The sequence below is a fragment of the Lotus japonicus genome, chromosome 1 (assembly GCF_012489685.1).
Source record: "Lotus japonicus ecotype B-129 chromosome 1, LjGifu_v1.2".
In the NCBI taxonomy this organism is placed as follows: Eukaryota; Viridiplantae; Streptophyta; class Magnoliopsida; order Fabales; family Fabaceae; genus Lotus; species Lotus japonicus.
This window is the reverse complement of record NC_080041.1, coordinates 102,832,542-102,974,329: the sequence shown is the minus strand read 5'-3', so window position 1 is coordinate 102,974,329 and position 141,788 is coordinate 102,832,542. Positions and strand designations below refer to the sequence as shown.

At 37.5% G+C, this 141,788-nt stretch overlaps 13 protein-coding genes and 3 long non-coding RNA genes across 17 annotated transcripts; 7 read left to right on the top strand and 9 right to left on the bottom strand.

Annotated features, from left to right (window-relative positions):
* Window positions 1–4,303: 4,303 nt before the first annotated feature.
* On the bottom strand, window positions 4,304–6,191 carry LOC130732356 (uncharacterized). Its single transcript, XR_009017013.1, has 3 exons — window positions 6,003–6,191; window positions 5,545–5,814; window positions 4,304–4,934 (listed from the first exon to the last, which is right to left on the bottom strand). It is a non-coding gene; the product is annotated as an uncharacterized LOC130732356 (long non-coding RNA).
* A 476-nt stretch (window positions 6,192–6,667) lies between these two features.
* On the bottom strand, window positions 6,668–8,390 carry LOC130728590 (expansin-A23-like). Its single transcript, XM_057580096.1, has 2 exons — window positions 8,252–8,390; window positions 6,668–7,431 (listed from the first exon to the last, which is right to left on the bottom strand). The coding sequence occupies exons 1-2, from the start codon at window positions 8,388–8,390 to the stop codon at window positions 6,812–6,814; spliced, it is 759 nt and encodes a 252-aa protein (XP_057436079.1). The 3' UTR covers window positions 6,668–6,811.
* A 5,138-nt stretch (window positions 8,391–13,528) lies between these two features.
* On the top strand, window positions 13,529–14,577 carry LOC130728589 (uncharacterized). Its single transcript, XR_009015708.1, has 3 exons — window positions 13,529–13,990; window positions 14,113–14,208; window positions 14,311–14,577. It is a non-coding gene; the product is annotated as an uncharacterized LOC130728589 (long non-coding RNA).
* An 11,789-nt stretch (window positions 14,578–26,366) lies between these two features.
* Window positions 26,367–27,481, bottom strand: LOC130732355 (expansin-A23-like). Its single transcript, XM_057584420.1, has 2 exons — window positions 27,326–27,481; window positions 26,367–26,977 (listed from the first exon to the last, which is right to left on the bottom strand). The coding sequence occupies exons 1-2, from the start codon at window positions 27,471–27,473 to the stop codon at window positions 26,376–26,378; spliced, it is 750 nt and encodes a 249-aa protein (XP_057440403.1). The 5' UTR covers window positions 27,474–27,481; the 3' UTR covers window positions 26,367–26,375.
* A 25,074-nt stretch (window positions 27,482–52,555) lies between these two features.
* On the bottom strand, window positions 52,556–55,000 carry LOC130715868 (glutathione S-transferase T3-like). Its single transcript, XM_057566020.1, has 2 exons — window positions 54,892–55,000; window positions 52,556–54,444 (listed from the first exon to the last, which is right to left on the bottom strand). The coding sequence occupies exons 1-2, from the start codon at window positions 54,998–55,000 to the stop codon at window positions 53,291–53,293; spliced, it is 1,263 nt and encodes a 420-aa protein (XP_057422003.1). The 3' UTR covers window positions 52,556–53,290.
* Window positions 55,001–81,079: 26,079 nt separating this feature from the next.
* Window positions 81,080–81,970, bottom strand: LOC130715853 (expansin-A4-like). Its single transcript, XM_057565999.1, has 3 exons — window positions 81,813–81,970; window positions 81,623–81,635; window positions 81,080–81,427 (listed from the first exon to the last, which is right to left on the bottom strand). Exons 1-3 carry the CDS (start codon window positions 81,968–81,970, stop codon window positions 81,080–81,082), a joined length of 519 nt encoding a protein of 172 aa, XP_057421982.1.
* Window positions 81,971–84,586: 2,616 nt separating this feature from the next.
* LOC130728588 (expansin-A23-like) lies at window positions 84,587–85,636 on the bottom strand. Its single transcript, XM_057580095.1, has 2 exons — window positions 85,461–85,636; window positions 84,587–85,251 (listed from the first exon to the last, which is right to left on the bottom strand). The coding sequence occupies exons 1-2, from the start codon at window positions 85,606–85,608 to the stop codon at window positions 84,635–84,637; spliced, it is 765 nt and encodes a 254-aa protein (XP_057436078.1). The 5' UTR covers window positions 85,609–85,636; the 3' UTR covers window positions 84,587–84,634.
* A 3,968-nt stretch (window positions 85,637–89,604) lies between these two features.
* Window positions 89,605–93,174, bottom strand: LOC130728587 (biotin carboxyl carrier protein of acetyl-CoA carboxylase, chloroplastic-like). The gene is made up of 7 exons (XM_057580094.1): window positions 92,711–93,174; window positions 91,631–91,684; window positions 91,344–91,507; window positions 90,919–91,234; window positions 90,689–90,760; window positions 89,992–90,057; window positions 89,605–89,888 (listed from the first exon to the last, which is right to left on the bottom strand). The coding sequence occupies exons 1-7, from the start codon at window positions 92,882–92,884 to the stop codon at window positions 89,865–89,867; spliced, it is 870 nt and encodes a 289-aa protein (XP_057436077.1). The 5' UTR covers window positions 92,885–93,174; the 3' UTR covers window positions 89,605–89,864.
* Window positions 93,175–94,622: 1,448 nt separating this feature from the next.
* Window positions 94,623–96,939, top strand: LOC130728586 (40S ribosomal protein S19-1-like). The gene is made up of 4 exons (XM_057580093.1): window positions 94,623–94,782; window positions 95,769–95,859; window positions 95,976–96,159; window positions 96,649–96,939. Exons 1-4 carry the CDS (start codon window positions 94,699–94,701, stop codon window positions 96,722–96,724), a joined length of 435 nt encoding a protein of 144 aa, XP_057436076.1. The 5' UTR covers window positions 94,623–94,698; the 3' UTR covers window positions 96,725–96,939.
* A 1,286-nt stretch (window positions 96,940–98,225) lies between these two features.
* LOC130728585 (microtubule-destabilizing protein 60-like) lies at window positions 98,226–101,047 on the bottom strand. Of its 2 annotated transcripts, none has more exons than XM_057580091.1 (8): window positions 100,004–101,047; window positions 99,834–99,885; window positions 99,649–99,741; window positions 99,423–99,542; window positions 99,161–99,259; window positions 98,931–98,990; window positions 98,743–98,837; window positions 98,226–98,532 (listed from the first exon to the last, which is right to left on the bottom strand). In XM_057580091.1, exons 1-8 carry the CDS (start codon window positions 100,930–100,932, stop codon window positions 98,427–98,429), a joined length of 1,554 nt encoding a protein of 517 aa, XP_057436074.1. In that variant the 5' UTR covers window positions 100,933–101,047; the 3' UTR covers window positions 98,226–98,426. The 2 variants fall into 2 exon arrangements, with proteins under 2 accessions (XP_057436074.1, XP_057436075.1); XM_057580092.1 differs by having other exon boundaries at window positions 99,834–99,879; window positions 100,004–101,044.
* A 5,499-nt stretch (window positions 101,048–106,546) lies between these two features.
* Window positions 106,547–109,372, top strand: LOC130728584 (UDP-glucose 6-dehydrogenase 1). Its single transcript, XM_057580090.1, has 2 exons — window positions 106,547–106,702; window positions 107,652–109,372. Exon 2 carries the CDS (start codon window positions 107,672–107,674, stop codon window positions 109,112–109,114), a length of 1,443 nt encoding a protein of 480 aa, XP_057436073.1. The 5' UTR covers window positions 106,547–106,702; window positions 107,652–107,671; the 3' UTR covers window positions 109,115–109,372.
* Window positions 109,373–112,740: 3,368 nt separating this feature from the next.
* LOC130728583 (uncharacterized) lies at window positions 112,741–115,814 on the top strand. The gene is made up of 2 exons (XM_057580089.1): window positions 112,741–113,461; window positions 115,118–115,814. The coding sequence occupies exons 1-2, from the start codon at window positions 113,027–113,029 to the stop codon at window positions 115,673–115,675; spliced, it is 993 nt and encodes a 330-aa protein (XP_057436072.1). The 5' UTR covers window positions 112,741–113,026; the 3' UTR covers window positions 115,676–115,814.
* A 1,870-nt stretch (window positions 115,815–117,684) lies between these two features.
* On the top strand, window positions 117,685–121,200 carry LOC130728581 (uncharacterized). The gene is made up of 3 exons (XM_057580088.1): window positions 117,685–118,128; window positions 119,613–119,783; window positions 120,502–121,200. The coding sequence occupies exons 1-3, from the start codon at window positions 117,760–117,762 to the stop codon at window positions 121,066–121,068; spliced, it is 1,107 nt and encodes a 368-aa protein (XP_057436071.1). The 5' UTR covers window positions 117,685–117,759; the 3' UTR covers window positions 121,069–121,200.
* Window positions 121,201–121,993: 793 nt separating this feature from the next.
* Window positions 121,994–123,852, top strand: LOC130728580 (BAG family molecular chaperone regulator 8, chloroplastic). The gene is made up of 2 exons (XM_057580087.1): window positions 121,994–122,661; window positions 122,749–123,852. Exons 1-2 carry the CDS (start codon window positions 122,083–122,085, stop codon window positions 123,541–123,543), a joined length of 1,374 nt encoding a protein of 457 aa, XP_057436070.1. The 5' UTR covers window positions 121,994–122,082; the 3' UTR covers window positions 123,544–123,852.
* A 1,948-nt stretch (window positions 123,853–125,800) lies between these two features.
* LOC130728582 (uncharacterized) lies at window positions 125,801–126,479 on the bottom strand. The gene is made up of 2 exons (XR_009015706.1): window positions 126,406–126,479; window positions 125,801–126,168 (listed from the first exon to the last, which is right to left on the bottom strand). It is a non-coding gene; the product is annotated as an uncharacterized LOC130728582 (long non-coding RNA).
* A 5,580-nt stretch (window positions 126,480–132,059) lies between these two features.
* On the top strand, window positions 132,060–139,624 carry LOC130728579 (probable galacturonosyltransferase 14). Its single transcript, XM_057580086.1, has 6 exons — window positions 132,060–132,764; window positions 133,452–133,507; window positions 133,600–133,755; window positions 135,712–136,302; window positions 137,798–138,100; window positions 138,672–139,624. Exons 1-6 carry the CDS (start codon window positions 132,548–132,550, stop codon window positions 138,954–138,956), a joined length of 1,608 nt encoding a protein of 535 aa, XP_057436069.1. The 5' UTR covers window positions 132,060–132,547; the 3' UTR covers window positions 138,957–139,624.
* Window positions 139,625–141,788: the final 2,164 nt, after the last annotated feature.

The window sequence follows — 141,788 nt, the reverse complement described above, 5'->3', positions numbered from 1 at the left end:
TTTTAAATGACCTGGCTTTTATATTTTTGTGATAATGTTTTCCAAATATTTTTGTTTTTTAAAAATAGAAGTTTTATTATTTGCTAAATGATCCCTTACTTTATTAGTTACCTTAGTCAAAGTGAGATTTATCCTAGTAATTCCTAGTAATTGTTCAAGTGATGTTCCCCTGAGTTCTTCTTCTTCTTGAGAGAGAGCCGTGGAGAGGTCCGCCACTGCCAGCCCATCCACCGTGAATATCATTGTCGTTTCCTGCGTCGTGAAGAAGGAGATCCGTTGTTTGCCTACCAACGACCTTTAGATCTAACCACCTCGCTCTCGTTCTCGCATCTCATATTCTCTCTCTTCCGCAGTCTCATAGTGGATCTTGCGGTGATAGTGTAGTTGGAAAAATAGAGCTCTTCGACGAGGAAAGAAGAGAGAGACTGGCGAGGCTTGTCGAAGGTTGTAAGAGAAGATCTCGGAGGCGAAGTGGTCGATGTTGGTGATTTAGACGACGGTGAGCTCGCGGATTGGAAAGATAAAGTGGTTTTTGGCCTCTGTTCGCTTAGGATTAGGATTTGTCTTGCATGGGGTTGGTGGTTCAAGGATGGTGGATGACGCGACGCCGCTGAGCACGCCATTGCCAAACCATTTCTCTTGACCCGTGGGGCTTGTTTGGATTCGAATCACCTTCCAATTTCGAACAAGCCTTGTTCTGTGTCAAAGTTTTCACCGGTCATTGGGTGGGTTTTTGTGGCCATATTGGTTCTGTTCATTTTGCTTTCACAGGTTTGACAGTCTTAAAATGCATTCTTTTTCCTCTTTTTTCTGGTTTGTGGGTTTCTGTTGAATTATTGTTTTGCTGCGTGTGATGAATGTGTGTTGGGTTTATGATGTCTTTGGTTAGTTGCGTTTTTCAGCTCAACTCTAGTTGACAATTAAGTTCCATTTAGCTAAAACTTACATCTTTTCGTTCAAATCTTGTTCTTATGCTTGGGATTGGAAGCATATGTTGGTACAAATATCATAGTTGATAATTTAGCTCCATTTCTGTGAAGTAGCATGTATGTGGGAGTAACCCATCACTCATTGCTCTATTTAATCTGTGCATAACTTGTTTAAATATTTCCATTGGATGGATGTACCCTCAGTATAGAATAAAATGAAGCTTTGTGGATTTTTCTCATGAATGTTTTGAACTAAATAGTTTATTTAGCTCTCTGAATCCTCTTTGGGCCCATAATGTGTTAGTGGCTTAATTCATAATGTTGGTTTTTATCTTCTCTGCAAATGAACTTTTTCTAGTCAAGATTTCTCAAAGTCTTGTTACTTCTATCTTCTTTTGGCTGCTTTGGCTGAAAATGAAGCTTGGACTTGCACAAGTTTTTACTGTCACTAATATGTTGCATGAGGCTTCTTTTTTAAGGTTTTGTTTCAAATGGCATCACTTGTATTAAATTTGCATGCACATCATATAGATGGACTATAGTAGAAGAAGGCTACTAGTTTTTCCTTTTCACAATATTGCTTTGGCCTTTATTTTGCGGGTGCTTCTCTGTTCCTTTTTCTTGAGGCTAGAGCATTAAGACTTGATTGTTTTGAAGGAAGTGTGATCAGGGATTTTCTTCACTTCAGGTTCTACAAGTGCGTGATTATAGCAAATCCAAGGTGGGGGGTTCAAGTGCATGACTGCAGGGTCATATCAGTAGATCTCCTTGGTTCAGTTCTCTTTGTAATTTTTTACTATTCTCTACATAGGAGCAGCCAAGTCTGTTAGGTTTTTTCCCTTCTTGTTTATTTTGTTTTGAGACTATTTTTTCTTCTTTTCTTTGTTCTCTCTTTTGTATTGGGTTGAAGTGGTCTTTTTACTTCTTATTCAATGCATTCTTTGGCCTTCCAAAAAAAAATATGGGTGGACTAAATTTGGAGAGCATGTGCTATATTGTGAACCCATGGTTTGCAATTTTGATTTTCCTTGATACACATATTTAGTTTCAGATAAAATTGTCATGTTTAGTAACAAATTTTGAAACAAGTCTGTGTATGAGGAACATGATTTTGCTTATACATGTCAGATGTGGTCTCATTCTTGATGCACACAAGCTGTTTGATGATATTCCTGAGAGATGTGGTTTCCTGGATGACTGTGATGGGTGGACTTGTGGGACTGGGAATTACTTTGGAGCTTTTGGGATGTTTTAGTATGTGTGGGAAGAGTTTAATGATGGTAGACAAATTCAGGTGGGAGGAAAATTCATTCGTGTGCTTTGAAGAAAGGAGTGGGTGGAGATAGTTTTGTTGCTTGTGCACTGATTTAACAATTGTGGCGGTTAGTGTGGTTCAAAATTGTAAAACTATCTTTGCGCAATTAGTGGCGGTTACAGGCCGCTAGAAACCGAACCATAACCGCCAATGGAATCATATTTTTGCCAAAATAATTTCAAATAAAAACTTTTTCCTTTAAAGCAAATAAATAATTTAGTTAATTTTCTATATTATATTATACGCATTACTAACATATTATATACAGAATATAATATTTATACATTTGTGTATTAAAAATTATAATGTTTAATTTTTATTTAGATTTTATGATGAAATAATTTAAGTTTAAACATAAGTAAGACAAATATTTTGCAATTACTAGTATGGTGTTAATCTAGTGGTAAGCAAGCTAGATCCTTGAAACTATGAGATCATAAAATCAAACTCTGTGAAAATTATTTGTCGAGAGAGATCGACATTTTATCCCTTAACCTGTGAATTACCAAAAATAATAATTTACAAATATTACTGAAAAAAAGAAGTTGAGGTTATAAATAATTTAAAAATGGTCAAAATATTTCATTTATATATTCCTTCGGTCAGAGACTCGTATAAGACCATCCTTCATTGTCATAATTGATAAGGGTAAATGTCAGTCCTGGTCATGTCTAAGGCTCTTATTAGATCACCCCTTTCTTATCATGTCCAATAAAGGTAAAAGTTATTCTTAGTGATGGGGAAGTCGAAGAAAGACCCTATTGGGCATCATAATGACGAGTGACCCAACATTAGTCTCTGATGGGAAAGTCGAAGATATACATTATTAGACCTTATCGGGCCTCGTAAAGAAGAGTGGGGGCCCAACATGAGTCCTGGTGATAGGGAAGTCAAAGAAAGACCTTATTAGACCTCATAAGGAAGAGTGGTCTACCATGAGTCACGGTGATGGGAAAGTCGAATAAAAACCTTATTGGGCTTCATAAAAAAGAGTGGTGGCCCAACATGAGTCCTGGTGATGGGAAAGCCAAAGAAAGACCTTATTGAGCCTAATAAGGGAGAGTTGTGGCCCAACATGAGTCCCGATGAAGGGAAAGTCGAAGAAAGACCTTATTGGACCTTATAAGGAAGAGTGGTGGCCCAACATGAGTCCCGGTGATGGGAAAGTCAAAGATAGGCCTTATTGGACCTTATTGGGCCTCATAAGGAAGAGTGGTGGCCCAACATGAGTCCCAGTGACAGGAAAGCCGAAGAAAGACCTTATTGAACCTTATTGGGCCTCATAAGGAAGAGTGGTGGCCCAACATGAGTCCCGGTGATGGGAAAGTCGAAGAAAGACCTTATTGGACCTTATAAGGAAGAGTGGTAGCCCAACATGAGTCCCGGTGATGGGAAAGTCGAAGATAGACCTTATTGGACTTTATTGGACCTCATATGGAAGAGTGGTGGCCCAACATATCCCGGTGATATGAAAGTCAAAGGAAGACCATATTGGGGTTCATAACTCATAAGGAAGAATGGCCCGACATGAGTCACGGTGTTGGGAAAGTTGAAGAAAGACCTTATTGGGCCTCATAAGGAAGAGTGGTGGTCCAACATGAGTCCTAGTTAGTCATGAACTCAATTAATTATATTTTTTGACAATTAATTACTAAAATTGTTGCTAGCTTAGTGGTTGCTATAAATGTATGCGTTTTAGGGATCCCTGGTTCGATTCTTTCCTAGCTAACTTTTTTAATATTAAGTGTCATCACCAAACTCCACACGTTTCTATTAAAATCATATTTTTAATTTTTTGCGCCTGTAACGCATGTATGTGGGGGTTTGAAACCGCCACTAATGCACAACATGATTTTCTACGCAAAACAGATGCAAAGAACTCAGCAACATAACCAATTGAAATTGATCAATAAAAAATAAAGACTATCCAGTCTGAACATGTTTCTATTTAAATCGTGTTTTCAATTTTTTGCGGCTGTAATGAATGAATGTGGGGGTTTGAAACCGCCAGTAATGCACAAAATGATTTTCTACACAAAACAGATGCAAAGAACTCAGCAACATAACCAATTGAAATTGATCAATAAAAAATAAAGACTATCCAGTCTTAACATATCCAAACTAACACTGCAATGGAAGTATTAAATTGCAAGAACATAAAAATATATTGCAAACCTGTACTAGGGAATCTAAACACATTTCCCTCGTATTGGATCCAGTTCTGAATAGCTTTCTCAACTGTAAGACACTTGTAGGGTGTGTTTGAATACAGAACATAATCACAGCTCTTAGGCCATGGAAATGGAGTCACATACCCTTTGGGTGCTGGGATCAAACAATGTAACTTCTCTTCCTCACGAGGACAGTGCCTCTCTCGTTAAACCATGTTTCCTCTAGGAAAGTTCATGGCACGCCGTTGATCTTGGCAGGGAGTGTAATCAGTATAACGAGCAGTGCAAGGTTCAAATACCTTAGGTTTTGAATCAACCTCATCAAAACTTAAATTTGAACCTATATTATAGTCTGCACCTTTCTTGGTAATCTCCAAGGCTATACTATCTCCCTTTCCAAAACCACTTCTCTGCCATGCACCCAATATATAGAAGAAACAACATAAACCAACTACTATAAAGATCTGCACAGAGCTTCTAGTCTTACTATCAGCTGAACTTGGCTTTGCCATCAAAAACCTGAAAAGGGTCAATCTGATTCAGAATTTGCCAACCACTCAAGATTCATAACAAAAAATTTGAAGTCAAAACACGAAAACTACTTTCAGTGAATAAATTAACAACTTGCAAGATCCAATAAACAAATTAAACTCCAAGCAAATTTGATTAAGTAGACAATATAAGTTTATTTAAAATAAATTGGGGAAGTTTGTAACATTGGTGTTATACTTTGCCAATCATAATACAATTAGCCTCCATGGTGGAATCTGGATATTGACACAGGCATAATGAAGGCATATAGTCAAGTGGATCAACAAACCAATATCTTAAGCAGCTCAACTATGTACTTATCTAATGGGATAAAAATTTCACATTGTTCATACATGATAATATTTCTACCACAACATGTTCAACATGGTTTTTTTTATAACATCGGGTTATTCCAATTTATAACTTTGTATCTCCTTCTGATTAAAGTCATCATTAGAAGCAATAGAAAGGAAAGAACATAAAGCCATAACCTCTTAAACAGGTATATACGGCATACTAGCTAAGAAAATTAACATAATCCTTATAATTTGCAATCATATAGAATAGAAACTAGTAGACTAAATAGGCAAAAACTTACCACCACTCAATTTCTGGAATTGGATCCTTGAGTTTTTCTTTATTGTTTCAACATCTTTTGACAATTTTCCCTCCTCCACAAACAGGAAATTATTCCTTTTTGGGCCGCACGAGCTTTCTTCTGTTTGCTAATGTTGACCTTCAATGTGCTAAGGTTGCTTGGTTTAGTTACATTAACGACATTTCCATGTTCATCTATTTCTCGTCCCTGAGCATCAAGACGAACAGGGGCCTTTGTGGGTTTCTGTGGGATTGTTACATCCGGTACCATCTGATCATGAAACATCTTTATAAGAGGAGCAAATATAGATCCAGAAACACGCGATTGATCAGTGAAAACGAACCTAATTCTGAATCCAAATTCGAAAACGAACGACAGCAGCGAAGCACCAATTTGAGTACACTAAAAAAATCCCTAAACCCAAACCTAATAATTCAACATATACAGAACAAACGCACCTTGCTCCTTGATCGATGAATGAGAACCAAAATGGAAGATGGAAAAGATTGAATGAAAATGGTCCCTCCTCTGCGAAATATGAAAAATGGAAGACGACGAACAGTGTATTTCAATATGGAATCGAATCAGATGAAGAATCGAATATGGAGTGTAGATGGTGAAGAAGCTCCTATTAGTTAGGGTTCAGGATGAAGATGAAGAGGAAGCAGTAAGATGAACTCAGAATATGAATAAACCCTTTGATTTTAAAAATTCTCACTCGTGGTTAAAAGATAAGATGAACTTTCAAACAATTGCTGAAAGACCCCTCTCCAATTAAAATATAATTCATTTTTGATTTTCAAAAAAACAATTGAAATTTGAAAGGAAAAATAAAATGTGGAAAAAATAATACACATCTCAGTTTATTATTTGTTATAAGGCTTGGAGGCACCACATCCTTAAAAATAGGGAGAAACCACATAATTTGCCTACTTGAATTCTCTATTTTATAATTAAAGAATTAATTAAGGTATTAAATATAATAATTTTCACCGTGCAGCGTACGGGGTAAAAATACTAGTTAAACTTCATGTCGTGACACATAAGCAGGGCCCCTTTGGAAAAAAAAAATACTCAAACAACAAACATATGGATTAGCACGTGTTAATTAATTCAGGGGAAATCATGCTAAAATTATTGTCACGTGTTAATTCTGCAATTACACTGAGAACTGAGAAGTCATTCTAGCAATAGAGGAAATCACAAGCCTCTAAAACTAAACAAATGACTAGAATTGAAACGGTACCATCAGAGACTGCAACAACATCTAAAAATTCTTCTTGCCCTCGTATGATTGTCTAAATTGCCATTGGGGAGGAGCAACATTAATAAAGTACAACTTTCTACCATCACTTGTAATAACCTTAAATGACAACGATTGTCCGACCAAATTAACTCCGGTATTCCAATTCTGCCCCCAAATGCGTTTCATTGAAAGCCATCCAGTGTTGGAACCTTTGATGCTCACGCTAGCAACATCACCGGCATTCCCAACATTATACACCAAAACAAGCAACCAATAAGGGTTTCCTTTGAGCTCAAACTTGACACCGCCGGTTTTCATGCATGGAACGCGGCGATATTGAACCGGGATGATCCCAGCTCTGTAAATGGCGATTGTGGTGAACATTTTCATTGATAAGTCAAAGTGTTTTTGTGGCGGGTTGCACCAAACGCCTTCGGTTTTGGTGTAATTGGGAGGGCAAAAATTTGTGGCCGTGATTTTGATTGGGCGCACGTTCGGTATGCACCATTGGGGGTCATTGACGCACTTGATCTCATAACATGAACCACATGCAAGCCCATTGTTGAATAGTGCGGTGCTTAGTGCCGCTGTCTCAAGACCATAACCTTGTTTGAAGAGATCACCATAACCACAAGCACCCTCTGTTTAACACAAACAATGAGATTAAAATAACTTATATATAGAGTATGTGATTGTTTCTCTTTTTGCGTCAATACAATACAATTTCACAAATCCTTATGTCAAATGGATAAATGAGATTTCGTTTAAAAATAAGTATTTACGAGTTGAATAAAAAATTAATTTTTTTTAAGAAATTTTTGGAAGGCAGAATTTACTATATTTTTTAAAAAATATATAAATATTTATTTCATTTTAAAAATTTACTAGAAATAATTGATTATTCATAAAACTACTAGAAATAGCTTTAAAAAGTAATTTTTTTATCAAAAGTATATACAAATTCTAATTATTGTTTTGAAAACAACTTATTATTTCACAAAATAAACATAGGCAAACGGACCTGAATCATATGATTGAGTTCAATATGGATTTATGATAAACTCAACAGAAGTTAAAACATAAACATAAATGTGTGTGCGAATGTGTGAGATTAATTTTTCAAATTTAGCTTTAATTTTTATGTATGTATACAAACTGTTCAAAAAAAGCACAAGTGGTTATTATGTTTTTAGACTAACTTATTATTTAAAAAAAATAAACAAAGACAAACAGACTCTTAGTAGAAATGAGTTCAAATGTGGATTGATGGTGAACAGAAACCAAATACGCCCAGTGCACCAGTTCTAAAACTCTAGTATATAAAGAACTAACAGACCAGGAACAATTGCAATCGACCCTTCTCAACAAACAGCACAAAGGCCTCTGTTTCTTTTCAACTCATCCTTGATGAAAATGATCATGATTTTCTTTAGAAAGAGAAAGGGGAAGTTTTATACTTACGCATGGTTTCTCCACCAGCCATATCACCATAGAAGGTTGCATGAGCATCATGCCAATTTCTGTCGATGGGAGCTGACATGGCTTTAACAAAGAGAACTATGAAAGTGAGAAAAGGAACCAAAATGAGAGAGTTAGCCATGACTATGGCAAAGACTAAATAAGACAGAAAATGATCTAAGAAATCCGGTTGATGATTAGTGATATTTATATAAAGGAGGGGCTGAGAGAGGGGTACTACTGGTTTGGACATATATTAATTTTGCTATAATTTGCTATAAATATATGATATAATATGATCCGTTGACCGTTTTGAATCATCAAAATGACTACATCAAGATGCAACCTTTTAGGCATACGTTAATTACTTTGTTTCATTATATAAAATTAATTTGCTATAATTTTGCATTTTTTGTATTGTTTCCTTATTTATAATCAAACATATATGATTATGGTGTGCAGTACCTTTAAAAACAAAGTAATTAACGGTGTGAAAAAAGGGGTAAATTATAAAATCAGATTCAGGGAGATCAAAAGTAATTAAAGTGGGTGTTTTTTGGTACATAAGAAAGAAAAACAAATGTAATTGGACATCTTTTCAAATTAAAAAAAAATTTAATTGGACATATGCATGCATGTTTGGGCTTGGGCACATGAAAGCTGAAATTGTGCTATCCAAATCGCCTAATCTTCTTCAAACAATTCAATTTCAGAAATATAAATCTAGAGTGACTCTACATTGGCATAGGTTGCTGAAAAATAAAAGTGCAACGCCTTGAAAATTATTTAATGTACTGAATGCGATTGATTATATACCTTAAAGAAGAGAGTAATTGTATTGATAAATAGATGAATGAATTTGCAGATTCTTTGGCAAAACAACTTTGTAATAGACCTCGATCCTAAGAATCAGAGCAATAGTACCACTAATTGAAACTATTCTGGCATTTAATTAGAATTCCACCTATTAAGCCAGGTTTACTTCAATCATTATTACCTCAAGTTGATGTTAATCAAGAAAATATGTGCTGTGGAAAATAACATTCTATGTTTATGAGTGTGGGTACGTTTATGATTTAGATTAGTGCAATTGATTCATTAGTGGAAGTTTCGATCATAGTTGTGATTCTATAACATTCTATGTTTATACTTTTTTCTTAACTGAAAGTTTCAAAGCTATGATGCTATTTCATTTTTCATCTCTGGAAAAATGACCTCGGAAGGCTTTTTGAGTTCAATCCTTTGTAATAGTGTCTCTCATTTATGATCTAATTTTGATAGTTTCCATGCTTGTGACTTCTCTTATCTTATTATAAATTGCCCTGCATCTATAACGAAAGTGAGTAGGAACCTGGTTTTCCGTTTGAGGGAAAACATGATTGAACTTGATTGGAGAAAATGAAGTATGCATGTTAAACTTGAAGCTCTGCTAATATTGATACTAACTTTTCTACACCACGGCCAAAGCTGTTTTGTACAAAAAAAATCTAACCTATTAACTCACAAAGGTATAATGATCAAACGGGATAAAACAGAAGATAATTTTTAGAGGACGACTTCATCAGTGTACTCTTATACGATCTATTAAGCAAGGATTGCACAGGTTTTTATTCGCGCCATGTTGGTTTGCCCTTTTTCAGTTTTCCCATAGAATGCTTAAATTTGTGTATACAGTTACCTTAATTTGATTGATAAAAGAAGTCACAATTGAATGTTTATTGAATTTAGAGTTTTTTTGTGGTTCATTCTTTACTTTGTTTAGGCCATCTGCTTCTATCCCACAACCATTTTAGGAGTATGTAAATCTGGATTCATGCAAGATAGGTGATAGAGGGCTTTCTCATTTGACAAGTAACTTGCAACTAGATTTCGTATTTTCCCTTTGCTTGGAGATGAGGCTATTTACCTTGATGCCATTTTCAGCTGAGAAGTGTTAATTTTGTGATTCAAATCCTCTAATTTTGTGGGACAATAGAAGTTGGGATGGAACTTAGCAGAAACCAATTGAAAAACATGGTTTTAACTTGGATTTGTAAGTTTTTTATTGGAACTTAAATAGGATTTATAGAAAAATTTCTTGCTGCCAACCAACCTCTTCTTTTCTTTTCTTTTTACATGTTTTCTCTAGCAGCATTTTTGGCTAAGCACATGGTAATTACTTTAAAGATTCCCAGAAATGGAGGAATTCTCATGGCCTTTAATCAATTCCATTCTCATTCTATTCTTGTTTTTTCTTTGGTTTGTTCTGTTCATTCTTCAGAACAGCAGATCAACAAGACTGTTGTTAAGACAATTAAGGTTGGTGAAAAACTCTTTACCCTCTTTTGTCTCTACCTTGTTAATACTCCTTCAGTTTTATACAATAATTGATGTGCTTGTATTTGTGTTCCTTTTTTGTAGAGTCCTGATGGTGATATAACAGATTGTGTTTCTCACCTCATCTGAAGCTTATTGGTTAATTTATGAACATAAACTTTAGGTACCCTCTCCCCCCTATACCTTCTTTCCATGTAATTTACTAATTTTTCGAAGTGTTTTATTTCGGTGATAATTTTGCTTTACTATTATGTGTGCTAGAAGAGCTACAATATTTTTTGTGAAATCAGTTAATTAATTAGTTATATATATAACTTTCTAGTTCCACTGCCTACAGATCGAGTTTTCTTTTTTGGAAAAGAGAAATATTATTGAAATAAAAAACCATAAGAACAACCTTCTCATAAGAACAACTTTCTCATGAGATAGATAGGTAATCGTTTAGTGCCCTCAAGGGACTAGCTAAGACAAGAAACAACTAACACAACATGCAAACAGCAAAAAAGAAGAAAAGAAACACAGACAACACAAGCTAAGGGAAAGGAAAGCACAGCCTAGCAGAGCAAAACAGAAACAGAACACCCAGAGCAACAGCCCAACAGCAGCACAAGCTAGCCAAAAACACCAAGCCAGCGACCCTCTCCTCGCAGGCACTTGAAACACGCACAGGCCCTCATCAGCAGCAGAATTCACGAACCATGAGACCCCTGCTACGGTGCCAATAGCCAGAAGGAAGGAGCTCCACATCACCCCATTGGAGACCACGACATCAGCTATGAAAACCAGCAAAAATACCATCCAGCACAATAGCACCAGTACCCAAAAGACCTCATGACCCCATATGGTATAACATGCATCCGCTCCTGGGGTTAATATGCAACTCATTTGAACCCCCACTTTTTTTTAATAAGCAGCTTTACTTCTAGTTACTATTATTGACATTAGGTTTTCAAAGCTGTCCTACAAGTTTACTATTTATCAATAATTGTTATTTTTCTCTTTTTTTTTTCTTGCAAAGTTATTCTAGTGTCTAAGAGAGTAAGAGACTATGAAGTTATTCAATGAGTGTTGGTCATAGTGGTAAAAAGTGGTTGTTTAAACCCTTAGGATATAAACAGCATTTTTTGGAGAGACTTTAACCTTCACCACACCCGAGTTAGAATTGCAAAAGCAAATTTTTTTAAGAATTTGAAAACTTGTAAAGAATAATTCTAATATTTATTTAAACTTTTGTTATTTATGTTATGATTTTAGTGTTATAAATTTATATTTATATATTGTCCCTACAACGTAAAATTCCATGATCCGTCACTGATAACCCCACAATCCACCTCGATACACAAAAGATCAATCAGATTTAAGTCCACAATCAATTTTCACGGCCTATTAACTTTGTAATTAACCCACCCAACAACTAGGGGCGAGTCACTCTTGATCATTATGTGGTGAAGCTGAAAGTGTTGATAGAAAATAAGTGCGTGGAGGATCGCTTTAACTTCTGCTTCGTAGGCCCCATGATCCCCAATCGCCTTTGAAAACCCCCCCACAGCTTGCTTACCGAAGGTTCTGATAACTCCACCAATTCTACTTCTCCCCGGATTTCCAAGAGATGATCAATCTACGTTAAATTTTAGAGCATCTGAGGGAGGAGGGCTCCAACAATTTGCCCTATGCCTAATAGTTGGAGCATGAAGATGATCAACAAAGTTCCAGAGAAAATTATTACCAGTGTAGGGACATTCCTTCCGCCAAGCCTTTGTCCACCATGCAATTATGGTTATGTGTAAGTTCCAAATTATGTCAAGAGAAAAAGCTTTGCTTTGAAACACCAGTTCATTACGAGCATGCCAAATCGACCAACAAAGTGCAAAAGGAATCATGTCCAATATAACTGGATTGGATTTAACCCTCAAGAATGGTCATTCTAAGATCAAGTTATATTGTGGTCTGTGGACAACGCCAACATACGCCTTCTTTACACATAATAGAACACTCAAGAATCCAAGTCTTTGCACCACTCGAAGAAAGCCCTCCTAAACTCAATTGACCAAGTCCACACCAGACCTTGATAGTTTCCCACTTCACTTCTCACTCCTCTCTTGTTGACAACAAAAGCATTCATTCTTGGAAAGGACATGTCTAGTGGACCGAGTCAACCCACGAGTCTAGCCAAAAGAGAACAGAGATACCGGGCCTAATAACACATCTCAACTAATCACGAAATTCCTTAGCTAGCACCATATCTTCAAAAAGTGTCTTCATGATGTCCTGAACCACAAATGAGCAAGAAAAGAATGTGTCCACTAATAGATGAAGGATTAAAGGATTACTATCTCATCTATATTTTCCACACACTACTTTTCTCCATAGGGACCTCCTCCCCACACGAAGCGCCAGACCCATTTCAAAAGATGAGCCTTATTTCGCCACCCTAAAAACCTGAGGTCAAGACCACCCAAGTGCGTATCTCTACAGATTTGCTCCCGAGAAAACCATGCAATCTTCCGCTACCCCTCAACACTTCCCCAAAGAAAGGATTTCGTGATTTTTTCAAATTTCAATAAAAGAAATAACACAAACTTCAAAATCTTTTCTTCAGGTTGGAAGCCATATGAAAAACATAAGAGAAAGAAGAAAAATGGGTGGGCCCTGCCAATTATCTTTTCTTCAACAATATGAGTAGAAAACGTGAAGACAACATTTCTTTAATTTATAAAACTATGTTTTTTCCTTTTCTCTTACTTTTTTTTTTCATTTTCTCTCCAATCAAACAACATAAAAATCATCTTATTTTCTACTCTCTTTTTTCTCTATACCAAACACACCTTATAGAAGCCAAACCCAATTTGTTATTTAATATTATCTTCAGTTAGTATCTATCTATATCTACTATTACTTAAGGCAAACCCCCATGTTACTATTCCTAAGAAAGCTCAAATCCTAGCCTTTGATTCCAATTTCAATCTGACGGTTGATATGAGTCATCATCTATCCCACATCATAGAATTAGGTTTTCTTTCTTCTGGCTTGAACTTGTCACAGCCGATGGTACACATGAGTGAGGAGGAGATGAAATTGTGAATTCCTTTTAGATCATCGTCACCCTACATAGAGGTAGGTTCGATTTTGATGGAGATTAGACAATGGAAGATGAAGAAAGCAAGGAGAAGGAGAAGAGTTGATGATGGAAAGTATGAAATTTCCGTCATCAACGATAGTGTTTGGTCACAATCAGAGAAGATGGTGGAACAAAAAGGACCAATTTTCCCTTGTGAGTGGTTAGGTGAGGCAGCTTAGATGACAGGATAGATCATCCCGATTTTGGAAGAAGGTTGCTTGAGAAGGACTGTTGTCAGATGTGGAGCAGTAGTCGCAGAGAAGATGATGCACTATTTGGTCATTGATTTCATCCTTGTATGACATTAGGTTAGTAGGAGCTTGCAAGTTTTCAATTTTCCTCTCATCTCTCTATAAATACTGCTAATGTTTGGGTTTTTTTCATCATGTCTTTTGTTGCTGGTGCTCTGAATCCTGTCTGCACTATATAGGAGATCAAGGTTCGGGTTCTGCGTTTGTGGGAGATGTTTCCAGTTGGTGATATAGCGAAACCATATGCCATGAATCTGGTGTTAATAGATTCATAGGTGATTTATGTTCTCTTCTTTTTGGTCTGGTTATTTTTCATCAATTTATACTCTTTGCTATTTGCTATTATTTATTTATGGAAAAACTGTTTTGTCTAATAGGGTCTGAAAATTGAAGCTTCCATCAACAAGAACTTCATTTCCAAATTCACAAGTCAATTGGCTGAGGGGAATGTTTACAAGATCACATATTTTTCTGTTGGTGAGAATGGTGGTGCATTTCAGGCCACTGAGCATGAGTTCAAGATATTTTTTAATGGAAGGACACGTGTAGTTACTGACTCTTCTGAGATCATCCCATATGTTGGATTAACATTGAAGAACTCATTTGACATTGCAGCTACCATGGGGAAAGTGATTATCTTATAGGTAACCAGTTTTTTAATTTATCCTTGGGTTTTGGTTTGTTATTCTAATAAAGGATTAGTAGATTATCTTATAGTTAGTCATTTTAGGACTTGCCTTATTTTAATTGCCTGATCTTTTAACAAATAATTGAATGAATATTTATTTATGTTCATTATCAGACATTATTAATTGGGTTGGTAAAAGCAATGTTAGCTGAGAAGAAATATATCAAGTCTGGGCATGTTACAAGGAAGATTGAGTGCAACTCAACTGATGAAAAATTTCGAAACTGGGTCTACTGAGATTTCCATTGCTGAAAGTGGTATATTAGATGAAATTCAGCGTCTAAAGCACTTAAAATCTCTGATGATCTGTCCATTGTTGAAGAACCAATGTTAGCCGAGATTCATCGTCTCAAAGCAATTAAAATCTGTGATGAGGTGCCTGTTATGCCTGTGTGTGAAGAGAAGACTCTTGATTTGCCAACTGATTAGGTTCAATTTCATGGTAAACATGAAGATTTCATTGAAGTTGTTGTGTTGGATGTTCATGCTCTAAGTGCAAATGGTTGTTGTTAGTTCTCAATGAAGACATCCTTATATTATATTTTGTTTAGTATTTACTATTTTCTGTGTACGTTACCTTTTGTATAACAAAGGTGCCAGTATGTTAGGTGCACTATTTAGAATATGTGTGTTATTGGAATTCCACTTTTGTTATGCCAAGTAATGTGCTACAAGTCATTCATATCAGGCAGGTTGTAATATTTTGGAACCAAGTGTGTTAAGTTGAACTGTTTGTTGCTTCCACGCTATTATTATAAGTGGTTGTTTATGTGAAGTTATTATGTTATTGTTAAAGATGTTATAAGTATTTGTTTTGTAGTATTCATACTCGTGGTCCTGTTCCTTAATTTTCCTATTACACCTTTCTTTCACTTATGTCATTCAACATAAAGCTTATAATATTTATAGATTTAAGAAGAAGTTAGTTCAATACTTTATTTTTTCACAATAATGTTAGGAGTTTCATATTATTTATCTCACTTTCATGGAAAAGTGAGATTGCCATTACTCACCTAAGCATTGCTTTTGCAAGAAAACTGATGAGTGAAATATTTATCAGAAAGATGCCCAAGTATTTTAATTTCTTAGCCAGATTCTTAAAACAAACTCATATCTGATATGACAATATAAAACCCCCAAGTTAATTAGGAATATTTGTAATTTCATTTTGTTGCTTTTTCTATCTGGTGTGATTATCTGCAGATAGGCCAAGGGTGAATCCAAATAATTGGTTCTGTATCTATGCGTTGTCTTTATGTTATGTGTGCCTCTGAGGCTGTGTTTTTTGTTTGATTTTGATGAACATTAGTTGGATTGAGGGGGCAATGTGTTCTCCTCAGGTTTTATATGTTTGGTGCTAGAAGATAGTTGGGTATATATGAGCTATGTGGTCTGATCCTACTGTCTTCTTGGTTACATTTGTTTTTTGTGTGTGTGCTTTTTTAGGTTTGTTTTGGGTGTGATATGAAGGTTGTTATAAAAGGTTCTACTAAATCAAGGCTTAGGAGTTTAGCACCTGGTGGTGAAATTTGGACAAAGGTTTTGTGTGTTTTTGTTGTGGGAAATATATTATAGTGTGAGAGTAGTCTTCTATCTCTTGCCAGGTCCTTGCAGTGCAGTATCCTTGAGTGGCTTTTCTTGTGTGTTACTATGTTTTCTTATGGTATTTGTCTCTTTTTTATTGCCTTGGCTACAAGTTTATTGTAGGTGGCATTTCTTCCTATCCATGAGGGGGTTGTCCTTATGTTTTCTTTGTCCATTAGATAATATTTTCTATTAGCACAAGATAGTTAACCTTCTCTTCCCCCAAACTGCAACACTCATCTCTTCTCCAAACTGCTCCTAAACCTAACGCACACTACAGTCAAAGATAAAGAAAAATTGATGAACACCGGCGACATCAAAACGGATGAAACAATATTCTCCTTCTTCAACGCAACCGGTGAGGTCATCAATAAGACGAAACAGACAGAAGAAACAGAAGAAAATTCTGTTTCGCTATATCCCATCGTTCTGCACCGCCAAGAGTGAGATCAGCGATAAGGAAAAAAAACGTGGCCAACTAACGTGGATAAGAATGCACCACAAATCGAGTGGGGTCAGCCAAATGCAATAGCCATCAAATGAATGGCTCAGATTAAAGGGGAAAATAGACTCATCTTTAATTAAACGGTCCAGATGCAAATTTCTCTTAGGAATAGTGATTCCAAGGGTCTGTTTTAATAAGTAGTAGATGTTTATAATCAGTTCAATGTCACTTGTGTTTCAGTTAAGCCATGTTCGGGTTGTGATTACTAAATATTACAATTATTGGTATGTAAGTTAATCGAATGAAATTAAATAAATAAATTGAATAAATATGATAAACTGTAGAGCTGCTCGTCTGTGCATCGCACGGAGACGGGCTACAATCCTAGTATATATATAAAGGAGACTTGAGGTTTTGCACTCCTTTACATTAAGTGCATTATTAAATAGGAAAACATTTATTTTGTATTAATACATTTAATAATAAAATTAAAAACTAAATAAAATTTCTTTAGTCATAATCTATTCAACTACCTATAAATTGTAAAAGTCACTTTTTTTTTGATGCTACAGAACAAAGAAACAAAGAAAACAACACAACAGAAAGCGAAAAACCCCTACGGCCTAATCACCACATGGCCCATGGCATCTAGCAGCAGCAGCTCATCCATCCTAGGGAGGGGGTCCTGGAGAATAGTGAGGTTTGAATCCTGGCGCGCACCCGCTTTCGCCACAAAATCAGCACACGAATTGCCCTCTCGCAAAACATGCTCAACCCGCGAGACCCAATCACGCCTCAACAACTCAACAATGTTGCCAATCAGAACTGCAAAAACATGGTGATGAGAAGGAGGAGAGCGCACCAAAGAAACAGCTAACAAGGAGTCAGAAAAACACATGACTCGGCGATGCCCCAAGGACCAAGCAAGCGTGAGCCCATGAAACATGGCCAGTAACTCCATATGCAGGACTGATTCTTGACCTCGAAAACCCAGGAAGCCTGAGAGCCAAGTTCCACTAGGATCACGCAGGCAACCCCCAAAGCCAGAGCGCACCGGATCACCAAGGGAACTACCATCACAATTAATAGCAATCTCCGAAGGCCCCGGCGGTGTCCAAGACACCAATCTAGGATGGGAAACACGCGGCGTGGACGACCAAGCTTGCAGCATCAACGCCTTATGATCAAGAATGGCACGCACAAGCTGAGCATCAGGAACAATAGACTGATCAAACAAAGCTTTATTCCTCGCTGTCCAGAGCGCCCAAATGGTAGCCATGGCCGTGACCGGCTCTTCACGGAGCACAAGCTTAAACCAATCCCAAGTCTCCACCACGCTGAAAGAAGCATGCCGAGGAGAGAGCCCAATCCTAAACCAGATTCTACAAACCAACAGTCCCGGAGGCAATGCAGCACCGTCTCCGGATACAGGTTACAGCGCGAACACACCGGCGAAGCCGCCATTTGCCGATGGAAACGGAGGTGATTCACAGGCAACGCATTATGACAACCCAACCAGATAAGGAAGAGAATCTTAAAAGGCCCCTTAAGCCGCCAAATCCAACCCCAATCCGCCTTGGGAGGAAGGTGCAACGCGTCATGTCTCGCCTGGAGCAGCCAATGGTAACCAGAAGTAGCGGAATAAATCCCAGACGAATCTGAGTTCCAAACCATACAGTCAGGCACCCGCTCATTAAGCAAACAATCACGCCCATGAATCAAACCCACAATAACTCCAGGAAGCCCGGTATACAACCGGGAAAAATTCCAAGTGCCCTCATGAACCACATCCCTCACAGTAATCTGCAAGTCATGGATATCCACCACAGGGACCAGATCACAAAGTTTAAAATTTCCAAGCCACTCAAAATACCACAAGGAAGAGCTGCCACTGCCCAGCTTAAAGGAAAAACCATCCATGAGCAGTCTCTAGCTTTCAAGATAGCCTGCCAAACCGTGGAGCCAAGCTTCCCTGGGGTAGTGAGAAAGTTCCCTTGCACACCATACTTTTCTCTCACCAAAGACACCCACGGCTTCCCCTCACCATTAATAATTTGCCAAACATTTTTACCAAGAAGGGCAATGTTGTGATCCCTCGCTTTACGTAAACCGAGCCCACCTTCTTTCCTAGGCTGCGCCACAGTGTTCCAATTAACCAAATGAATGCCATGGTTCCCTGTACCCTTCCAAACAAACCTTCTGATAGTCGCATCAATGTCATTGCAGACACCAGAAGGAATCCAAGCATGCTGCATACAGTAAGTGGAAATCGAAGATAACACAGACTGAGCAAGAGTAACTCGCCCTGCTCTATTGAGAAGATTGTGCTTCCAGGAAGCAACCCGAGAGCTAACTCTCTCCACCAAAAAATGAAAATCTATGTTAGTGGCTCTTTTATTAAAAATAGGGAACCCCAAATATTTACCAATATTTGGCGAAAAATGAATCCCAGTGATGTCAAACAACCGGTTCTTCATTATTGGAGACAAATTCTTCTGACCCATGGCTTTAGACTTGGCCTCATTCGCCCGAAGACCAGAAGCCTCACAGAAGGAAGCTAGGATATTCTTAGCCAAAGTGACTTGCTCCACATTAGCACGAGTAAACAAAAGGAGGTCATCCGCAAAGAGGAGGTGAGAGAGCTTTAGAGTCGAGCCTCACACCGTGACGGGTTTCCACCTCCCATCTTGAACCGCCGAAGAGATAAGAGAACTCAATATCTCCATACACAGCACAAAGAGATAAGGGGAGAGGGGGTCTCCCTGACGAAGCCCACGCTTGGGGTTAAAGCTAGGAAGCTTCTCGCCATTCCAAAGCACAGAAAGAGAAACCGATGTCATACAAAACAAGATGAGGCGAATGCACTTCTCCGGGAACCCAAACTCACGCAAAGTATTCTCCAAGAACCTCCAATCAAGCCTATCATAGGCCTTCTCAAGGTCTAGCTTAAAAATCACATCCCCCTCCTTCCGAGTAGTCTTCATCATAGAGTGAACCACCTCTTGGAGAACAATGGCATTATCAGTGGTACTCCTGCCAGGGATAAAGCTGCTTTGAAAGGGGCTAATAAGCTCATTCAGGAACGGTCGAATCCTGTTCACCATGATTTTTGAGATAAGCTTATGAAGGACATTGCATAAACTGATTGGACGCAACTCCTTAAAGGATTTGGGATTATCCACCTTTGGAATCAAGACGATAAGAGTCTCAGCAATACTAGGATCAAAATGGCCAAGCTCAAAAGCATCATGGATGAAGGAGAACACTGCGTCACCCACGATGTCCCAATACTTCTTATAAAAACAAGCTTGAAAACCATCAGGACCCGGAGCTTTAAAAGAACCCATCTGCTGAATAGCCTCAAACACCTCCCCCCTCGAGACCGGCTGCACAAGATCACGAATACCACCCGAGGGGAAGGAGGGCAAAAAGGGGGTAGAGATGCAAGAAGGATTAACCTGATCACACGTAGCAAAAAGGTTAGTATAAAAAGAAGAGGCCTCGGCCTTCAAACGCACCTCATCTGTACACCAACTGCCATCATCCAAGGTGAGCCCCTGAATATGATTACGCCGTCTCCGGATGACCGTCTGAGCATGGAAGAAGGCAGTGTTTCTATCCCCAAATTTGACCCATTTCTCCCGGGATTTTTGATACCACGACATTTCTTCCTGAGCCAAAATAGCTTCTTGCTCAGCTCTCAAATCACGGAGCTTTCGAAGAAGATAAGCGGAATCAACCTGCTCGAGCCTTGCCTGAACGTCCGCTATCTTGGCAGCAACCAGTCTCTTTCGCTTAAAAATGTTCCCAAAAACATCTCGGTTAAAGACTTTTGATTCATTCTGCAAATGCTTCAAGGACGCAACCAGCCACGGGGTTCCTTTCTCCCACGCATCCTTCACCACTTGCTGATACTGAGGATGCTCCATCCAAGCCGCCTCAAAGCGAAACGGCTTGTTGATAGGGGCCTCCCTCCTAGGACAACAGCGAAGAAGCAAAGGACTATGATAAGAATGATGGCGAGCTAACACCTCAACAGAACCATGAGGGAACCCAAGCCTCCAATCCAAATTAGCGAGAGCTCTATCAAGTCTACACTGAATGGGTGGGCTACCTTGAGCATGACGGTACCAGGTGAAGGAGAGACCAAACGACCCAAGATCCAAAAGGCCACAGCTCTCGAGATTATCCACAAAGGTGCGAGCTCTCGCTGGCGAGAAGTTACCACCGCGAGCCTCCGGGAACTAGCTACATCATTAAAATCTCCAATCAAAGCCCAGGGACCTTGTGCGAGATCAGCCACTCCACGAAGATGTTCCCACAAACCTTGACGAAGAGAAGGTATGCTAGCATAAACTCCAGTGCCAACCCATGAAGCTAAAGCAGAACTAAACCGGAGGCTAACCGCTTGGGGGTGAGAAGCAATAGTTGTGACCTGCACATGAAGCGAAGTAATCCCTAGATCCCAAACACCACCAGAGTGCCCATGAGCCTCTTCAATGGCAAGCGGCTTATAGCCCAACCGGAGCCAAAACGTTGCCAAACGAGCAAACTGGACATGGGGTTCAAAGATGAAGCAGATATCAGGCTTCAATCTACGCACAATCTCTTTCAAATTCCTCTTGCAAGAGACATTAGCTGCCCCTCGAACATTCCATGAAAGAATAGAAACATTCGTTGTATCTAACATAAAATACAATACACAACAGGGGGAAACTACTAATCATCAGAATGATTAGTTAGATATCAATTGCTGCCCATAAGGCTCAAAAAGACCTTCTACATTTGAACCCAGCTTCTTGACTTGAGAGGCTCCTGCCATTGTTTTAACCAACATCATCTCCGGCTGCAGGGAAGCTTGAACTGAGCGAGCAGTGAAGACCCCTTCAACTAGGCCAGTATTCTTGTGCATGAAATTACTGGGGCCCTCCATAATTTTCAACTGGGGAATACCCACACCACGCACAGGGGCAGGGCGCGTAGGCTCGTCCCCCTTCCTCCTTTTCTTCCCACTTTGGGAATTAATTGATGCGGGACCCGCACTCAGGCCCCCCCCTCAGCGCCGTTATTCCCCTTCACAGAAAAAGAAGCATCAGTGCGCGCACTCCGAGGCATCTTGGGACCTTGGAGCTTTGATTTTAAATTGATATTGTCAACCCCATGGAATTTGGGAACGTAATTATCTCCTGCCTTAATTGGCTGATTCTTCTTTTTTTGTTTCCTAGTAACTGTCATCCATTCACCAGCCACCTCCAAGATAGTGGGGTCCACCTCAATGATTGTGGGAACCGTTTTCTCCTTATTCTCCGCACTTGCATTAACCTCTTGCCCTGACTGCTCCTGGCTTCCCGCACCTGCCAGACCTGGAGAGGGAATAAGCTCAACACCTAGGGTTTATGGCGGCGGCACATTAGGGTCTGGTGGCGTCTCAACGACCACCAAAGTATCAGTTGGCGGTTGCTCGGACTCAGACGCCGGCGGCTGCACTGACTCAGATGCTGGCGGCGGCACTGGCTTAGGTGCTGGCGGCTGGACCGGCGGTTCCATTGGCTGGGTGCATTCTCATCCCCGGTGACCATAACAACCACATTTAGGGCAAATGATATGGAGTCCCTCGTAAACAACCTTGTACCAGAATCCTTCAAACCAAAATTTCCCCACCACCGGCTTAGTAAGGTCAAGCTCAACACATATCCTAGCAAACTTACCCCGCTCCGCCGTCAGCGTGCTAATGTCCACTCGAACCGGAGTTCCCAGCAGCTTGGCCATCGACAGGAGGAAGCTTTCATCATAATAAGTAACATTCAACCCCGGAACCCGAACCCAAGCCAACGTTCTAGTAATCTTAGCAGAAGGGCTAATGAAATCCTTGCTCCAAGGAGCAACTGCCAAATAATGATCAAAGATCATCCAAGGCCCCCCATCCATAACCTTCTTCCGGTCTTCCTCATGATCAAACTTAACCATGAAGAAGCCATTGTCAATATCCAGAAGATCGAATACCCCAGAGAGATTCCAGATGCTACTTAGTCTAGCTTTCATGGTACGAAAGCCTAGCTTCTTCCCCAACAAACCCACCACTAGAGCATTTTTCCATGGTGATATATTTCCCAGTGATGTCAAACAACCGACTCTTCATTACTGGAGACAAATTCTTCTGACCCATGGCTTTAGACTTGGCCTCATTCACCCGAAGACCAGAAGCCTCACAGAAGGAAGCTAGGATATTCTTAGCCAAAGTGACTTGCTCCACATTAGCACGAGTAAACAAAAGGAGGTCATCCGCAAAGAGGAGGTGAGAGAGCTTTAGAGTCGAGCCTCGCACCGTGACGGGTTTCACTATATAGTAATTCACTAATTGTATTTGTATTTATATGTCAATCAAATATTTTTGGGGTTGTTGTGAAATGTATGTACTATTTTGATATCTAAATAAGATAAGTGATGATTGATCTAGTGCTTTTGTATCCTCTCAAGTAGTACTTGTTGTATTAAATATATTAAATTAAAATATTAAAAATGAATAAAATTGCTTAAGTCATAAGCTATTCAACTACCTACTAAAATGTAAAACTCACTTGAAAGTTTGTTACAAATATATCAAGAAATAAAAAAAATTCTTTTGAATTATATACATTAAAGTAAAAACATATCAACAAAATTTCCAACGCAATAAGTTAATCAACTACCAACTAATTTATGTGTTTGTCGTATAAGATTGAACAAAACATAACATTTTAGTTCTTTAAAAAAGTGTGAAACGTGAAAGAATGAAACAATGCATTCTAATAAAAAAATTACATTGATGTTTATCACCAAAAAATTTACATTAATAAAAGTACCCATAATTTAAATGTGTACAATTTTAGTTATATAATGATAAAAAAATATTATAAATAATTTATATAAATAAATATCTTAATAAAACATTGATTTAAAAAAATGTGTGCATGTTTGATTCCCCTTAAGCAATGTCTCAGGTGCGAGGTTAATGGATGAAAAAACCTCGCTAGGAGAGTTAACTCCACTATGATGTGAAAATTCTCGACTCGAGAAGGATTGCCTATAAAGGTGGATACCTCTGAAGGAGGAACATGTAAGCACACAGAAAAAATGAGTTATAAAATATTTGTTTGTGTTAGCAAGTTTAAAATGAGTTAATATAATGATTTAAAAAATATTTGTTTACTTAAAATAAAATTAAAAAATATATTAGTCATAATATTTTTTATATAATTATTTAAAAAATTCATTAAATACATGAAAGAGTAAAAGTATCCTACATTTGTATTAAAATACATGAAACAATATCAAAGATTTTAATTACTTTTTGATAACCTGGTTTTAATTTTCTAGGTTTTGAAGAAGAGTGATGAAGATGTGGAAAGAAGAGATGAAGATGATATTATTCTGATTTTTCTATTTTTTATTAATTTTTTTTCAAGAAACCATTAAGTTTTTAGACGAAATTGGACGGAAGACCAAAGTTGTTAATAGAGAACAACGTTGTGGGTACTAAAATGAAATTAAATTTTGTTAGGGATCAAAATTGTGGGAAATGTAAAAGTGGGGACCAAATGTTCAATTAAGCCTCATAAAATTAAAAACCGAAAAAAAATTATATTCTCAAAATTTATTCAACTACCTACATTAATTAATAATATTTATAAACTTAGAAATGAACTTAAATTTTGCATTAGTGAAAAATATCAAAAATTAAAATTGATTTAGAATAAAATAAGATAATAAATAAATAATTTAGATAAAATAGTATGAATTTAAAAATGACACTATGAGGCGTTTACTGTTAACTATAATGTATGTATGTATTTTTTTTGAAAGGATCTCTACATAATTTTTTGATCTTATTATATATTAGTAAAAACAATTTTGAGGAAGCTTAATAGAGAAAACAATTATGACCAAAGTTGAATAAATTTAAGTTAATAAGTTTAAGTTATATCTTATTATAGTTGTAAATCTTAAAATTACGTTATTATTCTCGGTTTTGACAAGTGGTTGTCCCTCCCAAAATATGACTTTCACGGTTAAATGTATAAAAATATGTTCATACAAGTTATTTGATGGTATTAAAAACTTATTGCTTAATTTATTTTTCTACAAATTGACAAAACTATTTTTCATATTATTTATACAAAGAGAACTCTAATACTCTTTACCGTTATGTCTTTTTTTGAAATTATTGAAATGTGTAAACACAACTATTATTATTTATTTTATAATAAAAATATTTTTATATTTATATATTAATTTAAACTATAATCATTTTATATACTCCCTCTGTTCCTATTTATAAGAATCAAATAGAAAATGCATTTAGTCATTTTTATAAGAACCAACTTGGAATATGTGGAGATTTAATTATTTTCGGACAAGAATACCCTTATTTAATTGAATTTCTCTCTCTTTCCACTTGCTATAGGATTAATGATGCATAGAAATTAAGAATAATGGGTGGAGGATAACTTTGGAAAGTTGATTTAAATTGAGAACAAATTTAATGCAATTAACTAAATTAGCTAAATTTCTTAAAAGGTGTGAAGTGGTTGCTTGGTTCTTATATTAAGGAACGGAGGGAGTATAATGTTAAAAATGTTGTAAATAAACCCGTACAACGCATTATATCTATTGTTAAAAATATTGAAAGTAAACCCGTGCAACGTACGGGTATTATATCGAGTGTAGGAGTATTGTAGGAGACCAAGAAAGAAGGATATAACATTGCTGATCATATGCAAAAAAAAAAAAAATCCGAAAACGGATTTGACATGGAATAATTAGGCTTGAAAAAAATTCGCATCAAATTGGATCCCTATAATTTTTTTTAATTAAATTAAGTCATTTTGCTTAATTTTGACCGGTCAACGGTCCAGTGGCAAGCCTAGTCAGCTGAGGATGACCACGTAGACTTTTTCACATCAATTTTACTCCCTAGAAAAATATATTAATCAATTTTAGTCATTGTTCTTCCACCTTGAAAAATACTTTGTTATTGCCTCTGATTTTCTAAGTTTTGGAAGAATAAGGTGAATATGATGAACATATAGTTTTTTTAGGGTTTTGAATTTATGAGTTTAAGGATTTGAGTTATGGAGGAAGGGGAAGAAGGTGGAAGAGGAAGAAGATGAAGGTGGAAGAACATGGACTAAAATTGATTAAAATATTTTTCAAGGGACTAAAATTGATATGAAAAAAGTCTACGTGGCCATCATCAGCTGAGTAGACTTGTCACTGGACCATTGACTGGTCAAAATTGAGGCAAAAGACTTAATTAGATTAAAACAAATTTGGATACCAAATTTGATGTGAAAATTTTATTACGGTCAGGTTTGATTCCCTTTACAATTTCAAGAACCGAAAGAATATTTAAGCCGAATAATTAAGCATCACTCATATAGGGAAATCATACGAGTGATCCTCCTACATATTATATGGAGAAATATCTGAATATTTTTTACACTTGGCTTCCAAAATACCAAAGTCGTCACATATTAGTTAGGCTTTTACAGAAGCCAATATTGCGGCAATAGAGAAACCACAGCCTCTTGGTGGCATGCTAGCTAACCTGAATGTGTCTAATCAGAAACTCAATAATTCGAATGCAAACAGAAGAAAAAAAATGTAAAACTGAAATGGCACAAAACTCCAAATAATTTATTATGTTTAACAAAATTGATTCTAGAATAATTCTTGTTACACATGATCTAAAAATTTGTTGGGGACTTATAGCTCTGTCCAAATTGCCACTGGGGAGGGGCAACATTAATAAAGTCCAAGGTTTTGCGATCACTAGTAGTCACTCTAAAAGACAAGGCTTGTCCTCCCAAATTAGTTCCTACATTCCAATTTTGTCCCCAATTGCGTGACATGGGAATCCAACCGGTTTTGGAACCTTTGACACTCATGGCATAAACATCGCCAGCATTTGCAACATTGTACACCAAGACAATCAAAAAATTAGGGCTTCCTTTGATTAGAAAATTGACACCTTGAGCTCTGACACACGGAACTCGGCGAAATTGAATAGGGACGACCCCCGCGCTAATTGGGGCAATTGTGGTGAACATTTTCATTGACAAGTCGAAGTGTTTTAGTGGTGGATCACACCAGTTGCCACCGGGACAAAGATCTACGGCGGTTACTTTGATCCAGGGTGCGGTTTTATAGCACAAAGGGGAGTTGACACACTTGACCTCAAAACATGCACCACATGAGAGTCCATTGTTGTATAGAGCTACGCTTAGTGCTGTAGTCCAAAGCCCATAATATCCAGGGTTGTTGATTTGACCATAACCACAAGCACCATCTGCATGCAATGCATACCATTTATTATCATAAAATTAAATCAATGAGATGAAAATGACTTCTTCAATTTTTAATAGATATTAATCATGCTTTTATATAAGTTTGGCTTAACAAAAAAAAAACATGTGTGTGTGAATGATTTATTATAAAAAATAATAATTTTTCAGAAAAATAATGAAATATATATTGAAATGACTTCGCTTATTATTTAAAGGAATTAATCCACCTTTGATAGTGTATGTGTGTGTAGTGATTAATTATCATAAAAATAACTTGCACTTGATGAGAATGATATGATTCAATTCTGATTTCTTTTTATGTGAAAATGGGGGCGTTTTATAGTACTTACCCAAGATTCCATGACCTGCCATGTCACCGTAGAAGGTTGCATGACCATCTAACCAACTACCAGTGTAAATATCTGTGCCAAGTGACATGGATTGTACAAAGAGAACCATGAAAATGGCTAAAGGAGCCAAACAGTTAGACCTAGCCATGACTAAGGTGAAAGAGATCAACAAGGGTGAAGTTGGCTTCAAAGATACTAGGTGATATTTAAAGGCGCTATTGCTATAGGGAGGGGGTTACTACTGCTTTGAATATGAACTTTCTAGAGTGATGAGAAACTTTAAAAGATAAATTAAAGAATTAGTATAGTCATTTATTGAGAAGTTAATGGTTGAATTTGGGATTATGCATGTATTTGCAGGTATATTTATAAGGTTTTGTCTATCATGCAACTAAAAAAAAAAAACTGGTTCAAATTTAAAATATAAGTACACTCAGGGCCCGTTTGGTGGACATGATAAACAAACAGAATAGGATAGCTGTAATTATATTCTGCTGTAATATGTTGTTTGTTGTATCAGCAGGATAGGATAACAATATCATGTCTTTTATCCTTTCATGTCTATCATGTGTAAAAATTATCCTGAGAAGGGAGTTAGATATAGAAATTATCCTGACATGATAGAATATCATTTTTTTATTTTATTACCATAACCCAAAATTAATTTCAGTACTTATATTTTATATAATTTATAATAGTATTAATTAATAAATACAATTTTTTTATCTACTTATCAATTTTTAATTTATAATTATATCAATTACTAGTTGTTATTGTTAAGTTAAAATTATTTAGTTACTAATAAACTTAATAAAAAATGAAATGATTTATAAATGGAGAAAATATTCGGTTTACTCAAAAAAAATTATTTTTTCATTATTTTTTTTTTGAAAATGAAAGATGATTTATTAATAAGAAAGCCTGAGCCAAAGAAGCAAAACAGGCAAAGTACATGTTACATGAGACTGAGTAGCAAGAGCCCACCACCAACCCGCAAAATGGCAATAGCGTAATCCCAAAATAATAAAAATACACAAAATAATTCTTCACTAACAATATAATAGGCTACTCACATATATATAAATATTAATTTTTTAATAGTAATATAGAATAATTTATATTATCATGTTATATAAATTAATTTTTTCAAACCTATATTATCCTTTTCACATTAAATATGAGGGTAAACATGGAAAAAAATAATTAATATTTTAATATAGATATTGGAGAGGATAATTGTTTTTTAAAAAAATGTGACTTATAATATGGGGTGGAGGAAATGCAAACCATGAAATTTTGCACATGAGTAGTATTTACTTGTCTGGTATTTAAGACTATTTAATTGTGCTTATAATTTTGTGGTACAATTTAAATGTTCTTATGTGATGCTATTTAAGAGTGCATTAATTTCTTTTTCTTGACCTAACTGGCATCATCTTATTAAAAAAAATAAGCATGAGTAATGTTATATCTTCTACTTTATTCTCTTATGAATTCTTTTACATACTTCCTTTGTTATTATTTTAAAAATTAAATTGAAGGTGGACCTTAGTTCAATTGTAAGAATCAACTTAATATTTGTGGCGAATTAATTATTTTTTTTCCAATAATACCTTTTATAATTGAACATTCTTTCTCTTTGCACTCTTTGAGGTATTAATGATACGTATAAATTAAGAAAAATCATTTAAGAGTAATTTTGAAAAGTTGATATAAATTGAAAAATAACTTTAATGAAATTAATTGAATTAACTAGATTTCTTAAGAGGTATTAAGTAGTTACTCCATTTGATTCCGAACAAAGGAAGGAAGTACTAAATGGAGCAATAATTATTTAATTGTTTTTACACTGGAAAAGCATTAATATTCATTTAATACTTGCTCTATTTAGTATGTAGCCGAATTTGCTAAGGGGTTTTTCCTAGTAAGGTTTTAATGAGGCATTTTCCTAAAGTCTTGCTCTCAAGAGGTTTCCGGTGTAAGCATAAGATGCAATTTCTGGTCTTTAGCTTTCCTCACTACTTGTTGAGGATGGATGATATTGATAGTCCTCACCTCATGGTATGTAGCATACCTAGTGGCAGTAGAAGGTTGGATAAGATCATATCTGAGTTAAAAGAAAAAGATTAATCATATCTGGCTGGTCAATTGCGGCATTGTCTGCAAGCTCAGCTATAGAGTGAGCGCAGTGAAGGTATGAAAAACGGTAGAAAGGGGGGGTTTGAATAACGTTTTCAGTATAAAACTTCCACCTTAAAGATTTTGACAAATCTTTCGAGAACTTAAGTGCAAAAGATAAGAGATAGAAAAGCACACAAGGATTTTATCCTGGTTCACTTGATAAATCACTCAAGCTACTCCAGTCCACCCGTTAAGGTGATTTCTTCCTTCTTAGAATGAAGGCAATCCACTAATCAGGTAAGAGTTACAACTGCACTTGAAACCTACAAGTGACTAACAATTACACTGACTTAGCTCACACTAAGATTCACTCTCTTAGTCTTCTCTAGGATCTGATCAACCTTGATCTCCTAAAGGAACTAAACAAACTGTTTATCAAAGAATCGTTTACAAGAGATTTGCTTCTAAAAAGCTAATAGTAAACTCAATGAATTTTAGATGAAAGAAAACTTAGAAGATTTTCGAATATGTCTTGCGTATGTAAATGCTTCTTGCTTCTAGCCGTTTCTTTCAGTCTTCAGCCTCTTTATATACTCCAAGGATTAGGGTTGAGCGATGCATGGGAAATGCTACCGTTGGAGGGCAGTTCTGGAAAATCCAGCTTCTGCTGTGGCTGAGAACGTTAGGTAGGTCGTCAGGAAGGTACAGTTGCTTTTGTACTTGGATAGCGACGCGACCTTTAAACCTAGGAGACTTCTGATCAGAGGAAAGCTTCATGTTGGAACTTGTGAAGCCGGTTGATCAGAGTCAGAGGGAAAGCACAGATCCTCTGACCATTGTATCTTCTGATTCTGAACTCAGAGGGAAGAACATGACCTTCAGAGTTTCTTGCTTCTGGACTTCAGAGTTTCCACTATTCAGCTTCTGGATCTTCAGAGTCTTCTACACCATCAGAACATCTGAACCTTCAGTGTTTCTTGGTTATCAGAACTTCTGGATCTTCAGAGCTACTAGCGACTGAGTCAACATCAGAGTTTGTATAGCTTCAGAACTTCTGAAGCTTTTCCACTGTTCATACTGAACATGGTGAATGCGAAAGCGTTGCTTGGGTCACTCTTTATACACAGTGCTTCTGATTTGTGTGAGATTGAGTTGAGGTCAGAACCTGCAAATAGCACACTCAGAAAAACACGTTAGAGTACCACAATTGTTCATATCAAAAGGTTAACTTGTAATCATCAAAACATAGAGTTGTACTACTAGATCAAAACTTGATCTTACAATCTCCCCCTTTTTGATGATGACAAAACTAAAATTTTTGATGAACAATTCTTAAACATTAAACTGAATTCACTCAGAGTTTAGAGATATAGAATAAGACTTATCCTGATGTGAATAGTTTATCTTGCTCATTCTGAATTCAAGTCACTGCTTGATTCTGAGCTTAGCTCCCCCTGAATCTAATACTTGATGAAAACGTTAGTAAAGTCTAGATTCTGAGCTAAATAATATAAGAGTTCAGAGTGAAAAACTTATGACATAGATGAAAATCGAGTAATCAGAGCGCATAAGTAATCAGAGTCTTGGGTATCAGAGTCAACTTATAATCACTTCAGAAGAAGTGAAATGTATTCCTTGTATTTGCCCAGTGACACATCTATGGTCATGAAGGTGGAACTCTTAACATCTCCAAAAGAAAAATAAATCACACTAACACATCTTACACATCAAAAACTGGGTTTACTCCCTCTTTTTGTCATAAGCAAAAAGCTTGGGGTGTGAAAAACTTAGCTTGAAGTACAAGGTACTCCCCCTTAAAGAAGGTCTAAGTTTAAAGAAAATGAAAACGATGCAAGAATCAGAGTTAGGCGAAATAAATAGAGGAGTTAATGCAAGAGAAGAACGTTTACCACCGGTCAAGTGAGTAAAGAGAAGGGTCAGTTACCAAGAACTTAACCTCGAGAAACTGTAGGAGCATTAACTTTCAGAGATAAAGTGAAGCCTATATAAAGTGTTGGAGAGAGAGGTAAGCTTCACACCTCGAACAATTTTCAGTAAAAAAATGGCATCATACATCGTAGCACTAGAAGAGCTGAGGAAGAAGGCCTTTGAAGAGGACTTGTTCCTGAACATCAGGCATCCAGAGGGTGCAACTACCATCGCGGAGCTGACACGGACACTGCTGGAAGAGGACCTGCGTCCAGAGTTGGAGAGATACCTGAAGGAATTTCTTGCCTTCGTGGAGGAGGTGCAAGAACTCAGCCGGCTTGAACTCAAGCTGCTGGAAGAAAAAGAAAGTTTGGAAGAGGAGCTCAATACTGCAGAAGAGATTCTGGAGAGGGATGAGCTAAAGGACAGGCTCAGCAACATCCAGCATGTACTGGAGCGTCTGGAGAAAGATAGGTCAGAGCAGCGCCAGGAGTGCAGAAGAATGAGGAGGGATCCTCCATTCTAGATTATATGATGTAAAGAAATATGATGTAAACATAGAATTATGATGAATAAAAAAGATTTTTTTTTTTTTTTTTTGCAAACATATGTGACACAAATATATATATAGATATGCATATAGAATCACAAACGAATAAAATAGAATAAGTAAATAAAAAGAAACAGAGTTTAAATAAAACAACGTTAGATAACAAGAAATAAAAAGAAGAGATCCTAAAACTAAGGTTTGTCAGATCGTCGCAGAAGTTCCATCATCATTTGCTTCATCTCAATCAGCATGGATTCATGAATGTCAAGACGTTGTTCCATGATGTCGAGTCTGGATGAGCTTGTCTGAGTAGAACTGGAAGGAACATTCTGAGCAGCTTGAGGATCTGGAATGGAAGCAGAAGCAGCAGGAGTAAACACAACTGGTGCAAGTGCTTGGCATCTAAGAGCTTCAGCCTCAGCTTCAAGTCGCTCTGCCTCAAGTCTGGCTTGTTCAGCTTGAGCTGCTGCTAGACGTGCAGCTTCTTCTGCTTGAGCCTTCTTTCTCTTGGCTTCTTCAATGGCTTCAAGAAGCTTATTTCTCTGTTCTTGTTCATGAAGAGCCACCCTTCGAGCAAACCTTTGCTTTGCAGCCTCAATGCTCTGACTTCCCTCTGCATGCAGGAGCTGCATCATAATTGGAACTTGAGCCACTAGCCAAGTGCCCAGATTGTTCCACTCATCAGCCACACATTCAGCATTCTCACTGAGGTCAGTCTGACCGTGCACATTGCGGAGCCTCAAAGAGGCTTCATGATAGAAAATATTGATGCACTCAGAGAGAGATGTGGGTTGGAGGTGAGTATAGGGAATTATGGAGAGGTTGGGTTCAGGAGAGGCTGGGTGATTGCTGCTATGAGCTTCAGAGGCACCTTGTGGAGAACCAATGTTAATCAGTTGAGCATTGGGTTCAGAGGTTCCAAGGTGAGGGTCTGAAGTTTCAACCAGAGGATGGGGTGATCTAACCGAGGATTGGTTAGACACTGAATGTTCGGGTTCAGGTTCTGGTTGAATAGGCTCTTGTTGGTCAGGGACAGGGTGAGCTTGTTGAGCCAAAGGGTCTGCCTCTTGTAAAGGATTAGCCAAGATAGGTTCATCTGGGTCAACTAGACGTTCAGGTCTAGGGCCAGGATATCTCCTAGGGCTTGGACAAGTAAGGTAATATTCCTCTAAGGTAGACACCTTTTCTTTTCTAACCTCCATGAATTTTCTAATTGATTCAGAGTTATTGGAGGGAGAAGAATCAGCAACATTGGTTGGGAAGGATACAAGTGTAAAGGCTGTTGAAGAGTCTGTATCCGTGGTTCTGGCAGCAGGACGTTCTGATGTTCTGGGAACAGAGTGATCAGACGTTCTGGGTTGTGGTTCTGTTTGGTTTGGCTCTGGTTGCTCATGGATGATTGGCTCAGAAGATAATGGGTCGTACGGAATGGTGAGGAGAGAGGTTGGTTCTTCTGACCTAGAGGGTTGATTCTGAAGCAAATTCCAGAGAGGTGCTTCAGTAGGGGAAGGTTGAAAGAAGGAAGATCTTGGGGAATGTGGTGGAGTGGTGGTTTGTGCGGCTGGTTGGGATTCAGGAATAGGAGTGAGGGGATTTGAGGAGTGTTGGAGCAAGACAGAAATAGGGAGTGCATCAAATAAATTCAAATCATCATCAGAAGCAAGTGCAGGCTTACTTGAATGTGCTGATGATCGAGTCACTCTGGCAGGAGGTTCAGTCCTTCTGACCACTTCAGCAGCTGGTTCCACCCGAGTAGGCTTTACCACGATTCTGACCTTCTTCTTCTTCTTTGGAGGACCATCCTCATTGTCACTATCATCACCATCATCAGGATTTCTCTTTGTCTTCTTGACCAGAGGGACATCGGAGTCCTCAGAAGATTCGTCCAGTAGCATCTTCCTCTGAGCTTTCTTCTTGGGAGGAGAAGGAAACTCTGGAGCTGGCGGTAGTCTGCTGACGAAATCATCAAGGTCAATTTCGAATCCTTGAGCCCTGAGGTCTTCAACATAGCATCTGATGGCGTCAGGATTGTCTGCCTGAGTCCACAGAGGGTAGTCATTCAGAGGCATCCTTCTACCTCTGATCTCAGAAGATGTGTCTTCATGAGCAGGAGCAATCTTCTTCTGGACCAAACCCATCTTCTTCAGAGAGTTTGCAGTGAAGACATCACTGACAATTGTGCTCAGATCCTCTACACATCCAGCATTAACCAGATCTTGCACCAGGTTGCTTTCAATGAGAAAGTCTGAGAGCAGCCTCCCAAAAGGGATATATTTGATTGCAGACTTGATGGAGGCGGTGGTGCGAGACTTCCGGATGCATTCCTTCAAGTAGGAGAACAGGAAGTAGGGAAGGCAGATCTTCTTCTGATCTTGGATGAAGAACAACATCACCTTCTGGTTGAAGTTGATGTAGTCTGGAGAACTGCCCTTCGGTCTCTGGTTTATGCAGTGGAGCAGGATCTTGTGCCAGATCCTGAGTTTGGGGTGAAGATCCATCACCTTGTAACTCGTCTTGCCCGGTTTGAAGGTGGTGTACAGGGCCTGGTTGATTTTGTCCTTGGTGCTGGGTTTCAGCTTCGATTCCGTCAGTTGGAAACGATACCCATAAGCAGTATCTGCACCCAGCAAGTTCACGAAGGACTTCTCCGTGATGATGATCTTTCTGCCAAGAATATGAGATACCACCTGAGTATCATCGCAGTCGGCGTGCTTCCAGAATTCCTTGACCAATTTATCATATACCGGTCCTTGAAGTCTGTTGAAGTAATTTCCCCAACCTTGAGCTTGGACTTCAGGACGAAGATCATACCCATTTGTAGCCAAGTTGTCGAGGTTGAATCTCCATTCTGCCAGGACTTGGAGTTCCTCAGGAGGATATACATAGTGAACGGCACAGCCCCGTTCTGCAATTGGAACACTCTGTTCTTGAACTTGAACTTGATCTTGAGTTGGATTCTCAGGGCCCCTTTGACCCGTTGCCATACCAACTACCATGTGAGGGAACTGAGGTGCATCTGCAGTAGATCTTCTGGTTTGTCTCACCATTTTTGAAGAGGTTGAAGGTTTGAGGTAGAAGATCAAGGTTGGAAGATGAAGAAGGATCGAGAGAGAAATCGAGAAGAGCGGTTTTGAAAAGCAGAGAGAGCGAGAGCAAAAACCGGAAGTGAAAGAGAACGTGTGTGTATAGTGGGTTTTATCAAATAACCGTTGTTGATTCAAAAAGCACTTTAAGATCAACGGTTGAAAATTAAAGATAGATAGTGAAATTCTAGATCCCTTAGAACAAATGTCCTGCACGATGCTAGGACAATCGATTAGAACATCATACAACTGAAAGACCTGAACACGAAACAACAAACAACTAAAAGGAAACAAGACACAGGAAGTTGTTAACCCAGTTCGGTGAAACTACACCTACGTCTGGTTAGCTTTCGCCCAATGAAAAGGAATTCCACTATCTCAAGAACTAGGTATTACAGACCCACATGAACACATCAAGTTCATTGTTCTTAACCTATTCTACCCAGTGGTATTCTACTTAGAACCACAGCCTAAGTATGAGAGCCCCTCTCACTTTTCCTCAATCACTGCCACAGTGATTGGTGAACAACAATAACACAGAGTTTGTTTGACACTCAAACACAACACAGAACTCAGTCTCACTTTATAGAATCAGTGAGCAAGACGAGTTCACAACTAACAAAGACAAAGAACAACTTACACTCTTAAGAACACTTGATCTTCAAGGTAATTCTCTCGATCAACGTCAAGCTTCAGGTCTTTGTCAATATATATACTTCAGCAGAGGCGGCTAGGGTTTATTTGGGCTGAAGAACACTTTGATCCAACTCATATCAGCAGAGAATCTTTCAAGATCTGATATGAGTGATCAACAAGTAAAAATAGAAACAAATCTTTTTAATCACAGATTTGCTTCAACAATAACAACCCGCAACTGGCTCCCAACACACAGTTACTTGACCTTCAAGTAAGCACAGATCATACCATAAAGCATAACCACAAGGGACCCACTTGCATGCCAGCAGGGGCGGATGTCCTGGCCTTCATCAAGGCAGATGTCACAACATCGGCTAGGACATCAGGTTGTTTTTTTACAAAATTGATGACAACAAAGGAACAACAATCTCCCCCTTTGTCAAATTTTGACTAAAAACAACTTCACTACCAGAGAGGGAAAAAATATCAAAATCATCAGAGTCAGCAGCAGAAATACTCCCCCTCAAACCAATGCATCCACAACAGCCAAAACATGGAGGAACTCCCCCTCAAAAGATGCATCCAAATAAACACTGCATAAAGTATATAGAACCCATATGCAACACAGTACAAACTAAGCAAGCACACTTGGTACTACTTGAACAGAAGCTAGCTTGTAGCACTTGAACACTTGAACATAAAATATCTCCTGAACTGGTCTTGTCTTGACAAAGCTGCATACTTATTACATAACATAACCAGAATACCAAGTCTTCAAAAAAAACAACCACAACAAACTACTACTCTACTACTACTCCCCCTTTTTAGCACAAATTTGGCAAAGATGGAAAGAATTGAACCAAGGCCAACTAAAAATCAACAAGGAGATGCACTAAACACCAGAAGAAGAGGAGTGTTCCTCATCATTTTCTGCAGATCCTTCCCTCTCAGCATCAGCTGCATGCTCACCCTCTTGACCAGCTTCCTCCTTGAGAGTTTGAATGAGAGCATCCACCTTAATCTTCCTAGCAGCAGCAATCCTGATCGTCTCTTGAAGTTCCTTGGAAATGGCCTCAAGTTCAGCAATGACACTGTGAGTGCCTGAGGCAGACATAGAGGCAGGAACAGATGTCCTACTGGATGGCAGATCAATGTCCAGGACATGAGGGTCCAGGAACAACCGTTGGTCCAAGGTGATGGGAGGGCCTTTAGGCACAGGAACATCATCAACAGTGAGGATATTAGGATGTTGTTTCAGAATGATAGCAGTCAGTAAAGAAGGAAAAGAGATGGGGAGTTTCACTGCACAGGTATCTGCATGCTTCAAAGTTTGGGAAAACACAAAGTTGCCAAAGTCATAAGCAATTTCAGTCCCAATGCGATAGAGAAGCTTGGCAAGCATAGCAGAAACAGCAGAAGTATGGTTAGAGGGAACCCAATTCACCACTCCAATCCTATTCAAAATAGCATACTTCACACTCAGAACCCCAGTTGACAGAAGCTTCTTAGCAGGCCACTTCTTTACTCTTCCAGCAGTCAATTCCTCAGCAACCGTATCCAGAGAAAGTTCTTCTTCAACAAATTCAACCACACTTCTTCCAAGGGTTTGGTTGATGATAGCAGGAGAGAAATTCACACACTTACCCCTAACAAACACTTTCCTGAATTCAGGACTGGCAGAATTATTAACATCATCAGAGAGATTGACAATAAATTCCTTTACAAGCTTGTCATAACATTTTCCTATGTTCATCACAGTCTGCCTCAACCCTGCTTTTGCTATCAAGGCAATGATCTCTTTGCAGGCTAACACATCAGAATCAATCTCCCTTTCTTTAGCAACACGTCTTTGATAGACATATTTCCATTTGAAGGCATTTTCTGGAGCATGAATAGACACATTATCTAGAGGAACATTAGGAATATCTGAGGGAATACGCTTACCAGAGAACATTTTCTTCTCCGAGGCGGTGATGTCCAGGACATCGCCTTCAACATCTGATTCAGTCTCCAAATCGATTCTGGAACCTTTATGCTTTTTCCCAGTAGTCTTCTTGGCTTTCTTCCCTGATGATTCCACAGTTTTCTGCTTGCCTTTCCGTGACGCATCGGTTGCCCTTGATTTTGAAGATCCAGTAGGGATCTTGGTTTTCTTCTTCTTGACAACAGGGATTTCTTCAACAGATGCTCTTCTTCGCTTAAGCATTCTGGCAGCAACACTTGCCAGAGGCACATCCTCTGAATCTTCATCATCAGAGACATCATGAACAGTGGGAGGGGTCTTCATCGATTCCTCTGACAAGACATCCATTGAGTTTGCAGCCTTGGAATCAGAACTCTTGGATGAAGAGGAAGAATCCTTTGAGAGTGAAACTTCCTTGGCAGGCTTATCAGACAATGTCGCGACATCGTCTTCAACATTTGCAGAGACAGAAGTATTGGAGACTTCCTCAGGCACAGGGGCTTCTGGGTTTTGCATTGGGGTTGCACGAGACTTGTAGTGCTTCTTGGAAGGAGTTCTTGAGTTCTTCTTAGATTGAGAGGAAGAACTTGTGTGCAAACCCATAACCCTAGCACCACCAGCAGTTCTCTCTATCTTTCCTTTCACAGACTCTTTCTTGCTTGAAGACATGATGAACTGGTAAAGCAAACGAACAAAAACAAGAAATTGAGAGAAACGTAAGTGATGAGAATCAGAAATTGTTAGAGCAAGATTGGCAACTTGTGGTGAGAATGTGATGAAGTCATTGGTGATGATTATATAGCAGTTGAGTGAGAAGGAAGCAATGATGTCACAACGGCAGTTAATGGTAGTTACGAGGAAACTAGCCGTTAGACAGAAAAGGGGCTTTAATTGCTATGCTTCTTCGAAGAGGCAAATCCCAAGATTTCCTCTTAATTTGTCAAATGTAGCAGCATCTAAGGGTTTGGTAAAGATGTCAGCCAATTGTCTCTCTGTGGGGACATGTTCCAAAGTAACAATTTTATCCTCCACTAATTCCCTGATGAAGTGATGTCTGATATCTATGTGTTTGGTTCTGCTATGTTGTATAGGGTTCTTGGCAATATTGATAGCACTCAAATTGTCACAGTACAATGTCATGACATCTTGCTCAACTTCGTATTCCTTGAGCATCTGCTTCATCCAAATAAGCTGAGTACAACTGCTTCCAGCAGCTATATATTCAGCTTCAGCTGTGGATAAAGACACGCAGTTTTGCTTCTTGCTAAACCAAGAAATTAAGTTGTTTCCAAAGAAGAAACACCCTCCAGATGTACTCTTTCTATCATCAGCACTCCCTGCCCAATCTGCATCACAATACCCTACAAGGGAAGAATTAGTATCATTTGTATAAAGAATCCCATAGTCACAAGTACCATTTATGTACTTAATGATTCTTTTCACTTGTAAGAGATGACTGGTCTTTGGAGCAGCTTGATATCTTGCACAAGCACCAACAGCAAAGGTAATGTCAGGTCTGCTAGCAGTGAGGTACAACAAGCTTCCAATCATGCTTCTATATAAGCTTTGATCAACATCCTCTCCCCGATTGTCTTTAGACAGCTTGATATGTGTAGCAGCAGGAGTCCTTTTATGTCCAGATTTTTCAAGTCCAAATTTCTTGACGATGCCCCTAGCATACTTACTCTGGGAAATAAACATTGAGTCTTCCATTTGTTTGATCTGAAGTCCCAGAAAGTAGTTCAATTCACCAACTAAGCTCATCTCAAACTCTGACTTCATTTGTTGGACAAAATGTTCCACCATCGTGTTCGACATCCCACCAAACACAATATCATCAACATATATCTGTGCAATCATGAGTTTTCCTCTTTCATTTTTCACAAATAATGTCTTGTCTATTCCTCCCTTGCAATAACCATTGCTCACCAGAAACTCTGTAAGGCGTTCATACCAAGCTCTAGGGGCCTGTTTTAATCCATACAGGGCTTTCTTGAGTTTGTAGACATGTTCAGGATGATGTGGATCTGTGAATCCCTTTGGCTGTTCAACATAAACTTCCTCATTCAGATAACCATTTAGAAAGGCACTTTTAACATCCATTTGGAATAATCTGAACTTCAAAAGACAAGCAACACCAAGCAAAAGTCTTATGGATTCCAACCTAGCCACTAGAGCAAAGGTTTCATCAAAGTCTACTCCTTCAATCTGAGTATATCCTTGAGCCACCAGTCTTGCTTTGTTTCTAGTTACTACACCATTCTCATCTGACTTGTTCTTGAAAATCCACTTGGTTCCTATGATGTTTACTCCCTCAGGCCTAGGAATGAGATCCCATACTTCATTTCTTCTGAATTGATCAAGTTCTTCTTGCATAGCATTTATCCAGTATTCATCTGTCAGAGCCTCCTTGACATTTTTGGGTTCTACCTTGGATATAAAACATTCATGAGCAATGTAGCTTCTAGCCCTGGTAGTAACTCCTTCTTTGAGGTCACCAATAATATTCTCTTGAGGATGATTCTTTTGAATTCTGATCGATGGAGCTTTATTTGCAGGGGTCATCTGGTGATCTTGCTCATCAGAACTGGTTTCTGATTCAATGTCGAGGTCAATAGTTGGGACATCGGCTGTGACATGTGGACCATCATCATCTTCAGTTGCACCAGTGTCTTCTCTTTCATTTGGTTGATCATCAATAGAGACATTTACAGATTCCATCATTACCTTTGTTCGGGAATTGTACACTCTGTAAGCTTTGCTGTTTGTAGAGTATCCCATGAAAATTCCTTCATCACTCTTAGGATCTAGCTTTCTTCTTTGTTCACGATCAGCCAGAATATAACATTTACTCCCAAAGATATGAAAGTGTTTCACAGTTGGCTTCCTTCCTTTCCAGAGTTCATATAGAGTGACTGTGGTTCCAGCTCTAATGGTTACTCTATTGTGAATGTAACAGGCTGTGTTCATGGCTTCTGCCCAGAACTTGTTGGAAATCTTCCTTGCATGAAGCATAACCCTGGTGGATTCTTGAAGAGTCCTGTTTTTCCTTTCAACAATTCCATTCTGCTGAGGTGTAATTGGAGCTGAGAATTCATGGCTTATTCCTTCTGAATCACAGAAGTCAGAGAATTTGGAGTTCTCAAACTCTCGTCCATGATCACTTCTGATTCTTACTATAGAGCAATTCTTCTCAGTTTGAAGTTTCAGACATAGCCTTCTGAATATGTCAAAGGTTTCTGATTTTTCCTTCATGAAGTCAATCCATGTGAACCTGGAATAATCATCAACACAGACATATACATATTTCTTACCTCCTAGACTTTCTACCTGCATGGGTCCCATCAAGTCCATGTGAAGAAGTTCAAGGACTTTTGTTGTAGTTGGATGCTGAAGCTTTGCATGAGATGTTTTGGTCAGCTTTCCAATCTTGCATTCTCCACATATCTTTTCTTCATCTATTTTCAGTTTTGGTAGCCCTCGTACAGCATCTTTAGAGATAACTTTCTGCATACTCTTGAGATTGATGTGACCTAAACGTTGGTGCCATAGATTCAACTCATCCACTTTTGATATCAAACATCTAGACACTTGGGCTTTCTTTTGTGGAATCCACATGTAGCAATTGTCTTTGGACCTGACACCTCTCATCACAATCTCTTGATCACTAGTGGTAACCATGCATTCAGTCTTGCTAAACTTCACATCCAGATCTTGATCACACAACTGACTTATACTGATTAGATTTGCTGTCAACCCCTTGACAAGAAGAACGTTGTTCAGACTAGGAGATCCAGTGTTTACCAACTTCCCAATGCCTTTGATTTTTCCTTTAGCCCCATCTCCAAAGGTGACTGATTTACTGGAGTATTCCTTGAGATTTTCTAGATACTCCTTATTCCCAGTCATGTGTTTTGAGCAGCCACTATCAAAATACCAGTCTTCACTTGATGAGACTCTAAAAGATGTGTGTGCTATAAGACATGAAACTTCTCCTTTGGGTACCCAAGCTCTCTTAGATGTCTTGAGAACCTTCTGGATCTGAGGATATCCGTATAGCTTGAAGCAGTAGGGCTTAATGTGACCAAACCTACCACAATAATGACATCTCCATGGAATTTGAGCAGTAGCCTTCTGAGTAGTAGGATGTGGAGGCATATGTTGTGACATCGGGCTTGACATCTGATAGTTCTCTGGGTTTTTAAACTCAGAGTTTTCTTTAGCTCTTACAAACTTCCTTGATGCTTTCTGATTTCCTCTACTCCCAGACTGATAACTGAAACCAATGCCTTTAACACTCTTTCCTTGCTTGCTTGTTTCTTCCAGAATCTCTTCAAGCATATTAGATCCACTATTCAGCATACGCACTGACTTGTAGGTATTTTCCAGTTTGGCTGTCAATGTAGCTACTTTCTCTTGAAGATCAGCTATGGTTAACAGAAGCTTGGCTTTTTCAACAGTTTCAACATCCTTTAATTTTGAGTTCCATTTATCCAAATCATCTTGCAGTTTATCAATGGTCTCCCTTAGGTTTTCATTTTCAGTCTTAACTTGTTTCATCTCATCTTCTTGCTCCTTCAGATGTTTGCAAGTTTCCTTCCATTTAACATGTAGGAGTTTGTAAGTCTCTTCCAAATCCTCAAATGTCATTTCATCACCACTGGAATCTGAGTCATTGACAGCCCCTGAGAAAGCATTAACCTTGTTGACAGATAATTCTTCCTCATCCTCAGTATCTTCATCTGACCATGTCACTACCATGCCTTTCTTCTGTTTCTTCAAGTAGGTTGCACACTCAGATCTAATGTGACCATAACCCTCACATTCATGACACTGAACACCCTTGTCTTGGCCTGATTTGTCCTCTTCTTTGACCTTTCGCTGGGAATTGTAGGTTTTATAGTTGTCTGACTTAATGTCCTGGACATTTGGCCTAGTCCTTCTGTCTATCTTCCTTAGAGCTCTATTGAATTTTCTAGCAAGAAGGGCCAGAGCTTCAGATAGATTCTCACTTTCACTATCAGCATCATCTCCTTCAGTGGTGTTGGATACAAAAGCAATGCTTTTGGTCTTCTTTTCAGGTTTTTCACCCAACTTTAACTCATAAGTCTGCAGAGAACCAATCAGCTCATCCACTTTCAAACTGCTGATATCTTGAGCTTCTTCAATAGCAGTGACCTTCATTGCAAACTTGCTGGTTACAGACCTCAAGATTTTCCTCACAAGCTTTTCATCTGACATAGGTTCTCCTAGAGCAAATGAAGCATTTGACAGATCACGCACACGCATGTGATATTCAGAAATAGTCTCATCTTCTGTCATTGTCAAGTTCTCAAAACGAGTAGTAAGCATCTGGAGTCTAGACATCCTCACCCTGGTTGTACCTTCATGTGCTGTTTTCAAAATCTCCCAAGCATCTTTGGCAACAGTGCAAGTATTAATCAATCTAAACATGTTTTTGTCCACAGCATTGAAGATAGCATTCATTGCTTTTGAGTTTGCCAGAGAAGCTTCTTCTTCAGCACTTGTCCATTCATCCTCAGGTTTTTCTTCAGGAGTAGATGTACTTCCTTCTGCTTGAGCTTTGACAGGATGCTTCCAGCCTTTGACAACAGCCTTCCAAGTTTTGATATCAATAGACTTGAGAAAAGCTATCATTCGAACCTTCCAGTAATCATAATTGGAGCCATCCAGGATTGGTGGCCTGTTGATCGATCCTCCCTCCTTATTGTCCATGAGATCAAGAAACTATCTCCCTGGAGCTCACCCACACAGAACAGGGGTGCCTGCTCTGATGCCAATTGAAATTCTAGATCCCTTAGAACAAATGTCCTGCACGATGCTGGGACAATCGATTAGAACATCATACAACTGAAAGACCTGAACACGAAACAACAAACAACTAAAAGGAAACAAGACACAGGAAGTTGTTAACCCAGTTCGGTGAAACTACACCTACGTCTGGTTAGCTTTCGCCCAATGAAAAGGAATTCCACTATCTCAAGAACTAGGTATTACAGACCCACATGAACACATCAAGTTCATTGTTCTTAACCTATTCTACCCAGTGGTATTCTACTTAGAACCACAGCCTAAGTATGAGAGCCCCTCTCACTTTTCCTCAATCACTGCCACAGTGATTGGTGAACAACAATAACACAGAGTTTGTTTGACACTCAAACACAACACAGAACTCAGTCTCACTTTATAGAATCAGTGAGCAAGACGAGTTCACAACTAACAAAGACAAAGAACAACTTACACTCTTAAGAACACTTGATCTTCAAGGTAATTCTCTCGATCAACGTCAAGCTTCAGGTCTTTGTCAATATATATACTTCAGCAGAGGCGGCTAGGGTTTATTTGGGCTGAAGAACACTTTGATCCAACTCATATCAGCAGAGAATCTTTCAAGATCTGATATGAGTGATCAACAAGTAAAAATAGAAACAAATCTTTTTAATCACAGATTTGCTTCAACAATAACAACCCGCAACTGGCTCCCAACACACAGTTACTTGACCTTCAAGTAAGCACAGATCATACCATAAAGCATAACCACAAGGGACCCACTTGCATGCCAGCAGGGGCGGATGTCCTGGCCTTCATCAAGGCAGATGTCACAACATCGGCTAGGACATCAGGTTGTTTTTTTACAAAATTGATGACAACAAAGGAACAACAGATAGTAACAGTAAAATACACAGTCACACACAGGAGAGAAGCACATCTACACGCAATCATAACAGACTGTCACACGGGCACAAGGAACTATGCATCAGAATAACTGACACACGCGTTGTTGTCTCAGCTTCAGAGTCAGTACCAGTGGGCACACACACTCTGATGGAGTTACCTTCTGGACTAGACATCTTCTGATCAAGAAGTATCATAGTCAGAGGTTCTGATCCATCTTCACTCTGGACAAAATTCCATGTTTAGATTTTTCAGAATAAAATTAAATCTATCCTCTGCTAAGGGCTTTGTAAAGATATCTGCCCATTGATGGTCAGTATCAACAAACTTCAGAAGAAGTACGTCCTTCTGTACATAATCTCTAATAAAGTGATACTTTACCTCAATGTGCTTTGCCCTTGAATGCAAGATAGGATTCTTACTCAATGAGATTGCAGCAGTGTTATCACAATAGATTGGGATATTGCTCTCAAGGATCTGATAATCCTCCAGCTGATGTTTCATCCAGAGCATCTGAGTGCTGCATATTGCTGCTGAGATATATTCTGCTTCTGCAATTGATAGTGCAATGGTTGATTGCCTCTTGCTTGCCCATGAGACTAGATTGCTTCCCAGAAATTGACAATTTCCAGAAGTACTTTTTCTCTCTGTTCTATCTCCAACATAATCAGCATCACAATAACCTGAAAGCTTATACTCTGATGTTTTCTTATACATCAAGCCAAGGTTAGTGGTGCCTTTCAGATACCTTAGGATCCTCTTAACAGCAGTTAGTGGGTTTCCCTTGGATCTGATTGGAAACGAGCACATAAGTGAACACTAAATAATATGTCTGGCCTAGATGCAGTTAAGTATAGAAGTGAACCTATCATGCCACGATAGAGCTTCTGACATACTTTACCACTTTTATCTTCTTTCTCCAGAATGCATGTAGGATGCATTGGAGTCTTGGCCACTGTAGATTCCAGCATATTGAACTTCTTCAGAAGTTCTTTAGTGTACTTGCTCTGATGGATATATGTTCCTTCTGGTGTTTGATCAACTTGTATTCCCAGAAAGTACTTTAATTCTCCCATCATACTCATCTCAAATTCAGCCTGCATCATCTCAGAAAATTCTTTGCATAGAGATTGATTAGCAGAACCAAATATAATATCATCAACATAGATTTGCACAATTAAGATATCATCTTTATAAGTCTTGCAAAAAAGAGTTGTATCTACTTTACCCCTTACAAACTCATTCTCCAGAAGGAATGAGCTAAGTCTCTCATACCATGCTCTGGGAGCTTGCTTCAGACCGTAGAGTGATTTCTTCAATTTGAACACATGGTCTGGTTTCTTCTCATCTTCAAAACCTGGGGGTTGATGAACATAGACTTCCTCTGAGATATAACCATTTAGGAAGGCACTCTTTACGTCCATCTGATGTAGGACTATGTTGTGATTTACTGAGAAAGAGATCAACAGTCTGATTGCCTCTAGTCTTGCTACTGGAGCAAATGTTTCAGTGTAGTCTATTCCTTCCTGCTGGCTGTAGCCTTGAGCAACTAGCCTTGCCTTATTTCTGACTACATCTCCTTTCTCATTCAGCTTGTTTCTGAATACCCATTTCGTTCCAATAACATGGACATTCTCAGGCTTCTTCACTAAGCTCCAAACATCGTTCTTGGAAAATTGATTCAGTTCTTCTTCCATGGCCAGAATCCAATCCTTGTCCTGAAGAGCTTCATCTATGGACTTGGGTTCAATTAAGGACACCAATCCTTTCAGACTGAGCAAGGTCTCTTCAGAAAGTCTGAAGGCAGATCTGGTTCTGACTGGTTCGTCTTTGTTGCCCAAAATCAATTCCTTAGGGTGAGCTGCAGTGATTCTGCTCTTCTTCAGAGTTTGTGAGTTAGAGGGACCAGCTTCTTCCTCTGGTTCATCTTCCTCTGGCTCATCTTCCTCTGGAGCTTTGCCTTTGTCAGAAACATTAATGCTTAAATCTGCAAACTTTTCAACTAGCTTTGATTGGTCAGAGTCAAGCTTATCGTCAAATCTAACATGAATAGATTCTTCAATAGTCTTAGCATCAGTATTATAAAATCTAAAACCTTTAGATCTCTCAGAGTAACCGAGTAATAGACACTTAGAAGACTTAGCATCAAATTTATGCAATCTATCCTTCGTATTGAGAACATAACAAACACAGCCAAAAGGATGAAAATAAGAAATGTTGGGTTTTATGTTCTTCCACAATTCATAAGGAGTCTTATTCAGAATTGGTCTCACAGAGATTCTGTTCTGAATGTAACATGCTGTATTTACTGCCTCTGCCCAAAAGTGCTTAGCCATGCCAGTTTCTTGGAGCATGGTTCTAGCCATCTCCTGAAGAGTTCTGTTCTTCCTCTCAACAACACCATTTTGTTGAGGAGTTCTGGGACAAGAGAAATCATGAGCAATTCCATAGGAATCAAACAGACTCTCAAACTTATCATTCTCAAACTCTCCACCATGGTCACTTCTGACACGCACAATCCTACAAGCCTTCTCGTTTTGCACTTGAGCAATAAAGGTAGAGAACACAGCATGAGACTCATCCTTGCGGGTTAGAAACTTTACCCATGTCCAGCGGCTATAGTCATCAACGATAACCATCCCATATCTCTTGCCACCTATAGACTCAGTTTTCACTGGTCCAAAAAGGTCGATATGCAGAAGATCCAACGGCCTTGAGGTTGAGACAACATTCTTTGCCTTGAAAGGGACTTTTGTGAATTTGCCTTTCTGACATGCTTCACAAAGAGCGTCTGAAGCGAACTTCAGATTGGGTAAGCCCCTGACAAGGTTTAGCTTGCTCAGCTGAGAAATCTTTCTCATACTGGCATGCCCTAACCGTCTATGCCATACCCACTGCTCTTCATTAACAGACAGAAGACACTTCACATTCTGAGCCTCCAACTCAGATAATCTGATCTTATAAATGTTGTTCTTCCTCTTGCTGTTAAACAGAACAGAGCCATCGATCTGACTTACAGCCCGGCAGGACTTTTGATTGAATATAACATCATAACCCTTGTCAGCTAATTGACTTATAGACAATAAGTTATGTGTTAAGCCGTCTACCAATAACACATTATCAATGCATGGACTACTATCTACACAAATAGTACCAGTACCAACAATTTTACCCTTTTCATTTCCTCCAAAGCCAACTTCGCCTCCAGGCTTAAGTTTTAGCTCTCGGAACATACGCCTTTCTCCCGTCATGTGACGCGAGCATCCACTGTCCAGATACCATGATTGGTGTTTCAGTGGAGCTATCAAGGATATCTGCAACATAGATAATCTTGTCCTTAGGTACCCACTTTCTGGGTCCTCTCTTGTTAGTTACCCCAGAGGTTCTGATCACCTTGGGTGTCTCAACATGATATTTTAAAGGAATATTTGCATGATATTTAGTCATAGAGAAAGATCCCTTTTTAAGAGGGTTTTTATCAACTTTAGCAGGTACAGGATCAGGCAATATGGTACCAGAGGGAACAAAGCATTCATACAAGGATTTAGCTTTAGACACAGAGGGCTCATTTCTAATTGGTTTAGAATAGCCAATGCCATGCATTCCATTTCTGCTTACGCCATAGATCATTGAAGCCATTAAGCTTCTATCCACGCTTTTAGCTAGGAATCTTTGAAAAGACTTTTCATACTTAGATTCATTTCTACAATCAGAGGCATCACAGGCAACAATTTCTTCTAACTTAGCAATCTGGTTCTTAAGCACAGAGTTAGAATTGATCAAAGCATGATTATCATTTTTCAGATCAGAAATAATTTTCTCATGTTCAGAAGGAGTCTTGGAAACAGCAGATAAGTTCTTTTTCAGCTTCTTATGCTTAGACAATAAGGAGTTATACTTATCCATAATATCAGACAATGCATGTTTCAGTTCAGAGGTAGAGAAAGAAGCGAATACCTCGTTTTCATCGTCTGAGTTAGGATCTCCTTCTGATTCTGAGTCAGAGTCAACAGCTTCCTTTGACTCTGCTTCCTTGTCTTTGACAATTGCCATGAGTCCTTGGACTTCACCATCAGAGTCAACATCCTCTGACTCTGATTCATCAAATGTCACCATCAGACTCTTCTTCGTCTTGAAGTGCTTCTTTGGCTTCTTGTCTTTCTTCAACTTTGGACAATCACTTTTGTAGTGCCCAGATTCTTTGCACTCAAAACATGTGACTTCCTTGATTGAAGACTTCTTCTGGCCTGAGGACTCATACTTTCCTTTTGCCTTTCCAGAGCCTTTGAACTTGCTCTGCCTGTGCTTCCAGATGCGGTTGAGTCTCTTGGAGATCAGAGTCAGCTCATCTTCATCAGAATCTTCTGATGCTTCTTCAGATTCCTCTTCTTCAGCTTGAAGAGCCTTTGACTTCTCAACCTTAGCCTTTTCAGATTTGGATTTCAAGGCTATGGACTTTTTCCTTAGATCTTGCATCTCTGAGCGCTTCAGCTCATGGCATTTCAAAATGCTGATGAGTTCTTCTAAACTCATATTCTCAACGTCTCTCGTGAGCTCTATTGAAGTCACCAAAGGCATCCAACTTTCAGGAAGACACCTAATGACCCTTATGACATGATCTTTTGTTGTGTAGCTCTTGTTGAGAGGTCGTATGCCAGCTACAAGCAACTGAAATCTGGAGAACATTTCTTCAATGGACTCATTTGGCTCCATGATGAAGGATTCATACTTTTGGATCAAAGACAATGCCTTTGATTCTTTGACTTTCTTGTTTCCTTCATGAGACATCTTCAGAGATTCGAAAATGCCTTTTGCAAACTCACGATCTGTAATCTTCTGGTACTCTTCATAGGAAATAGCACTTAGAAGAATTGCTCTTGCTTTGTGATGTTGTGAGTACAGCTTCTTTTGATCTGCAGTCATCTCTGACCTTGGGATCTTCTTGCCATCTGCATCAACTGGACGCTCGTAGCCATCCACAATAATATCCCAGAGATCTGCATCGAAACCCAGAAAGAAACTTTCCAGTCTATCTTTCCAATATTCGAACCTTTGACCGTCGAACATAGGAGGCTTTGCATTGTAACCATCTCTTTGAGTTTCACTGGTGGTGGCAGCCATTGTTTTTCACACCGGCCCGGATCACTGAACACTGTTAGGTGTGGTAATCAGAACTTGCGCTCTGATACCAATTGAAGGTATGAAAAACGGTAAAAAGGGGGGGTTTGAATAACGTTTTCAGTATAAAACTTCCACCTTAAAGATTTTGACAAATCTTTCGAGAACTTAAGTGCAAAAGATAAGAGATAGAAAAGCACACAAGGATTTTATCCTGGTTCACTTGATAAATCACTCAAGCTACTCCAGTCCACCCGTTAAGGTGATTTCTTCCTTCTTAGAATGAAGGCAATCCACTAATCAGGTAAGAGTTACAACTGCACTTGAAACCTACAAGTGACTAACAATTACACTGACTTAGCTCACACTAAGATTCACTCTCTTAGTCTTCTCTAGGATCCGATCAACCTTGATCTCCTAAAGGAACTAAACAAACTGTTTATCAAAGAATCGTTTACAAGAGATTTGCTTCTAAAAAGCTAATAGTAAACTCAATGAATTTTAGATGAAAGAAAACTTAGAAGATTTTCGAATATGTCTTGCGTATGTAAATGCTTCTTGCTTCTAGCCGTTTCTTTCCGTCTTCAGCCTCTTTATATACTCCAAGGATTAGGGTTGAGCGATGCATGGGAAATGCTACCGTTGGAGGGCAGTTCTGGAAAATCCAGCTTCTGCTGTGGCTGAGAACGTTAGGTAGGTCGTCAGGAAGGTACAGTTGCTTTTGTACTTGGATAGCGACGCGACCTTTAAACCTAGGAGACTTCTGATCAGAGGAAAGCTTCATGTTGGAACTTGTGAAGCCGGTTGATCAGAGTCAGAGGGAAAGCACAGATCCTCTGACCATTGTATCTTCTGATTCTGAACTCAGAGGGAAGAACATGGCCTTCAGAGTTTCTTGCTTCTGGACTTCAGAGTTTCCACTATTCAGCTTCTGGATCTTCAGAGTCTTCTACACCATCAGAACATCTGAACCTTCAGTGTTTCTTGGTTATCAGAACTTCTGGATCTTCAGTGCTTCTAGCGACTGAGTCCACATCAGAGTTTGTATAGCTTCAGAACTTCTGAAGCTTTTCCACTGTTCATACTGAACATGGTGAATGCGAAAGCGTTGCTTGGGTCACTCTTTATACACAGTGCTTCTGATTTGTGTGAGATTGAGTTGAGGTCAGAACCTGCAAATAGCACACTCAGAAAAACACGTTAGAGTACCACAATTGTTCATATCAAAAGGTTAACTTGTAATCATCAAAACATAGAGTTGTACTACTAGATCAAAACTTGATCTTACACGCAGTCGATGCTAGGTAGCATACCTAGTAGCTTAGCCATTTGTGTTGATTTTGTGTCGACAAGACCGATGCTACTGGACTAAAACTAACATTGAAATTAGTGCAAACGCTAAGACCATCCACAATGGTTAAACAAAAAATGTTTTGTTTAACCCTTTTCTACCCCACTTTTTCTCTTCTCAACACTCCACATCATCTTCTCTCTCCAATTCAACAAACTTTCAACAATTACCCACTCCAATGGTTTTGTTTAACTCTCAACACCCTACCCCACCACTCACCACTCACCCTACCCCACCACTTTTTTATTTCACATTTTTATTTAATTTTATATTTTTGTTTTTATAATTACATAAAATTACAATTATCGATTTAAATTAAATTAAAACAATAAACACTTAACGATTTTATTTTTTTTAAATATAGACTTTTTTTTAAAATATAGACTATAATTTTTTTTTTCTTAACTTAAAACGCAAGACAACAAACTAAGCATACAAGAATTTATTTTATTTTCTTAAAATAAAATGCAAGACAACAAACTAAGCACACAATATCTTAAAATGCAAGACAAGGAAAAACTAAGCACACAACACACAAGTAACGTAAATAGTACGATACAAATCATCTTCAATCCTGAGACATTCCAAACTTTGCCCAGATGTGCTTCACTAGATCTGCTTGCAGTTCATGATGAACATTTGAATCACGCAACTCGGATCTAGCACGCACATGATTTGTAAAAGCGGGTAAAACCTCGGTCGAGTATGGTTGCTGTGTACTAGATCCACCTTCCCCAGATTGCTCAAAATCGGTCCAACGTTGAGCATATGTATCTCGTTCATCCTCGACAATCATATTATGTAATATGATGCATGACCTCATAATGATACTCAAGTCATCTATGTCCCACAAGCGAGCTGGTTCACGGATGATTTTAAAACGAGCTTGAAGAACTCCAAATGCACGTTCGATGTCCTTCCGACATCCCTCCTGAACTTTTGCAAATAACTTATCGGGTTCACTTTGAGGAAGTCTAATCGTTTTGACGAAAGTTGGATAAGAAGGATAGATACCATCGGCTAGATAGTATGCCATATTATAGGGACGACCATTCACAAAGAAATTCACAGCTGGAGTCTTTCCCTGTTCCACGTCATCAAACACTGGTGACCGATCTAGAACGTTTATGTCGTTCAACGTTCCAGGACATCCAAAAAAGGCATGCCAGATCCATAGGTCATAAGTTGCAACTGCTTCAAGAATAACTGTTGTGGTTCCCTAATCCCCTCTAGTAAATTGACCTTCCCATGCTTTAGGACAATTTTTCCACTCCCAGTGCATGCAGTCAATACTCCCGATCATGCCTGGGAACCCCCGCATGTCATTAGCATGTAGTATTCTTTGCAGGTCTTCTTGGGTTGGTGCTCTCAGGTATTGTTGCTCATACAATCGTATGATTCCTTTACAGAATCTACGTAAACACTCCAATGCTGTAGTACCTCCAATTTTGATGTACTCATCGACCGCATCTGCTGCCACACCATATGCTAACATTCGCATTGCTGTGGTACATTTTGCTAAGGGTGATATACCTTGTTTATTGGCTGCATCAACGCGTTGGGTGAAGTAGTTATCACTACTTGAAAGGTCACCAACGATTCGAAGGAAAAGATTATTTTGCATCCGGTACCGACGACGAAACATTGCATCGTCATATGTAGGCTCATTGGCAAAGTAGTCGCCAATTAGCCTCTGGTTTGCCTCTGTATGATCTCTACCGAGATATTTTCTACTACGAGGTGCAGTATCTTCTCGAATTTTTCTTCAACGCTCTCTAAATCGGTTGAGTACATAAGCTTCTTCAATTTGACTATTTTGAATGTATGCTGCAAGATCAAAAGGGCAATCAGATGGATCCATTTTTTGTGAAATTTGAAGTAGATTGGAAGAGATTTGGGATATTGGTACATCAATGGATCTATGAGTCCATATATATAGGTACATTGAATGGTGGTTGAGTGGCGGATTTGAAATAAGTTATCAACCAGAGTTAATTATCGGAAAAGGACAAGATTCGAATTGAGTGGTACATATTCAAACACAGTTACCCGAGAATTATTAAAGCCAAACACTACTGACTTGACACCACGGGCAAATTATTAAAGCAAACACTACAGACTTGACACCACTGGCGGATTTGAAATAAGTTATCAACCAGAGTTAATTATCGGAAAAGGACAAGATTCGAATTGAGTGGTACATATTCAAACACAGTTACCCGAGAATTATTAAAGCCAAACACTACTGACTTGACACCACGGGCAAATTATTAAAGCAAACACTACAGACTTGACACCACTGGCGGATTTGAAATAAGTTATCAACCAGAGTTAATTATCGGAAAAGGACAAGATTCGAATTGAGTGGTACATATTCAAACACAGTTACCCATACATTAAAGCAAACATTACATAGTTGTCACCACTTGAAAATTATTAAAGCAAACATTAAAGCAAACACTACAGACTTCACACCACTGACAAGTTTGACCGAATACAGACAAAGACTCGCTTGAAATTAATTTCCAAATAGCTCTTTGGACAACTGCTCTAACAACTCTTTCTTACGGTCACTGAGATGCTCTTCCGAAGTTAGCTTTAGATACATACTAACTTTCTTAGCATTAGTCTTCTCTTTCATCGCATTAGTCTTCTCTTTCATCAATTCGTTAGTCTCTGCTTGCACCGATGCTATCTTTTCCAATTTTTCAAGCTCTTTCTCCTTGAAATGGATATAAGAATCCCACTCTTTGTCCACCACCTCGTCAGCATCTTCTCTAATTTTCTTTTTACTCTTTTTTTTAGCTGCCTCCCTACCCATTGGACGAGGAATTGATCCTATAGAGTTTGAGCCACTTGCATCACTGTCGTGTGATCTCTTAGATCCACTACTTCTCGAGCCACTATTTCCTCCTACCTGACTACAAAAACGTGGTTGATCACGGAGAGCGCGCCATTCTTCCATGAAAGTAAATTGACCAATCTTCCCACTTGCGAATAATTCCTGCGCTTTTGCGATAACATCATCCTCCGACCAACCGCTTCGTTGCTCACGCTTAGCGCTATCATAAGCGCCAATCCATTTACCCAATCTTGCGTTCATATAATTCCAACGGTTTCGGCAGGCAACCCAATCGTGCGGAGGATCGAATGAGCAATGCTCATTACAATACTCAGCAATATCTCTCCAAAATGTTTCTCCTTTCTGGTTTCTTCCGACAACACTGCTTGTTCCACAATTAATCCACCCACTAATTAGCACTAGATTTTGTGCAGTGTTCCATGCGGGTGAAACGGTTTTTTTGCTCTTAGGAGTGACTTCATTGACTTCATTATCAGTTGACCCGCCACCAAGATTGACTTGTGTTGAAAATTCCGGAAATTCCGACACATCAACACTCGGAAAATTTTCAGGAACCACTGGCATATAACCACTAGACTGGGGTGTTTGAGATGAATATCTCACAGATCCATAAGATGGATGAGAGTTTGGAGCAATTGATGACTGGTTAAAATTTTGTATGTTTTGAGGAGGTTGGTACGAATATTGATTTGGATCTGGATAATAGTTTGGATTTCGAGGACGTTGGTTGGAGATTTGATGTGGGACTTGATAATAGTTTGGATTTTGAGGACGTTGGTTGGAGATTTGATGTGGGACTTGATAATAGTTTGGATTTTGAGGACATTGGTAAGAAATTTGATTTGGATCTTCATAGTTGTTGGGATTTTGGTTGTAAAATGGGTTGTTTGAAGAATTCTGGGTGTTGAAATGGGGATTGTTGGGATCCATTTCAAAACAAATGCTAATTGATAGATAAATAAGATGGTGAGAGAGATAATAAGATGGTGAAAACTTGATTTTTTTTTCTGTGTCTAAATCAAACAAACCAAGTCTCTATTTATAGAGAAAAAAAATATCACGAATTTTGGTATAATTTTTTTTTTCCAGATAATTTTTTTTTATCAGATAATTGAGCTCAAAAGATAAGGGTAAAAGAAAATCCGGGGAACCAATCAGAGAATGACACGTGTCAGGACATATCCACCATCACGTTTTCTCTCTCCAAGACCTGCAGCTCACGCTCCCTGTCGGCGCGTGTATTGCACGCGCCTGACCGAGCCATTCAGAGGGCGCCACGTGGCGTCCCTCTCTCCTCTCAACATTGTTGAATTTCTTCAACAATTCAGCCGGTTCTCTCTCCTCTAAACACTCCTCAACAACCATTGCATCACTTCAACAATGTTCAACACTCTTCAACATCAAAATTAAACAACCATTGTATATGGTCTAATACAAACGTTTCTTGTAGTATACACCTTATTCGGCGTTGGTGTGTTGAAAGATTATTTTACCACTCTACTTTCAAATTTTTCAAGACTCAATTGTAGTATAGTAAAGAGTTTTGTCGTTTCCACAGTGAGGTGTAATACTTTCGTCGTTCAATAGTTTACAACTTAAATGAGGGTTTTAAAAAAAGATTGATTGTTTGTTTGAACATGAAAATAAGTGAAAAGCCTTAACAAAACGATATAAAAGAGGTTTGAAATCAAGAGGAGACGATTGTTGGAATTGGAATTCACCGATTGACTCAAATGCATTCTAAGATTTCCTACATAAACCATGTACTATGATTAGTTTCATCACATCATATCTTATCTTACTACACGGTCTCCCTGTGCGAAGATTATTATCCTACTATATTAACCCTCAATCTCTTGATTGATTAATAAAGTAAGAAACATTAAGCATGGATGTTGGTTTGACTAATGATCCAATCCTATCTCTAGATCTTAGATTCATTAGATGATATTTACCTAAATCAGATTTAATTAGCTAGTTCTCACTAAACTTATCAAATCCATTTTCATGTCTTAGGTGATCAAGCTAAAACAAGCATTAAGAACAAAGTAAAATCATTGAAACCATCCATAGAAACATAGGTTCATATATATAAGATCAAAGTGAGTGCATAAAGGCCAAAAGGCTACAACCAATCCCAACAAATAGAGATTAGCTATCCATTTTCATGGATAGCTTTAAAATCATGAAGAAGAAGAAAGAAGAACCGAAGACGCCGCGATGTCTCGCCGTCGAATCCGGTACCCAAGCTTCCTCTCAAGCCTCCTAAGCTTTCTCCCTTGTTTTTCTCTATTTGGGTGTGTGTAAAAATGAAGAAAAATGGCCAGCTTCCTTGATAAATTTCGAGCTCCCCTATTTATAATGTTCATGGTTGTTTCGGGTTGCTTCAAGATTGCTCCAAGCGGCTTCAAGCAAGCTTTCCTTCGTTGTGAAGAATTCTCCACCGTCTTAACATTGCTTCAAGCATGCTTCAAGCAATCTTCATGGAAAAGAATATCTTTGCTGTAAAATGATTGCTTCAAGCAATCCTTGAGCAAGGAAGTCATCTTCACTTTTGTATTTTCCCTACTTCAAGCAAGCTTCAAGCATCAAGGAACCAATGCTTTCCTACACAAAATATGGGGATTAAACTAGTATTTGACATAAAATCTAACCTAAAACTAGATTTTTAATAAACAACTAAAATGAGGGTTAAATGATATATAAATGAAGCACACATGTCAGATAAGTGTCCAAAATAAGAGTGAAAAGTACGTAAAATTGGCACTTATCATGGTGTAACGTTAATATGACTATATCGAGGCTCACATTAAGTAGCTTGATGTTGGTATATAAGTGTCAGTCATTTGGGGCAACGTCAAAGTAGCTTTCGTAAATTCGACGTTATTCACTTGTGCGAAAGGTCGACACTTATGGTTTAAAGTTATAAAAATTTGACCTTGCAGGAGAGGTTGATGGGGATCTCTCATGATGCTCTTCTTTCTTGGCGGTGGCGGTAGTCAAGACTAGTAGTTGCGGTGGTAGTGGTGGTGGCAGTAATGGTATTGGTAATGGTGAGTGGTGGTGGTGGAGGGAAGTGGAGGAAATTGTAAGGGGGTGGTGGAGTTGGTTGTTGTGGTGACGGTGGCGATGACTGTAGTGGTGGTGGTGGTAGTGTTGTAGGGCAGTGGCAGTGGTGAAGGGTGGTGGTGATGGTAGTAGAGTGGGGGTGGTGGTAGTCGCAATGGAGGTGGTGGAGGCGGGTGAGGGTCACGATGGAGTTGGTTGTGGTGGTGGCGGTAACGGTAGTCGTCGTGGTGATGACATTGTTGTAAGGCGGCGGTGGTGGTCATGGTGGCGGCAGTGTTGTAGGTCAGTGGCGGTAGAGTTCGTGGCGGTGGTGCTAGCGGCGGCGTTGACAGTGGTATAGGGTGGTGGTGGTGGTGATGGATTAAAATCATTAAATAATTCATCATTTTAATTTATAGAAGAGGATTGATAGATAAGTCTATATAATACAATGTTAGCACCAAACAATGAATAAACTCATAATGCATTGTAAGCTTATACTAGCATGTCTAATACGACTTACCAAACGAACCCTTAAGGATATCACTAGAAGACTTAGCGTCCACCTAACATCAATTAGAGGTGATTTACAGTCGACAAAAATTTAGCTGATCAACATAGCATTGGGTCAAGCGTAACTCGATCTAGTCCATCTTATAGGTCCACAACTTAGCATCGGTTTTCAACTTAGCATTGGTCTGGCCGACAGTAACCTTCAATGGTTTCTTTTGTCTCAGCAACCATATAAGCCCCCTCCCCCTAAAACCCCATCACAATTCTCCCTAACCCTCACCCCCTCAAATTGTCGTCGATTCCCTTACCTCGCACGATGCCCTTCCGCGCTCTTCAGCCCCACCTCTTCCCAGTCACACTCCCTAACCCTCACCCTAACCTATCATTTTCTACCTTGCCACTCCCTCTTCCTCTGCCACCCCTCATACTCCATTGCCCCCACTCCTTCTTCTTCTGTCGCGCATTCCTCTATCGCCCCTTCTCATACTACCACCATATCTCCCTTCCATGCCCTTTCCCCCGACGTTATTCCCTTCTTCGCCAATTCATTTTCTCCCTAACCCTCATGGGGATTTCTTGTGGTTTCTTCTCATGTCATATTTGCATTTTTCTCACTGAACTTAGATTTTGGGAAAGACACTGAAAAATAGTACCTTAGATTAATTTCATAGCTTACATTTATTGCAGAGTCATGAAAGATGTTAAAAAGAAAATTGCTGATGGGGCCTGGAGTAGTAACAAGAGACAAAGATGATCAAATTAAGAAAGCAGAAGATGTTCCATATTCTCTTGAAAAACTGATTGTGAAGATTGAAAAAATTGATTCATAAGCTTAAATTCAAAGCAGTAAGAAATGATGAAAGTGTTGAATCATGTGATGGAATAAAATAATATTTGTAATAAGACAATTAAAATATTTATATTATATTGTTTTTCCATAATTATTTGTTATTGACCCTGTAGGACAGTTTAAGTGGTAGGAGTTGACATATGGGTTGGGTAAGGGAGGTTCAGAAATTGATTCATGGCGGGTGCAATTTATCTTTCCGATGTAAAAAAAAAAATAGTCATTTGTTATTGCAATTAGGTATAAATGCTTTCTAATTGTTATAAGAATGTTTCCATTTTTTCACCAGTATAACATCAAATTTATGTTTGAACTGATAATTATTGAATTTTATCTCTTGTTTACTTTCTAGTTGTTTTATATATATAACTAGTCCTTTTACCCGTGCATCGCACGGGGATATTCATTTTTGTTTTTAGTATGATTCTTTTTTAATTTTGTGTTTTTAAAGTTATTTTATAGATTAATATAACTAAATTTATTTTAAATCATAAATTTGAATTTTATTTTACTGAGTGCACACATTAGTGACCTTTTAATGTATAGAGCCCATAGTTACAGATATAACCTCAAGAAATTGAAAATTGCTTTCAAATCTCTTCGATCACCAAAAGCTTTCTTCAATGTGAAAAAAGGGAGATAGGTCATATCCACTCTATAGGAGTTTAACAGACTTTAAAGGAATAACACTGATGAAGATGACATTTAACTTACAATTAGAGACTCACATTTTAATGGAAGAGTTGTTACTCCTTGATTTAATCACGAATAAAAGATAAAAATAAAATAAAATCATAAGAATGGGTCCCATTGTTGGATATTCTGCACTAAATATTGTACACAAACTTTAAATAACAATTATCATGTCTTTTAGTAGCCAGTTATTTGGCAGATTAAAAAGTTCTAGAATATAAAAAACAAATAGTGAAAAGGGGTAGGATAGGATACAATGATGATTTACATGCAAATTGGTTATTTGGTTACTTGATTTGCTTCAGATGCCCATCATCTGAAGATACTCCAGATGCTAAGTCAGCATGACATCCAAAGCCTACATAATTTTTCTGCTTTTTAGTTTATGTGGCTGGCCAAGGTGTAACTGAAACTGCCTTCTTTTCAGTATGAAGGTAACTTCCTTGCATTTAGTCAAGAGCCATGTTGAGTGTATAGTCATAGGGATGCAAAAAGGAGGAGCAGGCCAGAAATGGGGAAGGGGGATATCATATCATAAGATTTGTAGATTTGCTGAAACTGCACCTCACATTTGCTCCCTTGGTACTGAAACACAATAAAACACCAAAATCAATGTTTTTGTCTTCTAAAAAATAGCATCCCCTCTCATCAGATTAATCCAATGATCAAATAACATCAAGCACTCAAATTTCAAAGAGACAAAGTAAGCAGCTGCATTAGAGAAAAGAAAGGAGAGAATTTCACAAAATCATACTTAACCTCAGTCAAGTAAATGGAAAATGGAAAAGCAATCCAGGTGGGCATGGGAACAATAGTAAATATTAAAAGAACCCTCAGTCAACGAATATGCATAAAACCTGCAGAGTAAGGTGTCTAAAAGCATCCTTAACGTCAAATTGAGAGGCACTTGGTTGGACTTTTAATGTCCCAAATAATAAATCACCTAATTTACATCACTTATATTCTGTCTCCTTTTTTATAACCCCTACATAACCCAAGAATTAGATCACATACTGAGGTAGCCTAGCTACTTGGTAAAAAATAGTCTAATTAACAGTTACTAACAAAGAGAGATAATTTATAAAGCTAAAAAAAAAGTTATAACTTTTTTTCACTGATTTTGCCCGGTTTAGACTTCTGAAAGTACTGCATAGTGCATAGTGAAAGTCACACCACAACACACATACAATGCACAAATAGGCAACTAAGAATCAAATAACTATGAATAGGGATGAGGTATATAATTGCATTGCAGGGTTTACCTTTCAAAACTGTCACCGTCCTCAAAGCAATTAAACATAGTACCCACTAATTACCTGAAAATAGGATAGAATAATTAAAAGAAAAATTGAAAGACAAAAAGAGGCTAAAGAGAAATCAACAAAAGAGAAAGGACTCTGAAAGAAACAAATGAACTACAACAGTAAAGAAAGTGTAGCACCAAAAACTAAAGCAAAGAACGAAAGGAAGAGAACAACATTAGAGTCACACATACTCAACAAAATGCAGAAAGCTTTGCATAAAAAGATTAAAAGAATGCTTTAAAGAAATTAGAATGCAAAAAATAAACCAAAGAAGGAACAAAATGTTTATCTGGAATCATATAAAGATTTTATCTCCATCCATTATTCTTTATTTCCATTCTTAATCATTTTTACACATGACATAGCATTCCCCTCATATCCACTTCCTCCCATTCCAATATCTACATGTTCCCTTTTGAGCACCCAACTCCTGTATCATGAGTCATGACAAACCCTCATACATAAAAAAATTATGTGTTAAAGAGCAGTGTTTGCTTCCAAACATCTGAATCAAGTTTTCCAATGACATGGAGATGATATTCTTGTATATTTCATCGAAATTAACTCCAAGAGCTGCTTCTTGTGCTTGTAAAGTAACCTCCAACATCCAAGGGGCAGGATTATAACCATTATTAATTTTTGGCACTCCATTAATTCCCTAGACCATGCACATCTTACTTTGATGTAAAAACTTATTGATAATACAGATAGTATTTAGTACTAATTCAGTAATTAGAGATACTGATGCTGACCTCCAAGTAATTGATCATATGAGAACACTGCCAGCCTAAAGGCCCCACATATTTTCTCACCTTTATGCTTCAAGAGAAGTATCTGTGATATCACAATATAGAAGCTTAGCCTTGAGATATGAATAAAAATGTTACAATGGCAGGAAAAGAGAAACCAAATTACAGTTGCAAATGGCTAAACGAAAAAGTTAAAATGATCCAGTTCACAAAATAGGCATAAAGATTAAGCATGATAGCAGGCTTCTGACACTAAAATCCGTCTTATTTGCTTTTCTTCACATTCACTTTTTAGGTAGATCTCAGGTCTATCATCACTATGGTCCCTTCAAAATCATTTTTTTGATAAATAAAAAAAATAAGAATTTGACCCAGAAGTCAGAATATTAATTTGGTTATTTCATATCCATAATAAATTGTAAGCAATATATCCATTATGATTACCTGGTTCAGGTCCTTCCAATGCTGCTCCATTATAGCAAATACGCTCTCTATCTCCAGGCCCACACTAACCACTGGAACTTGATCTAAACCTAATATCCCAACACGTGTTCTCATATCAGTCACTACCAACAATTGAACCATATACGGATGGTAATTTTGCTATTTCATATCCATAAGTTGAATGTAATCTAAATCCATGCTTTATTGTCATACATAAAGCATATTTTTCCTATACACAAAATTTTTAAGAAACTCATAAAAACAGAAATCAAGTTGTTATGTGAGAAGCCATGACCAACATACTCTCTCAATTCAGCCCAAAACCAAAATTGAGCAACTGGAAAATGTTTTGGCTGAGGCATGTGATCTAAGAAACCCACTTGAATCATGAAAGGTTGTGAGGATAGACATTTGGTTAATGTGTCCTCTAACTGCACACTTTTGTGCCAAATGACATGCACCATAAAAAGTTAATTATTTCAAGAATGAATTTAGAAACAAACCTATATCAAAAACACTCAAGAAAATGAGGGGCTAGTGATGCCGAACTTTGGTTGGCACTTATCCGATGAGACGCATGAGCATGATTGGGTTCTTCCACCTGTAGCATAATGTAACCCAAGATAGAAATCAGGCTAAAGCAACCCATTAAAACATATATGAGAACAAAACAAAAAATCAGAGATAACATTTACATGCATCAAGTACTCATGGATCCTAAATGGAGAAGCACATAAAACATGCTATTATCTTTCGATCAACAAACTTTCGTTCACAAAAAAAAGCGAAATGTATGGAGAAAATTCAATATTAACAATAATTGATAGTCCTAATTCTACTATCAGCCAGATTTCAATACCACAATCAAGAACAATGTATTTATAGGCCTCAGCCAATGTAATTGGTGAGTGACTGAGTTCAATGCAAATTCAGTAGGAAGAAGATAATCTCAGAAGAACAATTGCAGAGAAAGAAACCTTACACCATGATGAACCCAGCCGAGACGCACAGCAGCGGCAGAGCTACACGGCTTGTTAAGGGCACAATTTTTGGTCTTCCCTCTGTGGTTCCAGAACTGCATACAACCATCATCAGTCATTTTTTATAAGAAGATAAAGGAGAAAGCTATAAATGGTGGTCTCAATTTAATATTCTATATCCTGATCACTATCAATGGGAACATATTTTTTTTTTGAAAAGATCAATGGGAACATAGACATAAGATGAATGTAACAAAAAAAAATTAGACATAAGATGAAAGAAAATTTGATGCTGCAAGAAATCCCATTTATGCACAAAAGAGGAAGGAAGAAACAAAAGGAATTAAAACAGTTTGGAGCCTTCACACTGACCAATATGACGCACAGAATATGGTAAGAACTGTCATCAGCCAAAGAAATAATTCTGCTATGAAAACAGGAGGTTGAAGTGGTGAGTATAGCTGCATAGGCACTGCAAAAAGAAAAAGAATAGAACAGAAAAAAGTAAGGATGTTGTGACCATGGGTTAGCTCATTGGATTAAATAGAAACTATAGTAAGTCCACAAAATATGTCAAAGAGCCATCAAATTACATAAAGCTGAAATTAAACTCACGATATAAAGTAAATCATCTGCATTTTTCAAGCCTTGAATGTGCATCTAGTGGGAACATGGCAGCATGTATGTGCATGTTTAAATTACATCATGTATGGGGGTATGTTCACATTAGTTGTATCAGGATCTGTAGACCATCTCGTAAAGTTCTGTAAACAAAAGAAGCAAAATTATCATGAAAAGATAAATAAAAGGTGACAAATAAAGAGACCCAAAAACCAATTTCTAATTTTTCTATCATAGACACTTTTTCAAGGAAGGGGCACGAAATTGAAGGAGAACCTGCTTTATCGCTTGTTGGTCGTCTCTGCAATTGGTTGCAAGTCGACGACAGAACACCGTCATGTTGAATGTCGACGCTGGATTCCGTTGAATCTCTTCCATGGTGGTGGAGGTAGCCTTGAGGTCGAACGAATGTCAAAGAAAACGTTTATCAAATACTGGAAACGCTGGAACATCGATATCAGTTCTGAATCCTAGCATATCACAAACGAAATCAGATAATTTCTTTCTAAATTAATAGCAAAACACCACCAGAGATCAAATACGTACCTAAACGGCGCAGGATCATGTGCCTGATATGCAGAAAACATGGCTTGAAGGAGCTCCAAAGAAACCCATCGATCACAAAAGAAGATACCACAGCCAATGTCTCTTCGAGGGGAGGAAGTGGGGGTTGATTCCTAAGTCTGCGATCGACACAGGGAAGAAAACGTCATGGTGAACTCAAATCCGCGAGGCATATGTTGGGGGTTCTCTGTAGGAATCGAAGTGGGTGGGGGAAGTGGCGGTTCTCATGTGGGCGTAGAGGAGGAGGGCGTCGAGGGGCATGTGGTTGCAGATGAAGCCGATGATGACGGTGTTCCAGACGGCGGTGGAAGGGTGAGGGAGGTGCTGGAAATCAGAGGCAGACACGTGAAAGCAGCAAGCACGGCTTCTCTGTAGAAGGTTTTAAACGATTTTGAAACCTAGAGAAACGCCTGAGATAAGGTGAAAGGGGAAGGAGTTTCTATTTTGTCGAAACTGAAAAGCCTTCCACATTGAATGAATAAAAGAATGAGTGAAACTGATACAATTGTGAATCAACGGCTGAGATCAAATCTGAGTGAAATAAATTTTTTTTTACAAAAATATCCATGCCCAACTTTCATAATTTTTGGAATAAATTGTTGAAGGACTTTTTTGCCCCCAAAGTTGCAGAAACTCTACTTTTATATAGATTATAGATTATAGATAGATTATAGATTATAGATTATAGATAGATAGATTATAGATTATAGATAGATTATAGATTATAGATTATACATAGATAGATAAATTATAGATAGATTATAGATAGATAGATAGATAGATTATAGATAGATAGATTGTGAAACTCGAGGAACATCTAGAAAGCAAAGAAGAGCTGGAATTTGAGAATTATAAATTAACTTGAACACGGTTTCGATGTTGTTGTGGTGAAAATAATTTGATGGTTAGTGTAATAGTATGTTAGCCTATACCACCAACGCAAATAATTATAATTTAGTCTCGGCCATTTCAACAAGTGTGTAGCGTCAGCTTTTTGTTTAGCGACCAAATTTTTTTTTTTTGTTAAGAGTTTTATTCTTTGCAAAATTGATCCCAACATCTCCATGCAATTTCATGTTCTCATCTCTTACCACTTTAACTATTATTCGGAAACATGTCGTGTGGCGATGTTTAACGACATCCGCAAAACTAACGATAAATCAATTTTGGCTTTGATTTTTTGCTTGTTAGCGTCAGTCTAGCGTTTTCCTTAAGTATGTGTATAGTAATTGGAATGTCTAACCATAAACTAAATGATTCAAACGCAAATATAACAAATATAGCTTTCGATGCCGAGATATCACAAACTCCTAATAATTTATTATTTAACGAAATTGATCTTCCTTAAATAATTCTTTTTTTTTTTATCAGCAAAGTGAATAGGTATATAGAAGAAAGAGGCACAAGGGGTGTCTCAACCCATATACAACTGCAAAAGAAGAAAGCTAGACAAAAATAAAAGAGTCAAAATAAGGAACAGTGACAATTCCTTCTAAAAGTACATATCCAGCAAAATAGCCTAACGTAAGCAGCAAAAAGGGACCCTTTTTGATAGTTTAGAAATCCTTCAAGTCCAATTGAATGAAAGCAAATACTCTGTCTCTCTGTCCAGCGCTAATGAACAAAAAAGTATCGCAGCTGTTGGCCCAATATTTTGGCCCAAGAAAGAAAAAAACGCATTCGGCCCAAAGCACACGAGGTGGTCGAATTTAGACTAAAGAAGGGAAAGGAAAAATGCACCAAGTTAAAGGAGCAGTCGAATTCGCAGGCCTTCAATCGGATCCTAATTCGGAGTTCTGTAGCCCAAGATATGATCATTTTAGTGCAGACTGTTCCAGACTCACAGGATTAGCGACAGCAACTTTGCAAGGACATTATGACCAAGTTAGAGGCTGATTCTTGAATTATGCTGAACATGAAAGTTGTAGAGCTACGCGTTAGCTTTCCAACGACATATTGTTCGCCCAATTTGGATATTTGTAGCTCCATATTCAATCTGTTCTAGCAAAACAGTCATAGAAACTAAAGTGTAGAATTAAACTCTTTTCCATGAATAATCCAAATAAGCACTAATGGTCAAAACATGGCTAAGTCATAACAATTAAGCACAAAAATGTATATAATGCAGCTTAGAAAGACACACGTAAAGTGCATCAATTATGCACTTATCAAATACCCCCACACTTAACCTTTTGCACTCCTGGGCAAAACTTAACTTCAAAGAAGATTCAGAAAATCAATTATGATAACAAGTACTTCCTAAAACATAAAAACTCAGCTCACACTTATCTTTGAGAGGTAGAAATTCAGATTTATGAGCAAGAAAACAACCACTTCATTTTCCACAAAGATTAGACAAATTAGATTCCATCACCTACATTCCAAGCCAACAAGAATTGCAATTCGAACATCGAAGTTGGATGCAAGTGTTATACTCTCTACTCTCAAGTGTTTAGGCTTGTGTTTAATCATGCTTATGCAACTCTCATCATCTCATGAAAACATGCATCTATCATAGGCTTGACAAGATTCTAACACACCAATTAAATTGAACAAATGCACACAAAGATCAAAGGACTTTTGAAGGTTGTAATGAGGCTAAGGTCAAGGAAGGATTTATGAAAGATATTCAGAGTTAAAACCTTAGGAAAAATAAGAGCAATGAAGAATAATTCAATGAAACTTACTCACAACCCCAAGAATTAACACATTCTTCATTTTCACAATTTCTTTTTATAACATTCACTTCTTTTCCTTTTGTAAGAGTACCTTCCTTCACTTTGTAACTTCACTTTTTTTTTTCTTTCTTTTTCATTTTTGACATTTGCATATTTTTCTTTTTTTTCTTTCAACTTTTTTTTTCCTTACAATTTATCCACAAGGAAGGTACCTCTTTAGAGAAACTTAGACCATGCATTCAAATAATTCACCCCCACACTTATTGAACACTCATTCCCAAGACAATTTCAAAGCTCTTACATTTCCTAAGGTAAGGTATCATCATTGTTTTTCACTTAGGCTTGTAATGAGCTGCAAAAGAATGGAGATATTAGGCTCAAAGGGGTAAAACAAAGGTTAAAACATGCAAGGTAAGCTTTTTAGGCCAGTAGCTTATTGAAAAAGAATGCCTAATCACTTCAATGTGTGCAAATGAACAACAATTTCAGTCAGAATCAAGTCAAGTTCTGCAGTGCATATAAACATGAGGAAATCACACAAGAAAGAAGAGAATGATGGCAAAGACATTACCATTCAAGTGTTTGGTCCAAAACCTCACAAGGTATTCTCACATGGCAAACATATAACACAATGAATCCAACAAATCAATTCTCAATGCAAATCATGATGAACTCAAAATACAAGCAACTTCATCCAAAAAGAGACTTGAAACTTAGCAGAAAAGTGGTTACATTGCTCACAAACTCAGCATCTCTAAAACTCATTGAAAAAGTGTGAACTCTTTTATTGAAAACAATAAAAACAAAGCAAATAAATTGAAATTGCAAACTATCATAACTGAGGTTCTACTACTCCTAAATAAGATTCTCACCCCCACACTTAAATCACACATTGTCCTCAATGTGAGGCACAAATCATCAAATAAATTAGACAAGTGTAATAAAAGAGAAAGGTTAGGAAAAACCAGGGATCAAGGGAGCTGGCGAGACATGAAACCTGGTAATGCTCTGAAAATGCTATCACCTGGGTCCGGTGGAGGCCGTGCATTAAGAGGAAGCTCATAGTCTTGAGGCACAACAACGACAGTCCACAAGTCAGGTGGCTTTGGAGGGATCTCATATGCAACAATCTTAACGAACTCAAACTGTTCTCTAGCACCTTCAGCACGACTCATGACAATGTTCAGTTTGAGTGAAAACTTTTTCCAAGCATGTGTACCACCTGAAATAAGAGTAAATGAAAAATCAGTACATTCAACAATCAACTCTTTGTCTGGAGGTTTCGGTAGAGGTTTCAAAAAGTATTCCTCCATTGAGGTTGGCTCCTTGCAATCAACAGAGTCTCCAATAAGCACGGCTTTTTCAAAAATGTCTAGATTGATTAAAAGCGGCTTATGTGGAAATATTGCTAATTTAGATCCACGTTCTACATCCATCTTTTTAACTTCATCCCTTGCAAAACACTTCTTGAAATCATCCAACAACTTATTTTCTTCTTCACCATGATACATCTTCTCATTCTCATAAGTTCTTTGTGGAAGAAGGAGATGTATTTCTTGTTGGTTGGCTTCATCATTAGAATCAGCATCAGAAGCAACATCAACTTCAAACTCGTTAACATCACCAGAACCATCAGTGCTAGCATCAAGATGAGTATCAACACAAGGATGAACTTCATCATCAATTTCTGCATCAGCTTCATGTTGCAACGTGGGAGCGCGTGCAACTAGCTCGTTAACTGGAGCTTGCAAATTTGCAGTATCTTGCAGGTGTTGATCAACATTTTCATTGAGATTTGCAGACATTTGGTTCAACATGTCTTGAATTTCTTGCAATATGGAAGGTTCCTCGTGTCGAGGTTGTTGAAACTGGGCTTGGTTTGCTTCATATTGCTTTGAAAGGTCTTCCAAAAATTGGGGTGGATCATTCCAAGGTTGATGAAATTCCTCTTGTGAATGATGTGGATCATGAAATGGATATTGAAATTCCTCTTGCGGATAGTAGCATGGTGGTGAATAAATAGGCTGCTGGAATTGCCCTTGTGGATGATAGCAAGGTGGGTCACACCAAATATTTTCAAAATTCTCTTGTGGATAACATTGAGGTGACTCAAACTGTTGTTGATAGCTCTTGAGCAACATTTGTATAACAGAAAATTGTAGCTCGTCGAGTCTGGCTTCTAGCTTATCAAGTTTAGCTTCCATCACTGCAAAAACTCCACAAACTAACACTTGTGTTCGGTTTTTTTTTTTCACCACAACAAAACAAAAAAAAATAAAACAAAACAAAAACACAAACGTTAGTGGAAAAGAAAAAAAAATCAAGTTAGTAAAAAAAAAAGAAAACGAGTTCAACGTTAGTAAAAAAAAATCAAGAAAGAAATAATGAAAACAAAAAATTGAACGAGACCTGCAACAATAAAACAAAGAAAAAAAAATTAGTAAAAAAAAATCTAGTACTAATAATAATAAGAATAATAAAGAAGGGAAAGAAGTTAGAAAATATATCAAAATAAAATAAAAGATAGGAAAAATAATTAAAAGATAAGAGATTGGGATAGAAGATATAAGATAGATATAGAAGATATAATAGAACAAAAGAAATAAAAAACTACAATCTAATAAAATAAAAATCAAATCAAATCAAATCTTTGTTCGCTGGTCTCTTTTTTTTTGTTTTTTATTAAAAACGAAAATAAAATAAATAAAATAAAAAAGGAAACAAGTACTCTAAAAACAATTAATAATCACCGAAGTCCCCGGCAACGGCGCCAATTTGACGAACGCACTGTCGCGGGTGCGTGTCAAAGTATTTTTTGCTTTGAATGCAGTACAAGGTGTTAACACCAGGATCGTTCTCACAAGGACTTGATAAATTATTAATTGATATTAGAGTAAAACAAAAAAACCTAAAAGGGGGTTGATTGATTGGATTGAAAAGTAACAAAGCAATAACTAAATAGACTAGACAGAAGAGAGAAAGTGTTAGTCATCGGATTATAACATTCAAGTGCAACAAACCTTCATTGGTTACAAAAGATTAATTCTTCCTTATTGTTTCCCTAATTCGTGAGAGTTGATTAACTAAGCGAAAATCAATTCACAGTTTCCTAAACTAAGCGATTAAGAAACAGTTACGAACTAACATGAACTAAGCAAACATGCATCAACTCTTATTTCTAAAACTACGGAATTAAGCAAACCCTAGATCAGAAATAGAGATGAAGAGAATTAATAAAGAAGAAATTTGTATTAAGAACAGAACCTCAAGTTTGCAAACACAAGAATATTAAAAATCCTAAGACTAACTATGGAGTTTAGCAACTCATACTAGAAAAGATGGAGAGAGATATTAGGAGAAGGTGGAGGAGGTGATGATGAGATGTGGTGAGGTGGTGAGGTGGTGGTCCAACAAAAGCCTAAACTCACTTATTTATACTAATAAATAAACTTGTTCATCAAGTAACAATCCTTGTTATCTAAATCTTTTTTAAATCTTCACAAAATCGGGCCCACATAAAGGAGTAAGCTGTTGAACAATCAGGCATTCGCGGGTCCCACAAGAAGTCTGAATCTTCGGTCAAGGTAAACATGAGAGTTGTAGATCTTTAAGTCAGATTCGCAGGCCTTCAATCGGATCCTAATTCGGAGTTCTGTAGCCCAAGATATGATCATTTTAGTGTAGACTGTTCCAGACTCGCAGGTTTAGCGACAGCAACTTTTCAAGGACATTATGACCAAGTTAGAGGCTGATTCTTGAATTATGCTGAACATGAAAGTTGTAGAGCTACGCGTTAGCTTTCCAATGACATATTATTCGCCCAATTTGGATATTTGTAGCTCCATATTCAATCTGTTCTAGCAAAACAGTCATAGAAACTAAAGTGTAGAATTAAACTCTTTTCCATGAATAATCCAAATAAGCACTAATGGTCAAAACATGGCTAAGTCATAACAATTAAGCACAAAAATGTATATAATGCAGCTTAGAAAGACACACGTAAAGTGCATCAATTATGCACTTATCACTTTGGACACAGTGGCCAATCAATATTTCAATCCATACTCAGAGTACTCAGTGATGTTGGATCCCATCCGGGGGCTAAACCTCAATGAAGCTTGCAAACCTGATGCCATGAGTGGATGGCACAGTGATGAAGAAAAGGATGCCACTACTGAGTGGCAAAACAGTGGTAAAAATGATTAATTCGAGCATGGCTCGAATTTCGGCTTACGCGGCCGAAGATAAAGTAAGAACGGCTTTAGAGGCCGTGAGAATGGCCAAAGAAATGACTAGTGACGAAGCCAATGTCTCAATCCTGCCTGTCGAGATGACACTTCAGGACGAGGCAACAACAAATAAGGATAACACGTGCCAGGAAGAAGGCGAGCAGAGCGTCGAAGAATTCGAAGACCTCCGCAATTTAAGGCTAGATTGCATCTATGATGATAGCCCATTGGGTTTCGAGAAACCAGTGATCGATGTTTCCAAGAAAATGGAAGCACAGGACCCTCTGGAAGAAGTGGACTTGGGAGATGGCTCAGAGAAGAAGCCAACATACATCAGTGCTCTTATTGACCCAGAGTTAAAGGATAGGATGGTGAAATTACTCAAAGAATTCAAAGACTGTTTCGCTTGGGATTATGATGAAATGTCAGGACTTAGTCGCGAACTGGTGGAACTGTAGTTACCCATCAAAGAAGACAAGAAACCAGTCAAGCAATTACCCAGGAGGTTCCATCCAGATGTGTTGGTAAAAATCAAGGAAGAAATCGAAAGGCTCCTTAGGTGCAAATTTATCAGAACAGCTCGATATGTGGATTGGTTAGCCTACGTAGTCCCAGTGATCAAGAAGAATGGAAAAATGAGAGTTTGCATTGACTTTCGAGACCTTAATGCTGCCACTCCAAAAGATGAATATCACATGCCTATTGCTGAGATGATGGTGGATTCAGCTGCTGGTCACGAATACTTAAGTTTGTTGGATGGTTATTCAGGCTACAACCAAATCTTCATAGCAGAAGAAGATGTGTCGAAGACAGCTTTTCGATGTCCTGGTGCTTTGGGGACATATGAGTGGGTGGTCATGCCATTTGGGTTGAAAAACGCTGGTGCGACCTACCAAAGGGTAATGAATACCATTTTTCATGATTTTATTGAAACTTTCATGCAGGTTTACATTGATGATATTGTGGTGAAATCCCCATCAAGGGATGACCATTTATCCCATCTGAGGAAATCCTTTGAGAGGATGAGGAAATATGGCTTAAAGATGAACCCCCTTAAATGTGCCTTTGGTGTTATTGCAGGTGATTTTTTGGGTTTTGTGGTGCATAAAAAGAGCATCGAGATCAACAAAAACAAAGCTAAATCCATTCTCGACACAAGTCCACCGACCAGCAAGAAGCAACTACAATCGTTACTGGGGAAGATTAACTTCCTGAGGAGATTCATTACCAACCTTAGTGAGAAGACCAAGTCATTTTCCTCGCTTCTTCGACTAAAGAAGGAAGATGTGTTCCGCTGGGAAGCAGAGCACCAAAAGGCATTCGATGAACTCAAAGAGTACCTGTCCAACCCACCTGTAATGGTACCACCCATCAGGGGGAAGCCAATGAAGCTGTATATCTCTGCCACAGATGAAACCATTGGAAGCATGCTGGCTCAAGAAGATGAAGATGGCAACGAAAGGGCCATATTTTACTTGAGTAGGGTGTTAAATGGCGCAGAAACTCGATACACCATGATCGAGAAATTGTGTTTATGCTTGTACTTCTCTTGTGTAAAGCTGAAATATTATATAAAGTCAATCGATGTAATGGTTTTTTCTCATTATGATATAATAAAGCACATGTTATCCAAACCTATCTTGCATAGTCGAATTGGTAAATGGGCTTTGGCCCTAACCGAATATTCACTAACTTATGCCCCATTAAAAGCAATTAAGGGGCAAGCAGTTGCTGATTTCTTAGCAGATCATACTTTTCCTAAAGAAATCATAACTTATGTAGGCATTCAACCTTGGAAGTTATTTTTCGACGGTTCCAATCATAAAGATGGAACTGGAATTGGAATGTTTATAGTATCCCCGCAGGGCATCCCCACTAAATTCAAATTTAGAATCAAGGGTAATTGCTCAAATAATGAAATTGAGTATGAGGCGTTAATATCAGGCCTCGAGATCTTGTTAGCTCTTGGGGCGAAGAACGTTGTCGTAAAAGGGGATTCTGAGTTGGTGATAAAGCAACTCACCAAGGAATACAAATGTGTTAGAGAAAATCTAGCCAGATATTATGTAAAAGCGAATAATTTGTTGGCTAAATTCGACGATGTTGGAATAGGTCACGTTCCTAGGATAGACAACCAAGAAGCCAATGAATTGGCGCAAATTGCTTCCGAGTACATGATAGATAAACTGAAACTGAAAGAGTTGATTAAGATCAAAGAAAAGCTGAGCCCTTCTGACCTCGACATTATGGCTATCGATAACCTGACCCCCAATGATTGGAGAAAGCCAATTGTCGAATACTTGCAGAATCCAGTGGGGGAAACTGATAGAAAAGTCAAGTATAGGGCTTTAAGTTACACTATCTTAGGTAATGAATTGTTCAAAAAGAACGTTGATGGCACATTATTGAAATGTCTAAGCGAAGATGACGCATTCATAGTCGTTCATAGTCATATTTGCTGCTCACGATGGACTGTGCGGTGCTCACCAAGCAGGGGCAAAGATGAAGTGGATTCTGTTTAGGCAAGGGTTGTACTGGCCAACTATCATGAAAGATTGCATCGAATACGCAAAAGGTTGCCAAGAGTGTCAGAAACATTCAGGAATCCAACACGTGCCAGCTAGCGAATTGCACTCTATCATCAAGTCGTGGCCTTTCAGGGGATGGGCAATAGACTTAATTGGCGAGATTCACCCAGCCTCATCAAGGCAGCACAGATATATCATTGTGGCAGTCGACTATTTCACTAAATGGGTCGAAGTCATTCCACTACCGAACGTGACACAAGAAACGGTGATCGAGTTTATACAAAACCATATTGTGTATCGATTTGGATTACCAGAGTCAATCACGACGGACCAAGGCATAGTGTTTGTGGGACGCAAAGTGGCAGCTTTTGCAGAATCCTGGGGGATCAAACTCTTAACCTCGACCCCTTACTACGCTCAGGCAAATGGCCAAGTAGAGGCGGCCAATAAAATCCTAATAAGCCTAATCAAAAAACATGTAAGTCGAAAACCAAAAAGCTGGCATGAGTCTTTAAGCCAAGTCCTGTGGGCTTACAGGAATTCACCAAGGGCAGCGACAAGAACAACGCCTTTTCGACTGGCCTATGGCCAAGAAGTCGTGCTACCCGCAGAAGTATATTTGCAGTCGTGTCGAATTCAAAGACAAGAGGAAATCCCAAGTGAAGTTTACTGGAATATGATGTTAGATGAATTGGTTAACCTCGACGAAGAAAGGATCTCGGCACTAGACGTTTTAATGAGGCAAAAGGAACGCATAGCTAAAGCATACAACAAAAAGGTTAAAGATCGATCTTTTGTCACAGGTGATTACGTGTGGAAAGTTATCCTCCCAATGGATAAAAAGGATAGAGCCTACGGGAAATGGACCCCCAATTGGGAAGGGCCATTTACAATCGAGAAAACGTTACCTAATAATGCTTACGTGATTAAGGAATTGAGCAATCAGCGTCAATGTGTTACGATAAATGGCAAGTATTTAAAAGCATATAAGCCAATGTTGCACGAAATTAAAATCGAATGAAACATAAGCATTGAAATTGCCAAATCACATTCATTGATCAGAAAAACATTACAGGTATGGAAAAATACAAATAAACTAGAAGCCTAAAAAGGAAAAATGGCTCTGTATCCGTCATATCTAGCTTGCATGGGTGCTAATCGATCCACCAGCGCCACCATCTGGCCCTCAAGTCGAGCCTTCTTTTGATGAGCAACCAGGTCTTCAAGGGAGGCCGCAGATATCTCGACGGCTAATCGAACAAGACCTTCCGGGTCTTGCTGATCCAAAGAGGCCTGGAGAAAATCGAATTTCTCCCTCCACTCATCTATTTGGTGTTCCTGAAAGAACACCATTACTGAAAGCTCCCGGAACTCTTCGAACAGAGGCTTGGCTTCCAAGAGAAGCCCCTGGAATTCCTGAAGAGGAATTCTAACGCGCGCGATGATTGGGCTATGAAGCAGTTGATCAATGAGCCCTAAAAGCTCATCAAGGACAGCAGATGAGTCATACAGGTTCTGGAAAAGGTCATTCTGGAAAGCCAAGTCCCTGATACGACGAAGAATGAGTCTGCTATCCATGGTTAAGGGTGAAAGGTTCTTAGATTGCAGGAAGAAGATGAGAATGAAAGGAAGAGGAGTTACTGGTGAAAGACGAGTAAAAAACGGCTCCATTTATAATAGGGATGTAACAAACAGCCGCATTAATGCAAGCACGCAGTTACCAAAGCGTCAGCCAAACACGGCAAACCACGTCAGCCACCACCGCGAGTGGAGGAAGTTCTTAAGTCGTTGAACAAGAACGTGATAAAAAGCGTTATAAATTACCGTGGTTTCCAAGGAAACTTAGAAGATGAAAGGTTAGATTAAATGCCAAGTTAATTGGTGTGAAACTCAGCAATACAATGCAGGAAATAATGTAACAAAGACTGAATCGACAATAAAATGCAAATCGAAAAATAAAGCATGTCGACTATCACCAATATGAAATTCATTCATTGATAAAATGTTGAGCTGAGTTACATGAATGATTATGATTGGCAACAAAGGCCACAATAGATCCATGGCCACTACAACAAACAACAATTATGAACCTAAACCCTCGACTTGAAAGCTTCAAGTTGAACCCTGGAAGCAGCAATCCTAGAATCCAAGCTTTGCTTCACACGCTGCTCTGCTGCAACCTCCTTAGAAAGTTGAGATGTCGATAACATCACATTCGTGCACTCGGCAGCTAGCGTATTCAGTCGGGAATTCACAGCTGGGCCTTCATCAATCAACATTGCCTTCTGCTTCTCGAGCCTGGCTACCTCCCTTTGAAGCTCATCCAGTCGAGCATCAACACTTGACAACTCAGCTGCTTTAAGAGTTTTCCTAGCAGTCAGCTTGAGAATTTCGTCTTTCGCGGGCAATAAGCCATTGGTTTTGGAAGCCACTTGTGCCTTTTTAGTCTCAATAAGTTGTTCCACCGCAAGGGCCTTGTCAAGTGTGGCCACAATATCGACCAGGAGAGTCTGGAGCTCGACGAGGGCATATGCCTGAATTGGGTCAAGTCGCTGACTCAATAAGAAGGCAAGCAGCTCTTTCACTTCCTGGCCTAATTGAGGGGTGGCCCGGATCCCGTCGATGAAGCCCGCATCGAAAACCAGTCTTTTTAACTTAGCAAAAGCCTCCTCAATCCGGCTATCATCAGCCACTCCACCAGAATGAGCAGTCTCAGTAGTTTCAGCTTGGCGTGGCAGAGACTCGAGATCCAAAATCAAAGAAGCTCTGAAAGATGGAAAGAGGATCCTCGACCAAAAGGGCACTGAGCCTCTCACCAGAAGGATGGGAAGAGGCAGTCGTCTTAGAAGAAGCTGAACCTCCCTTAGCATGAGGAGAAAGCAAAGCGACCCTGGCACCTGGTTGAAGTTGCTGAGGAGAAGGTTGAGGCTGTTGGGGAGAAGTTTGAAGCTGTCGAGGAGAAGGTTCAGAATGAGTTGAGGCCAGAACATCAGCCTTGGGTGGGGGCATCACACCAATCACTTGGTCAGGCTGAATGATTGGAGGCACTTGACCCTCACCACCCTGTACCTCATCATGTGGTATATTTTCTTCACGAGCAGGGGAAGGCATGTTCTGAATATCCTGCGGAGGAAAATTAGAAAGGTTATCTCGACATTCTTTGGTATAATAGGGTTCACAACCAGGATGTTGCCAAGCAATTGGCTTCGAATTAAAATAAAATGTCAGCTTGTCCCACACAGGGCCTGACTCATTAGAGTCCAAACTCGAGCTCGAGGATTCTAAGCTGCTCAAAGAGCTAGACAGGACAATTGGTGGGGGTTTAGAAGAAAACCATGTGGTTCGAGGTACAGCCATTTTAGACATGCCAACCCTCTGAAGAATAAAAGTAAAAACGATTGAGAGGGAAGAAAAGAAAGCAAATTGAGACAAGATGTGAATCATAATGATTTACCTTAGGACCAGATCCTTTGAGAGGACTGGAGCTGGTCGAACTCTTGGAGTGGTGGGAAGAGGAGCTGCCAGACTTACGACTAGACCTTTTCCTGGAGGTCTTCTTGGCCGAAGCCATCTCGACAGGAATAGATGTAGTGCCTTGAAGAAGAGGGCTGGAAGCTTGCTGATCAACGCCTTGATCACCACCTTGCTGCATTTCCTCACGTTGGCTAGCTGACTTAGCCGGGGAAGGATTTCCCACAGTAAGTTCACCAGCACCTTTAGCTTTTTTTTGGCTTGCAGAAGTGGTAGGGGTGGCCTCGTTTTCGACTCTGAAACAAAAGGCAAATGAGCACAAAGGTATATACATCGAATAAAGATCAAAGCTTCACAGGTTTCAGCATTATCTTAGGCATCTTGAGCTTATCAGCCAGAGTAACATCATCATCATCATCCTCAACTTCGATAGTGGCAGAAGTCACCCGAGGAGAAGCTTGAGGGGTCTGTCGCGGAATCGGCTCAGCTACAAAAAACAACAAAGGAAAATTAAGCCATAAGTATCGCAAAGATGCCAGGTCGAAATGATTACCTTGACCAATAAGCGTTCTTATAGATATGTGGTTGAAGATTTCGACCGGCACATGGAGAGGGAAATTCCATAGGTAACGCTTGGTCCAGGTCACCCGCTTCCGAGGGGGCAATGCGCTATGGTAAAAGTTTTTGATACTTACATGATCAACCCACTTAGGAAGCACCACTGGAAAAGCCAAAGCATACTTACAAGTAGGCAGTGGTGGGAACCTAAAGCCTGTTTTTCGAATAATAAAAGAAAGACCATCCTCATCAGAGGGAATGTTCAATCGAGTTTTCTTGGCTTTAGCTTCCCACATTCGCCTTAGAACTTGAGCTGCTTTGGCAACAGTTTCCTGAAGACGAGGACCCGGAAAGTATACTACACCGAAGAATTTTTGAAAAGCGTTGATCTCAGATGTATGCATACCTTTAGTCTTCTTTGGGGCCTGCTTCTGCAAAAGAAAAATACTCGTTATGCGCTGGAAGCAATCCTCAATCGGCGTCGAAATATCATGCCAATAAGCGACCACCACGCCTTAAACGTCTGGGTGACGTAAAAAGATGGGGTAAAATTGAAAGGACTAAGGCCAAGCAGCTCCTCCTCGTTGTAGTAGCTAATGGTAGTATCGAAGGCACTACGTTTGGTGATGGTACCAGGATAGAGGACGAGGGATTTGTCAAACAAAGTATTTGGCAAATCTTGGCTCAGCCCAAATTGTCGAGACACAAGCTGAGGATTGTAACCACAAAGAGTGAAGTCATTACTGGCAAAGTTGATAGTCAACACCCTGGGAGATAATATAGTCTGCCAAAGCTCGATTTGATGCTGAGAGAGGTTCTCTGAGCCAGGAAGGTTGGGATAAGAATTCCTTAGCCACCGAGGGCCATAAGAAGGTTTGTGATACGGCGCAAAGCTCGAGCGAAAACGTTTCAGCTCGAAAAACATGGTGAAATACTTCTTAAAGTCAACTTCAAAAGTGGAAGCGTCATAAGGAGGAGTAAGGGCTTCAAGCCTGAAAGCATCAACCCTTGTGTTCGACACCACAGGAGGAGGATTCTTGGCTGGAAGAAATGATTCGAAGACCGCATTCATCCAAAGTTGAAGTAGCCAGAAAGGACCAGCTGCATTCAAAGACGCAACCTTAGGATCTCGAATGTCGGCTATCGCTTCATTGATCATTTGGTAAAGATTGCCAAGTACAAGCCTGGCCATAGCGATAATTCGACCTTCATGTAACAAATTGGCTAAAGGAAGAAGTTTAGCCGGAATCCTCAAGGATTTGGTGCAGAACACATAGGCAGAAAGCCAATACAGCAGAAACGCGACATGCTCAGCATCGGAGACTTCACCATTCTCGACATAGTGATCTTTAATAAACTTACTAAAAGCGATGTTATCCGTCGGAATGGTGATAGGATTGGTGGGGGCAGCAGAGGAATGGTAATCATCACCCACCACCCAAAGGCCAGTAATGGCAGCAACATCAAGGAGAGTGGGAGAAAGCATCCCAAAGGGGACATGGAAGCTATTGGTAGACCGCTCCCAAAAGAAAAGAGAACTTAAAAGCATAGCAGGATTGTAAGAAATCGGCGACCTCGACAACTGAATGAGGTCGAAAATTCCAGTGACTTTCCAATGCCCAGACTTACTAGCCTCCACCCTGTCGAGCCATTTCAAATAGGCTCCTTCACCAGCAGTTGGGTTAGGAGGCGCAGACCTAAAAGTCCTTTTGCGATCTTTCAGAAAGGGCAAGTGGTAAGAGGGTCGAAATGCAAGAATAAGCTTATCCCCACGAACACTGGGGTGAAACTGCTCGTAACCCTCAGGAAGACTGTTAGGCCTGCCCTTCTTCGCCTTCTTCAAAGGGCCTAAAATGGCACGTAGATTGTCATTTACAGAAATAGGAATAAATACCTGGGATTTCCAGATAGCCCGTTTCTCCACTTCGTACGGCGGGTCTGGAATGGGAGTGCGTTTGGCCTCATTCATCTCACACGCAGCGGCCAAAGGAATGACATTGTCAGAACCGGAAGCCATAGAAATATTCAGAGAGTGCACCAGGAAAGCAGAAACCAAACGACTGAAGATGATCACAAGCAGAATCAAGCAAAAGCATGAGTGTTTGAAAAATGGTAAAGCTTGCAGAGGGCCAACAATGGCGTATTTATAGGCAAATGAAGAGTCGGACGTGAAGCTGCATTATAGGATGGTGCATAAATTTTTTTTTGAAATCCAACGGTTATTTTATTATATAACCGCAAACCCTAACATAAAGGCTAGAAAGGGGTCATGATTACCCTAGAATAGAGACGGCAGACGACAGACGAAGTCAGACGCCAAAGCTTCTGATTGGAGCAAAAGTCAAACGATAGGATCTCTGATGGGACTTGAAATCAGAAAGTGAAAAGTCGCGAACAGCCGTCAAGCTCCATCGAAATGCACGAGCAAAAAATGCTTGATTCCTCCAAGGTCTGGTAGTCGAGAATCAACATTTTTGGGGGGCATCTGTTGGCCCAATATTTTGGCCCAAGAAAGAAAAAAACGCATTCGGCCCAAAGCACACGAGGTGGTCGAATTTAGACTAAAGAAGGGAAAGGAAAAATGCACCAAGTTAAAGGAGCAGTCGAATTCGACAATAAGAGCCATTGCTACAAACAGGGGCACATTTAACATGTGCATCATTGACCAAGTCAGATCCTCACCACGTTGGTGAGACACGTGGCCAGGAAGCGGTTGAAGCAGTTGAGGCCCACGACCTCCACCACTGCACAAAGAACTCCCGGAACCAACTGCAGATCGTGGGGAGAAGGGATTAGACCCACTAACCCATCCAAGAAGAAGGAAAAACCGCCAAGAACATGCTCTATAAATGGGAGAATTCAAGTCAGAAAGGGGGTTCTCAACTCAACTCTGAAAAATTCACTAAAAAACTCTAATGTCCGCATCAATGAGACTCGAAGAGCAAGACGTGATGATGAAGGAGTATGTTGCAGAACCACATGCTTATCTTTACTACGTTTAAGCTCGTCATGTTATTTGTTAATTTCCTGGGATTCACCAGTTCTGTTGTTTAATTTCTTGTCGAAATTTACATTCCTTGCAGTTTCTTTGTCACTTTGTCACACTTTGATCTTCATGTAATTGATCCTTATTGAATGAAATCCAGTTTCTTTTGAATTTTTCATTGTTGTCGAAAAACGCCCACTCACACACAACACTTTGGCAAGACGTTTTCCCAAAAGGACCCTGAATCTAAACTTCCTTTAGTCGAACTAAGAGGATATTTGTTTACCAAAAATCACCGTAAACAGCAGCATACTTTGAAATTGTCCCTACAGCCACTGAAATGATTATATTAACAGGATCCCAAACATATCAGTGGGTTGGATGTCCATTCATATAGAGAGAAGCTGAAATTTTTTGTTCTTCCCTTGAGCCAAAGCCATGATTTATACTGTATTGAATCCAAAGCTAAAGAGAAGTCTGCATTCTCACCCTGAAAAATTACTTTGTTTCTATAGTGCCACAGAAACCAGATAGTTGACAACCAAATCACCCTCCTCCCTCCCTTCTTATCTCTTCCACTGCTAGTTTCCTGGAATGACATGTAATGCAACTTCCCTTCCTCCGGCATGACAGCGGTGATTCCCAACCATCAGAGAACACAATTCCAAACACGCCAGGAATGAATGCAAGTGAAAAACAGGTGCGATGTTGTTTCCTCTGATTGAGAACAGAGAGAACACAGGGTTTGGGTGGAGTTTTGAAAGATACCTCTTCTTTTCAGGTTCTCCTTTGTGTTTCATTATAAGCCATCATGTGTTGGACCCTTTGACACTCATGCTAGAAACATCACCGACATTTGCAACATTGTACACCAACATAAGAAAAAAATAAGGATTCCCTTTTATCTCAAACTTGACACCACCATTTTTGAAGCATGGGACACGATGATATTGAACAGGAACAAAAATTTATCCTGGAATGATAGGTCTGTCTAAATTTCCATTGGGGAGGAGCAAGATTAGCAAAGTACAAGGTTTTACCATCACTTGTAGTCACTCTAAATGATAAGGCTTGTCCTACCAAATTAGTTTCTATATTCCAATTTTGTCCCCAATTGTGTTTCATTATAAGCCATCATGTGTTGGACCCTTTGACACTCATGCTAGAAACATCACCGACATTTGCAACATTGTACACCAACATAAGCAAAAAATAAGGATTCCCTTTTATCTCAAACTTGACACCACCATTTTTGAAGCATGCATGGGACACGATGATATTGAACAGGAACAATCCCTGCTTTGTATTGGGCCACTGTCGTGAATCCTTTCATGGTTAAGTCAAAGTGTCTTAGTGGCGGGTTGCACCAATTTCCAGTAGGCTTGGAGTAATTTGGAGGACAAAAATTTGTGGCGATTACTTTAATTGAAGGCGCGTTCTTAAAGCACCAAGGGGAGTTGACACACTTGATCTCAAAACAAGCACCACATGTGAGTCCATGGTTGAATAGGGCAGTGCTTTGTGCTGTGGTCTGAAGCCCATATCCTTCTTTGAAGAGATTACCATAGCCAGAAGCACCCTATGCATGCATACTAAAAATTATCACAAAATTAATGAAAATGGTAAATTCTTAGTATTTTATAAGGAGTCAATGTTTTTTCGTGTTTATAATTTCTCTGGGAAATTTGATCCGGGTGATATACGTGTAGTTAAAGTTCTCCCGAAGAATGTAGGTAATAATTATCAATCTTTAAATCTAAAGGTTCAAAATAACCACGCTGGCTAACCTGTATATCATTAGGTTTATATGGAATCAACATTTGATAATGTGTGTGATATATCACAAAAATAATAAAATATTGAACTGAAAATATAACTTCTTATTTTTATAAGGAATCCACCTTTGATGAGAATGATTCTAAATTTCTTTTGATATGGAAGGGGGAGGGAGTGGAGTCATTTACTTACGCATAGTTCCTCCACCATTACTGTCACCGTAGAAGGTTGCATGAGCATTATACCAATTGCCAATCCAATTATGGCCAATACCAGCTGACAAATTGGCTTGTACAAAGAGAACCATGAAAATGGCTAAAGGAACTAAACATGGAGACCTAGCCATCATGGCTAAGGTGAAACACACTAGGGTGAGGTTGCAGGTTAGGCTTCAATATATATAGGTGGTCTTTATAAACGGCTGGGGAGGGGGTTACCACTGGTTTTGAATTTAATTTTCTTAGAGTGAGAGTTTCAACTGCCATAATATAAAATAAAGGAATTATAGTCAACTGTTGAAATTGAAATTGTATATTTAAAGGTGTGTTACAAACATCAAGTTTCGTCTATTAAATTTATAAAATAAAGTTAGTTCAAAAAAAATTATAAAATAAAGTTTCAACTGTCATAATATAAAATAAAGGAATTATAGTCAACTATTGAAATTGAAATTGTATATTTAAAGGTGTGTTAATTACAAACATAAAGTTTCGTCTATTAAATTTATGAAATGGTTAATAGTCACATTAGTCCCAAAGTTTGTAAGTGAGTTTGATTTTAGTCCCTCTGAGAAAAAATGATGTTTAGTTGCGGTCATTTTTACAATTACTATGGGTTTTTTACCCCCACTAAACATCATTTTTTCCTCAAAATGATTAAAATCAAACTCATTTATAAACTCAGGGACTAATTTGACCATTAACACATTCATAAAAAAGAAACAACTGACAAATCCATTTTTCATTGGAGCATGGAAAATTTAGGAAGAGCAATGCAGCAAACCATCCAAGGAATCAGCTAGAGTAAGAGGAAAACTTTTAAACATGAGAAATGGAAGTCAAACGGAGGATGAAGACTATTCACAGCGAGTTGGATATGGAGGAAAGTGGGAGACTATGGTGATCGACAAAACAGGTCAAGTTATGCATCATCTTTAAAACTATGAAGGAAGTCGGCATAAGGATGTAGAAATCAGCAGAAGCCACAACACAAGAGATCCAAAGTTTAGAAAACCAACTACAATATTCAAACATCCGTTTTAGAGTCAAAAATTAGTGATGGTCTCAAAACCGATGCTAATTTTTGCTCTTTAACATAGACTAAACCGAATTTAAAATTGCATTTCACTTCAGAATATAGTCAACTAGGCCAAGTCTATGTAGTGGCAGTCATAAGTGTCGATCCTAACTGACATAACCAACACTAAAGCATCTTTTGGTAGGATAGAGAGATGACATTTTGTGCTTAGTTCCATGTCACTATAGCTTAGAGAGATTAGATACGTGGGACCCTATGTGTTTGTTTGTTATCCTCTCTCCTATCGAGGCTCTACTAGGGTTTCAGTGGGGGTTTCTCCTCAGGTTTGGTTGAGCTGGTTTTCTCCATTGCTCTAATGGCGGTTTGTTCCCTAGGTCTCACCTAGGCTTTTTCTTCTTCCTTTGCGTTATGTGACCTGTGTTCTCAATTCTTGTTTCTTCATTTTCATCCCTTCCTCTGGTCCTGTTCCCCCCTCTTTTGTCTTCCCGTTTTTCTCTAGTTTCCGATTTTGTTTGTTCTGTCTGGAAGTGGAAAAGAAGTTTGACCTCTTGAGTGCAGAGATCCGAAACGGTATTCATGTTGAGGATACAGATTGTAGGGGAGATAAGATCTCCTTGTGTTTGCTGGTTGGGAAGCTCTAGACGGATGGTTCGTACAACGTGAAAGCTTTCAAGAACACTGTAACTACAGCGTGGAAGCTAAGAAATCCAGTGGATGTTCGTGAGATCTTGAAGAATCAGTGTGTGTTCAAGTTTTTGAATGAAGTATTTGAGATCGGTTTAGAGTGGGAGGTCCCTAGAGTTTCGATCGGATGGTTCTGGTGCTGAAGATTTTCATTGATGAGGTTCAACCCTCTGAAATTGACATGTCTACTGTGGATATGTGGGTGTGTGTGTATGCTCTTCCTCCAAAGATGATTCAATTGGGAAATTTGTTGAAATGGATAGTAGATTGGGGAATCAGGTTGCTTTGTTCCTTCTTTTGAGGGTTATTGTTCATCTTACGCGGGCTTTGTTACGTGGTGCTGTGCTCAAATGGCAAAGGAAGGAATTCAGGGTTTTCTTCAAGCATGAAAGGCTTCCGATCTTTAGCTTTGACTGTGGTAGGATTGGACACCATGTTAAAGATTGTGATGTGCATAATTCCTCATAGGATGAGGCTGGTGTTTCTGATTTGCCTTTATTCCTTGGTTTAGGCCCTCTCCTTTCTTTGAGGACCAGTTTAATCCAATGGGTTCTCAGATGCAGAATGCTCATAGGGGTTCTAGTTCTAATCTTTCAGGAGATTCTTTCACGCCTGATAAGGATGGGCATCCACCGTTGGTTGGGACGTCTTCTCAAGTGTGTTTGGCTTTGCGGGTTAAGCCTGCTAAGGTGGTTGTTTCTCCTAGTGGTAACTCTCAAGAAGTGTCTGGTGCAAAGGTTGATAAGTCTCTTTTGGAGAGTTCTATTGGTTTGGAGTCTAATCAGGGAGAGGTGATGGTAGATAAGGTTGCTAGAGTTACAATTAGTTATAAATATAAAAATTATTGTTAACTATGTAATATTGTTATTAATGTAAAATTAGACAATTTTAATTATTTTTTGAACATATTACTCAATTTGTAATTAACAATTGAAATTGGAAATTAATAATTAAAAATTATCCTCAAGTTGGTACCCTTTTGCTTTCAAAAAAAATATAAATATCTATTTAAATATGAGAAATTTAAAAGTTTACAATATGAGAAATATTAAATCTTTGTATACAAGATCTAAAAATTTAAGTTGGACTGATAGGTCTGTCCAAATTGCCATTGTGCAGGGGCAACATTAACAAAGTCCAATGTTTTACCATCACTAGTAGTCACCCTAAATGACAAGGCTTGTCCTACCAAATTAGTTCCTACATCCCAAATTTGTCCCCAATTGTGTGCCATTTGAAGCCAGCCAGTGTTGGAACCTTTGATACTCATGCTAGAAACATCGCCAGCATTTCCAACATTGTACACCAAAACCATCAAAAAATAAGGATTCCCTTTAATCTCAAATTTGACACCCCCAATTTTATGGCACGGAACACGGCGAGCTTGGACAGGGACAACACCTGCTCTATACCATGCAATTTTGGTGAACATGAACACTGTCAAGTCGAAGTGCTTTTGTGGCGGATTGCACCAAACACCAACAGTTTTGGTATAATTGGGAGGACAAAAATTTGTGGCGGTCACTAGGACTGAGGGTGCGTCCTTTCTGCACCAAGCGGAGTTGACACACTTGATCTCGAAACATGCACCACATGCAAGTCCATTGTTGAATAGGGCTGTGCTTAGTGCTGTGGTATGAAGCCCATACCCTTGTTTCCAGAGATCACCATAACCACAAGCACCCTCTGCATTCAGACAAAATATTATCACAAAATTAATGAAATGAAAATGATTATATATGTAAGGAATCAAATTTGATAATATATTGTGATTATCATCAAAGTTAAGGAATTATCATAAAATTAATTAAAATGACATTTGTAAGTAAACAACTTTTGATGGTGTATGTGAGAGTGCTTAATTATCATTAAAAAGGGGGGAGTTTTATACTTACGCATGGTTCCTATACCCTTAAAGTCACCGTAGAAGGTTGCACGAGCATCAAACCAACCTCCTGTATCAAGATCAGTGCCAACGGACATGGCTTGTACAAAGAGAACCATGAAAATGGCTAAAGGAACCAAACAATGAGAAATAGCCATTTCAAAGAGGTGAAAGACACAAGGGTGAAGTTGTGGGCTAGGCTTCAAGATAGGTGGTATTTATAAAGGTTGAGTAGGGGGTTCTCTCAGTAAGAATTTTCTAGAGTGAGGTGATCACTATGCAATTCAAAACGGTGGCACACCCATTAAACATGTTTTTATTATTAACATTTAATGCATTTAATGCATTTTATTTACAATAAATTTCTAATTAACATGCTAAAATTAATTTGTGGAGAATCAATTTTTACTTATAATCCATATTTTTCTTAAGTATATAAATCCGAATTAGTGTGCTCTTACTTGTAAAATAACTTGACCATTTAAAATTATACCACTTCACCACTGATTTAACTTTCTTTTATTTATTTAATTATTAAGCTCACCAAAATCAATATAAGGTGATAAAACTTGACATGTCCAATTAATTTTTTTGCAATTGAAAAGATCATAATCCATAAATTGATTAAATTCACTTTAAAAGTTAAATTAAGGAAATTAGAGTCATTAATGTAATTGAGAAATAAATGAGGACTATATACAAACCATGAAGTTTCTCTGACTAAAGTCAAAAGAGTTATGGCAACATTGAAGACTTAAGAGTGTTTGTTTCATGCAATTTAAGACTATTTAAATGTGCTTAAGTGATGTTATTTAAGAGAGAGTTGACAAATCGATATCATTTAAAAATATTCAGTTTTGTTTTGGTGGATTAAGGAAGGGATAAAACCAGTGACGGATTCAGAAATTTTATGTTGTGGGGGCAATATATACATATTGTTTTTCACAAAAATTTGTAGCATATAAATTATAAAAAAATATCACTATTAAAGATTAAAATAATGGTCAATTTCATGAAATGGTATATACGATTATATCAATATAACAGATTATTATCAAAATTCAATCTAATGATCTAATTGTACTGATAATTAATTTTAGTAAATTAAAAACATGGTAAGTTGTGTGAACATTGGTTGGGCACTCATTGAAAAAAGTTCAAACTTATTGAAAATGTATAGGTGTGTGGCTGTGTGGGGGCATTTCTTGTATACTGGGGGCAATAAAATTCTTTTAATCTCAATACAATACTATTATTAGCACATTTTATGAAAATTTTGGTGGGGGCATTTGACCCACCCTTAACCAACATACATCCGTCCCTGGATAAAACTACGAACAAGGTCCAACTTAGATATAGTTGGAATTTTAAAATATTTAGTTCAAAGTCAATCTTTTAACGATGTGTATGAAGAATTTATATACATATATAAAGGAGACTTGAACTTTGTATTAAATACATTAAACAATGCAAAAAATTCCTTTGTATTAAATACATTAAATAATTGAATTGAAAATTGAAAAAAAATACATCAACTTTATTATTTATCATATTAATTACCAATTTATTTATAAAATTTTAAATTTATCATATTTAAAATTAAATATTAATATTATTTAAATTTCAATTATTATTCAAAATAAAAAAATTTAAATTGACAATCTTTACATTAATAACAGTATTATAAATTATACATATATATATATATATATGTATATATAACTAATTGAAAAAGTTTCCAGTATATCATATATTAAATTCACATTAATATTTTTTTTATTAATTGCAAGATGAGGAATGTTTGAAAAATAACAAAGAAAACTTATTACAATTTTTTATGGATACCAAATGTATTAAGTTTTGAAGTTAAATATCATGGTAATATATTATGTATTACAGTTGTAAGATTAACTTGGATTTTTCATAAGTTACAAAATTAATTACTTATTTATTTTCATTTTCATTAAAAAAAAATTACTTCTTATGCATAAACTAAAAATAAAAATATATGAAGTAGTTAAATATGAAAAGAAACTTGAACTTTTACATTAAATACATTAAGCAATAAAACTTTCCTACATTTGTATTAAAATGAACTACAAAATAATAAATTTCATTTGTATAAATTATATTAAATAATAAAATTAGAAACTGAAAAAATTTAATTGGCAAAAACTTTCAACCACCTATATTAAATAATAATATTTAAAAATTGACTTGACTGTTGCATCAATGACAAATATTAAGAATTAAAATTAATCAATAATAAAATAATATTTATGAATAAATAATTTTGATAAAATAATTTTAAAATTTTAAATATCGTCATAAGGTACTTACTATTAATTATAATATATGCGTGTATTATGTAAAAAAGTTATTTCAATATAATTTTTTGTCCATTACATATTATTAAAAATGACTTGTGGAAGCATAAATAAGGAAAATAATTATGAAAAAAGTTGAAAAAATTTAACTTATTATGCTTCAAGGATTATTTCGCAAATCAGGGGTGTGGTATACATAATACCATTTGGGTTCTCTATACATGATTGTAAGCCTATTATGAGAAGGTTGTTCTTATATTATTCAAATTTAATAAGTTTTTTTAAAAAACTCATTATGCTTCAAAAAGTTATAAAGCATAACATTCATATAATATTAAATAAATATTGCAAATAAACCGTGCAACACACGGGTATTATATCTAGTGATTTAGTAATGAAGGTTCACTCGTATAATGTGATTTTTGAGTCTTGAGGGAATTAGTTTCATGACGGCCAGCTATGGGATAACTTGCGAAAAAAGGAAAGGATAAAATTTAGATTAAGTTTCGAATATCTATTTAAAAATTCAGCAAAAAATTCTTAATTGATATCATTTTTTAAGAAATAAAATCCACTTAGTTTTTATTTGAATAAATAACTTAATGGAAAATAATTTAAATTTTCAAAATATAAATCATAGGTGGCTGAAGACTAATATTTTAGGGGAGACTAAAATGCTTTGGGGAGACTAGAATGTACAACTCATCTACCACTGTAAATGATGGGTGACCGAATTTACAATGCGATAGGCTATTTGTGAACTCATTTACAATGCCAAATATCTTTTGAGACATTGAAATCATGGATTGAACAGGCATCACAGAGGATAAATTAGGGTGTAATTTAGTGTGAATGTAAGCTTGGTTACAAATGTTAAATTGGATGAAATTTAGTATTGCAAATAACATCTGAGAACAAAAGTAAGTGAGAAATGTAAGGTGCCAGAGTTATTGGCTACAAGAGATCTCCCATAAAAAAAGGTTGACTCATGTTGACAATTGCACCAGTATCTAAGAACCATTTTACTAAATAAAAATTACCATTTAAGATTTTTAAAATTATAAGCCAGTGCACCGTGCTTTTTATAGCAAACATCTATGGCATGCCCTGCCTTCCCGAAAAAAGAGCACATTTTATTCCTTGGTGAAAAAAGTTGCCTTCTTGAAATCTAAATTCCCCCAATCAATACCATTCAACTTAGCTTTTGAGTTACTGACATGTTCAGCAAAGAAATGCATTTCTTGCTATGCAATCATGGCAAACACCTTATTAATAATTGGGAAAAACACCATAACATGATATCAAAACATCTATAATCAAATAGTTTAAAGTTTAATCTGTGGACTGGGCGAGCCCCTAGAGGGGCGACGCCCAGCATGTATCTCGCCCTGAGGCGGGGCCCTGACCTTCAGATGGGCCTTGACCTCGGAGGCCCAATTGGCCCAATAGGTAGTACCTAAGCTCTATAAATAGGAGGTAGTTATCAAGTATAGGGGACTTTTGGCTCATTTGATGAAATAGCACATGAAATTCAGCACTCTCTCTCTCATTCTCACTCTCTCTTAGCTCAATCCTCCACCTCTAGGTACTATATCTCTCTTCAATGTTCATTCCAAGAACAATCTGTATCATCCCTCATTCATATCTGGGCGTAAAAATATAAAACTATTGCTATACTTTCATCTAATAGCGAAAGCTTTTGTGGGGTTACTTCATATAAACTTCTTAACGTTGTTTTGATTGTAATTAATCTTCTATTGCAAATAAACCATGCTGTAGCAAGTTCTTGTAAAACCAGCCAGGGTGCTCAACGAGAATGATGGGCACTTGAGAAAGCAAATGTATAAAAATCTTTTGAGACTACAATATTAAAACTGTTTAGAAGTACAAATTCCAACATTCCTTCTGATATGCCGTGGCTTTTATGTCTTAGAATGTCTCTTGAATAAATAGGGAGAAGGATTTTCCTAAAATGGGACAAACATTATTGCACAAGAAATATCTGAATAATGAAAATCTAGTGATATTATCAGTCTTGAGCCAACAGAGGTTTCCATCAAACTTTGGAGTAAGGTACCTTCTGGAACTCATGGTGCAATTGCAAAAAGAGGCTGCATGCAGGGTGCACAAGTATTTTAGTTTGAGAAATGAGTCAAAGTTGAGAGAGAGAGAGAGAGAGAGAGAGAGAGAGAGAGAGAGAGAGAGAGAGCATACCGAGTCGACACTGACTGGTTTCCCATCCTCCGCCAGTACCTCAGCTATTGTTCCTGATTTATCAGCCTGGGAAGCAATGAAAGAATGAGAAAGTAGGAAACACAAAGTGTGCATTGTGCATACAGCTTTTATAGATTTGTTTGTGTTTGCTTTACTAAGAAACTTTGATATGGATTTATCACTTTACGTATTTTACAATATGGGACCATAATCTAAATTGTGACAACAATGAAAACAAAAGTCTTATCCCACAAAAGTCTTGTCAATGAGGTCATTTTTAATATATTCCAATGTTCTTTTGGCCTCCTCTGCCCCTCTTCACGGAACTAAAGACTATGTTATCAACCCTTCTCACAGGTGCCTGCAAAGGTCTTTTTTGTACATGCCTTAACTGATTTTCCATTAGCTTCTCATCGATACGAAACACCCCAATATCACCTCTTTACAATTATTGTGTATCTTATTCCTATCCTTTCTAGTGTGGCCACACATCCATCTTAACATTCTCATTTATGCTACTCCAATTTTTTCTCATGTTGTCCCATTAAAGCCCAGAATAGTAATATAAATAGTATGAGATATATCTCCAGAATGAACAGAAGAAAAAAAACCAAGATAGTAATAGGAATAGTAATAACAGTAAAAAGAGAAAGTTAAGCAGAATGATATACAAAACCAGCATAAAATGGATACATACTTCAATTTCGTTCATCAGTTTCATGGCCTCAATAATGCAAATAACCTGCCCTTTCTGCACTTTATCTCCCACCTGAAACAGTAACAAAAGAATGAGGCTATCAATTATTTTCATCAACAAACATGGAATAATTAGTCATTAATACCTAGTAAAATGATTGGAAAATAGACACCTCAAAAGAAGTTAACTATATAAAATACACATGGTTATACAGTACTAGTGATACATGCCTTGACAAATGGTGGTTCACCAGGTGCTGGGCTCCGATAAAAGGTTCCCGCCATTGGACATTTCAACTGTGGAAGAGATGATGAGCTTGATTTTCCAGGTGGAAGGGCAGGAGCTGCTTTTGTAGGAGCAGAAGCAACAGCAGGTGGTGGTGGTGGTGGTGCTTGCGGAGAAGCATGTGCGGGATAGGGATATGGCTGTGATGCTGGAGCTACAAAAGTAGCTGGTGGAGGCTGCAAAGCTTCCTTTTTTCTTATCATCAGCTCATAGTCCGCTTGCTTAAGTTGCAGCTCCACGATATCTTTAGAATCCACAAGTCTGCCAAAGGAAACAATGTTAATATTGAAGAATAAAATGTTTCATATCCTAATGTCAATTTAAAAATAAAAAACAAACACGCAAGAGCATGGCAGAGTGCAAGCCTTACTTAACAAGGTCTGAAACTTGATTCATAAAAGCAGATATTGAAGATGCATCTGTAGAAGTGCTTGGACCAGAGGGTTTCCCATTATCTTTCTCTTCTAGTGAAGCGACTTTAGGTTCTTTGACCAGTACAGGAGCAGAATTTGAAGAATTTCCAACTGTAGCAGCCTAAAACATACAAATCATGTAATTATGGTTATTGTTAATTAATCTTACGGAGAAATAATTTGTAAAGCAAGATTAGAGATGATGACATTTTTTCGTTCAGAGTAAAACTCAATGTGAACAAACCTCACTAGGTAATGCTTGAAACTTCCAGACAGAATATTGTTTTCTGTTAAGGGCCTGCAGGACACAACAATAACAATGGAATCATAAAAATTATCAGAAAGAAAATATAGCTTCCAACTTCCAAGCGTCTGACAAAGTTTAACTTCATTACTAGTACTCGCTGAATCAGAATACAATTCACAAACTGAAATTGTTTTAATGGATAAACTATGGACTTCTCCAGTTTTAAGCACGTTATAGACTGACGGCTGAAAACTACACGCTACATGATCGTGGGCTGCACCAGCGGTAACAGATCCACCAAATACAATGAAAATAACACAATTCATCTGGCTATAACAAGACGAAAATTTGAGCCATCCCCATTTCAGGAAATCAAATAAATACAGAAGTTCTTTATAGAGCATATTATTTGTGTGTAAAAATCACCAGGAATTCAAAACTATAAATCTCGATATTAGAACTAGAAATGTAAACCCAATTCCAAATTCCATAACATAAATACTCTCAACATGTTGAATACACGGTGGACAAAAGCAACTTCTCTTAGCTTTTGTGGCCGTCCATCATGAATTCAGCTTCACCTTGGTGTATCCAAACACGCACGAAATCTTCAAATTAAATAGGATTTCAAGGAACAAAAGGTTTCCTTTTAATTTTGTATTTTTTCCCAACAAAAGTAAAGGACACTAAGCACTGAAAAGTCATTGGCAGGGGATGTGTGTATTACTAATTTATGCTGAAAATAACATAATAGTTAAAATGAGAACATATACAATAACTAATCAAATTATATGCTCAAACTATAAATACTCAGCCCAAAAACTTGAATCACATTTCTCCCTATCACTATCTAACCTTCAAGTGGGAAATGGCAAATTGAGCATTCTGGAACTTTCACCATACAATTAGTGCACAATTAACATCTCAAACATCATGCATACAAGCACACATTCAAAACAATTCATCACATCCAGTGACATCTATCCAAAATCAGAAGAAATCAACATGGTGGTACTAATACTATCAATTCAGATTCAAATTTCAAACCAAGATTCACATTAGACAAAAACCACACACCTGAATCCCATTTGGTGCTGCTGAATCATGGCTCAAAGATCCAAACGACCCGGATTCCTTCAACCCCAACCCGCTCCGAATCTGCATGTTCTGCGGCGGAGGGGTCCGAGAGTTCAACCCAGAACCGGTAAAAGAGAGGCATTTGGGGCAAGGGACAGTGAAAGACGACGCCATTCTGAACCAACCCCACGAATGAAAAACCGAGATTTCTGGGTTGGGGGTTGAAGTCGGTAAGGCGTGTTATATAAGGGTTTTGAAAGGGCGATGAGATCGATGATGAGAGTGTTGTTGGGAATGAAGAGAAGGTGGTGCTAGCTGCTAGGGATGGATGATGGATGATGGAAACAACGAAGATGGAACACAACACTCTGGTTTTTACACTACGGCTTCGATGATATCTATGAGAACAAACATCAACGTCACACAGGTTAACCAACTTGGAACCATCATTTTTTGGTCACTGCTCTTGGATTTCTTGTCCCATAACATAGCATAAATAAATACATATATAATTCTTTTTTTTTAACCCTTGGAAAATAAATATATACAAGTCATAACACAATTTCTTTTATAATTATTGGAACACCTGGATGTTTAATCTACTTATTAAATAACTCAACTTTTTTTTATCAAGGTATCTCTCAGTCACCAACTAATTTCAAATAGCTGAACTTCTTAAACATTTAGACAATGATTTGATTCAATGGGGTGTATGAAAAATGATTTATTGGAGAAATAAGTTTTTGTTGACTGTATAAATACCTTAGGAAACGAGAAAGATATCCTCACAACCGGTAGCTGCAAGATTAATCTATCAACGCACAAAGCGGTAGAGCCTGGCGAATGAGATATTTTTATTTACATGTATATAACTCTATTTTTTTTTGTGGCTAAAAAACTCTATTTAGATATACTATTTGTATTTGAAATAAATAGGTTGAAGTAAATTTATTTATTTAAATTGTTATAAATCATACTTTTTGAACATGTTATAAATCATATTAATTCAACTAAGATGGTATTATAATTTTATGGGTAAAATAGACAATCTCTGGAAATTATCATATTTTTTTCTTTTCTATTTACCGGACCTAATTTTTTAAGATGAATTAAAAATGATTCATTTAAAAATTAAAAAGGAGATGTATTATTTAAGAGAAGTGAACTAGGTCATCATTCCTACTATGTCACAGTTGTCACTTACAGCACAGTTGTCACCGCCACCCTTTAGGATCTCCAACTCCTCTTGTCATCACTGTCAATGTCACTATCCCACTGTCATAGTAACACAAGTGCAATTGCTAACCTATGATGAATTATAAGGCACAAAATGTGAAACCTCAATTGAGTTTAACTAAACTTATTATATTATTCCAGCAATTGGTCGCCACTGCGCCAAACTAGAGAGAAAAAAGGTTTCTAGTTTTTTATGTGACTTAAATTTGGGAACGGCTGCTTTACTTTTGCAAAATACTCCCTTTAGGCTCTTAAAAGTTAAGAGTACAAACCACGTTTTACATATTAGTTCTACCGGCCAGAAACAAAAACCGTGAGAAAATTTGGTCACATATGTTGATTTTGGCCACATTAAATGTTTCAAAATTATACCAACAGAAGAAAATATTGACTAATGGATCATTTAGGTATAACACAACTAATAGATAGTTCAACTCCTTATATATTTAGTTTAAGTTCAATTTTTGAATATGCATATAGATGATAATTAAATATATTTACCATATAGACAACAAACTACACCCAAAAAATTGATATAGATTAAAAAAAGAAGAGTTTATTTTATGATTCGGATTGGCCCAAAACGATGAACAGTTAAACACACGAAAGCCCAACCACAATGTGGGTCTAAGCAGAAAGGGCACAGCAATGGAAGAAAACCCTAATTGAGCCAATTTTTTCACTCATATATATACTTCCAACAGCAAAATTCTCATCTCTCCCGCATCGAGTTGCTTCCATCTGATTCAGCCATGGCAACCGCGAAGACCGTGAAGGATGTGTCTCCTCACGAGTTCGTAAAGGCTTACTCCTCTCATCTCAAGCGCTCTGGCAAGGTAACACTTTCTCATCCTTCTTCCAACAAAAAATTTGAACTCGTTTCATTGAACAATATGCATCTCAAATGGGTCATCTAAATTTCCATTTTTTCTTGTTATAAGTACTGCTAGTGCCATTTTTCCAATCTTATATCACTTAATTTCATCTGGGTTCTTTGCATTTTTGTTGCTTAGATTTTTTATGCATAAAAAAGTTGCATTTTACTTTGTGTATGGTGAATTTCTGTATCCTCATGGCTCCAATTGTTTTAGCTTGAATTATGAACGTATAATGTAACTTTTGTACAAACTATGTTCTAGAATTCACATAAACTTTGTAATGTGGATAAGTGGAAGACTGTGGAGTTGATGTTTACTCATATGTGTCTTTCTATGAACTTGGAATGTGCAAAGGGTAGTTCTACGTGGGAAAAGCTGAGAATTTAGTGTCATATGCAGACCAGTTAAACTAGAATAGCTGGAACTTTAATAGTAGAATAAACTAGAATTTTATGTCATAGTAGCTTATAAGGTATTGGATGACTTTCACCTTCAACTATAAAATGAACCTTATCTCAACCCCAATAACTAGTTCACAGGGGAGGATTGTCTGAATCTTAAGTGGTAGCTTGGGCAATTGGGATCTTAATCCACACAACATGAATATTAAGATAGGTTTAGATGTCATATTAGAATTAAGATTATATTATGTCTAACTCAACTCCAATGCTGGAGCAAGAAATGGGGGATTGCCCAAGCTGTTTTAAGAGGAACTTTGGTTACATACCTGATACCTGGCATAGGTGCAATGTGGGATGTTAATGTTTTCTAATCAATATTTCAATCATCACATGATATTATGTGGTGCTTCTGCGAATTAATTTAATTATTTAATTTCCTTGATCTGTAGTTGCTGAAAGTACATTTCTGTATGTAGAACTCTTAAATAATGTGTTTGCGCCTCTTCTAATTGTTGTTTCTATCTTGTTCTTGAACATGAACAGATGGAGCTTCCTGAGTGGACGGATATTGTAAAAACAGCAAAATTTAAGGAACTGGCTCCCTATGATCCTGACTGGTATTATGTTAGAGCTGGTGAGTTTACTCTTAAACCATGTGCTACACAAACTTCATTCATATTTTTGAGAAGTAGATAGTTTTTTTATAATTTTCTCTTAGATTGAGTTAGTTCAATAAAATATTGGTTACAGCTTCCATGGCAAGAAAGATCTATTTGAGGGGAGGTCTTGGCGTTGGTGCTTTCAGGAGGATCTATGGTGGAAGCAAGAGGAATGGAAGCCGTCCTCCACATTTCTGCAAGAGCAGTGGTGCTATTGCCAGACACATTCTGCAACAGTTGCAAAACATGAACATTGTTGAAGTTGAACCAAAAGGGTACATTGTGCTACATATATCTTTTCCTTTCTTCCATGTATAATTTTATAACTTCTCACACACAACACCAACAGCAACACACACAGCCACAGGATTGAAAGTCTACAACAACACTAGATCTTAGTGCATGTCTGGATACACAGTGGATTTTCATGTTGGAAGGAGAAAAATTTCTGGGAAAAGCTACTCCCATTAACTTTTGTGGGAGCAGAATTGATTCTACAAGATCTAAATGTGAATCCAAACATGTCACTAGTCTTACTTATGTTTCCTTGATTCTTCCATCAGTCTTTGCTTTGAGTATAGAGCTTTAATGCAGCTAGCAATCATTTCTATCCCATTGTTTATATCAGAATTTTTTTCACCACGTAATTGTTGGCGATATTATATGAAATCCAATTATGTATCTTCACCAACATCTTAAACTTTTAGAGTAGTTTTTGTCATGTATGGCATTCTAACTTGTTTATGCACTTCATATTATTGCAGAGGTAGGAGAATAACTTCTAGCGGTCGAAGGGATCTTGACCAAGTTGCTGGCCGAACTGTTGTTGTTGCTCCTTGATATTGGCATGCTATAAAAAACTGATGTGACAAATCAATGCCCTTCAGGATTTATTTTTGCCTATATAGCATTGAGACAATTTTATGCATTGAAAATTGAGCAGTTTGATAACATTTTAATTGTAATTTTTTTTTTTGGTCAAGTGTATTCTAGGTTGGAATTTTGACATTTTCTTTCAAATTCAAGTGAATCCCCATTCCATTTTTGTCACAGCATTTCAAGGATTCATATCAACTCGTAGAGTGAACGAAAAAGTAAGTGAGCTCATCACTTATCGCGCATATAACTCATCACTGTTTCTGTTGACGGGTGGCTAATTAAGTGTGTTATTTTGTCATTTGGTCTGCAACTGATTTAGACTGTCTTTTTGTTGGTTCCCTCCCAACAGCTCATTTTCACATTCCAAAAAGCCAACGGATGTGAAGGGTTGAATTGGATTAGTGCCCGTTTAATAGAGTTTCTTATGTGGATCCAGAAAATGATCATACTTAGAAATAAATATATTTTCGTGGAATTAGTTTTTCCACTGAAAATTATTCTCATATAAAAAATTCAAATCTCCAATCTTTCTTGATTCCAAATGTTTCGCTCAATTGCTTCTTTTGAATCGTTATGCTCAATTGTTTCTGCTAGCTAGGTTTGTTTCATTTTTAATTGACTGTTTCTTCTGCTAGCTGTGGCTGACTGGCTGTCAATGTTTCTTAATACCCCTTGTTGCTTTAGTGCTGGAAATTCTGATCGTTTTGTTTTGATTAATTAAATGGATATTGGATCATATATGATGAGATTCTTGTAGATCAGTATTGTTTATAACTTTTCTCGATCGAGTGCATGTTTGAAAACTCTTCTGCAATTAATTCTAATGTTAGAATCAATTCTGGGGGAAAAAAATTCTGTTCGTAGCTGATCCAAGTATGTGTGGACAAATCTTTTATAGCTCGTTTGTATGTTTCGGATTCAATAAGTGCATTTGTCTGAAGCTCAAAGTTGTTTAGGGTTTAGGGTTTGCATTCATGTGTGTGTACGACTAACTTTTGAACATTATTTGTTAGAAAATTGAACTCTAGACTCAAATTGAAAAGCCAATCATGAGATCGACCTACTATCTAGAGCTCCACTTGGAATTTGCCCAATTAGCCTTTGACTAGCTATTCTAACCGAGCAATGCGAGTCAATTTGATTTCCTTAGGTGGGAATTTGGTAGGATGATAAAATCAATCCACCAAGTGGATGTAAGAGCAAAGGCATTGAAAAAAAACTCCAAACAAAGGAAAATTTGAGAGAAAATTGCTCAATTTATGGTTTGTCTTTCTCATAGATTCCAAACATCTATTGATTACTACTAACTACCTAAGGTCGATTGAACCGCCACCCCAATGCCCGGATTTTAGAAATTTGTTCAGCTGCTGCTAAATTTAGCTTATTACTTTTCTTTGTGGTTTATTTTCCTCTTGATATTGTAAAATTCATTTTATTTTGTATAGATCATTGAATTGATGACTCTTTGGAAGATCAGATCATTTGCTCAAACGCCAATCATTTAAACACTGTACAAACACCAAAACCAAAAAGAGAAAAATATGCAACTAAATTGGTTGCCCAGCATACAAAATTGGAGATTATTCAGAAATGGAAAAAGGGGGATTTATAGAACATTATTCACTTCACAATTCACAAAAAAATAATATCTTTGGAAGCTAGCTTAATTCAGGAAAGAATAGGTGCTCATATCACTCCACGATGCTGAGCTGCACTTGATCTTCTTATGAAACTTGGGTGTTCTAGGCATAGTGGGATTCTTCATTGACCTTTTGCATACAAAAAAAAGAAGCTAATATGAGAGAGAGAACCATTCTAAAGAGAAGTCAAGATTTGCCAATATGAGCAACTTTTATGTTCATGTTTGTAAATTGATCCTTAAGCTAAAATCAATTCTGGAAAGCTTGTGTGTGAAAAAAGAAGTTAATCCAAACATGCTATAAATCATTGATAATTAATGAGACTAAATCAACCCTTACCTCCTTGGGATAAAAGGCCTATCAAAATATGGCATGGGCTGTGCTTTTGGCACAAGTTCCCTCCTCAACCTTCTGATTTCTTCCTCTTCTTCCAACTGAACAACATACAAGCAATCAGTATTTAATGAAAGAAAACATGGTAATATCAATGCAGGAATATCTGAATAATAATAACAATAATAGTGCACCTTTTGTTGTCTCTCTTTCTCCAATTTGTATTGCTCCATTAGGCTCAACTTTTCTGCTACCTGCATAATTCAACATTCAATCAAATCTTGATTCCATTTACTTTCACATCTTCCACAAATGAAAATTCTAAATTATTGACACGTCTATGACAAGGAATTAAAATTATCCCTAGAACTAAATTATCCAGAGCATTATAAAAGATAAGTATAAGAGATGAAGGAGGCAGCACCTGATTGTCAAACTCAGCGCGATCCACTGCTCGCACATCACTATGAAGCTTCAAGTCAACCGGTATAGTAATTTCCTTCACTGGAGGTTTTACCAAGCACTGAAATAGCAGGCAACCAAGAATATAAAGGAAGTCATTTTAGCATTTGCAATTTTGCAAACATAAGACATATAGTGCTTTCTTCCAATTTAGTGTTCCGGACCACAACATAGTCAAACAGAACTCAGACAAAGTACTTCATTTCTTAGCAAAATAACCTTACCTCAGGTTCATCAGTTGTCCAAGGAAGACCCTGAGCCACTGGTACCCTCTGCTTCTCTTCTTCAGTCATCATCTCTTGTACCTTCTTTACAAATTCTTCCTCTTTTAACATTCCCCTTTGCTGTAAGCATTCCATTAAAAATGTTATCATTCAAAGTCTTTGGAAAACAACAAGAACAACATTAATAAGTGAACTTATATGATGTCAATTAATTCCAAGCAATTACCTCAGTTCTTAACTTGAATGGCCTTGGATTGGTGATTTTCTGCTGCTTCTTTTTCCACCTCCTTCCCCCAAAAGTGCTTGATGATTCCAAGCTCTGAAATTGATTCAATTACAAAACTCACAACTCTGGTTGATGAATGAATCACAAATCATCATGCAAAAAAGTAACTTAGACTCAAGTCTTACATTTCTCCTGCTGCTTCTTCCCCCATTGGATGTCCTCCTAGACAAACTGCAGCTTGTAGAAAGATAACAAACATCAACAACAACACTTAAAATAGCACTTAAATTAACACATAGCTTTTGCTCAAATCAGCTTATAATCAAAACCAAACAAGCATTGAGTAGAATCATACCTTCCTCTACCGCTATCCCAAGAAGAAGAAACAGAATCACGTGGATCCAAACCAAGGTTTTGGGATGTCAAAGTCAAATTTGTCGGTGGCCATTTCATCACCTTGTGATCATTCTGTTGAGGTTCCTTCTCCTCCTCCTCCTCTTCCTTCTCCTTATGATCTCCTTCATCCTTGGAAATGGGTCCAGCCAGAAGAAGCTTCTCAAAAGCCTGCACCAAATTCTTCACTTTCCCAGACCCCCCACTTTGAGGACCACTCTCCTTCTCCATTGCCGCCTTCACCAACCTCTCCCTCGTGCGTTTCATTGCCAAACCTCCACACTCTGTCTCACCCAAACCACCATTTCCCATTTCCTCTGTTTCAACCACACACTCAATTTCTTCATCTTCATCACCACCATCATCATCACCATCACACCGATTCTTGAAGAACTCTTCCTGTGACTTCCTCAGATTGTGGTAAGCCACACATAGGCACTTACCCCTGATTCCACCGCCACTCCCTTTCTTCTCCTTGCACTTGCAAAACGACGTCGTTTCGCCTGCAGAACGCTCCTTCTCTTTCTCCTGTTCCTCCTCCTTCTGCGTCTTCTTCGCCACAACGAACTTCCTCTGACGGATCTTGGTCCGAGGGGTAAAAGAGGAAATGGGGATAGCAGGGTTCTTCGGCTTCTGAGACTTGCTGGCAGTTACAGAGCAAGACTTGCTCACAACAGGGGAAGAAGAAGGAGAAGGAGAAGATGGTGAAATTGAAGAAGCAGAAGAAGAAGAGTTAGGGATCAATGGTTTTCTACAACCTGGGCTTTGTTGTTGTTGTTGTTGGAGAACATTAGGGTTGAGATTCTCAGCGTGTTTGGGCAATTCTTGAATCTTGGATCGGCACCGCCGTGGAGTCACGGCTGCTGCGACGGCGTTCTGGGCGGTGGCCATGTTCGTCGGAGAAAATCGTGTGATTCTGCAATCGGTAAAGAGAAAGAGTAGTGAAGTTTTTGCGATGAGGAAGAAAATTTAGGGATTTGAGAGAAAGAGGAGGAAAATTGGAACGTTAAACTGAGGCTCTGTGCGTAACGGCTAGTTTTGCTGGGGCTCAATTGGATCATTGATTTTTTATTTTTAACTCTGTTTCTATGTATTTTCTTAATAACTGCCTCTTATGGAAATTAGATTATTCTTCCACCGAATTAATTAGAATATTGATTTTTTATGTACCATCTGGCAAAATTTGGATGAACAATTTTTTCCTTCATATACATCAATATAAGACTGCATATTTAGCAAACTCATGCTTACACAACTACAAGCATGTTTGTTTTGAATTAGTGATTTTACAAAGCTATATTTTCTGAAAAATTATGTTCATGTTTGGCAGCAAATTGATGCCCCACTTTCAAAAGCTAAAACCCGGAGAACCTATGACATAACTAGCACGAAAGAAAGAAGAGATAATTTATTAAATGATTGTACCGAATAGACATAAATATTTTAGGTAAGAGATTCGATTGACACTCATAAATTACAATAGTTTAGAGTAGACCGCTTTTAAATTATATGTATGTTGTGTCAGTCTCAAAGTGCCACAATCTGCAAGTATCGATTGAATGTTTGAAATTGTTGGAATTAAATCACGTATAATATCAAAAGGGTAGGCACCAGGTTGGAACTTAAAGCTACATATGAGTTGTGTGAGAAAAATGTGCAAAACACTATTGAGAGATGCCAAAACGTAGTACCAAATATAAAGTAGAAATGGTGTTTTGAGAGTGTCACCGCAAAATATGAAGAGCAGAATGCTTTGAGCAGTGGCGGTGACATACATGTGTTCACAATATAAGAAAACAAAATTGAAAGAGATCCTTTGTGGTAATAAGTCCCCTCCCTCCACCACAGGCACCGAGTGTGATGAGAAAGACAAATAATTGAGATATTTTGTAATATTTGTTGAAAGATATATTAAAAAAGTGTTTCTTTGTGGAGGTAGGAAAATTGGCTGAACCACATTAAATCATTGGCTCCATTATGGTTCTTGTGTTATTTTCCATCCAACAAAAATGTAAATATTCACCATTTATATTCTGATGTCAAATCCTTCTATGATGATAAACTTGTATGTGACTTTTAAGTTTTAGAATTAATTCTAATAAAAAAATGAGAAATTGAAATTGGTCAACCTATTGTTAATAGTAAGCCATTTTTCTTTTTGGTTATTTTTTACCCAATATATCCTCATAGTCGACAATCATGAGATTAATCCCCTTAAGACTCAAAAATCATATTACGTTGGTAGGTTTGTCCCAGCAAATAATTCTTCATACACACTGCTAATAATTGAATCCTGAACAAGATGCTTAAAAATCTTAATTATCTATCCGTTATGTTAGGCTTATTGGTTTTGTGCTTCAATTAGTAACATTAGCCGGAATGATTGTATGACCTAATGGGTTTCTACTTCTGCTGTTTCATGGACCAGGCTAATCAAGACTTTGGGCAAAACTAATTTAGGCCTTTAACTATTTGGGCTTAGCACTAATCCTAGGTGGTTATTATTAAGGTTCAACGAGGGCCGAGTCCATAATTGTGTTTGGTCCTGTAGAGATCTTATTGAATTTTGGAGAAAATGACCAAAAACAAAATTTGGAGAAAGATATGATCTAAATAAAAGGAGAAAAGAAAACTATAATTTTTTTTTCCAACATCACAAAGATAAATTACATCATCTAGGGAATCCCTAGACTTTTCTCTCCCCAACTCATATGTCCCCTCACCTCTTACCAATTAAGATTTAAGGATATAAAACTCAAAATTTTGGCACAACTTTTATATAGACATGGTATTTTTGTTAAAAACCTAAAAAAATATCATTTGATACAAGATTTATATGTCTTTCACACACGGATATTTTTAGTCGTTGTATTTTATCATGTGGTCGAGACAGAAAACAAAGACATAGACAAATAATTTTTGTCCTATATTTGAATTACTAAGGTTTTCATTTTCTTATGTGTTGAACATGTGAGAACAGTCGTGATTTAGAAATCATGACCATGGACCATCTAAGATTTTTTTTATTTCAACATATAGTTTTTGAAATTGTTAATTTTGCTTCTTTTTATAGCTTCAAATGCACTCAATATATAGTATTTATTTTCTAACTTCTCAAGCAAAGTTCATGCTTAGTTTTTAAGTTTGCACCATCTGCTTTAATGAGAGGCAGTTTAATGATGCTGCTTTGGTCAATAACTAAACGCACATGAAAATCCTGCTTCAATAATGACATTCGGAATTGGATTATAATAAGGATTAAGGAGAGAATTATAACGTAACCAATTATACCTTCGATTTGTTCCCGAATGATAGCTCATTTGAGTAAGGGCTTGACATATAGGTTAAGAAGAGAAAAGTCTTGGGATAAATCCCTGGACGATATAATTAATATTTCCGATATAATGAAAAAAAATTATACTCCATGGAGTACCTTTCAATTTATCAAGGAAATTAAAGGACATTTTTTAGATAATTTTATCAAAATTTTGAATTCTACTTTCTTGTTCTCATCTTACAAACTTCAAAGGACAAAAGAGAAATATTATGTGGTACAATAGGAAACACACGAAAAATATTAAACGGTATCCTCTTAAAACTAAATGTATAATTATTAAATAAAATAATCCTCATAATACTTGACAGAACACATAGAAATTGATTAATTTTGCGTTTCGTGTCCTAAATGCTTCATAATAAACAACATTAAAGCGAACAAAAATACAAAATGTAATGTGGTTGTTTGCTGACCTCATTTCTTAATTATGAGATGAGCATCATCCATGATTATTTATGTAACTCAATAGACCCTAAGAACTCTGCTAGCGGTGGCAACGATATCGTGTCACTATAGGAGATTGATCTTCTTTGCTAGAGTAGGTTAAAAGCAAAAGATGTGACTGTTGGTAGACAACCAAGGAGGAAGATTTTACCACACATAATTAGTCACCACTGTAAGCCTCCTTCTTTCAAATCAAACAATCGTACTTGTAAAAATCTCAACCACCGTCTATTTCCCCTTGCCAACAAGCTTTGCACTAACATCACTACGGACCACCTAACCAACCCCAAAATCATTGTGGCAACCGACCAAACCCCTGAACAACCCACAACCACAAACTCAGGTCCCCTTGAAATTGTGCAGCCAAAGCCGAGTTGCGCCCTCACTGATAAAGACGTCCTCCTCCGTTGATTACCACCTTGCTGATATGAGCGTCCTCAGTCGTTGACTACCATGACGAAACTCTTGCATAAGCTCTGAAGAATCTTGTTGTCACACTGAGCCAACCCACGTGCGGGAATCACTTCAATGTCAAGATGCAAATGAAAACCCAAAAGAAGAATACAAAGGACCCCTTTTAGTGATCGTGCTGCAAGGAGGCGACATGACATATTTTGATAGTTGGAGGTCATGATAAAGACGAGTTAAACGAGAGTTGGAGGATAATTAAGACAGCGGAGTAATGACAATTAAAGGTGATACAACGAAGTAATGGCGACAGTCAAAGTGTTTAGGAGTGCATGGTGCATAGGGAGGGAGATGCCTGAAAGGTTAGGGGAATAAGGGCTGTGACTATTAAAATGTTTTTCTTTTAAAAAATTAACAGATTTACGTACCTTTACTAAGGAAAATATATGCATAAACTATAAGATAATTAATTTAGACATTAGAGCAAAATTTATGGTAGATTCTTTTATGTTAACCAATGTACCTTCGTGATCAATAACTGTAAAATTAATCTGTCGTCTCACTATCAGTGCATTAAATAGTAAAAAATTGACTGATAAGTTTTTTCATATGTAAGAATTGAAAATCAAAACTCTTAACCATTTATTTAAGGGATAAAATATTGAACTAATACACTAATTCATTTATGGTAGATCTTTAACTTTAGGAATTATGACTAATGAAAAGTATAGGATGGAAGCAATGAAAAGTATACGTTTTCCTTAATTATCTCTACATTAAAGTTTAGTGCCATAAAATTATAATCAAAACATCTTTACTTCGATGACACATTATTTACATCCAATGCATATTCTTCCATTACCTTTTGAATAAGGTCCAACTAATCGAATGTGGCCAGCACGTTCATTTACAACTCAAAAAACTAACCATATTCTCAGTACACAGAAAAATGTAAAAAAAAAAATTATGTTTGAACCAAAAGAGAAAAGAAAAATAAGAATAAAAATTCAGAGAAATGTATAGTGATTATATAGAGCATCTTGGAAGGTGGTATAGTAGTGACAATATATATGCTGCTTGTAGTTGAAGTTGTCACACAGAAAGGCGAAAGCAATGGACGCGAAACGCGTGCAACGCGCCAAGAAGCTGTAAACCCGTTTTCGCCAGTTGCATAATAACGAAGACCATGAACGCATGGGTAATTATGTAAATTCAAAGCAAGTTCCCTATTTTGGCACTACCCAACAAACAAAGAAAAATTCAAAGACCTTACGTACAAAATAAATTTGTAAAAACTGTTAGCTCAAGCTCAACCGACACTAAAAAAGTAAAAAACATTAAGCTCCATTTAAGATTGAATAGTATTTTTTTAATAAATTTTCTTATTAATTACTAGTAATTACGTGAAAAATAAGAGTATGGTAAAAAAACTTGGTTAAATTTTTTCAAGTTAAAGAACGCTAAAAGAAGGGCAAAATAAAATGACTAAACAAACAATTCTAACACACGAAAGAGGACTTAAGATAGAAGGATGAAACTTTCATACCTGTCAATGAGCTACGTCTTTAGATGCTTGACGAGTCAAAGTAGCTATAACCAAATTGAGTTTTTAAGGAACATGAGAAATTGTGTGAATGTTGATAATTTTCTCCTTCACTAGTAACTATGAATATCTATATTGTTATTAACAACATCCCTGGTTAATTTTCATGTTAATTTAAAATATTGTTATGTTAAAATATATCAAGTTGGACTTATTTAGATGATATATATAGATTAGTTATATTACATAAAAGATAGTAATTAATTTATGTAGTTTAAAACTACGTGAGAATTCATTAATGCTTTAATGTGTTAGACCTAAATGATGAAACATGCATGTTAAATATCCACTTTTAAGTTGAATTTAACTTGTGACCCAAAAGGAAAAAAATATGAATGTAACAAATTATGTTTATAGGAAATAAAATTAGGTGATTACTTTATAAATTAGTTTAAGAATGCTATGAGAAAATGGTTTGTTTAATTCGCCTTAAGTAAGATATTGATTTTAAATATTGTAATTGAAAAAAATCTCTACTATAAGAATTAGTCCTTTTAAAATATGAATTTTCTGACTCAAATAAGATTATATCCTATCGCATAAAATATTGGGAAACACCATATAAATAAGAGAGATATATTAAATTAACATAATGTTTGCTTCAATTAATTTGCTATGGGTATTTTATTGAAACTCATAGTAGAAAGAATGATGACACCGACCATAGAGGAGTACATTTTGGTAATAACATGTTTGGGAGCTGGAAATTCGTTGGGTTTATTTTTGATAAGCTGGAAATTCGTTGGGTATATATATATATATAACCTTGGTCATTCTTCCATACCAACACAAAACCTTTCTTCTTTCTTTCTCTTCCCCCTTTAGTCAAAGGGATTCATCTCTCATCTCTCATCTCTCATCTCTCAAAGGTAATATTTCAACACCCCCATTTCCTGTTTTTGCTGAATCTTGTTTAACTTTTCTTCTTTTCATCAATTCTTTTTGGATCACACATTCTTGGTTTGCATGTAAATTTTCTTGTGATTATTGAGTTTGATTTCTGATTTGTGTGATAGTGAAATGGATCTTGGCAATTTTCAATTTAAAGGTTGTTCTACTGTTTAATTTTGTGCTTGATTCGTTGCTATTGTGGGATTCTGTTGGGGTGTTCTGGTTGGCAACATGCCAACATGTTCTGATCCAAACCGACATTGGATCTGGTGGAGTTTTTGGTTTTCTTGAATTGGAATCACGAGCATTTAGCTCGTTGTTCTTCACTTGGTGTTGGATCTGCTTTCTGTTTGAGGGTCAACCTCTAGTCATTGTCAAGTTTTATAATCACATCATCAACCTTTGCCTGCGTGTGTTAGATCTGGAATCTTCTAAGCTCTTTTGTGGTTCCTGTTTCATCAATCTGTTGTTTTAGATCTTATTTCTCTCGTGTTTTTTTTTTATATGAAACAATCTACACGTTGTTGATCCTGAATTCTTGGAATGCATTGTTTTTATTTCTACTCTGTTGGAACAATTTGACATGTACTTCTGTTGGCCTTTCTTGGATAGTTAGATCTTTAAATCATGGTTTGAACAGAATGTTGATGCTTGATATGATGTCTCAAAATGAAGTATATATATATAATTTGAACTTGTTGAAATTGAGTGGAACCTTCTTGCTATTGAATTATTGGCCTATTTCTAATGTAATATTTCTTGCAACTCTTTAAGATTTGAAAGCTATTATTTCCTGATTCCTTGTTCTCACAAGATTAGTATTAGTACTACAATTCACAATGATTGACATTGCTATAGAAGATGTCAAAGTGATTTTTGTTGTGTGCTTGTGTTCTTAATTTTTTCTTTTGAACCCTGATTTTGTAGGTTGTTTTTAGAAGTGCAAAATGGTGAAGATTTGCTGCATTGGTGCTGGATATGTGGGGGGTCCTACTATGGCAGTCATTGCCCTGAAGTGCCCATCCGTTGAAGTGGCTGTTGTTGATATCTCTAAAACCCGCATTGCAGCCTGGAACAGCGACACGCTTCCAATCTACGAGCCTGGCCTTGATGATGTTGTCAAGCAATGCCGCGGCAAGAACCTGTTCTTCAGCACAGATGTTGAGAAGCATGTCTTTGAGGCTGACATAGTATTTGTCTCTGTCAACACCCCAACCAAAACCCAGGGTCTTGGAGCTGGCAAAGCAGCAGATTTGACTTATTGGGAAAGCGCGGCTCGTATGATTGCTGACGTCTCAAAGTCTGACAAAATCGTGGTTGAGAAATCCACTGTCCCTGTCAAAACTGCCGAGGCAATTGAGAAAATCCTGACCCATAACAGCAAGGGAATCAAGTTCCAGATTCTATCAAACCCGGAATTTCTCGCTGAGGGAACCGCAATTGAGGATCTTTTCAAACCAGACCGGGTTCTTATCGGAGGAAGGGAAACCCCAGAAGGCCAGAAAGCCATTCAAGCACTGAAGAGTGTTTATGCTCATTGGGTACCTGAGGAAAGAATCCTCACCACAAATCTCTGGTCTGCTGAGCTATCTAAGCTTGCTGCTAATGCCTTCTTGGCCCAAAGGATTTCATCTGTCAATGCCATGTCAGCGCTTTGTGAGGCAACTGGTGCAAATGTCCAACAAGTGGCATATTCTGTTGGTACTGACTCAAGGATTGGACCGAAGTTCCTCAACGCCAGTGTTGGTTTTGGTGGGTCTTGCTTCCAGAAGGACATCTTGAACCTTGTCTACATCTGCGAGTGCAATGGCCTCCCGGAGGTGGCAGAGTACTGGAAACAAGTGATCAAGATCAACGACTACCAGAAGAGCCGGTTCGTGAACCGTGTGGTTGCATCCATGTTCAACACAGTTTCAAACAAGAAGATTGCTATCCTCGGATTCGCCTTCAAGAAAGACACCGGGGACACAAGGGAGACCCCAGCAATTGATGTGTGCCAGGGTCTACTTGGTGACAAAGCCAACCTGAGCATATATGACCCACAAGTGACTGAGGAACAAATCCAGAGGGATTTGTCAATGAACAAGTTTGATTGGGATCACCCTATCCACTTGCAACCCTTGAGTCCCACAACTGTGAAGAAAGTGAGTGTGGTTTGGAATGCTTATGAAGCAGTGAAAGATGCACATGCCATTTGCATTATGACTGAGTGGGATGAGTTCAAGACTCTTGATTATCAGAAGATATATGATAACATGCAGAAACCAGCATTTGTTTTTGATGGCAGGAACATTGTGGATGCTGATAAGTTGCGCGAGATTGGCTTCATTGTGTACTCCATTGGTAAGCCACTGGATCCATGGCTCAAGGACATGCCAGCTGTGGCATAAAATGGATCATTGACCAAGTACTACCACACACTCGTATGTTGTTGAGGCACTCAAGTTTGATTCTTTATTATTTTTTGTTGTTAAGAGTTTCTATTTTCCTTCTCCTTACTTTCCCCATAGTAGTTGACATAAAGGGGTATACATCAGGGGAAAGTAGGAGGACTCTATGTTTTGTTTTGTACTCCAATTCATTACTTCATGGCTGTTAAGAATGTACTAGGAAACTTGTTATGTTTGATTAATGTTTTGTTTTGATCACATTGTCGAAAGTTTTGGAATTTTCTGAGAAATATTTGGATAATTTGCATTTCTTATTGCTCTCTAATTTGGTGGACATTTGATTTTATTCCTCAAAGCTTGTTCTGGAGTAATTTTAAGTTCATTTATTTTTTAAAATAAACAAGAGATATAGAAAGGAAGACTGCAAGAAGTCCATAAACAAGAGATATGGCTGGTGCTTTTTTCACAACCGTTCAGTACAATCTGTGACTGACTATGGGTCAAAATTACTGAACAAGGTGGAATGAAAATGGGAAGAAAGCAATATTGTTGATACAGTGAGTGAGAAAGAAAAGAGGAAATGAGATAAAGGTTGGGGGTGCATGAGGAAATAGGTTGTACACGGTGAAATGGTTTGTTACCCAATAAAACTGCAAATTTGCATGGCTCTCATTTTACAACTGCAAACATGCAAATCATAATAGTGGGTAAATTTTCCTTCCACATCATGGATCACCTAAAATCTTACTATCCACAGTTGTGTCAGCATTTCATACTCCTACCGTTTTTCAGTTTTTATTTTAGTGTAATTTAATTTTTAATTGATTGTGTTGGTATGTTTGGATCAATTTATTTTTTCTTTAGAATTATTACATGCTTATAACTTGACGTCGCTCATTAGTATTTTTCGAATGTGATACATTTTTTTTAAATCACGAATATTATCTACTGAGACAATTATGTTCAAGTTGAGTAAGACTAATATAGATGATAAAACTCTTTCTACTAAGTATGTAACGCAGATATACATTCATTAGGGCTCGAACCTAAGACCCTCTTTAAGCTAAAACTACTATGTGTCTACTTAGAGGTTAGAGCATCTTCAATGCAAGGTTCTTAATTCTTATTTTTGAATTAAGAATTAAGAACTGAGTTTTTAACCACTTGAGGGGATGACATGAAGTTCTTAATTCTTAAAAATAAGAACTAGGTTCTTATATAAGAAGTTTTACTTTTTGATTTCTTAGCATAAAAAATTAATTTTTTCTCTCTCATTCATTTAATTTAAGTATTGAATTAACATTTAAATTTAAATCAAAATTATATGGAAATAAAAAATATTAATTTAATTGTATTATGAGACCGGATGAATAGTGTTAAGAACTAAGAACTTATGGTCGGAGCAAAATCTGCAAAGAGTTGCTTAAGCACATGTGGCAGTACGGGCCCACATGAATAGAGCTAAGAAAGTAAGAACTAAAAAATAGCATTGGAGATGCTCTTATCTATCCATTTTGCAGTACTACGATACTAATTACTAATTAGGCACTTAATAACTAAGATGAAAAAACAAAAACGATTTAAAAATATAAAAGTAAAAAAGAGTGAAAAAGAGGGAGGAACTATGTTGCACGGGTACGTACCCGGTACGGGTACGCCGTGGGTACGTACCCAAAAGCATCGCCAAACAAAAAAAACTGGATACGTTTTGGGTACTCCGTGGGTACGTCGGATAAGTTTTTATTTTTTAAATGAAAAATGTTCAAAACTAAAACGTTTTGTAGTTTTTTTTATGTAATTTTAAAAATTAAAAAATTTATTCTCAATTTATTCAAAAGACCAAAACCTAATTTACCTTTCACTCTTTCTAACATACGACTGCTATGAATAATGAAGAGAGAGAGTCGCTCACGTTCTTCTTCCTCCCATCATGCCACCATTGAATCCATCGTTCTGAGGGTATTAGCCAAGAAATACGAGTATTGTACATTAGGAGATTTGATATTTTTAAGGGATAATTCTCTACTTGGTCCCTGTGGTTGTGTCGCCGTCTGAAATTAGTCCCTTCCCGGAAAATCTGAAAATCTAAGTCCTCGGGTTTGGAAAGTGTGTGGAAATTAGTCCCTCCGGCGAGGACCTGCTCCACACATTTTTTCAAACGCGAGGACTTAGATTTTTAGATTTTCCGGGGAGGGACTAATTTCAGACGACCACACAACCACAGGGACTAAGTAGAGGATTAACCCTATTTTTAATTAATAATATTGCGGTAGAAAATAGGGTTTGGATAACATGGAGCCCGAAAATCGGGCTCCAAAATTAGAGCCCTGGGTTTGACCGGTGATCAACCTTAATTTCATTTTTGAATTTTTTTTAAAAAAATTATTAATTTACATTAAAACTTAATTAATGTACAAATCTCAATTTAATTCAATTAATCAGTTAAACCTCCCTTCTTTTCTATCCCAATTTCAAAACATTTTTCAAATCTTATCACACCAATTTCTCTTAAAAACCAACAAATCATATCTCAAACAAAATCACCCCACATAACTAATTAACGGCTTTCTCTTCCCAGCCACACACGACTTTCTTCTTCTTCCTTCCTCCACACCAGTTCCTTACCCTGCCCAAAGAGACAAAAGGCGCGGCGAGACACCTTCAGGTGCGGTGGCTCAGTCCAGGAAGAGGCTTACGTGCCGTAGTTGGGCTCGGGCAAGGGAGTTGAAGCTGTGGTGGTTACCACTGATTTCCGCAGTCTCCTTTCCTTCTCCTCTCCCCGTCGCAACTCTCACCGGCAACACCGTCGCCACATCGCCTCGCCGCATTAGATCTCGGCTGGTAGTCGCCTTTGCTACAGCTACAACAATCGCCACCGCCGATCCTTTGTCAATGGATGCGCGGGATCTAGATCTCAGGTTCACAGATCTTTCATGAGGTGAGTTCTTTTCTGGATTTGATGGTTTGAAGGAGCTTCTGGGTTGGGATTTTGGGTTTGGATGGTTCGGATTTCTGGGTTGAAGGAGTTCTTCTAGGTTTGAAGATGAAGAGCATGATGAAGATGTTGATGTCGTTCATATTGATATTGTGTTGGTGAGAAGAAGAAGAAGAGTGAGTTCTGATGATGGTATCTTTGAGCTTCAAATTTGATATTGTGTTGTAAAGATTTGATTTTTCTGTTGGTTTAGTGTTCAGAACACTGTTGAGCATTTTTTTGTTCATCTAGATCTGATTCATCTTCTTTTTGTAAAATTTCGGATTTGGAGATTCAGTGAATGGATAAATTTCTGGGTTTGAGATATGGGGGAAGATGAATGTGGAACAGGAAGAATATGAGATTTTTATTAACTTAAACCGTTTACTACGATTTTCAAATTAAATATATATTTTTTATTTTTTTTAAGTGAAGGGTGATAGCAGGTCAAAAACAGGGATCCAAAATTGGAGCCCGAAAAATAAGGCTCCACAGTAACGGGACCCTAGAAAATATTTTATTTCAATTTATATATATGTGTGTATTTATTTAAATAAATATATATATATATATAACTGACGTACCCGTACTATTTTTTTTTTAAATGCCGTACCCGGTACGCGTACCGGTACCCATATCCGTGTAACATAGGGGAGGAAACTAGAAATTAATCATGTGATTGAGCAGGTTGGAGTAAAAAAAATGAAATTGGAATTGATTTTTTGTTGCAGCTGAGCTGAGAGCTGGGTGTTGAGTTGAGGTAAAGTGATTTGGATGATCGGGTTGGGTTTTGCCAATCACTATTCTTTTCTTCTGTAACACCAAATTTGCCACCCTTGTATCGTTCGTAATCGTATGTATCCTCCTCCTCCACGTGCTTCTGCCTGCACTCTCTACAGTGTTTCTCTATTCTCCACCATATTCAACCCCTCCATTTCATGGAACCACCACCCATGGACTCCACCACCACTGTCACATGGCCTGATTATCATCAAACCCAAACCCTAAACACAGTACTCCCATCACCATATCCTCCTCCTCCTCCTCCTCCTCCTTCAACATCTTACCCTACCCATTACCCCTATTACCCTCAAAACCCTAACCCTGCTGCCACTGTTGTAGAACCTGTGCTCAACCCTCCTGGTGTTGATTCCTATGCCCCATTGAATTCCAACCCAGTTTCCCATCTGGGTTATGAACCCATTCCCATTCCCAATCCCAATTTGCCGTACGGTCAAGGCCACGTTGTAGATTCGAATGCGAGCTCGTTGGTGCCGCCGTCTTATGGGTACTACTATGACCCCAATGCTCAGAATTGGGCTGCTAGAGAGGCTGTCAGGCAATATGGTGCAGACCCTTCTGTTTATGGAGCTGTAAGTTGGTGTTTCTTTTGTTTTTTTCTCCAGAGTTTTGATCTTTGATTTTGTTGGGTGGTGTGTGGTTGTAAATGATAAGGGGTGGCTTTTAAATGCACAGGACAGATAATGCAATGCAGTAGGAAATGGTGGAAAATGTGGGTGTGTGTGAGTTTGATTCTTCTTAGTTAAGGACTGATTAAGTTGATGCTGTTTTCTGGGTACTAGAGTACAAGATATAGGTTAGAAATGTGATGATTGTTGATTTGCTTGGTTCTTGGTGTGTGTCAAATGTTGTATGATCTTGTCTTGCTTTTTTGTTTTATTTGGACTTAGGGAATTCAAATAGATTTCTGCGGTTCAATTAGAAGGACTGCCAATATTTAGAATTTGTAGAGTTGGAATGCTTTGACATGTTTGAGTTATGACTTCCAAATTGTCTAAGCGTAGGTTCAAGAGTAAGACTTACTACTTCATCAATCAAACATAATGGCATTAGATTTATTGATTCCAACCCAGCTTCACTATTTGTCAGTTTTTATTATCCATATTCCATAACAGAGACTATTGTTTACTTATCCGGTTTTGATATCTACCTATAATGCTTATCACTTAGGAAAATACCACATAGCATGACTAATTTTTCCAACAAAAGGCACAAAGGGTTATATTTTCCTAGACTTAAACCGTTCTCTCACTCTCTCTCTCTCTCTCTCCCCTCCTATGTATTCTCCATTTTCACTGAGTGGTTGATTTCCTCTTGTGCAGTTCGTGCATTAGCCAGTTGTGCTAAATAGTGGCTCTTTCACTTATGATTTGTGCTCTTTATTATCTTTTATGCAACATATAGAATTTAATTTTCTTATAGATAACCAATGTACTCAGACCTTAGATTGTTTTAAAATCCCATATCCCGTACCCGTATTTATACCCAGTATTGGCTGGTGCCTTACGCCTGTACCCCGTATCCGTGCAATGTAGATCAAAATTCAAAAGTTAATGACCTCTCCATTTTAATATCCAAATTATTGGGTATGGTATGTGGATCAGACAAACATGATCTGTTTGCTGTAAATGTTAACATTCTAGTAAATTGGAGAACTGGTTAAGCTTTGAACTGTTATCTTGATATCAGCTACTTTCCTGTCAAAATTACCTGAAGTTATGCTACAAATTTACTTTAGAAAGTGTGAATTTTCATTTAAATCTATTTTTTCCCGAAATTGAGTGGATAGTGGTTCGGAAGTTATTCATAATTGCTCATAGGTTTCAAGTTAGTAGGAACTTTTTTTGGTAGTTGAGTTCATTGCCCTTCCTTGTTTCATTAACCAATATTATTTTCAGTTGTGGCATCAAAAAGTTTTCCTGAATGAAAGTTTAAAGGCAAAGGAAATGAAAATGAAATTGGACACGTTGTCCCTCACTACTTGGATTGGAACAGTAACTCGTGACACTGATAAATCTTTCTCCCTTTACTTTGAGGGCATTACAGTACAAATTGATTATGTGCATATCTTTAATAATCTCAGTAATTTTGTCTACATTCAACATGCATTTGAAATTGGACTTTTGGTTGATTGTATGAATTGTTTTTAGAATTGTTTCGTTGAGGATTTGAATAGTATATTTAAGTTTATGTAAGTTGTTTGTGTAATTCTTGTGTGCTTCATGCAGGGCATCCCTATACCATCAAATGGCTCAGAACAATTGGCTATTGTAAATCCTAGCTCCACATGGTGGACAAATACCACGACTCAACCTCATGGCAATGGAAAATGGAAGAAATACCCAAAGAAACCTAAAATGAAGACTGTGCAACCTGCATATTGTGAAGTTTGCAAGACAGAGTGCACCAGCAAGGATGTACTGGACCAGCATAAATTAGGAAAGAGGCACAAAAAGAACTTGGAGAAACTAAGAGAATCATTAAAACCAGCCCAAGTTCATCCATCTGGGTCGTCTAATCCTGTTATAGGACCACGAGAACAGAACGACAAGGGAAAATCTATCAGTAAGCTTAAGAGTAAGAGGAAAATTGAAACTCCAGAGGATTTGGAGATTAAGAAAAAGAAGGTTCTTGAAGGAGGGGCTGCAGCTAATGCAGTTAGAACCTGTGCTGTATGTAATGTGGTGTGTAATAGTGAGACAGTTTATAATTATCATATTGCAGGAAAAATGCATGCTGCTATGATGAAGAAAGCATCTGGCCTTAGACAACCCAATGCTAGTTAATTTCCTCTTTTTTTATTTTTTTATTTCTGGAACATTAGTTTTACTTTCATGACATTGGTATAGTATTTCCACTGAGAATTTGAATAGAGTCTCTGTTGTTTAATCTTAGTTTTATATGACAAAGAATTGAGTGTATAAACTTTTACAATTTTTGAGCAATAGAGATGCATCAGACCTTCAGTTGTTTCAAGAAGAGCAAATTCTTGCTACATGTGACAATTCTGACAAGGTAGACCACATCCCTGGTAGGGGGATCAAGATCCTATCATGTGACAACTTTTTCATGTTCTCTCATGTTGAAATTGTGTCTTCCTGTCTCTTCATATGCATTAAATAGGTGGCAATATTTGGGACCCTTTAAATATTTATGAGGAGAAAGATAAACACAATATTTCACTTCACATTGTCATGTGATATAAGAATATCATAATTTGGTTAAGGAGAGGATTTGGAAGGGAGGTATTAGGAGGAATTTGAGAGGTTGGGGACGTTTAGGAAATTAACCCTAAATTTTCAATAATGATTGTTGTATATATGGGGATCTACAACATACACCAGATATACACATTTAGTGACAGAATGCGAAGTAAAGTGTAATGAAATGTGTAACACGTTTTAGTTTTTTTTTTTAAAGCAGTTGTAACACATTTAGTGAGGCTTTAGCTTTAGAACAGCTAAATATGTTGTTTTTGTGTTTAGCAATGGTTACGAATGTCACTAAATTCATATGTCGATTGAATATCAAGAGTTTCTAGGGTTTGCCTAGGGGTATACAAAACTCGGCCCAGTCCATCAACTTGTCTTGGCCCATTAAACTCATATTAATCGGATGTCCTCGGGTCTAATCCGATTAACATTTAGGGTTAGATGAGAGACAAAAACCACATGTCTCAACCCGTCTCATGAAAATATGTACTCGTGTAATTTTGCTTTATGTAATTTGCATGATTGTAAAAAAAAACATGTAATTTGCATGAAGATGTGCTATATCCTTCTCTTCTATGCAATGTTTTGATTCAATTTATCTTTTCCTTTTCTGCTGAATTTTGGTATGTAGAAGATGGCGTGGATTCTAGAATGAACTTTAAGCTTTATATCATTTCAGGATACAATATTTTTCTCTTTTTTCTTTGCCGAGGTATCCCCATAGTCGAAAGTCATGAGACTAATTTCCTCAAGGCTCAATACTCGCATTAAATGGATAGCTATATCTCAACAAATTCTTCTCATATTAGAATACACTATATAAACATGTCCAAAGTTACTGTTAGTAACTGCTGACTGTGTTAACAGTTAGCTATTAAGTTTGTTGTGCTTAGCTGTCAAAACAAAATTAGTTAGAGGTGGTTAGCTTGTTCAACAAGCCTTAGAGTTTCTCTATATATACTATTATCATCTCTTGTATGGTTAGCTTTTGAAAATCAATGAGAATCAGTTTTACAGATCAGAGTTTTCAGCATCTCTATACACACCGCTCGGAGATCAAACTCTCAATTGGATCTCAACTATCTACCAGTTACGCTGATATGTAGCATATATATGTAATCAATGAATTATTTCAAATTTCATATATAATATCTTATGAATTTTTTCCCTTTTAGTACTTGTCGGGCTATCCTAATCCCAAGTCACATTGGTTTGGTCCTATTTAAACCTAAACATGATCAACTTTCTTTAGGTTTGTGAACAAAATAAGACCTATAAATTGATAAAACAAAACTTAGAATTGGGTGAAAGATAACTAAAACTCGTCTTTGTACACTTGTACATCTACTTATAAGAATTCTTTTGATGGTGTGAGGAGAATTTTAATGGGATGGTAAGAGCAAGAACCACTAAATACTAAATATTACATTCTCCTCCTCTGCTCCTCCTCTTATGGGCTTAAATACTGGCAAGTACTGTTCGTCATACTCACTTTCTCTTCCATCTTATTTCATTTATTTTTCCTTTTAATTATTCTATCAAATCGAGTATCATATACTAACTCATTTCTATTTATTTTATTCCTTATCTCATTGGATGGAACTTGCAAGTAGTCTTGGTAGCTGAATCAAACTTTATTCTCAGACACAGTACACTGAATGGCTACTCACAACCACCACCCTTCTCCACCACCACCACAACAACCGCCATCACTCGACCACCTCGCACAAACCATCTCCACCCTCCTCCACCGCGTCGAAGCCCTCGAATCCTCCCTCAACCTCCACACACACCAACCTCTCCGCCACGCCGCCGCACGCGTGATCCAAACCCGCTTTCGCTCCCTCCTCGTTCGCAGATCAAGAACCCTCAGCCATCTCACTTCCTCAAATTCTCTCAAACCCTCTTCTTCCAGCCACCCCCACTTCGATTTCTCAGCTCCCTCCCTCAAACTTGGGCTCAACCCTCCTGGTGGTGATTCCGATGCCCCATTTAACCTTAACGCACACCCTTCTACTTGTGGAACTGTAAGTTGGTGTTTCTTTCTCGAAAGTTTCCAATTTTAAGTTTTTTTTTTCCTCAGTGGTGTTTTGATGTGAATGTTGTATTTCTGCTTGTGAGTGTGAATTTAGTTCTTCTTAGGTTAAGGATTGAGTGGTGATGTTTTTTCCTTTTTCTGGTTGCATGTGTAGAGAGCTTAGTTTTTTTTATTTTACTGAGCTGTCTGTTCTAAAGATTTATGCTTCTAACTTCATTTTAGTTTGAAAATTTATTTTTGAATTCAGTTTTCTTCTTCCTTATGGTAAGGGGAAATTGGGTTGCTATTCACAGTAGAAGAAACAATGTTTCCAATATATAAAATTTATAGAGTTGGAATGCTTTGACATGATGGGGCATTATCAAAATTTATGTTGTTAACTATTGCTAGATTGCATATTATTCGATTGTTGTAAGTAAGGAGTTACAACAATAGAGGATAGTTCATTTGATTTCGGTGTCTTATTCGATTGTTGGGGTTTCTTGCCTTTTCATGGCTTGGTGTGTACATAATAGCCTCTAGGTGGGGTTAACTGGCGTTTTAATTTAATTATAGTAACAGCTGTGTACATACCCCTAGGTGGTGTTAACTCTTTAATCATTTTTATTGTGTATTGTTCCAAATGGGAAATGTTCTGTTTAATGGGGTTGCAACCACACATTTTTCAACAGCGCACTTGAAAGATTGAAGTGCTGGATGAGGCTTAGGATTGTGCCTCTTGTGTCAGACCGTGTACTGTTTTGGAGATTAGCGTTCTGTTTTCCTTGGGTAGACTGATGCAAATTGGTGCTTGGTGTTGTTTTCTTCATTTCATGTACTGAAAAAATAAAAAGGTCATGAGTTATTTCAAAACTTAAAAGTCCCACATTGCTGGAGTCATGATCCCCGTCTCCCCTCACTCTAAAAAATTGGGCCTCACGGTCATTTGCTGCTTCAGCCTTTTATTTTTTAACCTTACCAGAGAAATATATTTTTCACATGTTAAAATATTGACCACTGTCCACCATCAATGCACTGTCCACATTAAACACAGCCTTCACATCACGAATATGAGATCTACCTCCTCTCGTCTCTTCTTTTAGTCCATCTCTTGGGTTACACCAACTTCAATTATGTTGTATTTCGTGCATTGAAATTAACTTGCAAATAAGCTTGTCTAATTTTATTTTATTTATTTATTTGTGTGCGTGTGTGTATGGTACGGATCCAAGATTCAACAATTATTGGGTATGGTATGGTGGTACGGATCAGTCAAGCATAGTCTGTTTGCTGTCAATGTTATTGTTCTAGTAAATTGCAGAACAGGTAAAGCTTTGAACTGCTACTTTTCTGTCAAAATTACCTACAGTGCTTAACTCTAGGTTTAAAAAACCGCTTGATTGGTTTTTTGGTTGATTGTATGAATTGCTTCTAAAATTGTTTCGTCGAGGATTTGAATAGTATATTTACGTATTTCTTGTGTGCTTCATGCAGGGCATCTCTATACTATCAAATGGCTCAGAACAATTGGCCATTGTAAATCCTTGCTCCACATCCTTGACAGAATGGAAGAAAGATGAAATTAAGATTGGGCTCAGCCCTCCTGGTGTTGATTCTGATGCCCCATTGAACTCTAACACAGAACCTGCTACTACTTGTGGAACTGTAAGTTGGTGTTTCTTTTTTTTTTTCCTTACTCGTCAGTTCTGATTTTAATTTTTTTTCCAGTGGTGTTTTGTTACCAATGATATTTCTGGTTGTGAGTGTGTGAGTTTGGTTCTTCTAAAGTTAACGACTGATTGCTGTTGTTTTTTCTGGTTGCAAGTGCAGAAGATAGAGGTTAGAAATGTGATGAGTGTTGATTTGTTTTGTTCTTGGTGTATGCTAAATGTTGTATGATCTTTCTTGGCTATTTATTTTATTTGGAGGATTTTAAATAGATCTCTGCGGGTACCTCAGTTCAATTGAAAGGAACTGACTTTCATAATTTTACCAAGCTATCTGTTTTAAGAGATTTATGTTCCTAACTTTATTTTAGTTAAAAAATTTAGTTTTAAACTAAGTTTTCTTCACCACCCAGCCTGTAGATTAACTGACATGGAGTTGTTCTAGCTTAAGTAGAGGTCTCGGGTTCAAGACCTTTTCAATGCAGCTGGTTTGAATACTCGGTAGAGAGAGTTTTGCCTCCCATAGAGGGCCTACCCAGCTTGAACAGGTTTTCCTCAGTAGAGGATCCCTCACCTCAATAAAGGATACCTGTGGTTGATTTTACTTTTGGTTGATTGTATGAAGTGAAGTGCTTTTAAAATTGTTTCGTCGAGGATCCGAATAGTATATTTTAGTTCAATAAGTGTTTTGTGTATTTCTTGTGTGCTTCATGCAGGGCATCACTATACCATCATCAAATGGCTCAGAACAATTGGCTATTGCAAATACCACGACTCAACCTCATGGCAATGGAGAATGTAAGAAAGATGAAATTGAGATTGTGCAATCTGCATATAATTGTGAAGTTTGCAAGATAGATTGCCGCACAAAGCAAAACCTGGACCAGCATAAATTAGGAAAGAAGCACAAAAAGAACTTGGAGAAACTAACCCAAGATCATCCCTCTGGGTCGTCTAATCCTGCTATCGAGTTGGAGAAACTAACCCAAGTTCATCCCTCTGGGTCATCTAGTCCTGCTATAGGACCACAACAAGAACAGAACGACGAGGGCAAATCTATCGGTGGGCATAAGAAAAAGAGGAAAAATGAAACTCCAGAGGATTTGGAGAGGAAGAAAAAGAAGCTTATTGAATGCGGGACAGTAGCTGATGCAGTTAGAACATGTGATATATGTAATGTGGTGTGTAATAATGAGTCAGTTTATAAATATCATCTTGCAGGAAAAAAGCATGTGGCTATGGTGAAGAAAGCTTCAGACCTTGGACAAGGCAATGGCAGTTAAATTTCCTTTTTTTTTTTGATGTCAGGAACATTAGGTTTCTTTTCATGACATTGTTTAGCTTCTCCACTGAATTGAATAGAGTATCTGTTGTTTAATTTTAGTTTTATATGACAAGGGATTGATGTTCTTGAATATGCCTTGCTTACACATATGCTGGTGTTAATGTCAAAGATGAAATGATGTAACCTCTGTTCCTCTACCCTTGAAAAAAAAGTAGAGGTTGAAAATCAAATTAACCGAACATTGTTAAACAACAACAAATGAGAGTCAAAATCACTACCTCAAATAGTCCTCGACCACAAAATCCTCCTCCCAATACTCTACTTTGTCCATCTTGTAGCCTTTGATGCCACAATAACACATTTTCAATCTTCTTATTATCCCCTCCTAAAATGAAGAGTTTCACTTCCTCCTCTCATTGCTTTTGTATTCTCCATTGCAATTTGTCACCTCCATCACAACAATTTGAAGCTTGGGGATGGTCACCCATTTGTAGGGTTCGACCTAATATCAGACATGGCATAACAATGGTGAGGGTAGGAGAAGATTAGAAGAAGGGAAGGCATGTGTAACTCACACGACACTTCCTAATCCTTAAAATCTCTCACACCATCGGCCATGTAATACAACTCAACCGCCGCTTCACTCCAAAAGTAGCAGAAAAGCAAATTTGTTGGTTTTCAAATGAAGAAGTGATGAAAAAAATTAAAAGTACAACGTCAAACAAACATCAAAGACCCTCAATTGTTCGTTTTAAAATATGATGACCTACTTCACGCAATCAATAGTAACGCTTGATACACCAAAAAAAAAATATATACAATTAAACATTTTTACATTTGGAGTGTATATGTTTTTTTACTTGTCCAAACTCCAACCCCATTTTTATTTATCCCAACACCAAGCCCAATATCAAAAGTGAAACCATTTCTTTCTCCTCCTCTTAGCTCAGTTCAAACACTCCACACTCACCATAGTCACAGTCAGTACCTTGAGAATTCACAGTTACACTGAATGGCCTCTCACCACCACCACCACCACCCCCCCTACCCCCATCACCACCAACCTTCTCCTCCTCCTCCTCCTAGCCACTGCTGCTGCAACCCTTCTTACAGCAACTGCTGCACCACCACCCCACCACCTCACCACCCTTCTCCGCCGCCACCACCACACGACCACCTCGTACAAGCCATTGCCTCACTCCTCCTCTCCCAACCACACCTCATTCCCACTCAACTCCACCCCAAACCTCACACACGCGACAACCTCGATCTCAACACCCATCACCTTAAACACCAACACCAAACCCATTCCACCATCTCCTCCCTCCTCGACCGCATCGAATCCCTCGAATCCTCCCTCAACCTCCACACCCACCAATCTCTCCGCCACGCCGCCGCGCGCGTGATCCAAACCCATTTTCGCTCCTTCCTCGTTCGCAGATCAAGAACCCTCAGCTACCTCAAACACCTCGCTTCCATCAAATCCTCATTCAACGCTCTCAAATCCTCGTTTTCCAGCAAACCCCACTTCGATTTCTCAGCTCTCTCCTTCAAAGCTATGAACTTGCTCCTCGAACTCGATTCTATTCAGGTAATCCAATCATGGGTATTTTTTATTTCATTCGAATTTTCTGTGTTACTTTTAGTCCCTGAAAAAAGTTTCAAACTTTGGGTTTAGGATTGTGATCCAATGATCTTAGATGGGAAAAGGTCGATTAGCAGAGATCTGGTTCAGTTTTTGGACTCCATTGAAGAGGTTGCTATGAAAAAGCATCTTCATTGTGTCAAAGCAGTAAAGAATCCAAGGTATGGTCGGAAAGTTCAGAAACCTAAAAATGTAGGGGATGAAGAAAAGAGGAAGTTGTTGCAGAACTTGAGGGGCAGGGTTGAGAGGATTAGCAAATTGTGTAATAACCCTTCTGCAAATGGTGAAGATTTAGAGCCTGATGAGGGCATTTATGATCATGAGGATGAGGATGAGGATGGAGTAACTAATGTTTTGATGAGTAGGAGGAGTGAGGTGTCCGCGAACAAAAATGGGGGTTTTGTTCAAAGGCAAGGAGTTGTTCAGCCTAGAGTGAAGAAAAGTGTGAGATTTGCAGAGAATGGGAATACTTATGAGGTTTATAACAGCAGCACTTGTGAACCGGATCTGAATGGGGATGTGACGTGCTCAGAGGGAAGTTCATCGGGTGATGATCAAGTAGAGGTTTTGGAGAATGTGAGTTGCGCAGTTGAAGATGTTTTGGATTCTTCTCAGGGTGCCGAAAATGATGATAGTGTAGGATCACCACATAGCAGTGATGATGGTGAAAAGCTCTCAAGAAAGGGTCTCAGAAATGGTGGCAGAATTATAGTGAAAGAGCAGGTTCAAGGGCACCAGGAGCAGCTTTTGTTCTCTGCTCCATTGCCACTTAAGATGGAAAACAGGACTGATTCCAAGAAGAGTAAAGGTGTGAAAATTTTGACGTGAATGGCCATGACATTATGATCATGTAAGCCAAAGTTTACATTTGAATTGTATTGTAAGAGTATTTGCTTGGACTTTTGAATGGTAGAGTTCATTTGAGTATCTAATTGGTCTTTGGTTCTGTAAATGGACTTGTAATGTTTCACTTCAGTTGTTGTTTAGTAGTTTGAGACTATCAGCAGTTCCCCAACATTCTTTGAAGTAACTTCATTTGTTTTCTCAATGTTAGTAGTATTGGCATGTGGCAATTGCCACATTGCTTTCCGGCTGATTGACTTAACCAGAGAAATAGACTTATTGTATGTTTGAATATCCTTCTACAGTTGACTCTAAAGTTAAAATTAATTCTATGATTCCATATGGCTGTACAAGAGAAGGAAAGATGTTTTCTTAATTTATTTAGGCCATATTGAACATCTGCACGATGACATCTCCTGTGATCGAATTCTTATGCTAATTCCAAAGTGTGCTTTTGGATATTAGTTTAGTTAACGTATAAGTACATTCATCATGAGTTATATGAGATTCGTTCACTTTTTACCTTGATTACTAATCCCGAGTTATATGAGATTCGTTCACTTTTTACCTTGATTACTAATACATGTTAGCATTGATGCTAACGGGTACCCATTGCTAACATACACAGCCTAGATCATACAAAAAACAACACGAATAACTACGTATGAAACATGATAGTTAAAAGGCTTTGTTTGTGAGTTTTTGGGGGGAGGTGAAGGGAGGGCAAGAGGGGGAAGCGGGGTATGCCCTTCCCTTGCTTGTGAGCCCCAAACTCCTCATAACCTTTCAACTTGAGGGAACTAAAAGAGTTTTGGAGGGGTTTTCAAGGGTTTTTAGAAATACCTCAAACACTTCCCCCTTCTTAATATCTCTCAAACAAGAGGGGACTTCTCCTACGCTTTCCTTCCCTTTTAAAGAAAAGAAAGAAGAACATAAACATTATTTGTAGGCATGATAGACTTTAGAATGCCAAACACGCTCCTTACCCCACAAAATTTTGCTACATAAAAGAGAAAGAGAATGAAGGATGAGGAAACCATGATTTTCAGACCTGGATTGTTAGTGAGCTAGAAACTTGGCGAAAGTGTACTTCAAAAAACCAACTGATAGTGGCTCATTGAAGAATGATTTTACCATGTGACTCTAACTAAGGAATGCGCTTGACTGATGAAATACTTTGATATGTACCCTTGAATCCTATGCTTACAAAATTACAATGCAAGTATGCAACACCCATATAATTTCTTGGAGATTGTCGGTTTGTCTGACAGGTGGAAGAAATTCATAAAAAAGAATGGTTCTTGCAACTTATGTATTTTTTCATTTCATCATACTCAGAATTGATTATAAAAAGTGCCTCTGTATTGACAGTAGTGCTATCTATATATAGCATCACCAAGTTAAAGTTCACTCCAGTATTAACCTAATTCAAAACTACATATACTAGCATAATAGTTGAACTGGTGATTCAAACAAAGTAACAATAGGCTATCAGAGCTTCTCAACAAGTGTTGGAGGACCCCTCCTCACTTCACCCTAAGTGCCCCACAACAACACCACTTCAGCTTCATGAGGGTAACGACATATCTAGGGTGATCCCAGCTTGCAGAGTTACTCTAAGAAAGCACACCCAATGACACCAATGTAGAAGGCCATAATGTAAATCCACACGAAAAGGACTGCCTGTTTGCGACAAAACTCGCAACCCAATTCCCTATTCACAATCATGAAAACTCACATCCCAATTCATCTATAGAGAATCAAGATTTTGACATTTTGTCATATTGACTCAAATGTGAATTGACATTGAGTCAATTAAATCTAAACACACGTGATTTAGTTCTCGTGTTCTGCTCACATATGCACTATGTACGCTACAAACTGATCTACATATTTTCTCTAGAGTTTACCATTCCCAAGAACCCTTGATTTTGTTTCAAGTTGCAGGTTTGGCAGGTAGAATACAGTGAAACACAGGGTCCACTATTTCTCCCTTTGATTTTTTTAGTTCTTACTTGCTTCATTCAAGAAGAATGGAATCTTTCAGAGTGCTATTACTTGTTCAATGTAAAAGACAACATTGCTTCATTCAAGTTGAATGGAATCTTTCAGAGTGTTACTACCAGTTCAATGTAAAAGACAACATTGCTTCATTCAAGTTGAATGGAATCTTCCAGATGGTTATTACTTGTTCAACTTCAATATAAAAGACAACGCCAGAACAAAATAATCCACCTTAACAGAAGGGCAAATAACTCATTCTTGCAATGCATCAGAAGATTGTTATGGAGGAGATCATCAGCATGTAAAAACTCAATAAAATAGTAAGTTTTACAGTCAGACTAACTAATATCACTCAATATAATAACTAAACCCGGTTCGCATTTATTAATTAGCGAGTGCCACTCAACTTTAAACAATGCATACACAAACTTGTCCACCAAAAATGAGTGTTGGATATTAAAGAGCAATTATTCCTTTCCTAGAGAAAGTTGAGACCTCAGAAGATTTTCATTACATTGCCAGTTCCAGACAGCTGAACTCAGAGTAAGGAAACACATATACATGACTGGTCCACTCCACAACATAAATAAGGCTCATACTCAGAACCTGCAGTTGCAATAATAAAGGAGTGAATACAGCCTCTTACCATTAAAGCGAAAAGCAGATATGATGGAGAAGCAAATTAACAAAATGAACATTTACTTGGTCATGCTATAGCAAAATACCTTAAATATCTTCAGTTTTTTAGAATTAAGGACTTTTTTTCTCAATAGAATTAGAAACTCTGACTTATAAAAATGGATCTAATTCTAGTATTCCACTCATTCTAAAATGTTTCCTTACATTTTCCATGGTTTTGCAGATCAGAAACCCAGCCCCAATTAACCAGTTTTCAGTCTCTTTCGTGCAAACCCTGTATATGATCAAATTATAGAGTGATAAAAAAATTATGCACCATGATAATTAGTCTGTTATGACTAGCTAGGGAACTGTGGGCATTTTAATACATGATAAGGTTATCAACTCAGTTTCAATACACTATAAGAAGTTTTGACAACTTTGTCAGATCTATCAGTAATGAATAATACACCTCTTCAATAATGCTCCTCAAAAGTGGGATTATCTGTCATGTACATCATTGTATTTACCCTTGAACTAACTTATAAAGAACATCATGAATTCCTGATCTTAACCAACTAAATTCCCGGTTGATAACACCCTTAGTTATGTACCATAAAAAGAGAAGTTCACTTCAAAGGTATGGTGGATTAGCTTTCAAATGATCTGCAACTTGAGACAGCATTGTTTCAAAATTACAAGTGCAGAAAATCAAGTCAGAGTGATTACAAAATAAGAAAAGGAGTATAGACAAACCAAAACCAATACCAAGGCCAAGCTATTCTAGAAAAGGGGGAAAATCTATGGTCCTCCATGAGAACATACTCTTTTACCTATACTTATAATGATTACACCTATGACCTACCTATGTATGGTAACTTATCCGGTTATCCCTAATGTTTCAATTTTTTTGAATTTAAAATCATAAAAAGCTGTCACTTTAACACTAGTCTTGTAAAGAGGAGTACTGAGTGCTTAGTACTACTGCAAATTTTCTACATAAAAGCATTGATATTTTACAATCTATAGCAAATAGAAGTTATGAATATTGAATACAAATGAAAACACACATAGAGCACCATGGTCTATGCACATTCAAACACAGACAGAAGAATACCATAATTGGAACTACCCATACAGATAATTCAATTTGATAGCACTTTCAATTTAAAGTTCATCTGAACATGCCCTAAAACTGATGACTTGAGAAAGAAAATTGAATTGAAATTGCAAACTCAGTCACACACAATTATAACCCTAAAACCCCTAGAAAAACCCTAAAAATTGAATCTTTGAAAGTGGGTATTGAAGAAAAAGGGGAATCGAACCGTGATTAGAAGGGCTAGTTTGGAAGGTCCATGACGCTGGGAATATTAGGGGCGTAGAGGGAGTAAACAACTGCCTGTCGTTTAACGACTCTGAGCAGGGCCTCGCCGTCGGAGAAGGCGGCGAAGATGGAAGGAGCGTCGGAGAGTGAGGCGTTTTCACGAAACGCGTCGACGACGCGTCGTTTGGTGTATTCGCGGATGTTGTAGTCTGGGAACTGGCGAGCCACTCGGAGGAGTGATCGGAGCAGAGTCCGGACTTCCGCCGCCGAAACAGATGTCATACTCGTGTCTGTCTGGTGAAGCAAGGGCAACGCAGGCAGCAGATAAATATTGGATTGTTTTCTTTTGATAACGTGGAATGATTATAGGACACATACATACAAGAGGTTGTTTCTTTTAACTTAGCTTATTCAATAAGGTCTCTTTTTTCAATCAAGTGCTTATTTAGTGATGAGCAAGTTACTCGTTCGATACATCGTATTATGAGTGATAATATAAGTTTATGCAATACATTATGAATTTATCTATTGTTTGTTACTCTTTTGTTAGTTACCCCAGAGGTTCTGATCACCTTGGGTGTCTCAACATAATATTTTAAAGGAATATTTGCATGATATTTAGTCATAGAGAAAGATCCTTTTTTAAGAGGATGTTTAGCAACTTTAGCAGGTACAGGATCAGGCAATATGGTACCAGAGGGAACAAAGCATTCATACAAGGATTTAGCTTTAGACACAGAAGGCTCATTTCTAATTGGTTTAGAATAGCCAATGCCATGCATTCCATTTCTGCTTACGCCATAGATCATTGAAGCCATTAAGCTTCTATCCACGCTTTTAGCTAGGAATCTTTGAAAAGACTCTTCATACTTAGATTCATTCCTACAATCAGAGGCATCACAGGCAACAATTTCTTCTAACTTAGCAATCTGGTTCTTAAGCACAGAGTTAGAATTTACCAAAGCATGATTTTCATTTTTCAAATCAGAAATAATTTTCTCATGTTCAGAAGGAGTCTTGGAGACAGCAGATAAGTTCTTTTTCAACTTTTTATGCTTAGACAATAAAGAGTTATACTTATCCATGATATCAGACAAAGCATGTTTCAGTTCAGAGGTAGAGAAAGAAGCAAATACCTCATTTTCATCGTCTGAGTTAGGATCTCCTTCTGATTCTGAGTCAGAGTCAACAGCTTCCTTTGACTCTGCTCATTTGTCTTTGACAATGGCCATGAGTCCTTGGACTTCACCATCAGAGTCAACATCCTCTGACTCTGATTCATCGAATGTCACCATCAGACTCTTCTTGGCCTTGAAGTGCTTCTTTGGCTTCTTGTCTTTCTTCAACTTTGGACAATCACTTTTGTAGTGCCCAGATTCTTTGCACTCAAAACATGTGACTTCCTTGATTGAAGACTTCTTCTGGCCTGAGGACTCATACTTTCCTTTTGCCTTTCCAGAGCCTTTGAACTTGCTCTGCCTGTGCTTCCAGATGCGGTTGAGTCTCTTGGAGATCAGAGTCAGCTCATCTTCATCAGAATCTTCTGATGCTTCTTCAGATTCTTCTTCTTCAGCTTGAAGAGCCTTTGACTTCTCAACCTTAGCCTTTTCAGATTTGGATTTCAAGGCTATGGACTTTTTCCTCAGATCTTGCATCTCTGAGCGCTTCAGCTCATGGCATTTCAAAATGCTGATGAGTTCTTCTAAACTCATATTCTCAACGTCTCTCGTGAGCTCTATTGAAGTCACCAAAGGCATCCAACTTTCAGGAAGACACCTGATGACTCTTATGACATGATCTTTTGTTGTGTAGCTCTTGTTGAGAGGTCGTATGCCAGCTACAAGCAATTGAAATCTGGAGAACATTTCTTCAATGGATTCATTTGGCTCCATGATGAAGGATTCATACTTTTGGATCAAAGACAATGCCTTTGATTCTTTGACCTTCTTGTTTCCTTCATGAGACATCTTCAGAGATTCAAAAATGCCTTTAGCAAACTCACGATTTGTAATCTTCTGGTACTCTTCATAGGAAATAGCACTTAGAAGAATTGCTCTTGCTTTGTGATGTTGTGAGTACAGCTTCTTTTGATCTGCAGTCATCTCTGACCTTGGGATCTTCTTGCCATCTGCATCAACTGGACGCTCGTAGCCATCCACAATAATATCCCAGAGATCTGCATCGAAACCCAGAAAGAAACTTTCCAGTCTATCTTTCCAATATTCGAACCTTTGACCGTCGAACATAGGAGGCTTTGCATTGTAACCATCTCTTTGAGTTTCACTGGTGGTGGCAGCCATTGTTTTTCACACCGGCCCGGATCACTGAACACTGTTAGGTGTGGTAATCAGAACTTGCGCTCTGATACCAATTGAAGGTATGAAAAACGGTAGAAAGGGGGGGTTTGAATAACGTTTTCAGTACAAAACTTCCACCTTAAAGATTTTGACAAATCTTTCGAGAACTTAAGTGCTAAAGATAAGAGATAGAGAAGCACACAAGGATTTTATCCTGGTTCACTTGATAAATCACTCAAGCTACTCCAGTCCACCCGTTAAGGTGATTTCTTCCTTCTTAGAATGAAGGCAATCCACTAATCAGGTAAGAGTTACAACTGCACTTGAAACCTACAAGTGACTAACAATTACACTGACTTAGCTCACACTAAGATTCACTCTCTTAGTCTTCTCTAGGATCCGATCAACCTTGATCTCCTAAAGGAACTAAACAAACTGTTTATCAAAGAAATGTTTACAAGAGATTTGCTTCTAAAAAGCTAATAGTAAACTCAATGAATTTCAGATGAAAGAAAGCTTAGAATTTTTTGAATATGTCTTGCGTATGTGAATGTTTCTTCTCGCCGCTTCTTTCAATCTTCAGCCTCTATATATACTCCAAGGATTAGGGTTGAGCGTTGCATGGGAAATGCTACCGTTGGAGGGCAGTTCTGGAAAATCCAGCTTCTGCTGTGGCTGAGAACGTTAGGTAGGTCGTCAGGAAGGTACACTTGCTTTTGTACTTGGATAGCGACTTGACCTTTTAACCTAGGAGACTTCTGATCAGAGGAATGCTTCGTATTGGAACTTGTGAAGCCGGTTGATCAGAGTCAGAGGGAAAACACAGATCCTCTGGCCATTGTATCTTCTGATTCTGAACTCAGAGGGAAGAACATGGCCTTCAGAGTTTCTTGCTTCTGGACTTCAGAGTTTCCACTATTCAGCTTCTGGATCTTCAGAGTCTTCTACACCATCAGAACATCTGAACCTTCAGTGTTTCTTGGTTATCAGAACTTCTGGATCTTCAGAGCTTCTAGCGACTGAGTCCACATCAGAGTTTGTATAGCTTCAGAACTTCTGAAGCTTTTCCACTGTTCATACTGAACATGGTGAATGCGAAAGCGTTGCTTGGGTTACTCTTTATACACAGTGCTTCTGATTTGTGTGAGATTGAGTTGAGGTCAGAGCCTGTAAATAGCACACTCAGAAAAACACGTTAGAGTACCACAATTGTTCATATCAAAAGGTTAACTTGTAATCATCAAAACATAGAGTTGTACTACTAGATCAAAACTTGATCTTACACTTGACAAAGTTGAAGACCTCACTTTCTATTTACCAATCATGGTGGGAAGACCAAGGTATTTCTCATAACTCTCTATTGCCTTGACTTCCAACAATTGCTTAAGCTCAATAAGTCTATTGTTTGGAACATTTCAACCACACGAGAGTTGTGATTTGTCAAGGTTTATCTTTTGTTCCGATGCAAGTTCATTTGAGTGAAAGATAGAAATGATACAAGCAACCTCTTGCACAGATTCCTGAGCAAACACCTAGCTATCATACGTAAGAATAAGTGGGAAATAATAGGGGCATTGTGAGCAATCCTTAAGCCATGCATGGAAGAAGACTCCACTATCTTCAACATCGCAGCAAAACCTCTCCACATAAGATGAGCAAGTATGGTGATAATGGGTTGCGCTTATGCAAGCTTCTCCACATCTTTTGATTGAATATGATATGTCCCAACATTATATTTTATGTGGGATAAAACTGTCTTATTAGTACAAAAAGTAATTATTTCTCTTATATCCACATCATTCTTTATTTTCTCTTTTCTTATATTTCTATCTGTACCAAAAAAAACTATAAAACATATTATCTTTTTCACCTTTTCTCTTTTCTCTCATAAACCAAACAAAGTGTTAGTATGTAGAGGATATATCATAATCACTAATTTAACTAAAATTACCCACCACTTTCCTTGTAATGCTATCTATCCACGTAATCCTTCAAGCCTTCCCCATCTAAAAATAGCTCCTAGATCATGCTCCCCTCCCTAATCTCAAGGTCAAACACCCACCACATTTCTCTCCTCCTCCACCCTTTCTCTCTAACTTAGCAAACAAGGACTTTGACTCACACAACAAAAAGCCTTTCACATTTTCCTTCTTTCTTTCTTTCTTTTTTCTTTTCCCTCATAAAAACATTTCATAGAAAACGAAATTTCAGATCGGACCAATGAGAATGCTCCTCATAAACTAAGGAAAAAAAAACCAAAAAATAAAAACTCAAAAAAATCAACCAACAAAACTAAAAAAACATACTCACATTCTCTCTCTCTTCTTCTCTCTTCTCTTCTTCCTTCTTGATCCATTGGGAACGAAACTTGAACCTTAACCTCAACACAACAGAGCGAATCAGAGAAGAAACGAAGCTCCATTGATTCCTCCAATCTGTGATTGAATCGATTCAACCACACCCCAATTGGTTGAAGACCCCAATGCGGTCTTCCAGAACCAGAAGAACCCATAAGAAGAAGAAGAAAAATCAAAACTTTTCAGATTTGAGCACGACCCAGATTCGAAACCGATCTCAATTCCGCTTCCACTACCGACCCCGATCGATTGGTGGATCTGAATCTGATGTGGTGCGTTTTGGGGAGATGGGTGTCGTTTTGGGGTTGCAGCATCATCTACGTCTCTTCTGCTTCTTCTTCTTCTGCTAGGGTTGCTGCTGTGAGGCTGCATATGCATAGACGACGATGCAGCTTCACTTCTCTCCTAGCATGAGAAGCATCACGATATCGAGCAGCAACAACAATGGGTTCATTGACTTGATGAAGATCAAGGTCGCAGCTCGCCACATTTCCTATCGAACCCTCTTCCACACTATCCTCATCCTCGCTTTTTTGTTGCCTTTTGTATTCATTCTCACTGCTCTTGTTACCCTTGAAGGTGTCAACAACTGCTCCTCATTCGGTACTATATTATCTATCAATCCCTTTATCTCAACCCATGTAGATAGATACATGTTTGTTTATTTGTTTTGTTTAGGCTAGATCTTGATTTGAACATTTGGTTACAATATGATCATGTCTTGTTTGTTTATATATTTTTATTTATAATGAATGTTGATGTCTGGAGGTAGTTTAGTGCAATTGTAATTGATTTTCTTTATGAAACTTTTGTAGCTACTTGGTAGTTTATATGCTCCTTCATTTTAGGATCTGAAGTGTGAGCGGGCAGTTTCAGTGATTCATTTGCATGATTTTGATGACTGCAATCTTATCCAACTAAAAAATTAGTTGTTGGAGATGTTATTTTGTGACAACATACATTGCTGAATTTTGTAAGCTGTCGAGTCTTTCATGTCAGAAATGAACATTTTACATATGTTTTAACTGGAAGACCTCTTCGTGGTGTTTTTAAGGTCCCTGTTGTAAAAAGCTGGATGCTGATTTTTCGAGTTTGTTGATAACTTGATAAAAAAAGTTCTGATTTATCTATTTCTGTCTTTCTGAAACATCAACTGTTCTAGTTTGTAGCTTGTTTACTTTTTATGTTACTTGGATCAAGTTCTGAAAGTTCAATAGTTTTTGCCTTTTTTTATGTGTCACCTTGTGCATGTTTTGAACCATTAAATGATTCCTTGTATTTTTGCTCCAGATTGTTTAGGCAGGCGGTTGGGACCAAAGTTTCTTCGTAGGGTTGACGATTCGGGGGTAAATAATTTTTATTAACATATCCAATAAAATTTTGGTTTAAAACTTTTATCGGAGCCCTTTTGCTAATGGTGATATTGATGATGCTGCAGAGACTGGTTAGAGATTTTTATGAGATCCTTAATGAAGTAAAGACTGAGGAAATTCCAGCTGATCAAAAGCTGCCAGATTCCTTTGATCAACTGGTTTCTGATATGAAGAACAATCAATATGATGCGAAAACTTTTGCGTTCATGTTAAGGGGAATGGTAAGTTGCCTTTACATTGATGTCAAACTAGTTTCTGTTTCTTGGCTAGTTGGTATTGAGTCTATTGGCCAGGGAAAGGGTTGTCTGAAAATTCAAAATTCTATTAATATTTTTAACTGTTATAATATCGCATATGTGGTATGGCTTACGAGGGAAACACATAATTTATTTGTAGCTCTGTTCTCACTGAAAGTTAAATGCTGGGATGTGTACATAGGAATGTGAAGACAACTTACCAAAAAAGAGACTGTTCTTTCTAAGACAACTTATATAATATAATGAAGACACAATATTCTGTATAGTCGTATAGAAGATGCGATGATTTTCTAAAATGTAACATTTATTCCGAGTGTACAAGTCCATGGCTATGGTTTTCTAAATTGAATGGAGTTTCATGCCAAACCTGGTTCTGTGTTGTTTTGATATCATTTTACCAACTATATTGTATTATTAAGATATGCAGGATTTGTCTTTAGTTTTGGTTCATCTACAAGCACAACTATGGCCATGAAAGGAATTTTTTCTTCTTGTGTGTATAGAGAGATTTGAAAGCAGTTCTGAATTATGTTTGCTCTATTCATAGTTATTTATGTTTTATTTACTTGTTGCATTGAGAAAGTGTTATCTTTCTTCTGATGTTGCTCCTAGCTTTGATGCTATAACCTCATAAAAATTCAGTCAAGAATATTGGACCATGATCATTTATAATTTAGATTGCTTTTAACATTGATATATACTGGCCATTCATCTTTTATGAATATCAGTTTATAATTTATCTTGAATGTAGTTTGATTGCTATAGTCATGATTATACTCATTTCCAGTTTTCCTCTATCGGATTGCTTAAATGTAGTTTGATTGCTGCAGTGTGTACAGTGTTTATCGGAGACTTGTTTTGAAGTGTTTCCAAGTAATCACAGTATTATTGAAAGTACTCTTTGGATGTCTAAACAACTTATGTTATATGACACTTGCACTTTTCTAGAATGTCAGGTTGTTATGTAATTCAGGTTGGCTAAAGAGTTTTCTACTCTTTTGATAAGGATCTCTATCAATTATGAACTTTATCATGTAGATAGATGATAATAATTAATTGCTGCAATTACAAATGCAACGTTCATTACTCAAACTTCTCACATTTTAGTTATATCTGGCACATCTGTCAGTTAGCTTTTGTCTGATTTGCATGAAAACATAAGTAGATAGAGTTTAGATCTGGCACATCATCTTAGTTATATCTGGCACATCATTTTAGTTATATCTGACATAGATTTACTGATTTGCATGAAAAAACCTGGAAGGTTCGAAGAGATCAATTTTATCTGAGTTAGGAGACAATGAATAGAGTTTAGGCCTCAAGGAGGCCTAAAAGAGACTTAAATTTAGAAAATTCTCTACCATTTAAGATCTGGAAAAGTTCAAATTCCACAAGATGCCATATCTTTCATATTGAGGCTTCTGTTAAAATCATTATATGTTATGATTTTTTAATTTTGGTTTATCTGTAACAAGCCTAATTAATATTTTTCCCTCTTATTTTTTTAATGAATGAAGATGCTCAGTTTTATGTTGGGTTTCATTTTATACTCTTCTTTCCTTTCTTTGTTTAATTGTTTGTTTCATTTGAATAATGTGCAATTGTATATATTGAATCATGAATGTCTATTTATTTGCAGTTGGTAGTACCCTTCATAATCTGTAAAGAAAATTTAGTTAGTAATACTCTGTCATCATCATATTTTCATGAGTTTGCAGCCATAATTTCTCATGAATGGTAGCCATAGGTTTAATGCAACCCTATTAGTACTTAGAGAAACTGTATGAGCATGTACAAGATTGGTGTGTGAAATTTAGCATAAATAGTATTCACATTTATAATTTATTCTGCAACAGCTTAATATTGTGGTAAATTATGATTATATTGATCTTCCTTAAAATGCTGTGCTTTTTGGGACAGATGGAGAAATTTGAGAGAGAAATCAGAGAGTCTAAATTTGCAGAGCTGATGAATAAACACTTTGCAGCAAGTTCTATCCCTAAAGGGATTCATTGTCTGTCTTTGCGTTTGACTGATGAGTATTCATCAAATGCCCAGGCACGCAAACAATTGCCTCCTCCAGAGTTACTTCCTTTACTGTCTGACAACTCTAACCACCATTTTATTCTGTCAACTGATAACATATTGGCTGCTTCAGTGGTTGTTACTTCTACTGTCCAGTCATCTTTGAAACCTGAGAAGATAGTCTTCCATGTGATCACCGATAAAAAAACTTATCCGGGTATGCACTCATGGTTTGCGCTAAATCCTGTCTCCCCTGCTGTAGTTGAAATCAAAGGCATTCACCAGTTTGACTGGTTGACTAGAGAGAATGTTCCAGTACTTGAAGCTGTAGAAAATCAAAACGGGATCAGGGACTACTATCACGGGAATCATGTTTTAGGAGCCAATCTCAGTGATACCACTCCACGTAAATTTGCATCTAAGTTGCAGGCTAGAAGTCCAAAGTACATATCTTTACTCAACCATCTCCGCATATATATACCAGAGGTAGGTTTGATTCCGATCAGTCCCTCTCAATATTGTTGTTACTTTTCAAACCATAATTTGCTATAATGATAAAGCAATACTACAACTCATTAGCTATTGTTATCTTATATTCTGTGATGATTTTACTAGAATATAATTCATGTTGAATGTAACATAAAGAAATGATTGAATACCAATCACTCAAATCTGTAAAGTTCTGCATTGTATATTTATGAATGCTTTAGTGAACCAGAAGTAGCTATGGGTGGATTGGGTGCTGAATATCTTTTAATTTTTCACAAAACCAGTAATTAAAGTGAACTTATAAAACATTTCGCATAATAAATGATTTAGTATTAATTCAAGAAAAATGGTTGTCTTGGTTAGTAGGAACCTATAAAACACAAAGCAAGAACATAAACCATGAAATGTGACAGGGCACAATAGAGAAGAATAAAAGAAAGCCAACAGAAGTAGGGCAAAGCAGTAAGATGGAATAACACAGTTAAATATTATTTTTATGGTTAGACGGGTGAAAGGGATAGTAGCAGGAACTTTAAATAGAATAGGAAGGGCATAAGAGAGGGTATTCTGAAACTGAACATTAGCTCAGTTGTATGGCAGAAAACTCTTTGTTGAAAGGGAAACCTCTAAAAGGAGCATTCTCATTTTTTTTTTGAGATTCAATAAACCTTTGCTGATTTGTTCACTTTCTTTCTTTTCTCTCTACTTTTTAGCGTTCTTGCTTGTGGTAATGTAGGGATGGAAATAGGCCAAACCTCCCACGTGGGCCTGTGGCCTGGGCTTCAACAGGCCAGGCTAGACTGGGCCAATTTACTAAATAAATCAGGGGAAGGCTTTATAAAAAGCCTACTTAACTAAAAAAATCAGGCTCAAGCTATTTAAAAATTCCTATAAAGGAAAGTATAAATAATATAACATTTGTATTATTGCTATTATTATTATATTAGATTTTTATTTTATATTTTCAAATTATATACATATTGACTTATTTGAAAATTTAAACTCGTTAACCTACATAAAGATTTGAGCTTACAAGCCTATTTAGAGATAAACTTATGAGCTATGTCAATCTTATTATGAAGTAGGCTTTTAAATAGGTTTTCAGGCTTGAGCTGGCCTTTTAAAAAGGTTAGGACTGGCTGTTACAATGGTATACATTAGACTAATAAGCCAGATTCATGTCTAAGTTTGGAAAGCCGGCCAAGCTTAGGAATTAGAAAGTCCAGCCCTGCCCAGCCTATTTCCATTCCTACTTGTGAATGTGTTAAAAAATGAAAGGAGGGATGTTTCCCTCTCCCAATCTATTATTTCTTGTGTAAGTAGATGATTGATAATTTTGTATTGTTTTTGCATTGCATTGCTTTCATCAGTATTCCTCAGCATTCAGCAATGATGGAGAAACTATTCTTGCTCTTATTGTCTTCCTTTTCTTCAAAAAATAAATTGGATTCTGTTTAATATATCTCTTATGTTTGTCTTATGTGTCAAACAGCTTTTCCCCAATCTTGACAAGGTGGTCTTTCTAGATGATGATGTGGTGATTCAGCGTGATTTGTCTCCTCTTTGGGAAATTGATCTGGAAGGAAAAGTAAATGGAGCTGTGGAAACTTGCAAAGGTGAAGATGAGTGGGTGATGTCGAAGCGATTTAGGAACTACTTCAATTTTTCCCACCCCCTCGTTGCAGAGCATTTGGACCCTGAAGAGTGTGCATGGGCTTATGGAATGAATATATTTGATCTTAGTGCATGGAGAAGGACTAATATAAGAGAGACATATCATTCCTGGCTGAAAGAGGTAAAAGTCCATAAACTCTGTCTAACAGAACTTTAGTTTATCAAAATTTAAAATTATTGATTTTCATTAGTTTTGAAGTTCATGAAAAATCCACCGATTGTTATAAATTAATGCCGTTGCTCAGCAACTGATTGTGTGGTGTTAGAAGTTTAATATAAAACCCATTCATGTTACTTCACCCAATCGCTTAAGCTTTTAGGATATTTGGTTCATGACATGGTATCAGAGTCTCTATGACCAAGTGGTTTAGAGTTTGATCCTTGTGACCCCTGTTATTCTAATAAATGAAAATTGAGTTTCTGCACAATGTAGGTGGGCCTGTGCGTTATCCATGCTTCAAGTCTAATGAGCTATAGTGTGAGAGGGCATGCTAGAAGTATAGTATAAAAACGCTCTTGTTACTTCACCCTATAGTTTTATATTTTGGGATCGTTGTTTAATTGGTTCATGACATGTGGGGTTTAACATCTTCCACATTCCTTTTTTTCTGAAATTGAAAGAAAATGTTGGGCATTTGTTCTTCAATTTTCTTTTACCAAAGAATATATTATTGACGTCTTCACTGTGGCAGAATCTGAAGTCAAATCTGACAATGTGGAAGCTAGGAACCCTACCTCCTGCATTGATTGCATTCAAAGGCCATGTTCACCCAATTGATCCCTCTTGGCACATGCTTGGCTTGGGTTATCAGAACAATACCAATATTGAGAGAGTGAAAAAGGCTGCTGTTATTCACTACAATGGCCAGTCAAAACCCTGGTTGCAAATTGGCTTTGAACATCTTAGGCCATTTTGGTCCAAGTATGTCAACTATTCAAATGATTTTGTTAGGAACTGTCACATCCTGGAACCATAGTCTACCAATGAGGAGCATTGCACTTTGTACAATAAGGAAACATGAAAGGGACGCACGGGTAATTCAGGTTTCATCTAAATTTTTGAGGCTTGAGATTTTCTTCAAGATAAATTTGACAAGGGCAAGTGGACTTTTGGTTGAGAGGGAAAAGTGATCAAAAGCTTTGTGGGTGGATTTGCTACAATCCCCCACCCCTGCATGGCCTTGAGAATCATTTGAGTCCTTGAGTTTGTGAAATAGGAACACACCCCTTATTTTTGGTTGGTGAAAGGATACTATTATTGGTCTTCTATGGGACAAAAAATATAGCAAAAGATTCCATGGTTGAATGTTGGTGAATAAACTGATTGCTGGAGATAAAAAGGTCATGCCTGTTTCATCAATCTAGTTGGTGTTGAGAAGAACACAAGTGCTAGGACAGTTAATTTGTGAGGTTCCCCCCTCTAGAGCCATCAATTTTTTTAGTTTCTTAAATTTTGTTAGTACCAATTTTTACCTTCACCCAAATTTGATTTGTTATCATGATGGTGAATTCTAGGAGTAGTTCACGATATTGCTTTGTTACGGGTCCATTGAATTGGGGAACTGTTTGTAGGATATATATTGTTATTCATTGTGTACGATTACTGAGACATTGGAAATGTGCAGAAAATTCTTTTTTCCTCTTCTCCCCATCCTTGCAATGCCTGCTCCAAATCGACCTCTCTTAATTGTTGTACTTGTACTATACCTCTGCTTTAACAACCTTGTTACTGAACTATATTTCCTTCTCCCTAAAAATGAGCTAAGTGTAAAATGAACGATTTCTGATGTGAATCTAAATCATGGGCATGTTTTGAAGTCATTCTGCAATTGTTATGAATCAATAATTAACTCTGGAGAGAAGGTTCTATGAGAGTAGCTTCTGGATGTCACAGTTGGATCATATCGGTCAAGAATATTAATGAGAAATAACATTCTTACCATGTGCCTTTTGACTATGTGGGGTGTTATGAAGGAGGGATGAGTCACTCCATGCTGCATATGGCTGAGTAATGTTTGGTTAAAACTTAAAAGTCAACAATGGTGGCCAATTTGTCATTGTATTTTCCAACACTATTTAAAGGGTACATGAAAGTGACTGCATGGTGCTTTTCTCTTCAAGTTAGTTTACAATTTTCATTTTTACAGTACTAAAATTTCTTTTTTACTTGTTCCTTTTAATTGAAACTCTTACTACAATATTTATTTTGAGCAAACATTTTCAACACTCATTTGTTGATGACTGGTAGTGGTAGCATTATTTATATCCAAAAGACTTAGGATCCCGAGTTACTTTATTATGAAGTTCTTTCTATAGGAATTTGTATGATATCAAGATGGTTATTGCACTCAGGAAAATTATTAAATATTTAATGGTATATTAAATATAATTAAAAAATATTAAAACTTCACAACTCCTTTTTGATATCTACACATATATACATACAATATATGAAAATAATCCACTCACCAGACAAAAAGTTCTAAACTAATAAGATGTTAGTTTAGTTGTAGACAAACTAGATTTTATAGGGCTCAGAAAAAACCATTATGTTATAAAAGCTTTTATAGTCTCTCTAACATATTTACACCCATAAAAAAGAAACAGGTAAAAAATGCTAATATGGATGTCAAAAGAATCATGTCGGCAAAAGGGATTCTCTATGATATGAAGATTAACTAACTTTAATTAACATGCATGTAGTTCTAATGACTAAAGATATGAAAGATAAGAGTTTTAGAGGATGACTTTGCTGAAGTTGATGATGACAAGATTTCCAATTAAAATTATTCTGATGTTACGTTTTCTGATGTCATAGCTCTCAACAACAAAATTGCGCCTAACTATGATCCCTTCAAAGTGCATAGAGGATCTTATTTTCAAATACATAATAACAGTAAAATATTGAATATTATTGATCTACCATTTAAATGGGACCCTTTTTTTCATTTTCTTATTCAAGTGTTGTCAAGCAATTTAGCTGAATGATTAAACTTTAACAAGTGTCATTTAGTTATGCCCCAACATTGAAGAGTCGATTCTTCCAAAATCTTATATGAAGCAATTTGAAAGGTTCTTTAGACTCTGAATAAAAAGTAAGAATAAGAAGTAACCATTACAAAAATTAAAAAGATACTCATCAACCAGCACTTGACAAAGCATATATGGACCACAAGTAAAGTCTATCAATATGATATGAGGAATATTTGATCTTGTTAAACATTTAGAGTGCTGACACTATTATTTTTTTCAAATTTATCATAAATCATATTTAATACTTTTTTTTCTATTATTTTCTCATTTTGAGTGTTGTCGAATGTCTCTACGATATATGAATGTTTGTTTACCTATCATTTTCCTTGTACATATTAACAAGATTGCTTGAGCTCCCACTCATGGTTGTTCAGAATTTATATTGTCAGCTATCAGATAAGGACTCTTCCCCTAATGGGTTTGTCATAATTTGAGCTTAGAAGTCTGAACACTCCATCATAATAACTACATTTCATGTTTCTTCCTCATAATGGACTCATCTTTTGTACACATTCATGTACCTTTACATATACTGTCAGGATAATTGTTGTAAAAATGTAAGTTAGTGTACGGTATAGAAGATCCAACTATTAACCATGCTACTCTGCCATTATGTGCAAAATAATCTGTTAATTTTTCAGGTACATAAATAACTTATTTCTTCCTTGGAATATAATCTGTTAAATTAATAACTCAAGACATAGGCACTACATGTAAATTGCAATTTGTTTTTGCCTTTATCTTCATGTATATACAACTATAAGAAAATCAATTGG

What these genes read in the sequence shown, in the direction of transcription:
- LOC130715853 (XM_057565999.1), bottom strand. Translation starts at nt 81,970, where the DNA reads ATGGCTAGGTCTCCATGTTTAGTTCCTTTAGCCATTTTCATGGTTCTC.
- LOC130715868 (XM_057566020.1), bottom strand. Translation starts at nt 55,000, where the DNA reads ATGGTTGTTGAGGAGTGTTTAGAGGAGAGAGAACCGGCTGAATTGTTG. An exon ending in GGCGCCCTCTGAATGGCTCG is followed by an intron (nt 54,445 to 54,891) that starts GTCAGGCGCGTG and finishes CTCAAAATCCAA; the next exon opens with ACTATTATCAAGTCCCACAT.
- LOC130728580 (XM_057580087.1), top strand. Translation starts at nt 122,083, where the DNA reads ATGGCCTCTCACCACCACCACCACCACCCCCCCTACCCCCATCACCAC. An exon ending in TCGAACTCGATTCTATTCAG is followed by an intron (nt 122,662 to 122,748) that starts GTAATCCAATCA and finishes CTTTGGGTTTAG; the next exon opens with GATTGTGATCCAATGATCTT.
- LOC130732355 (XM_057584420.1), bottom strand. Translation starts at nt 27,473, where the DNA reads ATGGCTAGGTCTAACTGTTTGGCTCCTTTAGCCATTTTCATGGTTCTC. An exon ending in GGCAGGTCATGGAATCTTGG is followed by an intron (nt 26,978 to 27,325) that starts GTAAGTACTATA and finishes CATTGCATGCAG; the next exon opens with ATGGTGCTTGTGGTTATGGT.
- LOC130728587 (XM_057580094.1), bottom strand. Translation starts at nt 92,884, where the DNA reads ATGGCGTCGTCTTTCACTGTCCCTTGCCCCAAATGCCTCTCTTTTACC. An exon ending in TTCAAGCATTACCTAGTGAG is followed by an intron (nt 91,508 to 91,630) that starts GTTTGTTCACAT and finishes TGTATGTTTTAG; the next exon opens with GCTGCTACAGTTGGAAATTC. An exon ending in AACTGATGAACGAAATTGAA is followed by an intron (nt 90,058 to 90,688) that starts GTATGTATCCAT and finishes ATTGCTTCCCAG; the next exon opens with GCTGATAAATCAGGAACAAT.
- LOC130728579 (XM_057580086.1), top strand. Translation starts at nt 132,548, where the DNA reads ATGCAGCTTCACTTCTCTCCTAGCATGAGAAGCATCACGATATCGAGC. An exon ending in GTAGGGTTGACGATTCGGGG is followed by an intron (nt 133,508 to 133,599) that starts GTAAATAATTTT and finishes ATGATGCTGCAG; the next exon opens with AGACTGGTTAGAGATTTTTA. An exon ending in TCCGCATATATATACCAGAG is followed by an intron (nt 136,303 to 137,797) that starts GTAGGTTTGATT and finishes TGTGTCAAACAG; the next exon opens with CTTTTCCCCAATCTTGACAA.
- LOC130728584 (XM_057580090.1), top strand. Translation starts at nt 107,672, where the DNA reads ATGGTGAAGATTTGCTGCATTGGTGCTGGATATGTGGGGGGTCCTACT.
- LOC130728581 (XM_057580088.1), top strand. Translation starts at nt 117,760, where the DNA reads ATGGCTACTCACAACCACCACCCTTCTCCACCACCACCACAACAACCG. An exon ending in ACCCTTCTACTTGTGGAACT is followed by an intron (nt 118,129 to 119,612) that starts GTAAGTTGGTGT and finishes TGCTTCATGCAG; the next exon opens with GGCATCTCTATACTATCAAA. An exon ending in CTGCTACTACTTGTGGAACT is followed by an intron (nt 119,784 to 120,501) that starts GTAAGTTGGTGT and finishes TGCTTCATGCAG; the next exon opens with GGCATCACTATACCATCATC.
- LOC130728585 (XM_057580091.1), bottom strand. Translation starts at nt 100,932, where the DNA reads ATGGCCACCGCCCAGAACGCCGTCGCAGCAGCCGTGACTCCACGGCGG. An exon ending in TGGGATAGCGGTAGAGGAAG is followed by an intron (nt 99,886 to 100,003) that starts GTATGATTCTAC and finishes TCTTTCTACAAG; the next exon opens with CTGCAGTTTGTCTAGGAGGA. An exon ending in GAAGAAGCAGCAGGAGAAAT is followed by an intron (nt 99,742 to 99,833) that starts GTAAGACTTGAG and finishes AATCAATTTCAG; the next exon opens with AGCTTGGAATCATCAAGCAC.
- LOC130728588 (XM_057580095.1), bottom strand. Translation starts at nt 85,608, where the DNA reads ATGGCTATTTCTCATTGTTTGGTTCCTTTAGCCATTTTCATGGTTCTC. An exon ending in TAAGGGTATAGGAACCATGC is followed by an intron (nt 85,252 to 85,460) that starts GTAAGTATAAAA and finishes GTCTGAATGCAG; the next exon opens with AGGGTGCTTGTGGTTATGGT.
- LOC130728583 (XM_057580089.1), top strand. Translation starts at nt 113,027, where the DNA reads ATGGAACCACCACCCATGGACTCCACCACCACTGTCACATGGCCTGAT. An exon ending in ACCCTTCTGTTTATGGAGCT is followed by an intron (nt 113,462 to 115,117) that starts GTAAGTTGGTGT and finishes TGCTTCATGCAG; the next exon opens with GGCATCCCTATACCATCAAA.
- LOC130728590 (XM_057580096.1), bottom strand. Translation starts at nt 8,390, where the DNA reads ATGGCTAACTCTCTCATTTTGGTTCCTTTTCTCACTTTCATAGTTCTC. An exon ending in GGCTGGTGGAGAAACCATGC is followed by an intron (nt 7,432 to 8,251) that starts GTAAGTATAAAA and finishes TGTGTTAAACAG; the next exon opens with AGGGTGCTTGTGGTTATGGT.
- LOC130728586 (XM_057580093.1), top strand. Translation starts at nt 94,699, where the DNA reads ATGGCAACCGCGAAGACCGTGAAGGATGTGTCTCCTCACGAGTTCGTA. An exon ending in CTGGTATTATGTTAGAGCTG is followed by an intron (nt 95,860 to 95,975) that starts GTGAGTTTACTC and finishes TATTGGTTACAG; the next exon opens with CTTCCATGGCAAGAAAGATC. An exon ending in GTTGAAGTTGAACCAAAAGG is followed by an intron (nt 96,160 to 96,648) that starts GTACATTGTGCT and finishes ATATTATTGCAG; the next exon opens with AGGTAGGAGAATAACTTCTA.